We start from the raw sequence: 144,179 nt of genomic DNA, 5'->3' as shown, positions 1-144,179 counted from the left end.
TATCATATTCTTCGGACGACTTGTTATTTTAACAATATGGAAAAGAGAATTCGAAGAGTCTTGTCTATTTGTAAACTTTGTCAAAAGGCTAAAACATCGACTACCTCACAATGTGCTTCTTTGTTTCCTATCATTCCTTCTAAATTAAAAGAATTTGCTGCTGTTGATCTCGTGGGACCCCTTGTCAGAACATCGAATGGATTTTCGTATGGTCTCGTCGCTGTTGAACTTACTTCAAAATTCGTTTCTTTCACACCGTTGCGTAAAGCCACTGCACGGTCTGTATCCAATGCATTTGTTAAAAATTTCTTACGTGAAGTTGGACACGTTAGTAAAGTCATTTCAGATAACGGACCGCAATTCAGATCTGCTGTTTGGTCACGCATGCTTCGGAATCATAAAATCAAACCTGTTTTTATTTCATTGTACTCACCACATTGTAACCCGTCTGAACGGATTATGAAAGAAATCAATAAGCTTTGCAGATTTATTGTCACAGAAAGCATCAGCATTGCGACAGATTTCACTTATTTCAAAAAGTGCTGAATGAAATGCCTCATGACTCCACTGCTTTACCACCTGTTCTTGTACTGAAGAATGAAGAACCACCAAACAGAATCAGAGAGCTTGTACCTTTTCCGAATACACGTAAACTTCGACACAAAGACATAATTGATTTGGCTATTAAAAATATAAATTCTGCAGCAGACAATAGGAGAAAACTACACTGTAAATCAAATGCAAAGAAATTATATACTGGTCAGAAGGTTCTCATTAAAGCCCATTCATTGTCACATAAGAAGAAACACTTGAGTCACAAATTCTTTCTGATTTACAATGGACATTACAGAATCTGACGTATACCACATGATGATTGTGTTGAAGTTGAAACTCTTAGTACTAGGAAGAGTAAAGGATTGCACCACATTTCACATGTAAAACCGTTTATTGAGAGATAATCCGTTTCTTAACTTAGTCTTTGCCATAAAATCTTTCACTTCACATTACTAGTACGCTTTATCACACTTAGAAACTGTTAATATGCAACTATGTTTTAAAGTTAACTTTCCAGTCAAGAACCTAGGGAACTTATTTAGACAGTAATTACAAATGCATTGTTATAGTGAACAGACGACACAGTGTTCTTGTGTGTGTACATTCTTTGTTGTTAGTTGCATGATTACGTAACGACTATAAGGCTTACATACTTAGAACATATATCGGCACTGCTAATGAGATTTTAATGCAACATTTTGGTTTACTTGAAAATACATTATGGATTTAAAGTGCTTTCTGAGAGATACCAGATGACACAATGGTTAGTTTATTTGACAGCTACACGATTATATCAAGACGCTACTAATGTGTGACACAATTTATATTATTGCTTTTGCGGTGTATCTGTTTTATATCTGCACAGTTTTTCTGAATTATTCTGGAAAGTAAAACATGTTTTAGTATTAACTTTTGTGGTATAGCTACAATGAGACAGCCTTTTCTGTAGCACAACAATAGGTTACAGTATAGTACTTTCTTGATCACAGTACTGTACATAATAACTACGATATCTATACCCATAGCATTTCACTTTGTTTATTACAAGGTAAGTACATTGACTTCCACAGAACTTTGCTTACAGATGACAGTATTTGAGTGATTAATTTTGTCCTTAAAACATTTATTGTTAAATATTTTTGAATTACAAAGATACAAAGGTTTTCCATGATACATTTCATTCCATTGCTGTAATCTGTAACACCTGAGGGTATAATTACATTAATCCTCAGGGGGGTACACGCTTACTTTGTGTACCATGTGTGAGGCAAGCACAAGGAGCCCTAGCTAAAATGGTATTTGCTTATATAACTTTACACATCGATACCATATTTCGGTAACACAGAATTTGACTGAGAGAGACAAACATTGTTTTTACTACATCAGTGACACATGTTTACGCAATTACACAGTTGGATAACTTCACACTTATGAAATTGTATTTTGTCTGTACTTTGTGAACTCTTCATATTTTTTCAGAACCATTGTGATACTATGAGAGCTTTGAATGATGTATTTGGTACGGGATCATGATTTTTAAAGTACATTTGAGGTACATGACACTATTGAAATGAGCAGAGAATTTTCTTAGGTTTTGAAATTATTGCAGAAAGCTACGACGTTTTTGAGATTTGGCTGAGGTTTTATGATGTTGTTATTATGATGAAGATGTGTATTATGCTGTTGAGGTATGTTTATGATCAATAAACTGATGCTACCGTACATGAGGACTGTGATTACATGTTTATATGTATATGAATAACGAATAGAAGTTAGGGACTCTGGTTTGTGAAAAAGGATGTTGGAACCCAAGAATTGTACTTAAAGAGTTATGACTTGTGTGTCCATGCATGAATGTATCACAACACTGCTATTCATTAGATTTCGTTTCTACGCATTTCTACTGTAATTTTTCGATCTGTGAATTTTTTTTTATATGAGACTGTCACTGTAGCGGAAACTGCTGTCATAAATTTTAGGGTAAGAAAGCTAAGTGACCTTGATGTAATACATTGTGGGCACCCAGCTGCATCAGTTACCTGGAGAAAAAGTCATTAGGTAAAAAAAGAAAAAAAAAGAGACCATTAACCTTGCTATTGACATTCCTTTGTAGAAAACATCGCAAATATGACACACTATTACTTGGAAACATATGATTATACTGTGGAGCTTATAATTTGTGCTACTTACTAAAATGCTTATGAATTGATGGGAAATATTCTTACAACTGCACACCTGATTATGACAAGTGTCTTTCTACGAGAGTTGAGAGAATTTCTACTGACTTATGAAATGCCACATGGCTATTGAATGATGTTTTTGTGACTTTGCTTTGTAAATAGTTGCTTATTTCATTTGATATATGGTTTCCAGCTGTGTTGCAGTATTGGTTTTATAAAATAAAATTAAATCCATTTGCTAATGTGAACACTTTCTGTCAACAGATCTATTAAACAATAATTTTATGGTCCACATTCTTCGAAAAAGGAGCACTCGGAAAGGAAAGAACAATAAGAAGGGACTAACAACAGTAACTGCATAGATAATTTTTTTTCAAGTACTTCGTAATTGTTTTGTAGAATAAGTTGTTGTGGTGCACCACTTTAATGCCATAGACGTTAAGATGTGAATAGACATTTCCCTTATCTGCTTTGTTGTCTTTAGTGTACTATTTTTTCTGCTTGTGGGTTTGCCATGTTTAGATATAAGTTATTGCATTTGCTGCTGCTGTTTGCCAGGCATAGTGCTACTGGATTTCACTTTGTATTACTCTGTTAAGGCAGTTTTACAACTGATTAATTTTTCTTGTTTGCTGCACATTGCTTTATATTACTTGTAATATTGCATTTGCTTTGCAAATTTAGATATACTGCTGCTTGCTTTGCCAATTTGCATTTTTTTGGTCATAGCTTTTTGTTTTAATTTTTTTTTGCTAATGCATTGCGTCATCCCTTAGTATATATATATCTGAGCTCAGTACATTTAAGTTAGCTTATGATGGGGTAAGCTATATAAGAGAATGAGTTGTGATGAATTGGAAAGAATTAATTGAGAAATTATATGAAAAAGATATGGGCCAAAATCAGTATTGTACAATGAGAAATAACTATTTTGAAAGAGGATGTGAACAAAACAGTAGGCTTTAGGGACAACAGGTTTGGATAGTTTTTTTTTCTTTTTTTTGTGGGAATTGATGTTGAAATTAGAGGAAAGATGTATGGAATGAAGATTTGGGTTGGACTGAAGCACCAAATGTTACACTGAAAAAGAACCCTGTCCTTTCCTTTTGTGTTATTTGGCTATGTGTTTGTGTACCCTTGTGCATTTGTGTTTTTCCTGTCTTTATGTGTTTAGCTAATAAGATTTATGTTGTAGAATTTCTCTAATACTAAGGTGCCTTCACTATGATGTGGAATACTGTTATCCTCAAATATAATTTGCATTAATAATTTGTTATTTGCTTTGTAAAGATGTTTAGACGTTATTTTCGGAAGATATTCTGATCTTTCATGTATTTACTTATTTCATAATTCCTGTAACACTGATGTATATGTTTATTTCTATTCTTTGTAAAGCCTGTATTGCTACAAATGTTATCTGTATTATTATGTTTTTAATGATGTTTTCTGTGCCTTTGTAATTGTATTCTCATGTTATAAAATTGAAATTGACACCAGTTAATCAAATTAACTAACTTGTAAGCATTCATTTCAGTGCAAACATTTCTATTGGTCATAGTATATGCACAATCTACATCTACATCCATACTCCTCAAGCCACCTGAGGGTGTGTGGCGGAGGGCACCTAGTGAGAAGTTGGGACTGTTAGTGCTTGCACGTGTGTTGATAATTCAACAAAGGACTGGTCAACAGCCATGCTGGTTCTAAGGACATTTCAATTTTTTTTGTTAGTGCACAAGTGGTGGTTCATGGACTTGCTATATTATCCACAAGACTCTTCGATAGTAAGTGTGCACTGGCACAGTTGCAACAGATGGCTGCTTGCAATCTCTACAAGCACTACAATGGGTCTGCACCTTTGATGGCCCATCAATACCATTATCTCTACAAGGACTGCAGTAGGTCCGCACCTTTGATGGCCCACCAATACCATAATCTCTACCAGGACTACAGTGGGTCTACTCTGTGATGTCCTACGTACCAATATTCTTCAAAACTTCGAATGACTCTGTTGTGGGTTTGCTCTATTGTGGCCCTGTCTGCATGTCAAGAGTTAGCACTGTCTTCCCGTGGGAAGGACAATACTACTTCTTCAAGACTGCATGGAAATCAACTTCTCCCACATTCATTTTCTTTTACTGCTCAGACTTTGAGAAAAACACTGCAATTTTACTGTGATGAACAATCAGGACTGTCTTTATGGTCTGTGAGAAAATCTTTGCTTTTGACCAACAGTATAACAATAAGTATGTGCATTTGGTTTCTTTTGTAAAATTTTTTATGGGGAGCAGGGGGGCTATGTAAGTAGGCTGTTTAGGTTTTTATGTTGGTAACGCCACGTAGCGCTCTATATGAAAATCACTGATTATGCTGTGTGAAGTCTGTGGCTGGTTTGCTTTGTTGGAATATTTGCTATTGTAGTGTTGGGCAACTGGATGTGAACAGCACGTAGCATTGCGCAGTTGCAGGTGAGCCGCCAGCATTGGATAGCTGTGGGGAGAGAGATGGCAGAATTTTGAGAGCAGATGATCTGGACGTGTGTCCATCGGAAAGAGTAAATTTGTAATACTGGATATCATGAACTGATATATTTATATGATGACTTTGGAATATTATTAAGGTAAATACATTGTTTGTTCTCTATCAAAATCTTTCATTTGCTAACTATGCCTATCAGTAGTTTGTGCCTTCAGTAGCTGGAATCTTTTATTTAGCTGGCAGTATTGGCGCTCGCTGTATTGCAGTAATTCGAGTAACGAAGATTTTTGCGAGGTATGTGATTCATGAAAGGCATAGGTTACTGTTAGTTAGGGCCATTCTTCTGTAGGGATTATTGAAAGTCAGATTGCGTTGCGCTAAAAATATTGTGTATCAGTTTAGTGATGATCAGAATAAGTAAAGAGCGAAATGTCTGAGTACATTCATTTTTGCCCAACTGTTTGAAAATAAAATAACGTAAGGTTCGAGTCATGCTTCGGCCATGGATGTGTGTACTGTCGTTGGGTTAGGTTAGTTTAAGTAGTTCTAAGTTCTATGGGACTGATGACCTCCTACGTTAAGTCCCATAGTGCTCATAGACATTTGAACCATTTTTTGAACCTAGCGTTACAAGGTTTCCCCAGAAACCATACATTCATCACCGAAGCACAATTTTTGGTGTTCTCTACATTCTATGTTAATTTGAACGGATATTTCGGAAAACTATTTATGCATGCATATTTTTTAAATCGTTTGACAATGCTCCGTTCTCACAAGTTTATTTGATAATAAAACAAAATAAACTGAGCAGTGCTTCATTTAAAATTCTATGCTGTAATCATTTCAATTGCAAATGCCGTGTCATTTATCAGTTCTTCAGCTGGAAACAGATGTCAAAGGAAGCCTATGATAAGGCTAAAGTGTCCAGTCGGGGTTATGGGAGTAGAAGATAAAACACAATGAGTTCTTTTTGCGGAATCTGCAACTCATCGTACAGAGAAGAATATCGTCGCTGTAGCGCTGCTCCCAGATCTCAAAACAGACTCTTACCGAGTTATCTTAGGATATTGATAAGAGTGTCTCTGTCTAAAGCATGAAAAGCTGATTTTACTATTCCTGTGTCCTTATTCGGACCACAAAGACGCTTGCGATACCATTACGTAAGAAGAACCCACCGTTATTTCAGCAGTTGGGGCCTGAACTAAATTGGTGAGTTTTCAGTGGCTCAGCAGCTCTGTCAAATGAAACCATATGGTTCGAGAGACACTTTCAGGTCTCAGTTGTCTATGATGTATATACGCCGGATGCTGCGACGAATCGAAATTTATGCCAAGGCGGAGCTTCGATTCCAGGCCTTCTGATTAACGCGCAGGTGTGCTAATCATTTCCCCACTAGTGCACGACGTCTTATCACAACTGCAAGGACTACACTAGTACGCCTCCCTCCTCGATTCAAACTCCCATTCGAGCCTCAACTAACTTTGTGCTCCCCCTAAACCATGTCTTTTACCCTTCGCCACTGCGTTCTTGTAGACATCGGCTTTATATTCGATCTTCCTACATCTACATCTAAGCAAATACTCTGCAAGCCACTGTACAGTGCCTGGCTGATGGGACATCTTCGAAATATTATCGATTTCGCGTCCACTCCATTCTTACGCACTCAGGTACTCAGATGGGTATGAGTAGAAGAATTGAAAACTTCGTCGCTATTAGTACCGCCTAAATCCTATGCATCACAAATCCTCCTACCACGGCTCATGTTCCATTCAGTTGTCGGAAAGACCTAAATAGACCAAGGAAACGTAAGACGGGACGCAACAGGACCTTCACGTGGCCAGCAGTGTAGTACACTTATTGATGTAGTAACAATAAGTAGACATCCTGGATGAAATACGTTGAACTGACTGTTCTCCAACCGAGTTGATGTTCAGGAAGACAGAGCAGAATGAGGGGGTACAACTGCGCCCTCAGATTTCTATTAATATAGGTTCCCGGGAAGAAAACGTCCGACAAGCATTAACTTTTGAGAGAAGACGTGCGACTCCTTCGTCAAACAAAGCCAGTCAGAGGAAAAACCGCTTTGAAATGTTAGCACGATAATAAACATTCGCTGTTTTCATTAAGACTTGATTAGGAGTCTTCATTAACCATCTATATTATGAAAGAAGACTCGAAAGGATCAATTGTTATGTACATATCCATTTGTGAGCCCCAGGAAGGGCCAGGTCACAAATGCAAATGATAACCCACTTCTTGTTCTTGGGTCCAACAGAAGACTGTAGAGTAATACTCTTAGTACAGTAGTGAGCATTTCTGAACAAGACGATTAGCATGTAACCGAGCTTTTTAATGTTTTCGTGGTAGGGAAAGTATTTCTTTTCACTACGAAAGTAGCAAAAATTAATTAACACATTAATTGTGTTCGGTTTAATAGATATTTGATATGGTCCAGAATACCACATTTAGTTAGTGGGAAGCCAATGTCTCGATGATTACGACGCTACTTAAAAGGAGCCCACAGTATCGTCGTTTCAGACGATAGCATGGCACGTGACCCTGCTGCTGCTTCGCCTAGTCCAAAAAACTTGCCTAACACGACACTGGATGTCTCCCAAGAAAAATGATGCCTTTTGAAAGTCAGTTCAATATCGGTATTTAATCTGCACTTTAAAACTGTTACTATTCTGTTGACACTAAAACTATCTAATTAACTTGCCGGCCAAGTGTAATCTTACAGAATAGATTTTTAACTTTTAGGCACCTAATTTTGCAAATCATGATGAGAATAACACGGCTCGATTTGCAATAAATTCGGCATAAAACAAGGAACACTTCACTAAAAGACCAGTTCTGTGAGTACATTGTACTTTTATCCTCATCACAGTAGCGAACGGATCGCAGACTGGTGTAAACTTAATGCACGATGGTCCCTCTGTAAAATGTACGAATTCCACCAAAACTTTCTGCGCAGTTTAACTTTAACATTTCAGAAGCAATTTTACCGTTACTCATACGCAGTTTTTTCGTTATAATTATTCTGAATCTTCGACTTGGAATGATGATGGATGCAAGCTGTGAGATTATGACGTAGCTCAATAGCGATCTTTGAAACCAGCGGTTAAAAATTAATGAAAATTAAATGACAGGAAAACTGGTGAAATTAATCTCAAGATCAATATCGTGAACTAATTTAGAATCGAGACAAATAAGTTTTTAGCTGTTTTTCAAGAAAAATTAATGTTAATTGAATTTATGACAATCTTCCGTTGTTGTGATTCGTGAATATTTACACATCTCTTGACCGTTTCTTTTTGCACATAATTATATAAAATAGTGATATGTTAATAAGGCATTGTTTATAATTTTAGGATAATCCACATAAGAAACAAATTTAAATAACATGATATAATGCACAATCGCCTGAGAAGTTTGAAATCTAATATTCAATATTACAGTATTACTATACCCACTTAGATTTAATAGATGGTGAATCACCTAAAATTTTCACCGCAAATATTGTGTAAATGGAAAGCGCTGTTGATGTGCGGTTTTCACAGAATGCGTTGGTAGTCGGAGGCTCGTTTTGTTAGCCAATTAACAGATTGTAATAGTACTTAGAAGGTCTATTTTTTGTTTGTGAATAGGAGTAGCAGGCCAGTCTCATTTACTCTACAAAGTGCCGTGCCATTAAATTAAATATGTAGTTTGGAAACCGGTAATTTTTTAAAAATAGACTGATATAAAAAGTTCATTTTCTGCAGTTGTTCATGGTTGTTAATGAGAGTGAAATAGTACTCTCCAAAAATGTCTATAAAAACTTCAACAACATATGCTGCAATGAGTGTGTCCTGTCATAACACTGGCATCCGAGTCGGGGGGTGCTGTGAGCAGTGCCAGGAGTGAGCGGCTTGATAGTTGTGAGCAGTGTTAGACCAGACTAGCCTTGCGGCAACTCTAAATGGCGATAACTGGCGGTGCGCAGAGTACGACAAATCCTGACTGCAGGTCAGCTAGCCTGACGCTCTGAACTCCCAGTGGAGTGATCACGACCGAGTCAACAAACTGCAGAGGGTAGCTGCTACGACGGTACTGGGCATTAAGCACAGTAGATTGTATAGGTAGCTCCAACCCCCACGTTCTACGGCATGAAAACATATTTATTTGTTACACTCAACACTCAGCTTAATTGAGCGGTCCAGAGATGTGGCTGGTCTCAATGTTTGGCTACGTTTTTTGTCATAGGGTGCCATCTCACACCTATTGTAAACTGAAAATATCAAAAACAATGCAGGAAGGTATTGCAGTGTAATTTAAAAAATTGAATCACTCACGTTGATTTATAATTTGAACAAGTAGTTTATTTTTATTTTTCCACGAATAGTCTTCAATATATTGACTAAACACATAAAACGCTGTCTGAGGGTGGCTTTTACATGAGGACGGACGTCAATAACTGATGCTACAACACTTCACTATAAAATTCACATTTCGCGATCACGGCACTCGACAATCTCTTCACTGTTCACAAAATACTCTGTTGTCTACTGTCCTAAAGCACTATCTTGCGCTCAACTCGATCGTTTCCGAACGTCGCTACATACATACCTGTACCTGATAGTCGCTACAAACTCAATCCAACGCCCAGATGGGCGGTACGTCCGGCTCTTAGCGTCGCTCAAACTCAAGTGTCCTCAAAGATTGATTGAGATTGAATTATTCAAGCATTTACGTAAGGTAAAGAATGAAGAGATAAAGAAAGCTCTCATTGAGGTGGATCGAAAGTTTGTGGCTAGCTGTGATGAAAAAAAAAACCTTTGCTCCCGTGTGGATTGGTAGACACAGCTAGAAATCTGGGAAGACAGATGGAAAACGTTTAGCTGTAAATAAAGATGAGATTAGAAAAGTAAACAATAGAATAAGTAACTTATAATTATGCTTCAGGAAATAATTTTAGCTCGTGTTCACGCTGCATAAACTTTTGATCTGGACTTGTAAGTATTTAGCGAGTGTTTATAGCAAAAAGTTTGAAACATACTTCAGCATGTGGACTCTGAATAATTTTGAGTTAGGGGACAGTCTAAACATCTGTGAACAGTTCTGCAGGTAACGTTGATGGCGATCTACAGTTAAAAATATCGGTAGTCCACGATAACAAAACCTTCGACTTAGAAATGTACTGAAGCACTTTGAATAATTTTCGTGAATTTTCTAAAGGTTAAGCAAACACGTAACGCTTGTCGACTTCCTTATGTTCTAGCACTGGCAGACATTAGTCTAATGATAAACTGTTGTGAACAGATTGAAAAGATACTTTCGTTTCAGTTTTCTGCAATAAATTCAGTCTGTAGAGAATATCAAAACAAATACATTTAGTTGTGCTACATGTGGTCCCTATCGGCACCTTCTGACAAAAGGGATGATTTACGCAGAAGATACTTTAGCAAGCTAATTACAACAGTGGCATTCACAGAAACTGCTCGAATAAACGACTATTAGCCGGTATGCACACAGCTTATCTTAGGACAATTGAATATTGTGTTCGTACGAAGATTCCTGGCATATCCACAATGGCAACAACAGCGCCTTCAATTTCAGCGACGCGGGTTTGATCTGTTTCACAACGGTCTGATACACCAGTTGCTTCGTATGTTCCTAGAGGAAGGAACACGTGAGACCAGGTGACCCGGTTGGCGAGGTCACTGGGCCAGCGCGGCCGATTCATCCATTCCTGCACGTCCCTCTAAGATGATTCCTAAGAGCAACACTGGAATGGGCTGCAGCCCTATTGTGCTAGAAGTGTATCCTTTGATAAACATTCAGAAATACATCCTCCACCAGTTATGGAAACACGTGTTCTACGAAGATGCGATATCTCTGTCCGATCAGTTGGAATGGAAGAATGATACTACACCGAATCGCTACTGATGAGTAAGAGGTAGAGAACCTCGTGGATTCGCATGTGACAGAACATGCGTACTGTGGATATTGATACAGCCTTCACGAGTAAACGAAGCCTCGTCGGTGTGCAGGGCCTCTGCCGGAAAAATGGGGTGCAGGGTAGTCTGTCGTTAAAATTATTGTGGGAATTGCACACCCTGGTGAAAATCTTCTTGTCTTAGTGCTGCCACACGTTGAAGACGGAAAGTATGAAGCTGCTGGTTATGTAACACATTTCACACAAGTCTAAGAATGATGTGTGCAATACGTCGTTTACTTGTAGAGGGAGTGTCTTCGACATGTCGCAGAACCTGGTCTTTTATTTCGGAAGTTCACGCTGTCCGATTCCGACCTTCATCATGCATATTTGCACGGAAAGTACCTGTTTCACGGAGCAGGTGATGGAGACGTCCGAACGTTTGGTGTTGCGGAACCCGTCGGTTGGGAAAGCACTGTCGATACCTTCTCACTGGATCTCGTCCACTTCTATTTACAGATCCATATACCAGATGCATCTCAGCCATGGCGACTGAACCGGAGTGTTCGCCAGTAAGTCACCTTTCGGTGAAGCCTGCGAGTGAGACGGTGTATTTCCAAGTAGGCCTCAGAGCCAACCATCCGTACAGAACAGCGACGCCAACACAACAGCTTACGTCAGCGCCACTAATAAAATGTTCTGTAACATTACAACTTGACTTCAGAGAGCTTATTTACCAACGTATACATTTGGATGTTCTCTACCTCCTATATTAATGTGAACGGATGGTTTCGGAACACCCTTTACACACTGATATTTTTATGGTTCCTTTGGGAATTGCACCACTCCGACAAATTTATTTGATAGGAAAACAAAAATAATTGATCAGCGTTTCATTTAAGATTATTTTACCTGGATTTAGTTCGTATCATTTGTCCGTTCTTCAGCTGGAAATGGATGACAAAGCAAGTGTGTCATAAGATTAAAATGTCCAGTCATGCATATGCAATTTGCAAGAGAAAACATATTGAATTCCATTTGCGGAATCTGCAACTCATCGCACAGAGAGGAATATCGTGGCTGCAGCGCTGTTCCAATATGTCAAAACGGCCTCCTACCGAGTTATCTTCGGATATTGATAAGAGAGTCGCTGTCTAAAGCATGAGAAGCTGGTTTCACTATTTCTATTTCCTCATTCAGACCGCAAAGACTCTCGCGGTATCATGCTGTAAGTATTTCTATTTCCTCATTCAGACCGCAAAGACTCTCGCGGTATCATGCTGTAAGAAGAATCTACCGTTTATTTCGGCAGCGTAGGCCTGAAGTAAATTGGTATGTTCTCAGCGGCTCGGGTTGCGTTGTCAAATGAAATCTTATGGTTCCAGAGACCTTTTCAAGTCTGTGATGTGTATATACCGACTGAAGTGACGAGTGAAAATCTGTAACAAGGGGATTCGAACACACGTCTCCCGCTTAGTTAGCAGATGTGCTAACCACTGCCGCGCGGGATAAGCCGAGCAGTCTAGAGCGCTGCAGTCATGGACTGTGCGGCTGGTCCCGGCGGAGGTTCGAGTCCTCCCTCGGGCATGGATGTGTGTGTTGGTCCTTAGGATAATTTAGGTCAACAAGTGTGTAAGCTTAGGGTTTGATGACCTTAGCAGTTAAGTCCCATAAGATTTCACACACATTTGAACATTATTTTGCTACCCACTACGTCGTCCAAGCACTACGTGTTTGCACAACTGCAAGGATTACTCTATGATGCCTACCTCGTCGATTCAAACTCCCATTGATGTTTCAGCCCAATTGCCGTTCCCCCTACACCATTTCTTCCAGCACTGTGCTATCCTTCTTATAGACAACGGCTTCATATGCGATCTTCCTACAGCTACTGAAACACGTTATACCTCCTCGATTCAAACTCCCATTGATGTTTCAGCCCAATTGCCGTTCCCCCTACACCATGTCTTCCAGCACTGTGCTATCCTTCTTATAGACAACGGCTTCATATGCGATCTTCCTACAGCTACTGAAACACGTTATACCTCCTCGATTCAAACTCCCATTGATGTTTCAGCCCAATTGCCGTTCCCCCTACACCATGTCTTCCAGCACTGTGCTATCCTTCTTATAGACAACGGCTTCATATGCGATCTTCCTACAGCTACTGAAACACGTTATACCTCCTCCATTCAAACTCCCATTGATGTTTCAGCCCAATTGCCGTTCCCCCTACACCATGTCTTCCAGCACTGTGCTATCCTTCTTATAGACAACGGCTTCATATGCGATCTTCCTACAGCTACTGAAACACGTTATGTTCTGTAGCAGCGATGGCGAGCCATGACAATCTCTGACCAGAGAGTAGTAGCGCGTGCGAGATGATTCAGTTGCGAGAGAGCAGTTGCATGTAGGGAGTCGGCAGTTGCTGTTGTACGTAGCAGTCTGTCGGCAGTAGTAGTCTAGTACTGTTGCGGGTAGAGTCGCGAGTGGGACGCAGGCCGCAGGCGTCGACAACTGTAACCTCCACACCGAAAATTTTGTATGACTAACAAAGGTAATAAAAATGGAGCCACGAAGCAATATCGTCCCCACAGAAATATTTAATTTAAAATAATAAATGGGAGCCAAGTGTATCCTCCCAGCAATTTAATCTACTGACAATGACAATTAAATGTAAAAATCGCAATCTGACCCAAGTGTAAGCTCCCCACAAAATAATGAAAGACAAATTAATGACAATTAAATCTCAATGACAATGAAAAACGCAAATAGACCGAAATGTCGATCTTTTGGCACTGTGCAAAAATTTAGAATTGATTTCTTACCTCACTATAACTGCATCTGCTCTTATTTTTCGCCATAGCTTGGAGGAAATGCATCGCAAATATTTTTTTTGGATTTAATTGAAACTTTTGTCAAGGGAAATATTTTTTTTAATTAAATGTCTCTTTTGTTAAAATACTTTCAAAACAAAATTATTATTGGGGCACGTCTTGAAAATTAATTACAATAAATATACATTACATTATCTGATGTGCGCAATGCAGCTTCGTTACCTTATTTAACAATATACCTCATTTAGCATCTTGACCAGAGACGTCGACGCCCGCGGACTGCGTCCCACTCGCGACTCTACCCGCAACAGTACTAGACTACTACTGCCGACAGACTGCTACGTACAACAGCAACTGCCGACTCCCTACATGCAACTGCTCTCTCGCAACTGAATCATCTCGCACGCGCTACTACTCTCTGGTCAGAGATTGTCATGGCTCGCCATCGCTGCTACAGAACATACGTGTTTCAACCTGCATAGGAATAATTAAATCCACACCAACAAATTTACCCCTGCTGGAAGTGCAAGAGATGACCCTCCATATAAGCAGAAACGTTACATAGTAGAGAAATTATCCTGTTCACAGAATCCAATACATCAGATTTTATGACTGTACCGTCCTTCTCCAGGAAATTGAGCCAGAAAGCTTTTTGATTTCATTCAGGCATATAATGATCTGGCAGATGAGTGCAAAGGTATTGCCGCAAGTACACGGTGGTCTGTTTACCAATATGACTATTTTATAATTAGGGACTGTATCTCAATCCAAACAATAGATGGAAAGTCTGACTTCTTGGAGACAAAGACAGTGCTGTGAAGACAAATGGGGGAAACAAGACAATGGATAATCCACATATACACAGATGGATCAAAGGCAGCAGGAAAGTACAACACAGATGTGCTATTTTTAGTCCACAACTGCAAATGGACCAAAAATATAAATTAACAGCAACTACTTATACCTGTGTGGCCGAAACATTGAAAGTGTTAAAGGCGATACACATCATACGTGAGAATTACAGATCCAATGTAATATTATCAGATTGAAAAAGTGTACTTCAAGCAATATGGAATACAAAAATCTCAATAACTACCAATGAGTACCTAGTCCAGGTTCGATATTGGTATATTGAACGTCTCAGAAAGCAGAAACAAGTTAGTCAAAATATCCACGGGTGTGCTGCCGGTCTATAGTGTCCAACGGGCACAATATTTCGGCGATCATACATGTCGCCATCATCAGGTGAACTGACGGACTGAGCTCCTGTGAACGTGCCGGCACGGAGATCCGTACGCTATGGCTGCTGTGAGGGAACTGGGTTCGGTCGCGGCGGCGGCCGATTTAAATACCCTCCGCCCGCGGCGCGCTCCCTCCGCCGTCCGCGCCCCGCGCCACGGTCGCGCGGTGGAACAGATTGCGACGGCGTCTGAGATGACGTCGGAGTGATGGCTCTGTCCGCCGTGGTCGTCACAACTATACGTTTGCCTTTACGTGGGTGAAAGCCCATTCTGGAATCCCAGGCAATGAAAAATCAGATCAGTTGGAAAGTTGGGCTACAAACAACGGGGCATCTCTAGATATAAAGCATCCCTATAAGGAATATGGGCAACTTATTCAGAAGAGGGCATTGCAGTCCTGGCAGGAAGAATGAACGCAGAGCTTACGATATAAAGGAGACAACTATGCGCAAATACAACCACAAATTCCGAAACGAGCCTAGTTTGAGTATGTTTTTGGATCCCGACAGAATAAGGCTTAATCATGGGACCTTTCCAGAGTATTTATACCAACTACATGTAAACCAAACATCAGCCTGTGATTGTGATGATACTACACAGTAGACACGAATTGTATATTATGAGATTTGCCCAGAAAGTAGTGCACCACATTTTTTTCTTCAACAATTCTTTATTGAGCATAATGAGAGTTACACACACACACGAAAGAATGGAGTTTTACCCACACACCCTGTTTTTCCATGTAATCTCATCCCGTTCTAAGGCCTTCCTCTAGCGCGAAACATGGGCATATATGCCCTGTCGGTACCAATCCTTGTGGTGACAGAGCCAGTGCTTCACTGTGTGAATCACCTCTTCATCGTCCTAAAAATGTCTTCTATGAGTGGCATTCTTTAATGGCTTAAACAAGTGGAAGTCCGAGGGAGCTAGGTCAGGTGTGACAGCCGTTGATGGTCTCCCCGACCGCTGCAAATCATGGAGCTTCATTGAACCATCTTGTGATGACCTCGCCCTCCGTGCCCACCGACTAACTGTACTTCCGTCTACAGCAGATGCTCCATAGACATTGTACAAGCTTTTGCGAATATTCTGCACAGTTTCTTTCTCTGCAGTGACGAATTCAATGATGCCACGTTGCTTGTAATGTACATCACCTGCTGACGCCATTTTGAAACTGTCCCGTACCTACGCTATCTGTTGGAAGTGACGGAAACTTGGAGCGCTCACTCAGGAGACTTCAAATAATACGTAGGCTTTGAGACGTTTCGCATTCGTAGCGTTGTTTTCAACTGAGAAAAAAAAATGTGGTGCATTACTTTCTGCACAACCCTTGTATTTCAATGCAGAAAGTGTAGTGAGGTGAGGAACATTTTTGTAGCACTTGTTATCAAAAATAAAATCCGACAACCAATGTTACTCAAGTCCTTGCTATCTGAACCCAACATTAAAACCTACAAGAAGATAATGGAGAGATAAAGATATAAAATTTAATAGCAAACTATAAGGAAAAGGAAAGACCAAGCAACACTAAAAGAAGCAGGTACTGAGTGAACAAAGGTATTATTATTACGTAGGAATGGCTGAATGACATACAACCGAAGTCAAAAAACAAATCAACAAACAAACGTTTTTAAGCAATCTCTTGTCTGAAGCGCTAGACAGAACTCTCTTATGATAGCATAACAAGAGACATTATATGTTGTGTAAAAGTGTCTGTAAATAAGATAATCTGTTAACAATAACTCCAGCTACCAATTTAAGTAGAATTGGTAAATAACTGTTTTGTGTGGTCTAAGGTTCGAGAACTGTACGGGAGTACGACAGTCTAAAATATTAGACTGTGGGAGTACTGCACGATCGTCAAGGTCACAGTTTAACACGGTATCACTAACACAAATTCGTGTGGCACCCCAACAAGACGGTTTAAAAAAGTGATACAGATAGTAAACGTAGCACGCAAAATTCGTTCACATGTGAACAGAATGCGCGGAAACGGTGCAAAGGGAATAAATAAAATAAGGGTTCTTACGATAAAATTGAAAATTCAATTAAAAAATTTAGCTTCATTCAGATTTCACGTCCAGAAAAGACACGTTTATTGTGAGTTTTTTAAAGCACTCCACTGATATGTTTCCAACTTGTGCGAATCCGTTCAAATATTGTAAGAAGGTAAACAAATAGGCTACATGTGGTATTAATGACCTTCCTGTTGTGTTGTGAAAGCTTTATTCGTTGCGACAATGTAGCAGTGTAAAGTTGCACACAAAATGCATGTAAAATCCGGTATTAGACGAGTTGCACATGCCAAGACAGCTTATAGTGATGCAGATGATAATAAAAAAAATATTCTCTCGATAACTAGAAGGAAGTTTGCAAAAATCATTCACGATCCGAGTTTTATATACGAAAAATTACGCGTTCGGATATTAAGCCGTGTTTGCACAATTGTGTTACTTCTTAAGCACTTTGTTAGGATAGAATTAAATATCGTTTCATTGTTTGTACCTTAAAGAAATAATTCACGACTCGCTTGAAATCCTCGATAAATCTAACGTGCAGAACATTGCATGTACCAAACCAGAATTATGCCCAGCCCTTTACGAAATGATACAGGCCTACTATTTGATCGAGCATTTAGGCATAAAGCTTTGTCGACTTGCTTGCAGAAACTTAAACTAGCCCCAAAATTGTTATAAGAATTATTTTCAGGAAAAGGTTATCTTATTTTCAGCCACTGGAAAATGATACAGTGCATGTTTCATTACATAGCCACGTTTTTTCTTATGTTATGTCAATGAAACATTTCATTTACATCATTCGGGAAATTTTCAAGCATTTTGAAAGACTACTTTCGCGTAGCTGGTAGATAAGCTAGGTTTAACCACAGATCGTTAGGGTTCCCAGTAAGTTATGCATATTTTGGTCCATCAGTTAACTGGTTAAATCCTCAGTTAACTAGTTAAATCCTCTGTTTATATGGGCTAAAGGTGGCAATGGTAATTGTAAAATAAAGATCACTGGTGACTGTATGTTCTGTTATAGATAATAAATTTCCTTATCTCCTTTCCTAATCACCTGTGAAATTAAAAAAAAAAAAAATTGATCCTCTTATGTACGCTGTGTGCGCTCTGTCGCATGTGAGGTACAGTCTGACCTTGAACAGGACTTAGCTGCTGGCGTCTTCTGTGTGAGTGACCTTGAGCAGGACTTAGTCTCTGGAGCGCTGAGCTGTCTGGTCAACAGAACTGTCAATTAGTCATATTAGTTAAACTGTTAGTTTGTTCTCTTTGTGTATTACGATATTGGTCTTTGCTGGTCGTCAAATGATTGGATGTTCAAGACCTAGTGTACCCTAACACATTGTGGCCCACACTTATTGATTCCTTATAAAGATACTACAGTATCACATCTTATAACGGCTGACTGTAGCTTCGTGTGTCCATTATTTCATACTATTCCATTGTGTGGTTAGTTACATTATTCTACTAGGGTTGTTTTGCAACTACATTTACAATAATGTACAGTATCACACTGCTGTTCAATTACGCGAAAGCCTATGGTTGTTCCGGCGCCATTTGATGAGTAACCTTTCCTTAACAGCAGTTTGTGGGCACAGAGAGATTCACACAATTTAATGTTCTGAAGTTGCTACTTCATGAACCATGTGACTATGCTATTTTTTGTTCGACCATACTACATTTTTGTTTGCATCACAAGTATAGCTGTGTAACATGATTATCTTGGAAGTTTATCTATGTAATATGAACTATTTATATACGTTATTGTCAGGAACTTCACACAGTATTGCTGTTATTTTGTGCACTATATTAAGCATTTATGGTTATTTTTCATATGTTTGCATATACAGTTTCTTGCATATGTGAATAAATATATGTAACTATAAACAAAAAATTAAATAAAACAATTAAAAAGAAAAAGTGTAAAACAAAATAAACAAATGATAAAAAATGAAGAAATAAAATAAACGACTTCCTGTGGGCAGGTGCCCTAGATGTGGTGCTGACACTTGTGTGCTTGGGAAGACACAGGGAGCTGTACCTGACAGGTTCGGCCCTACCAGGCACGTAACCATAGAGGAGCCAGACTAAAGATTGCCCAAATCAAGCAACATGGTTCGAAAGACAATAAAAAAACCTGTACCAGATTAGTCATCTCCTGAGTCAACAGAAATCTACATTGGTTGAAAAGTTGTGGCAGTCTAATGTCAAAATTATGGTAGGACAAAAGTTGGAAACCAGAATGAAAAATGCTCCTATCATAACACAAAAAAGGGCGAATGTGTTCTGGCCAGAGTTAGGTACTTAACAGAAGGGTACTAGCTTTTCGACTTATTTGGCATCTTCGAAGACATTTAAATCAGAACATCTTGATGTATTCATACATATTAACGAGTTCACCGTACTTCACCGATGCAGTGAACTCTCTTAGCTGAAAGATGTTGGTACACCTGCATCTTGCAACATATAGGCTAAATTCTCTGATCCTGCGCCCAAAATCCAGGACATTCGCCAGCTGTAGTAAACAATATACAATACTGTATGGCTGATGAGCACATATTTAATAGATAAAACAAATTTCTGGAGGGGGGTATAAAATTCCTGGCGGTGAATGTGTTCCTGGGGGAGAAACTAAAACAGTGTTTTGATTTCTGGGTGTGGGGTGGGGGATTAATTGTCTCCTCACTGGGTCCATTAGTCAACCAAACCCACCCCCTGTCCATGCATGATTAGGTGTGCAATAACAAATAGACACAAATTTATGTGCATCTGGAGAGTGAGATGCATCTATGATAAGAAGTATCTGACAGTGGGGGTGTAGCAAAGTGGGGATGCATGTGTCCTAAACTACAGTCTAACAACAATCGCTACACTCACTACTGTAAGAATTGTTACCATTTGATAGCTGGAGCGACACTAGCGCTCCAAGCAGCGAGAATGGAGAACTTCAGATGCGTTGTAAGCATTATGTTTATTTTCCACCCTTTTCCTACGTGATTCACGAAATATTTGAATTAATTTTTTTTCCTCCAAGGGTTTGTGTAACGTCAGAAGACAGATGTTTCAAAAAATGATTCTAAAATAAGTGCAAGTATGGATAAAACTCATGAATCCAATGGCAAGCTCCAGTACATTCATGAGGAAACACTTGTGACATTGGATAGAACTACAGCTTACCACGTTATCAGCGGAATATGAACACACAAGTTCACACATAAGAAGGACAGACATGTACCTCTACATGCAAAAGGGATCGACGCCCCATTTGTCATTCCACAGGCCTACCATGTTTTTATCATTGTCGCCTGTTGCCACAAGTACGACCTTCATCTCTATATTACTCTGAGTGGGACAAGCAACTACCAAATAGTGGGAGAAATATACTCTGAGAGTAAACCTCAAGTCCTCAAAGCCAGTAACACTGTCAGAAGTGCTGTCATATGTTAAATTTGCCGTTAGAGACTTTTCATCCAATGACTAATGCAATAGTTTATCAGTATTGGAGAAATGCTGTACCTTCTGCTTTAAAAAGTGGAACATATTATCACTTATCCCGCATTTTATTTGTATGTGTTCCACATATGGTACCTCTATAATATACACACTGAAGGAAATATAAAACATTCTGGCAAAACCAGTATGCCTGAGTGCTGTAATATGATAAATTTACAGCAAACAAATTAGTTTTGTCTTTCCATCTTGCAGATGGCATGCTAATTTGGTTTAACAACAAGCCGGACACCTTTTCTTTTTTTTAAAAAAATATTGGGATCCTATAGTCTTCAAAATTTGTTTGTCTTTCTTCACTTGATCCTTCTGATACAATTTCTGTTGCTGACAGTACATAAAATGAAAGGCACTTTCCTTGTCCCATAACAGTTTAGCATGAAGTTCACCGATCTGCACATTCTGATACTCCACACGCTTTTTCTAAACACAAATAACTGCATTTAATTTTACCACTTCATCGTCAAAGCAGGTCTGTGTTGACAATTCAGATGAATCTGGAGAGTTGAACTGGCTGCTTTTGTGCCATAGGAGTGCTTTACAGCTTTATAAGGATTGTTGAACCTTTGTGGCAATCTCCTCTTCATCGTAAGTTGATGTGGCGTATTTGGAATGTCAAACAATGTGATTAACTGCAGTCCACACGAGTTTATTATTGTCTGCATTCATGAACTGGTTTTGTTCGACGGGTAGTGGACAGAACTTAACATTATTGTAAAGGTAAACATAGTCTTTTTTCATCAGATCCTCTCGTTTGCTATTTTCTACTCCTAAAATGAAACATCAATCATCAATGTACATGTAATTTGCAAGCGAATCACGACAATGCAGTTTGGTAACATGATGGTATAGGCTATACCTCTCAGGGTCCCTAGGAAACCTAAAAAAAGACAGATGTGGTATCTTCTTGTTGTTGTTGCTGCAATTTATAGCGCTACGCCTCATTCCCATTTGTAAAAAGCATTGTACAAACCAAAATAAACAACTACTATTCGCGTTCATTTTCACGATCGTGCCGAACTCAACAGTTTATCTTACCGGCCAGTTGGGGCGCTGTTTGCGCAGTAGGCAACAAAATCGAGGCGAAGTGTCACGACTGTTATGTTACGCTGTGTCCTAAACTTTAATAACACGTGGTGTCTTATTGCACAACATAATTGCCATGAAGGATGACATGATGATATCATGTATTATGTTACTTTACTTGACATAACACATCATATTACATGACATGGGTATTAATACATATGACATGACATGGGTACTAACACCAACTAATTATGAAGTCTGGTCTATGTGCCAAAACTAAAAATTTTCGTTTTATGGTCAACATATGGGCTATGTGCCTAACCTTCGTCAGTAAAAATCAGGATATTTAGTAATCAGTGTGGAAGTGGTTTAAAACACTGCCACCAGAATGCGCCAGGTGTTAAGTGCCACCTGTTCTGAAACAAAGTCTGGGCTATGTGCTGTTGCTGTTGCTTTTAGTAACAGGTTTGATTGTCAACAAAATCGAGGCGAAGTGTCGCGACTGTTACGTTGCAGTGATTAGTCCTGTCTGTTGTGTTTACTATTGTGGTTTATGTGATGGATGAAACAAGAAAACGACGAAAAAGGGGTGAAGGTAGTGTTTCCCAAATAAATAAGAAGATAGAGCTGAGGGAAAACCATATGAAAACAATAAGAAAATTACTGTACCTCAAAAACAACCTTCACCTGATGAGGTAAGTGAATATGATAACTTTAATGCCTTAGGACTAAGGCGTCTTTGAAGAACTTCTCTTGATTATGATTTTTCTGAGGCGTTTTAAGCTAACCTATGCTTAGATTATACAGACCACGCTAGGTTATGTTTGACTTGGTTCCTGGTCCAGTGTACATAGATTTACAACAGGTTTTCTCTTTGCCAACATTGTCACACAGCCAAATGTATTATTCGTGTCAACTTTCTTGTTACAATTTGGTATTGCATATGGCAGTTATGTTTCTTTGGCATGATGGTATGAGTGGCAGGGGACGCTACGAAATAGCGAGCTGTGTGTTAAGGAGGATTAAAAGTAAAATTACCCAGAAAAAAGTTAATAGTATGGTCTGACAACAGCTGCAGCCAAAACAAAAATCAAATGGTATTTGACTTGGTATATGGTCTGTATTGATTTCTTTGACGAAGTTCACCACAAGCATGTCGTCTCTGGACACTCATACTTAACCTGTGACCGAGACTTTGCTCTAACTGAAAAAAGAAAAAGAGTAGAAAAATGTGAAGTTCCTTTGGATCTTGTGAGAGTTTTGTGTAATACCAGTAGCAAAACTCCTTTTCTAACAGCTATGATGAACAACAATGATTTTTATGTGTTCTCAGAAGTAGCTAAAGAACGCCTCATCACAAAAAGTTAGAAATTTCCAAGGCCATTTGGCTCAAAGTTTCCAAAACTAATCCAGAAAAAGTATTTACAAAAAAAAATTAAAAAAAAATCAATGAAGTTGAAATGTGGATGCAAACGAATGTATTCAAAAAAGGTATGAAGATGGAAACTATAAAAGTCTTAGATCCAACCCAGCTTGAACTAACAGCCAGATTGAAAACTGAGAACAAGGAGGACTTAAAAAGGATGATACCTTATCTCAAACAAGAAATTAAACTGTTTGACCAAAATCTGACCGAATAAACACAGCAGATGTTTATAGACTTTAACATTGTAATATTTTGTTTATAAAATAGTGGTAAATTAAAACAAATTGTAGCTTTTTAAAATTTGTAAAAGACATTTATTTTGAAATAAAACTTGTGAAAACACAGTAATGTGCTTCATTTTGTCTTTGTTCTTTAACTAGTTTGTCTGCTAACACAGCACTTATGTAGGCCTAATAATAACAACAACAATAATAATAATAATAATAATAATAATAATAATAATAGAGTTATTATAGGAAAACTGTAAACAGTAGTACAGTAGTGTCAACATTTTTATAATAGTAAAATTATTATTATTATTATTCCTACACCCCTTTATTTACAGATATAAGTGCTAGACTTAGCCCAGCTTTTATGTTAGAGAGGTTGGCACGTAGCCCTGTTCTTGTTTTGTTCCACCAACAATTTTTTTGGTTGTTGTTAAATTTTTTACAGTAGCTTTACTTTAAAAAATGTTTGTAGATTAACTGTCTTCATTCGTTTAGGCTATAAAAAATAAGGATATAAAAAAGGAATGCTTTCTTTAAGTTTTTTGTGACTTCCTCAAAATAGCAGTTGTGGCACTTGCCATGGATTTTATGATTAGTCGACAAATATGTCAAGATGTTTTTATTTAAATGCCTCTGAAGCTGCCAAATAAGTTGAAAAACTAGTTCCCTTTTTTTTACATCCCTATCTCTGCCCAGGACATATTCACCTTTTTCATCCTATGATGGAGCATTTTGCATTGTGGTGACTGTATAGTCAATTGACCTATGGTGAAGGGCCACTTGTAATATGATCATCATCCATCTCACAAGCACATATCTCCTGAATGATGGATTCCTATAACAGATAAAAAAATTTGTATGGTAGTTATGTGAGTGTAGTTCTAAGGTAGACATTCATATAATCTTTCCTCAAATTCTTTAAGTATGGCAAAATATTTTAAATACAAAGCTATTTGCATATCGCTTGAATTCATCCAAAATTGTGGATTTAACTGCAAAGACAGCTTCTCAGCTGGCTACATCTCTTGTTTAATCTTAAGTCATTTTGATAATACAGGGTAAAAAATTAAGTTAATGATTCAAACTAAGCTAGGTTAAACTCCCGTAAAAGTAGCTTGCAGGAATCCAACTTTAGGATACATAAAATCAAATACAATACACAATTTGTATGTACTAACCTACACCAATTAATATTGCTACCACCTAGTAAAAACCTTCACTTGTGTTTGTCTTTTGATAGATAAAAAATATACAAAATTCAAAACGAAAAATACTAACCTATGTGCCATAACCTTCATTTTAGATGTTTTCTTGGATAGATACAATAATTCACTTAGGTAATAATATCAACTTGCTAGGGGATTAACGTCATCATATTATAACAAGCCTGTCACAGTGGATGACTTAGAGGATGTCGCTTTCCCTCAAGCATTTTAATTACTATTGGCATTACCATTTGTATTTGACACTTCTATTTGAGCACATTCCAACCAGAAACCATTTATTCTTTGTAACAGAAAGCAAAATGTTTCTCTGCACAAGATAAAATTGGTACAAGGGCCACAATATTTACCTTTAAGTACGTTACTCCCTGGACAGAGGACAAGGGGTATTAATGATGCGATTCCTCATGAATCTTCAGATTAGTTGGTCCATTATAATACACTCTAATGAGTGCGGCCCCCTACCCTGGGTTAAAAGGTCCCTAGACCAGCTGCAGTAACACAACTGTGCATATCCTTTCATATACAGGGAAGTCAGAAACAGTCTGAAAAGCTTGTAAATGTGTTGCAGGGGAGGTTGCGCTGAGAAATAACTCTTAAGAAAAAAATTCGATTCGTTTCACCATATCAAAGTTATTAAGCATTGAAGTTAGCCAGTCAGGTTACTGTGCACACAAATTCAAACACCTGTATGTACCAAAATGCAGTACTGAACACACTTCTGTGGGTCCATGAGTTACCTCTTGTTAAAATGTTCATTAACAGTTGAAATGTGCCTTTCTCAGATGTGATACATTTAAGTTAGGTCAGAAAAAACTATGTTCATGTGGTTTGAGGAAGTCAAACAAAGAACACATTTGGCGACATTGCCTCTGACTGACTTCTTGAATATATCTGTGTGATGACCTGAGTGGCTAACTTCAATGCTAAATAGCTCAGAAATGGTACAATGTATCAAATTTTTTCTTAATACTTGGTTTTCAGGTCAACCTCCCTTGCAAAACCCCTACAAGCGTTTCAGAATGTTTCTGACCACAGTGTGTACATAACAGTACTTCCACATAACTTGCTACTGTACTAGTTACTCATATGATTCTCACCATGAAAATACAGCCACTTCCCAACTTCTAGCAACGCTTTGAACCTAATGAGACAAGTGTGCTGCTACCTATAAAACTTCCAAAAGAAATACACTCTTAAAATGTTGCAGAGCCAAATGCTCATCCCCAAGCGCCCAAGCATAGCCTGAAGATCCTGTAGACACCTCAGTAGCCTAAATATTGAAATTTCACATTTTCACTTGCATGATTGTTCATAGTAGTTGTCTCATTCTATCTGTATTGTCAATAATTCTGTGTTAAGTGCAGAAACATGTGTTGTCAGTGTTGTCATATCATGTTCTGTAATAACTGTAGTTCCTATAAACTACATAAAGATACGCTAATGGGAGTGCCTTCCACTCTCTATTCTCATGAGGTAGTGGAAAAATGTGATTCACAGCCACAAAATTACTAAGTGCTTCTGGTATTAACAAATATATTATGTGCACGTGTAGTTAATGCATTCACTTTCTGGTGTACCATTATACTAAACGTTCTCACTGCCTTCTTTACTGTACTAAATTTAAAATTCCGGTAATAATGTTTTCTGATTTGAACCATTCACTTATTGTGTCAAAAATATAAGTTATTCGACTGTTTTCTTCAAACAATGGAAAATCCACATTGGAAATCAACAAGTATGAAAGGGATGGATTGCTATGGACCTTAAAAATGACACATTGAGTTGCAAACAGGCACAAAGAAAAGACTGCTACACACTAAGCTTCCAGCCAAAGCCGTCTACAGATAAAAAAAGAGAAATGCACACACATTCACATTAACAGGCATGCCTCATTCACACCATGCACACGTGACTGCTATCTCTGGCCGCATTGTGGCTAAAGTGGCCAAAGATAGTGATCATGTGTGTGTGTGTGTGTGTGTGTGTGTGTGTGTGTGTGTGTGTGTGTGTTTTCTTTTCTGAAGAAAGCGTTGACTGAAAGTTTAGCATGTAACAGTCTTTTCATTGGCCTTGTCTGCAACTGAACATGTCAATCTAAAATGTTTGCTTGCTTCTCATAGAACATAACTGAATATGAAGTAAATACAGGTGTCCACATATTGTTTAGTGAAATTCTTATTTCTATCTTTAATAAAATAGTACAATGATATTGGTTAACTTAGGCATAAGTAACCCAGCTGCAGACACAGTAGGGTGCAGCAGTGTTCTAGCAAAGAGACTCAGTGTAGGTTACTAACAAAAGAGAGTAGGAAGGAAAGAGACTTGCTGCTAGGCAGTAGCCATGGGAGGGGTGTATGCCAGATGGTACGAGACAAATTGGAATCAGGTCACGAGTATCGTGAAGCCAAGTACTAGCCTAAAGCAGGTGACAGAAGACACAGGGAATTTGTGCAAAGATTTTGGCCAAGAGGATCAGGTTATTGTTTTAGATGCAGCGCACTAAGGACAGTAATTATAGCATTAGGAACGATTTGGATGAAACAGGGATAGCAACTACATGCACAAATCTGGGTTTTATGGAGATCTTGCAGCGCCATGACCAGCCCTGGGTTAATACTGCTGTAAGCTGTGTGAACACTGATTTGTATAAGATGCTGCTGACTGAAATGAAATCTCACATGAGTGCTGTGCCTTAGGTACAATTGGGAGACAGTGATATACTAGACATGGCCTACACCTGAATAGGAGAGGGAAAGATAGGTTGGCTGAGCTTCTTGCAGGTAATATATGGGGGGAGGAGTGGGGAGGAGGGAGTACCATCACACGAAGCAAAATCCCTATGGTTGCTGGTGTCACAGTAGCACCTTTTTTTTAGCTTAGAATCAGGATTTAGGAACCTTGGTTTGAAAGAAGTCAAAATAACACAAGAGCCCCACAAAATGCCTAAGGGTAAAGGGTACTTATAAATCGTGGAAAAATTTAAATTTTTTTATGACTATTAAATTCTATAGTCTTTCCTGATTACATTGATATATACATTATAGGGTTTCAAATGAAAAATGACCTGTAATACCAAATTTTAAAGTTACAGTTATGTATGCCGCCATGTTCCCTTTATTTTTGTTACAGAAACCAGTATTATTTCAAAAGAACTGCGAACTTTCTGTCTCCAGCGATTATACGTTTGATACATTGTATATGTTGGTAACAGTGCAGGTTTCTAGTGTCTGTAAATTATTATCTTTGCTAGTATTTACTTTTGTTTCTCTGTAGCAGTTTGTTCACGTGATAGTGAATGTTTGTTGCAAAAGTGCTACATATATTTGTGGAAGTACATATCCTTTAGTGTACAATAAATACGAACTATGCCACGCATCAAGAAATTCAATAAAGGGAAATTCCGTGGTAACCAGTTCACAAACAAAGCAAGCTGCACTGTTGAAAGTAACCTATGTGTTAGTTCTTCAGACAAGAAACTCCTACATGGCACGCCTCCTGGTGAATCAAATTTTTGTGTTAACAATGGTGCTGTTTGTAGTGGATTTTTTGCAGTGGGTATCATATCTACTTTGATAATGGAAGTGGCGAAATGTAAACAATGTGATGGTGTAGGTTGTCTGGAAATAACTGAGCAACAAAGTAGCAGGACGGGCCCGGCGTCAAAATTAGTTTTTCTCTGTAGATCCTGCATTAAATCTACCTCGATAATTACTTCGAACATTGTGCATAATTCATATGATGTGAATTTGAATGTATGCAATGCGTGCAACAGGAAAAGGAAAAAAGGCTGCTCAAATATTTTGTGGTTTGATGGGCTTTTCTCCTCTTGGTAGGTTCAGCAAGTACATAAAAACACTTTTAGGTGCCTTGACGGTTGCGTCTAAAGCACCTATGAAACGTGCAGTAGAAGAAACTGTAAATATTAGTGGGACCAGGGACGTTGCTGTTGCACTTGATGGGACATGGCAACGTCGAGGACATCGTTCCTTGAATGGTGTTGTAGGTGCTGCTTCCATGGAGAATGGAAAAGTTGTTGATGTTGAATGCTTATCTAAGTACTGCCACACCTGCCATGCCAACACTGAAGAACATACTGAACATCAGTGTTATAAAAATCATGTTGGTTACAGTGTGATGGAGCTCTAAAAATATTTCAGAGGTCGCTGCCCAGTTATAACGTCAGTTACTGCACATAAAGAAAATTACGATGTACAAACAAGAGAATTCAGCGACTTCAGGAAGTTCACGAAGGAATGAACAGATGCAGCCAGTGAACCTTCAAGAACAGATACATGAACAACTTGAAGCACTGAAGTTAGCATTGGAGACGCCTGTTACTCCAACGTCAAACACGCGTGCGGCCGTACAAACCAACAGCCCGACGGAAAACAGGCGGCATGTAAAAATTCGAATACCGCAGTTCCTGCCGGACAAACTGCAGCTATGGTTTCCAATGACTGAGCTCACGTATGCCCAAAGTAAGATCCATGATGAGCAGACGAAGTTTGCGATAACGGTGAATGCGCTGGATGCTAGAGCAGCAACCGCAGCAGAAGATGTAATACTCCGACCTCCAGCAGAACGGCCGTACGTGGCGCTGAAAAATGCTTTACTCACCAGAATGCGTAAACCGCCAATTCAAAGCATACGGCACGTGCTTAAAGAAGAAGCTATAGGTGACAGGACACTGTAGGAATTTTGGAAGCATTTGCATGGTATCGTCAACGCAGAAGAATTGTCAGATGCGACGCTCAAACACATCTAGCTAGATCAATTATCAAGCACGGTAAAAGCCGCACTAGTAACTGGTCAACAAGATAACATGCAGAACCTCTTAGAGATAGGAGACAAAGTCAATGCGACCATAGGCAGTCCACAGATGCACGACAATCTTGAAAGGCGATTTCCCACGGGGCGTGACACGCTAGCGTGAGACATGCTGTCGTGGAGCACTACCCGTGTGAACGAAAAGACGTGAGTTTGACTGTGACGTCACGGGCAGGCGTGAGGGCTCACGCTTCATATCAAACGTGTTTGATTTTCAGTCGTGAGTTTGCCTCGTCTGTGGCTGTGTCAGAGTACAACATCTAGTGCTACGAACAACAAGATGGCAACTAGTGCCATTAAAGGTCGTGTGATCAAGTTGCAAGACAGTGAAACTTTAGAATTTCTGGAACTTTACGCCACTGAGCAGGTCTTGTATGATATAAGCATAGAAGAATACAGAGACCGAGATGCAAGAATGGCTGCTGCCAAAAGAATTAGTGATACGCTCCAAATTCCAGGATTCGGATCGAAAGAAGTAATTGCGAAATTTAAAAACTCGAGGAGTTTGTATTGTCAGGAACTGAAGAAAATAATCGCAAGCGAACGGTCTGGAGCTGGCACTGACGAGGTTTATAAACCAAAAATCTTCTGGTTTGACAATATGAATTCTTTTATTCCCCCATTCGTTCGGCAACGACCCACACTACTAAATCAAGTTACTTGAAGTTTAACTTATGCTTTTACTGCTTGTCTCATATTAGTATCTAATTTTGAAATCAGAGGTGAAACGCGTTCCAAAAGGTAGTCAAACTGCGCCTGAGACATTCGTAATAAGTTTTTGAAATCTTCAGGGTAGTGGTTTCTTAGTTCCATGTCAACCACGTTATATGCCCTCGATGTTCTTTGAAGCATCCAGTTCCTGACCCACCATCGTATTTTCTACCGTTTTTCTTGAGGTTCCCCCAACCGATTCATTCTCTGTGCCAAAGCAGTAGCAAAAACCGAACTCACCACAGCACAACTCTCGATAAGGAGCTCGTTCATGGCCGGCTTCGCGCGATCAACTGAATCACGCTTTCGTTGACACTCCACCCCGTGTGAACTGTCCACGCCCCACGACTGATGGTTTCACTCCTGTCATGGCACGAAATCAAGCACGAAAGCGTGGCACACATTCGTGCTCACGCTCCGTGGGAACCCAGCTTAGCGGGGAAGAAGCGTCAAAAGTGATAGCAGCAGTAGAGAAGACTCAGCATACGGACGTAAACAAAGTAATGCAAGAAATAAGACGACAGAGGAAATTATTGCAGCAACAGGCCTCACAATTGTTACAGAATGAAAACAGCAAGGTCAACGGCGAATTTCAACAAGGACGGGTATGTTGGTACCATCAACGCTTTGCGGATAGAGCACCAAGGTTTTCGCAGCCATGTGCGTACCCAAACGTGAGCGGCGGCCAGCAGTAGGGCAGCAGGCCACGGTAGCACAGAAAAGCACATGGAACAACGAGGTGAGATCGACGAAAAATACGGGCGGGAGAGTAGCGTCAATAATTTTCTTACCACCTCCAAACGGCTTTATGTCAGAGATGTCAAGTCGAACCGTTGCTACCTAATAGACTCGGGATCCGATGTGAGTGTGCTCCCATTTACTGAGTATCAAGGAAAGGATGGCACTCCAATGATGCAATTAACCACAGCAAATAAGTCGCCCATTGTTGCCCATGACACACGTAAAATGGAAGTCGCTTTAGGTTTCTCACAAAGCTGTCAGTGGACCTTCATTCTGGCAGAGGTGTCGGAGGCAGACTTTCTTTGTGACATGCACATTACCGTAGATCTTGCTAATGCACAGATTAAACGCAATCAAGAGACAGTAGATGGGATGATGGAACCTGTCCGCCTCCGTAGCGTAGCGGTAGCGTTCCCGCCCATCACACAGGGGACCGGGGTTCGATTCCCGGCAGGGGACTGGGTATCATGAGTCCTTCATCATTATTTTCACCGACTCGAAAGTCGCCGAAGTGGCGTCAACTAAAAAGGACTTGCAATACGGCAGCCGAACAATACGATCATTTCATCACGGAACGTGGTACTTAGCGCGCTGGTAAGCATAACTGTGACGAGGTGTCACAAGCCGCAAATGATAACACGGTTGCAGAAAAGTCCGCAGTAACTCACAAAACTGTACACCGCATTCCCCCGCCCGGTCAGCCAATACGTCAATGACCACCCAGGTTAGCACCCGATCAGTTTGTGGCAGCAAATGCAGAATTCGAGGCATTACTGGCACCAAGCGTCATACGTAAATCAGACAGCCCGTGGGCGTCACCCATACATTTGGTAAAGAAAAAAGATGGGTAGTGGAGACGATGTTGCGATTACAGGAAGTTAAACGCAAGTACTATACCAGATCGTTACCCAGTGCCTAGTATTCGTGATTTCACAAATCAATTAGCTGTGGCAACGATCTTTAGCATTATTGATTGTAAAAAAGCTTATCACCAGATACCGGTCGCAGAAGAAGACATACCGAAAACAGCAGTTACAGCACCTTTCGGTTTATTCGAATATGTCCGAATCCCTTTCGGGTTAAAGAACGCAGCTCAAACATGGCAGCGATTTATTGATGAAGTGTTGCGCGGGTTGAAAAGATGCTTCGCATATCTTGATGACATATTAATCTCATCAACGACGGCAGAAGCACACGAGAAGCAACTGTCCGCAGTGTTCGCCTGCATAAACCAGTACGGAGTAATAGTCAACAAGGCAACATGCGAGCTGCGAAAACGGCGAGTGACGTTTCTAGGATATGAAGTTTCGGCGCAGGGCATACGCCCGCGAGAGGACAAGGTAGCAGTAATCGACAACATGAGCCACCCCGAGACTTACCATAAACTCAGAAAGTTTTTAGGGGCGGTAAATTTCTGTAGACAGCATTTGCCGCGAGCTGCACTACTACAAGCGCCTTTGACAGACGCCCTCGCAGGTAAAAATGCAAATGGCAAACGATTGTTGCAATTGAACGTGGGCATTTCAACACATAAAGGCCGACTTACGAAAAGCAGTACTCATTACTCATCCGGTACCAAAAGCACCTATGTCAATAGTAGTCGATGTCAGCCAAGATGCGTTGGGAGCCGCACTGCACCAGAAAGTAAACGACTTTGGGTATTTTCTCACGAAAACTTACAGACCCGCAAAGGAAATGGAGCGCATACGACAGAGAACTATTAGCGATATATGAAGCTATCCAGTACTTTCACCCTATGTAGAGGCAAGAGCATTTACTGTATGTATGTGAAATGAAGTCCCATGCTTCTTTTACAGAGCGTAGGGGAACGATGCGGCAGACCCGCACCGCCTTACTAGGCAAGGTCCTAATGGAGGTGGTTTGCCGTTGCCTCCGACCGTAATGGGGATGAATGATGATGACGAAGACGACACCACAACACCCAGTCATCTCGAGGCAGGAAAAATCCCTGACCCCACCGGGAATCGAACCCGGGACCCCGTGCTCGGGAAGCGAGAACGCTACCGCGAGACAACGAGGGGCGGACAATTTACTGTATACACCGACCATAAACCAATAACCTTTGCATTCAGTAAGTCGCAGGATAACTGTTCTCCACGTCAATTTCGCCACTTAGAATACATCAGTCAATTTACTACAGATATCAAGCATACCAAGGGAGTCGAAAACATAATCGCCGATTTCCTGCCGCGGGTCCCGGTTATTTCACAAACCACAGACTACGACAAATTAACCGCAGCACAAGCTAATGACGCACAATTCCAACAGTACTTACAGGATAACAACAGGACTTCAGTTACAATTAATCCAGCCGGCGGGCGCGAATGTGAAGATATGGTGCGACATAGCTACGAACAAACCCTGGCCTTTCATCCCAAGGCAACTACCGAAAGACGTTTCCGACAGCTTACACGGACTCAGCCATCCAGGTAGCAGAGAAACTATCAAGCTACTCACGGAACGTTTTGTCTGGCCGAGTATAAGGAACGATTGCCGCAGTTGGGTAACAACATGCATGCTGTGCCAAAGGAACAATATTGGACGGTATGTACATAAATCAGCTGGAGATTTTCCCTTGGTACCAAAGAAGTTCTCCCACGTTCATTTGGACATTGTGGGCCCTCTACCACCGACGGAAGGCTACAAGTATTTGTTGACATCAGTCGACCGGTGTACAAGGTGGGCAGAAGTTTCTCCACTATCGGACATTTCACCAGAGACGGTAGCTCGAGTATTTTTGGCTTCTTGGATCTCCCGGTTTGGATGTCCACTATACGTGATAACCGATCAAGGACGACAATTTGAATCCACTTTGTTCCAACAATCAGCCAAGCTCTGTGGATTCCGCCATCACCACACCACCGCTTATCACTCAGCAAGCAATGGCATGGTTGAGCGGTGGCACAGGACATTAAATACAGCATTGATGTGGCATAAGGACAGCCTGACTTCAGCGTTGCCATTGGTGCTGCTAGGTCTCCGAACTGCCTGCAAATCAGATCTAGGTGCATCCATGGCTGAAAGGCTTACAGAGAGAACCTCAGGCTGCCGACAGAGATTTTCGTTGAACCGACGGAAGCGACAGTGGGCGACATGCCTTACGTCTTACAACAAGTCCGCAACCACATGGCACAGCTACAACAGTCACCTGGTTCTCGACATGTCACCAACACGCCATTCGTTCGTAAGCAGCTTAGCGATTGCCCATTTATGTGGCTGAGGACAGACGCTGTATGAACACCTCTTCAGCCGCCATATACAGGGCCTAATAAAGTAATCGCGCGAGATGAACATACGCTGCAGATAAATCATGACGGGAAGCGTCAAACAGTTTTCATTGAGAGAGTTAAGCCGGCGCACATGTGGCCACCAGCTGGCGAAGAAAATCAAGACACCAGTGGAGAACCGCCGCCTACACAAAGTGGCGAAAAGGTGTTGCCATTATAAAATACAAGTATCCTTATGTGCCCAGAGCTCCGCTCTGCAAAGGGGGGTGGGGGCTATGTAGGAACCGCCTGGTGACACAACGAAATTGCACAGTGGACTTTGGCATTTATTCTGTGAAGACTGTTATTTATTCTTTGTTTCTGTGTTTATTCTTTGGTTTTGTTCTAGCGCCACCACTTTTTATGTATCTGGGCTTTGTTATTTTTCTGTGTTCAACGACATGCAAAAATAAAGTTCTATTCTTGAACGCATTTCTCTCTCTCGAAAATAATTATTAATTATCCTCAGTGGCTTTAAGTTCAATGTTTATGGTGATACCTTGGTAACAAAACTGGAGTGTTGTGGACATGTGAAAAAGAAAATGGCTCTGAGCACTATGGGACTCAACTGCTGAGGTCATTAGTCCCCTAGAACTTAGAACTAGTTAAATCTAACTAACCTAAGGACATCACAAACATCCATGGCCGAGGCAGGATTCGAACCTGCGACCATAGCGGTCTTGCGCTTCCAGACTGCAGCGCCTTTAACCGCACGGCCACTTCAGCCAGCCATGTGCAAAAGAGGATGGGTGTTAGAATGAGGAAGCTATGAAGAGAAATGAAAGGAAAGTTGCTATATGATGAAACATCTCTGTCTCGCCGAGGCAGATTGACAGGAACTGAAATGGACCTTCTTCAGAGTTATTATGGATTGGCCATTAGACCAACTGCACCTCTGAATGATGTTACAGCAATGAGAAAGCTGTATGGGACACCTGCTTTCATAAGTTGTCCACAGAATGTTTTTGTAGGACTAAATACATTAAAAGTTGATGCACTAGATGCAGTGATATGTTTCAGTGATGGAGTGATAGGAAGGTTGGAAGTTCTGAAAAATTTAGTCACAAAATGTGGCTCTAATATGGAAATCAATTGGTTGCGTTTGAGAGACAAAGGGTGCATGAAGCTGAAAGATTCCCTCTTCGAGTTACCAAAGAAGCAAGAAGTGCTAAAAGAAATGCCAAGAGGAATCTTGAAGATAAAGAAATGCTGCAGGATGAAGACTAGGCTTCAGGATTGTTCTGAGGCACAGTTTAATTGGACTCATATCTTCATTCGCAAGTTGTATTTTTCTGAATTCAGGTACAAATGTTTCCTAAAGTTTATAAAACATTGCTATAATTTTTTTCTGTAACTTGCCATTTTCCGTACTTATGTAGTAGACCTAAGCTTCATTGCAGAAGCAACTAAATTATAGAAAAAAATAACATTTTTATCAGAAAAAAATTATAAAAATTAAAATGTAAGATGTGATATTTTTTATCCTTGTAATATACATAATATATGGAATTAAATAGGCTTAGTACCTCATCCATCATGTCATGCACATCTGGTAAAAATTTGGTCTCCTTCAAACGTTTAACATTGGATTAAATAGTACCCCAATTTGCAGAAACATTTTGGAAAATAATTGCATCAATTTCTATGTAATTTTTTAATAACCCTAAGCACATTCAAAAATATTCAAAATACTTCTAATCTGTTTAGAAAGTCTGCTGCATTACCTGATATCAACAAAGAATCTGTAAAACATATACATTATAAACAGTGCCCGAAAGAAATAGTTGTTGATTTTTACATAATATTGAGTCAGAAAAGTACCCTGTATCCTTAAGGATGCACAGGAAAGAAAGGTTAGATTAGCTCATCAAAATATTAGAGGATTGAGTAATAAGGCAGATGAACTTCTTGTCTGTTTGGTAAAATTAGAGAGTTTTGAAAAGACAGACACTCCATGCCTTTCTGAGCACCAAATAACTGCAGGACTCAATAAGTTAGATATAGAAGTTCTCGTTCTAGCAGCTAACACATGCAGAACTAATGTGGATAAAGGTGGAGTTGTTACATATATTAATACAACACAAGTTCCAAAATAGCGAGACAACTAAATATTATAGCAATCAGTACGCAGAAGTGTGAGCTTGTGAATTAATACTCAAAAATTGTTTAGTTTTAGTTGTCACTGTATACACTGCTGGCCATTAAAATTGCTACACCACGAAGATGACGTGCTACAGTCGCGAAATTTAACCGACAGGAAGAAGCTGCTGTGATATGCAAATGATTAGCTTTTCAGAGCATTCACACAAGGTTGGCGCCAGTGGCGACACCTACAACGTGCTGACATAAGGAAAGTTTCCAACCGATTTCTCACACACAAACAGCAGTTGACCGGCGTTTACTGGTGAAACGTTGTTGTGATGTCTCGTGTAAGGAGGGGAAATGCGTACCATCACGTTCACGACTTTATAAAGGTCGGATTGTAGCCTATCGCGATTGCAGTTTATCGTATCGCGACATTGCTGCTAGCGTTCGTCGAGATCCAATGACTGTTAGCAGATTTGGAATCGGTGGGTTCAAGAGGGTAATACGGAACGCCGTGCTGGATCCCAAAGGCCTCGTATCACTAGCTGTCGAGATGACAGGCATCTTATCCGCATGGCTGTAACGGATCGCGCAGCCACGTCTCGATCCCTAAGTCAACAGATGGGGACGTTTCCAAGACAACAACCATCTGCACGAACAGTTCGGCGAGGTTTGCGGCAGTATGGGCTATCAGCTCGGAGACCATAGCTGCGGTTACCCTAGACGCTGCATCACAGACAGGAGCACCTGCGATGGTGTACTCAACGACGAATCTGTGTGCACGAATGGCAAAACGTCATTTTCTCGGATGAATCCAGGTTGTGTTTACAGCATCATGATGGTCGCATCCGTGTTTGGCGACATAGCGGTGAACGCACATTGGAAGCGTGTATTCATCATCGCCATACTGGTGAATCACCCGGCGTGATGGTATGGGGTGCCATTGGTTATACGTCTCGGTCACCTCTTGTTCGCATTGACGGCACTTTGAGCAGTGGACGTCACATTTCAGATGTGTTACGACCCGTGGCTCTACCCTTCATTCGATTCCTTTCGAAATCCTACATTTCAGAAGGATAATGCACGACCGTATGTTGCAGGTCCTGTACAGGCCTTTCTGGATACAGAAAATTTCGACTGCTGCCCTGGCCAGCATATTCTCCAGATCTCTCACCAACTGAAATCGTCTGCTCAATGGTGGCCAAGCAACTGGATCATTACAATACGCCAGTCACTACTCTTGATGAACTGTGGTATTGTGTTGAAGCTGCATGGGCAGCTGTACCTGTTCACGCCATCCAAGCTTTGTTTGACTCAATGCCCAGGCGTATCGAGGCCGTTATTAAGGCGAGAGATGGTTGTTCTGGGTACTGATTTCTCAGGATCTATGCACCCAAATTGTGTGAAAATGTAATCAGATATCAGTTCTAGTATAATATATTTGTCCAATGAATACCCATTTAGCATCTGCATTTCTTCTTGATGTATACATTTTAATGGCCAATAGTGTATATTGGGCTGGTGCATAAGTTCGTAGCGTTTTTCCGTGACGTTAATAAATGCAACAAATACACATAACAGAGACTTTAGTCATCAATAATATTTTCTCCTTCACTATTTACAACTGTCTCACAATTCTGAGGTAACTTTTGATTCTATGACTGTAGAAATCACATGGTTTTGAGGTGAAGAACTCAATGAACCATGTTCAGAGCACATTTTCATCCAGAAAGGTAGTTTCTTAAAGGTTTAGTGATAGCGTGTGGAAAAAGTAAAAATCTGAGGGCACAAGGTCAGCTGAATAAGGTCGGTGTGGAAAGAATGCGGGCAGCTTTTACATGGCATAGCATTACTTTACACTGTCTTCCTGGTCATTGGCTGTGCATTGTATCTGCAAGACATCTCAGTTGTTGACAATAAATGTCAGCAATGATGGTTACACCTTAGGGAGGCAATCTGTAGTACACCACAGTGTCACTGTTCCACCAGATGGATACCTTTATCTTTTACCAGAGGGCGCAGGTCTTTATATGTGGAGTTGCTGCTTTGTTTAGGTCCAACCACAGCTTTCTCGTCCTTATGTTAGCATAAAGCATAAAAACACCATTTCATGTTACCAATAATGATACATGATAGGAATGGTTGGTGTTGTTCACATGTCATTTGAGGATAAGCAAGCACAGATGTACATATGACCACCAGCTAAATTTTGTGATTGTGGCTTAGAGCGTGTGGTAACCATAAACCTAATTTTAGAACTTTCCCCACTGTATGTAAATGTCACATGATGATGGAATGATCACAGTTCTTAACACTTGCCAGCTCTCGAGTATACCGATATGGATCATTGTTGATTAATACGTTTTAATGACCTTCACCAAACCTCAAAGATCTTCCTGAATGTGGTAAGTCACTTCCTGTCATACTTCGTCAAATGTCACCATCCCCACACTTACCTCAAATGTGTCTGGCTGCCTCAGCTGCTGTCAAACAGAAGAATATGTCGAAAATATTCCTATTTCTTCACTTGGCAATCCATTTTATAGCCTCCTCAGCTCTACTCACTAGCTCCAAATGACTAAATGAGAATATCTAAAGTCAGATAGTAACAGTGAACTACAAATAGCAACTGGAATACGAATGTACAAAACAAAAACACTACGATCTGGTGAACCAACATATTAGATCACCACTGGGAAAACTTGAAATGTTTATGAGGAATCTGGATTCTTTTTGTGATGTGACTTCAGTGTAGATTCTCTAACGGATTCTGATATTTGGATCCTACACTTTGATCTCAATAATCAACTTTTTAATGCAAATGGATCAAGACATTAGGATCCAATAGATAAGGTTTTTCTTGTTGAAGCTCAAAGCAACAAACTAACTGTTGACCCAGCAAGAAATGCTCTCTCTGATAGTAATGCACAGTTAGTTACGATAAATAGGCCTACCATAGTGTGTTGCAGTATGAATACTCTTCAGTGAAAATCATTTACAATAATTAATGTCTCTAGGACATGTGTTTTTAACAATAGTTTACAAGAGTGACCTGAGATGAAATTTATACTAAACCAAATGCTAACATGAAATTTAATTTATTCCATGATAAATTCGTATCATTATTTGAAATAGCTTTCCACATAAGCTTATCAGAAAGGAGATTAATCTGCCAAGTAAAAAACCACAGATCACTAAAGCAATTAAAGTATCTTGTAAAAGGAAAAGGAAAATGTGTCTGTAGGCAATATCAAATAGAGATCTTGGAGTAGTTGTACACTATGAAGAGCAATCAGAATTAAAAAGAAAGATTATTAAAAACTTAAGGAACTTACACATAATGGCAGAAATCAGTAATTCTGATAACAGACGTAAGGCTATATGAAATGTAGTGAAATAAAAGAGAGGACAACCAGCCACAGGACAGGATAACAGCAATACTGAACTGAATGGAAGGGTTTTAAATAAATAATCACAAGTAGCAAATATATTTAATAATCGTTTCTTATATAAAGTAGAAACTGTAGGGACAAACAGTTCCAGAGAAAAATCACAGCATGTGTTGAAAAATAGCTCTCATAAAGTTCAGTCACATGAATGTATTACCAATTTCTCCTTCTGAAATTAAGAAAATTGTACATTCTCTCAAAAATAAAAGCCCATCTAGCTTTGATGGTGTTTCCAATAGAGAACTGCCCTTTTGCCCCTGTATAATAAGCCCAGTCATATCTGAAATGTGTAATGTGTCACTAACTCAAGGTATTTTTCCAGAGAGACTGAAATAAGCTGTTGTTAAACTCCTCTTTAAGAAAGATGATAAGAGATATGTCAATAACTACAGACCTGTTTCACTGCTGACATTCTTTTCCAAAATCTCTGAAAAGGTGATGTATTCTAGAACAGTATCTCACCTTAGCAACAATAATATCCTCAGCAAACCACAGTTTGGGTTTCAGAAAAATTGTTCTACTGAGAATGCCATTTACATGTTCACTCAACAAATTTCATATGCATTAAATAATAAAACAGCAGCAGTTGGTAATGTCTGCAACATATCCAAGGCATTGGAGTGTGTGGATCACAGTATTCTCCTAGATAAATTGAAGTTTTGTGGGATCAATGGTATAGCCAGCCAATGGATAATATCATATGTAACCATATGTAGCTAACAGAATGCAGTATGTTGTGCTTAGTAATTCAATGATGTAATTACGACTAAGGAGAAATCACGTGTCGATTTCCAAAAGGCTCAGTCTTAGGTCCATTATTGTTTGTCATATAAATGATCTTCTGTCAAATATAAAACTAGCAGAAATTGTCTTTCATGCAGGTAGCATTAATATTGTAATTAGTCAAAACATACCTACAGGAACAGAAGGAATGTTAAACAGTGTTCTTAAAAGTGTCATTGGCTGGTTTTCTGCGAATGATCTCATGGTGTTTTATTTTTTTTAAAGGAAGAAAGAAACACCCGCAACATACTCAATTTTGTGTGTCTGGGAGTACTACACCAATGATAAGTGTAACATTTAGTGAGTAAACAATAAATATGGTGGAAACTGAAACTTCTTTGTTGTCTATATTGATGAGAATTTACACTGTAAAAACCACATTTCGAAACTCCTAAAAGAAGTTAGATTAGCCACATTCACACTTATCATTGCTGCAATCTTAGGGAGTGCCAAATCAGTAAACTGACACATTTTGCATATTTTTATTCAATAATGTCATTTAGAATAATATTCTGTGGTAACTCATCTTTAAGAAAGAAAATCATCAGTGTTCAGAAACATGATGTAAGACATCAGATTAAGGAGTTGGGCATTCTGACTGCTGCTTCACAGTATATTCATTCTCTCATTAAGTTTGTTGTAAATGCACTACACTTCAAAAGGAATGACACCAGCAGGAAAAATGATATTCATTACTTCATATTAAGATTATCTTGAGCACAGAAAGAGACACACAGTGCAGCTACAAAAATTTTTGCTCACTTACCTAGTCACATAACGTATCTGACAGACAGCAAAGTAGCAAAGTAAGATTTGAAAGCAAACTTAAAAAGTTTTTCGTTGACCAATCTTTCCATTCTGTAGAAGAATTTCTGTTACTGCAGTGTGTAAAAGGTGGTGGGTAGGAATTACTAACTCACATTATAAATGTTCAGCATGTAGACATATTTGCAAATTAATTTGCAACATGAATGTAAAATGACTCATTCCATATGAAAATGATCCATGGGACATGAAAGTAACTTAACTAACTAATAGAAGCAGGTAATAATTTTTCACCAGTAGTCTCATAGCAATAGAAAGTGCATTACTGTTTGCATTTGTTATGTAGACAGTAAATTATCAGTAAACACAGTCCAAGAAAAATTGTAAGTAGTGCTTGGTGATATTATACTTCTACTAGAATCTAAGCCTGATAAAATATTGGGAGATCGTAAAGTCTCAGTAATAGCAGTAGATGGTGGTAGCTAGTATTAGCTGATGATGATGAAACCTCAATAGGGACTAGACCTGCTATTGCCTCAGTAATAACAGAAGGTATTTAGACTTTAGTAGTAATCTATGACAGTAAATTATCTAATGGAACAGATTTTAGCCATTTTTAATCACTGAAATCATTTTGAAATGTTACAAAACATTTACTGTAGCCCCTTTTTTAGAACTGGATTTAGCACTGCTGTACAGTTTTCTTGGATGTCTTCAACTGCATGATAATGGTGTCCTTTTAGGAGTAACCAGAAGTCAGCTGGTGCCAAATCCAGTGAATATGGCAGATAATCCAGGACTGTTAGTAGTAATTAATGATTGTAACATATTGGCATTGATGGATGGAATTGGATTATTATCTGAAAATTGTTATTATAATCAGTTCAAGTGTAATACAAGATACCTTTATAGACTGTAGATCTAGCAACTGTGGTTGCCTGTCATTTGTAATCACTGTAATAGTTTTTGCTTTCTTAACTGTAATATATTCTAAAGTATTTTCTGTATCTATTATTTGTTCTTCAATTGTTGGAACTTTCTGTACTGAAACAATAGTATCAGAATGTTCAACAATTTAGTCAGTTTTTCTTCCATTAAACCTAAATAATCACCAAACATTCGTACCCTGTTTTTGCTAATACACAGTCTGTCAAAACTGTGCTAGGGCTGGATATGAAAAATGAAAATCATGGATTATGTTCACAAAACCACTGTATTGATTAAGAATAGTCTCCCCTGAATCAATACACAACTGAAATCATTTTAAAAGTGTTGTGAAACATTTACTGTAGCCTCTTTCTTAGAACTGCATTTAGCACTGGAGTGCAATTTTCATGGATGTTTTCAACTGCATGATAATGGTGTCCATCGAGGAGAAACTAGAAGTCAGCTGGTGCCAAATCCAGTGAATATGGCAGATGGTCCAGGTCTGTGATGCATTTGCTGGTCACACACTCGCGCATAATCTGTGATTTGTGGACTGGGGAATTGTCAAGGAAAGTGAAAAGGTAACTGCATCATGGTACTCGTGTCAAATTTGACAAATTCTCGGCCACAAACATGAAACTTGATGTTGCCTCAGTGCTCCACTGCTATTTTTCCGATTGGTGTCACACATACCAGGATAACTGCTGCTGTGATGCTAGTGCTTTGATATTTTACATGGGTGTTGCTGAAATTTCGAAGATCATAATGCTGCAAATTGCGACAAGGTAGCATAGCAGTTTGGAATTTCACACAGGCAGTCCTAAAGGAACTGGGACACACTGTGTATATATTGCCTTATCAAGTCTATTCATCCTTTCATTCAATTAAGGACTTATTTCAACTAGCATTTTGTTCGTTTTTGAAAATCTGTTAGCTAATTTAATAAATTTGTCATCTATTTGAGAAACCTCTGGTTTATGGCTGTTGACTGCTTGTGAAAGTGCCTATGTTGAATTTGTTGATTGCTGTGAAGGTGCCTGCGTTAAGGGGAGTTAGTACAGAAATCTTTTTTCACATTTTCAGATTTTTATCTTATTAAAAAATCTGCAATTTTCCGAATGAAATGATATATATATCACTTATAAACTCACATTGGAAGTATTTTATTTTATTATTTTAAGCATAATCTACACTGGTTGAAAATGCTAAAAGTTTTACGTGTATTACTTCAAAATCTAATAAAATCGGTAACTTTTTATATCGAAGGCTGTGGATTGCTGTGTTATAATGGTTAAATTACGTGTTTATATTGGTAGGACTGTCAAAAACAGTATCATATCGTTTCATAGTATAACCGTGCGTTGTATGTCGAAGTGCTAACGCTTTTCTGAGGAAAAGTAACGAATAGATTGGTAAATCTCTCAAAAAGTAAAGTATGACTCCAAAACGAAGTTGTTTTAAGAAACGTGCGTGTCATGGTAATAGATTTTGAATAACAACATATGGCGTGTGAAGCTACAGACAATGGAATACAGGCAAACTCGCCAGTATGTAGAGAGACACCTATTAGTCCTTTGAAGATTAAAATAAAACGTTGTGATGCACTGTTTTCTCAAAACGAGATTGATGTAAATGGTAGATTTACACATCCTAACGAGGATGTTAGGTGAATGTGTGTGTTGTAAAATATGTGGAGGGCCAGTTAGTTTACATGAAGACAGTGAGGTATCAAATTGACTGGCCAGGAAACTTATAATTAATTGTGCCAGCAGTAAATATACTCTTCCATTTTGGAATTCTGATAGGTGTAAATAATTATTTTTAAGTAAATGTTAGGTGGTTTTATGGACTGAGAGCTACTGGCAAGGGACACACTGCAGCAGAAACCATGTGTGCCATGATGAATATACAATGCCCACCTTGTAAAATCGACAAGTATGCAGGATATATTAGGGCTGCTCTCGAATCTGTTGCATGTGAGTCAATGGACGGTGCTGCAAACGAGGCTGTTGAAATAAATAATGGTATGACTGACATCCTAGAAGGTTTTGATGGTACTTGGCAGAAGTGCAGCTACAGTTCTAAGAATTCTTTTGCTACGGTGACCATTGTGGATACTGGAAAGGTAACAGATTTCCAGATCTTAACCAACCATTGTTATAAGCGTAAATCAGGGAATGAAGAAGGGCATATCTGTGTCAGAAATTATGAAGGAATAAGTGGTGGTATGGAGGCCTCTGTAGCTATTAAAATTTTTTGTCGATCTGTGAACGAAAGGGGAGTGTGTTGAACCAAGTTGTTGGGTCATGGAGACTCAAAAGCATATAATAGCATAGTAGCCACTCATCCTTATGGTGATCATGTCCAGAAGAGGATGGGCACCAGGTTGAGGAGGTTGAAACAAAGTTTGAGAGACAAGTAAGTTTCTGATGGTAGAACCATAAGACGCAGGATGACAGACAAAATGATTGATGAACTACAGCAGTATTATGGGATGGCCATTAGAAATAATACTGAGGATTTATTGAAAGCGAAGTGGGCAGTATGGGTTACCTTCTTCCACAGACTGTCAACTGTTGAAAAACCAGTACACCAGCTTTGCCCTCGTGGGCCTGATTCATGGTGCAATTACCGCAATGCTCAATACTCAAACAGTTCATGCAGGCATAAGCACTCCATCCCAGCAGCAGTCATAGATATCATGAAACCTATTTACAGAGGCCTGACAAATCCTGAATTACTGAAGGAATGTGTACATGGTCACACTCAAAATCCCAATGAGCCATTCAATAATCTTATATAGACCCACTGACCAAAAAATGTTTTTGTTGGAATGAAGACACTAAAGTGGAAGGGGGGGCAGTGATGCTGTTATTGTTTTTAATGATAGCAGCATTGGTAGGGTGAAAGTGCTACACTGTATGGGAATTAATTCTGGAGCAAACAGCCTCAGAGAACTTGAATGGATGGACAAGATTTGCATTAATAAAGCAGAGTGTACAGCGCAGTTGTCCACTAAGGAGTCCAGAAAGAAGAAAACAAGAAACAACTTGGAAAAAGATCAAGAGGATGATATACAGTATAGTGCAGGGTGCTTCTAAGTGACTAAAAATAAAATATTAAGCATATATCAAGTGAGCTACAGTCTTTTGGAACTTTAGAAGCCGTTCCTGGCAAATTTATAGTTTCGATTGCATTTTTCCCTAAATCTCAGAAAGCACTTCGAGTAGAGTATTCAAATTTTCAGGAAGTACTAACATACATATCCTGAGTCTACTGAACTAAAAGGACAACATAATGTTATATATAATTAAAATCATTTAGGATGTTGTTGTTGTTGTGGTCTTCAATCATGAGACTGGTTTGATGCAGCTCTCCTTGCTACTCTATCCTGTGCAAGCTTCTTCATCTCCCATTACTTACTGCAACCTACATCCTTCTGAATCTGCGTAGTGTATTCATCTCTTGGTCTCCCTCTACGATTTTTACCCTCCACACTGCCCTCCAAGGCTAAATTTGTGATCCCTTTATGCATCAGAATATGTCCTACCAACTGGTCCCTTCTTCTTGTCAAGTTGTGCCACAAACTCCTCTTCTCCCCAATTCTATTCAATACCTCCTCATTAGTTATGTGATCTACCCATCTAATCTTCAGCATTCTTCTGCAGCACCACATTTCGGAAGCTCCTATTCTCTTCTTGTCCAAACTATTTATTGTCCATGTTTCACTTCCATACAAGACTACACTCCACACAAATACTTTCAGAAACGACTCTCTGACACTTAAATCTATACCCAATGTTAACAAATTTATTTCTTCAGAAACGCTTTCCTTGCCATTGCCAGTCTACATTTGATATCTTCTGCACTTCGACCATCATCATTTGTTTTGCTCCCCAAATAGGAAAACTCCCTTACTACTTTAAGTGTCTCATTTCCTAATCTAATTCCCTCAGATAACATACAAAAAAGTACACAAAATTTTAACTGTGTAATTAAAAAATTGTATTTCCGAAAGCATTGGCTGAAATTGTAGTTCAGTAGACTCAGAACATACAGTTTAATGTCCTGTAAAAGCTACATGTCAGTGGCTACAGTGGTTCCTGAAATACAGGGAAGCCTGGTCACTAAACTTGACATTGTTGGGATAGGGCGCTCCAACTCCCCTTAAATCTGTCGATTGCTGTGCAGTCGTTTGCATTAGTCAGATCGAATTTTCACTCTGCAGCAGAGTCTGCAATGATGTGAAACTTCCTGGCAGATTAAAATTGTGTGCTGGATCAGGGCTTAAACCCAGGACATCTGTCTTTCATAGACAATTGCTCCACACACAGAGCTACCCAAACACAACTCTTGACTTGTCCTCACAGCCTTTCTTCCACCAGTACCTCATTTTCTACCTTCCAACACTTGCCTACAAATGGCAAAGGCCTTGGTTTGTGTCCCAATCTGACACACCGTTTTATTCTGGCAGGAAGTTTCAAACTTGCATTATTGTTTCTAAAGTCGTAGTTTACTCTATGAGAGCTGTTGCCAATCTTCTAACAACTGGTAAAGTAAAAGTCACAAAGAATTTTATTGTAAAGTAAGTAATAGAAATTATTTATTTTCCTCTCTCTTTTATCTTTCAATAGAGAATTAAATTTGGTCAACTAGTTTTATTTTTAAATTGAATTTGATTTTGTAATTAAATATTCTCCTAGATACTTCACTTGAGGACCTGATAAACTCAGTTCTAATTATCTGATCACTTCACAATATTAAATACATAAAATACAAAACTCAGCAGATTTTAACATAGGGCTGTAAACAGACAGAAATTGAATGAATTGCATTTGGCTGTCAAGAGAGCAAACGTGAAGTGACTACTGTAGCAGGATATTGTTGACTGATCTGTTACAGATCCAAAAGAATTTCTGGTTGTATGTAAAGGCTGTTAGTGGCACCAAAGTTAGTGTCCAGTCACTAGTGAATGAGACAGGAACTGAAGTTGGGGGCAGAAAAGCAAAATCTGAAACGCATAACTCCATTTTGAAATGTTTCTTTACAAGGGAAAACCCAGGAGAATTCTCCCAATTTCATCGCTGTACCACTGAAAAGATGAGTGAAATAAGTATTAGCGTCAGTGGTGTCGAGAAGCAGCTGAAATAATTAAAATTGAACAATGCTTTAAGGCCTGATCGAATCCCATCCGATTCCATACTGAATTTGTGGCTGAGTTATCCCCTCTTTTAACTATGATCTATTGTAGATCACTCGAACAGGAAACCATGCCCAGTTCTTCGAAAAAAGAACAGGTCACACCCATCACACAAAGGGTAGTAGAAGTGACCCAAAAACTACCATTCAATATATTTGACAACAATTTGTTATAGAATCTCAGAATTATTCTGAGCCTAAACATAATGAGGTATCGAAAATAGAATGACATCCTCAATGCCAATCAACACGAATTCCAAAAACTTTGATCATGTGTAACCAAACTTGCACTTTTGTCACATGACATTTGGAAAGCTTTGAATCAAGCAAGTCAGGTAGATGCAGTATTTCTTGATTTCTGAAAAGCATTTCGACACAATGTCAGTGGTGCATTGACCATTATTGTCAAAAGTATGATCGTATGGGGTAAAAAGTGAAATTTGTGACTGGATTTTGGACTTTTTGGTGGGGGGACACAGTATGTAATCTTGGATGGAGAGTCATCATCAGATGTAGAATGCCCCAGGTAAGTGTCTTGGGATCCTTGCTGTTCATATTTTATGTTAATGGTCTTGCACCAATATTAATGATAACATCAGGCTTTTTGCAGATGAAGTAGTTATCTACAATGAAGTAATATCTGAAAGGAAATGTATATTTAGTCAGATCTCGATAACATTTCAAAGTGGTGTAAAGACTAGCAAACTGCTTTCAATGTTCAGAAGCATAAAATTGTTCACTTTACAAAATGAAAAAACACATGGTATCCTATGACTATAATATCAATGAGTCACTGTTGGAGTCAGCCAACTCATACAAATACCTGGGCGTAACACTTTGTGGGGATATGAAATGGAATCATCACATAGGTTCAGTTGTGGGTAAGTTAGGCGATAGATGTCGGTCTATTGATAGAAAATTGAGGAAGTGGAATCAGTCTGCAAAGGAGATTGCTTACAAATCACTCCTGTGACTGATTCTAGAATATTGCTCAAGTATATGGGACTAACAGGGGATATTTAACATATACAGAGAAGGGCAACACAAATGCTCACATGTTTGTTTAATCTACGAGAGAGTGTCACAGAGGTAAGAAACTGAACTGGAAGACTCTTAAAGATAGACATAAACTATCCCGAGAAAGTCTGTTAGCAAAATTTCACGAATTGGCTCTACATGATAACTCTAGAAATATACTACGATATCCTATGTATCACTCATGTAGGGATCATGAGGATAAGATTAGATTAATTATGCATGCACAAATGCATCCAGACAATTACTCTTCTGGCACTCCATATGTGAATGGAACAGGGAGAAACCCTAATAACTGGTAGAATGGGTCCTATCCTATTCCATGCAACTCACAGTGGTTTGCAGAGTACAGATGTAGATGTAGACCCCGCTGGGGGTCTGTTGTGAAGTGCAAATTGTGTCTGCTGGTGACCACTGATGTCTCTGACCATCATCAAATCTCCTCTGCTCAGAGCACCAACAGCTGATAGCTGCTGATATCTCTGCACACCGTCTGTTTTGCCAACTCATCTCTGGATGCCATTGCTGGTTGCTGAGTGCTTGATGTGTAGATGCTTTGTTGACTGCCAACAGCACCAGCTCATGGTGCTGTGTTACACCAAAGTACTTTGTTATGGACAGCAGGCTGCCAAGTGCTGTTAAATTCGATAGATTGTGGCTGCTGTGTACATTTCTGTTACTTCACAGAATTATTTTTAATTATATTTTATTTTGAAATTCATGCAAACCTTTTTTATTGCTTTTGACATGAAATGTATTATTAAAATTTCCTTGGTAATGATATATCATTGTGTTATTAGAGTTTAAATCTTCTTTGTAGTCATTATACTTTGATAGAAGTCATTTGTTAACACCTAATTGCGAAATGTTCTGCTTTTTTGTTTCTATGATAACAGCTTTTTGATTTGTGTTGTCAAGCAAAATCACCATTTATTTCTTCTTTGCAGGTAATAGGACGTATTTAAAATTTGTTTTCAGTCCAGTTTATCAGATTTGGATAAATATTTGATGTAATGAGTACACTTTTACATCACTTAGCAAAGTTGTTGCTTTTCTGTTGGGTAAATAGCTACACACATAAATCACATGATGTAATCAATTTTTTTCTCTACTAATGTCAATCCAACTCTTGGATCATTGCAGTTAAGGCATAAAGCCCACTATCTGGTAGTATTTTCCACTGAAGTTGTTACAAAGTCTTTAGCTGTTGTTACTGTGTACAGTGGCCTATCGTTGAACACTGTACTAAGGCACTCAGACCAGGTCCACACATTCGGGCCAATCTTGGAACCAACATCGGCCCAAATGTCGGTACAAATCCTTTGATTGTTGTTAGTTTGACCAAACATCAAAGAGTATTGGGACTAATACCTATATTTAGACCACACATTGGCATCACTTTTGTTTGTCTTGGTAAACATTTTGAAATCTGAGATTTTTTATCACATGTATTTCCAGGTTGGACATTTGAAAACATAGCGGCTCAGGAAGAGTTGAGTAACATGCAAGTTCCTGAGTTTTTGGAACTTTACAAGCAAGTAATACATTTCTGGGTTCCTACTGGGAGGAACCATAAAAATTGTAGTATCGCTGTAGATATATAGCAGTCAAAGAGTTACACAACTGCTGAGTCTCTTTTTGTAATTGTACCTGCTCAGGGTAAAAATTTTATACATTGTGCCATTTCCGAGTTATTTAGAATTGAATTTAGCCAACCAGATTGTTGCACATGCAAATTCAAGCAGCCTGCCAGAGGCAGTGTCATCAGACATGTTCCTCATTTATTTTCACCAAACCAAACAAATGTAGCTTTTGCTCTCCTAGCTTAAATATATCACTTCTGAAAAAAAGAAACCTTTTAACTGGTAGTGAGCATTTCAGGAAGTGCTAGCTAATGGACCTAAAGATGTCTGTGCATAACAGCATTTTATTGCTTGTAAATGCTTGAATTTCCAAGTATGGAGACCTTCAGCGCTAAATAATTCCGAAATGGCGCAACATTAAGCGCTAACATTGTGAAAATTTTGTGTTAACGAAGAATCCTGACAAGGGCCTACATTATACTTTAACCCTTTGCAAAATGTCAGCAGGTAAGTTTTCGTGGTCACTGAAAACTTAGTTGCTGGATTGAAGGTATGAATTAAGTCATTTTCTATGAGTATTGTAAAGTAAGCAATTCGGTTTTTGAAAAGCTGCAGTAACTGTTTTTGTTGGTTTCTGGTAAACTAAACAAAGTACATCTTCACATTAGGAAATATGGATTACAAACAGAGAGGCTTGTGTCCTCCTACGAGCAGATAGCTATTTGTTAGATATTGTAACTTCAAATTGTAATAGGAATCACACCACTAGCTCATGGGCGTCGCACTGAAAAACATTGTGGAAACTGTACCATATTTCAACGAGACAGCTACTCATCATCTTCAGATGTTTACTGCCATGTTGCTGCAGAATTCGTATTTCCCCTACCTAAAAGACATTCCATTCCAAAGATATCTGTTCCAGTTCAGTCAGCCAATGAGGTGTAGATAAAATGGAAATGAGCATATGACATTGTTCGCTGGGTGGTCGCAACTAGGGAAGTTCAGCTGCCAGTGCAAGTTTTATTTCAGTCGATGCCACATTGGGGAACTTGTGTGCCAGTAATGAGGATGAAATGGTGAGGACAACACAACACCCAGTCCAGGAGCGGAGAAAATCTCCAACTCAGCCGAGAATAGAACCTAGGCCCACTTCCATGGGAGGCAAACACGTTACCACCCAGCTAAGCAGGCGGACATTGTGTATATTACTTTGGTTCACATGGTTTCAATGTGGATGAAATGTGTAGTGTTCTGGAATGTTTGTGGGAAAATTTATTCCACAGTCATAACTTATGGAAACATATGTGCGTTTGCCACGGCGACAGCAAAACACAGAAAAAACGTCAGATTTGTGGTGGGTCTCAAAACACATGGAAACTCACAGGCATACCAAAGGGAGAGTAAGGAAAGTATTCAATGTAATATAGTGTACTGTAATGTTGTAAGTGTATCTACAACAGTAATGTATTAGTTTCTTTAAGAATATACTTACCAGGCATTCTATTTCTTTGTTAATAATGTGTCAGTTGCTCTGCTGCATGGAAATGCTTCCCACATATCCTATTTGTTTTTGAAAGTGTCGTGCAGAGAGTGTGAAGTTTGTATTTGTTCGAAATGGTGAGAATTAAGGTCCCATTTGGAAAATTTACATGGAAAAGAAATGGTGATGAAACTAGAGTTTGTCTATGGCAGGTAAGGAAACTTATTTACATTATTTTTTGTTGTATTTGTAACGGTTTGTACCTTTGTGGCAGGAAACTTAGGTGTCGGGCTGTCCAATAAATTAGTCTTTTGCTTGAATCATATTCACAAACTTGTAAACAGATTGCCACATATTAACCTAACTTAGATCATTTTGATAACTGTCACCTCAGCCAGTATTCCATGGGATGGTGGTGGGTACTATCAAACTCTATCCATAGTTTACAGAATAAAAGAAAGACAAGAACAGTATTTGTAAATACCAGTAATTAACTGCTTGTACCTTACATGTAGCTTATCTCATTGTTTACAGTCTTTGGTGCTGTTAATTTTTCCCCCATTTGTGAATCAGTGTGATATTGACAGCACACTCCTCCTCCCCTCCTCCACAAAGAAAAAAGATAGTTGTCAGGTTGAAGAATCAAACTTATGTTCTCATTATACCCAGATATGAGATGTAATTACATTGATTTTAGTTCAGGATTAAATGTGTTTTCCTAAGAAAGGCAATTTTGTAAAATTTTTAAGTGATCATTAATTTCTCATAATTGTTGATTATATATATAGAGTTGCAAGCAGAAGTTTGGACATTACAAAAGGCAGGACACATCTCTTGTGATCACTGTGGATGGCAATGCATGCTCTGTGATGTCCTCCCATGTTGGTGACAAGTTTGGTATGTAGTTTTGTGGTAGGGCTTTCAATTGACCAGCACAACTGGTTGTTGGTGCATGTGAATGTGCTGCAGTATGTCTCCCCAGAACACCCATCTCTGCTAGATGGGAATTAAGGCAGGGAAATGGGCAGGCCAGCTCATTTGCCAAATTTCATCTCATTTCGAGATCTCTTGCACCTGTGCTGTTTGATACAGCCATGCATTGTCATCCACAAAACTGAAGTGAAGGCTGAATGCACTCCCTAAAACACAAACATCTGGAAGGAGTAGAGTGTCACAATGATGTTGCAACATTATGGCTCTCTACGCCATAATAAAAAGGCCACAAAAAGATGGATATTCGACATTGTCCCTGGGTGCATTGCGTGTGACCTCAAGGTGGGAGGATATAATGCACCGCAACAACATTGCCTAACATGATAGTTTTGGTGGTCTAGTTGTTATGATGGAGGGAGGCACAATGTTGCAAGAGCATACTGCCTCCAAATATTTTAACACAGTACACTCATCAGTCAAAATCATTGTAACACAGTGCTCCTTTCTGATGTTCAGTTTTTCAGGAGCACATTTGGCCTTGACCTCATTTTTATGACAATGCGAGACCACATCAAACAGTGCAGGTGGAGTTATTGGAACTTGAGGATATTCAGCAAATGGACTCGGCTGCCCATTCCCTTGACTTAAATCTCATTGAGCATATTGGAGAGTGAGGGATGCATCATGCATTGCAGCTTGCCCATGTGCACCAACGACCATCCAGCTGTTATCAAATACGCCGGTGAAGGAATGGGATACTCTACCACAAGAACTCCTTACCAACCTTGTGACAAGCATGGTATCATGTTACAGAGCATGCTTTACCATCCTTAGTGATCACACACCCTGCCTTTTGTAATGTCCAGGGGACCATCATAAATGATAGTGACTTCACAGTTATTGTTATCTTTGACTTAAGCATCATTTCTGTTTATGTCACAGTATATTTCTTTCCATTACCTTCTGTACTACAGTCAAGTAGTCATTTCCATATATAGTTTCATCAAACTGTGTTGCTTGGTAGTGATACATCAAGTGGCAGTTATTTTTGTCCTTATATTTTTTAAGCCAGTGTAGTATGAATATATAGGTCTGTGAATGTTCTGGGACCCTGTTCTTGTTTGCTGTGGCATGAAATTAATATGTGTTGTACACTGTGTTGCTTGTATAACAAGATCACCATCACAAGATCCTGAAGAGTATGTCTATACTGTCAGTGACTTGTTGCTCTTACTGACCTATTGCTTTTATCAACTTGCTGTAATTGTCAACATGTCATAGTTATCAACCTGAGGATGTCTTCTAGATGTTGTCGTAAATTAGGTGCAAGAGAGATGGTAGATGTTGTCGTGTTGTAAGTTTTTTAAAGGTGACATTTTTCCAACAATCTGTTGTTGAATGACAGGCAGAGCAGTGTAAAGGTTTGTCCCTTTCACTCCAACAGAAGCCAACTCAAAAGAAATTACTGACATTTGTAAGTAGGCTGTTTAGGTTTTTTTATTGGTAACGCCACGTAGCGCTCTGTATGAAAATCACTGGCTGTGCTGTGTGCAGTCTGTGGCTAGTTTGCATTGTTGTCTGCCATTGTAGTGTTGGGCAGCTGGATGTTAACAGCACGTAGCACTGCGCAGTTGGAGGTGAGCCGCCAGCAGTGGTGGATGTGAGGAGAGAAATGGCGGAGTTTTGAAATTTGTAAGACTGGATATCATGAACTGCTATACATATTATGACTTTTGATGACTATTAAGGTAAATACATTGTTTGTTCACTATCAAAATCTTTCATTTGCTAACTATGCCAATCAGTAGTTAGTGCCTTCCGTAGTTTGAATCTTTTATTTAGCTGGCAGTAGTGGCGCTCGCTGTATTGCAGTAGTTCGAGTAACGAAGATTTTTGTGAGGTAAGTGATTTGTGAAAGGTATAGGTTAATGTTTGTCAGGGCCATTCTTTTGTAGGGATTATTGAAAGTCAGATTGCGTTGCGCTAAAAAATATTGTGTGTCAGTTTAAGCACAGTCATGTATAATTTTTCTAAGGGGACGTTTCATATGTCGACCCTTAGCCGAGGATAGCTCACTGGAATCTTCTGATTTTTCTTGTAGTTTGTGTAATTAGTGTAGCTTTTGTTCATTTCTAGTGCGTAATTATAGAGAGAATATCCTTTGTAGTTGTAGTTTTTCAGTGTCGTACACAGTTGTGGCATGCATGTAGATTTGCACCAAGTATTTCGCAGCTGCGCTTGCAGTTAACTAGATATTATTTACAATGCTATGTTAATGTGTTTTGTTATTTTGCTCTTCAAATTGTGCTTTTCTGTGTTGTCGTGTGAAATATTGTGACAATAATGGCGTGGGAAAAACGTAATGTTAGGCTTCAAAGTAAACTGAGAAATGACAGTGAAGACGAAAGCAGTGTGTTAGCGCCGCAGAGTAATGAATTAACTAATGTTCAAAGTAGTAATTTGGTAATTGTGCATAGGGAAATGGAGCAGGCTGCAAATAATGGTGTAGGCAGTGAAACAATTAGTGAACAAGGAAGCATTATCGATCGGTCGGTCGGCAACAGCTCGCCTCAGGAATACGAAATGACAGAACACAATATTGCAAATGCTGTAGACTCAGGTTTTGGGTCCTCACCGTTTTCTCAAATGAGTCAAGACACATTTTCTGCTTGTCAAAACGTGAATGTTGCCGGTGAAAATGCACTGCCAAAAAGCATAGAGAAACACATTCCAGCCACTAATACATTATTATTGCAATTAATGCAACAAATGGAACAAAATCAGAGACAAACACACCGAAAGCTTCAAAAGTTAGACACAATAGAACAAAATCAGAGCAAACACAGCAACAGCTAGACACAATGGAACAAAATCAGAGACAAACACAGCAAAAGCTTCAAAAGTTAGACACCATGGAACAAAATCAGAGACAAACACAGCAACAGTTAGACACAATGGAACAAAATCAGAGACAAACACAGCAAAAGCTTCAAAAATTAGACATCACACTTGAACAAACACGTGAAGATTTAACTACTGAATTACATAACATTGAATCGAAATGTCAAAAAGCCTGTAATGACGTAAAAACACAAATTTATGAGCGTTTTCAACCTATTTTTTTGTGGCATGAAAATGCATTACAGAATCACGAAGCAGCCATAAAAGAACTGCAAATTATTGTTGATGAAAATCATGAGACCTTGCAAGCTAAAATTGACTCAGTTGCATCTACCGATTCGGTTACGCTACTTGCAAAAACTCAGGAAAACTTAAAGGACACAGTAGATACGATTTAAACACAAATGAGCACTCTGAAACTTGGTTCAGAAAAACACACAGAGGAAACAATTTCACTATCGGATAAAGTAGCCGAACTTTCAGATCAGTTCACTAACTTATCTGCAAAGGTAGATGATGATCTGAATGACACAAGACCTGTAGCCATCGCTGACATATAAGAATATGAGCAAATTAAGAAATTCAAACAAAATCAGAATCAAATTAATACGCAATACAAAAGAGAAATCCGGGAAGTACAAGATCAGTTGGCACAAGTAATACAAAAATTACATACTGCAGAGGACACTCGCGCTCCAACACGGGAAGAGGCACTTAGAAATACGGAAAAGCCACAAAATAATAACACAGGGCATTTCGGAAATTATGAAAGAAATTGGCAAGGTGCACCGAATTTTGAGATGGAACCGCCGACACGACGTAACAATGACCGATATGCTACTCGCCGACACGATGATTTTGACTATAAGCTGTTCATTACTACACGTAAATTCAAAACATTTAAGAATTCTGGCAATGACATTGATCCACAAGCGTGGCTCCATCAATTCTCTCATTGTTTTCCTCCCAACTGGTCATTAGAGCACAGATTAGAATTTATGTGTGGCTACTTAGAGAATGAACCAGCTGAGAGAATGTGATCACTCATTCACGATTGTCACAGTGAAGGAGAATTTTATCATGCCTTCTTCTCAGCATATTGGTCTCAAGCTACACAAGACTGAGTAAAACATAGCATCATAATGATGAAACATTTCGAACAGTCTGAATTTTCCAGTCTTGTGAAATATTTTGAAGACATGTTGCACAAGAATCAGTATCTTTCAAACCCATACAGCCCCTCAGTACACATCCGCATTTGCTTAATCAAACTACCTGAACATTTACGACATATTATTTTGGCAGGACGTTGCGAAGATGACATTGAAGCTTTTCAGGGACTGTTACAAGAATTGGAAATTGACGCTGACAATCGCGGAACACGAAAACAGGAACACAATTACAGGTCATATCCGTCACAATTCCGTGATGAAAGAAATAATAACTGGACACAACAAGGCTACTCTCACAACACAAATTGTGACCAAAACAGACACCACCCATATGACAACCACTGGCAGAGTAATAGTTACAGAGAAAGATCGCATTTCCGTTGTAATGAATATGACAGAGATAACCATAGAAACAGACAATATGAGAACCAAAATAATTATTATCAAGTCAGACAGAGTAACTTCAGATGCAACGGTCCACCACGAAGCTACGATTCTGGGAGAAATTCTCCACCACGTGACCAACAATCAAGAAACTATGTAAACTACCGACAAAACGACAGACCCGAATTCCATCAGAACTGGCGGGATTCAAACAGAGCAGGGCACTCTCGACAAGGTGAATTTGTAGAAGTTAGGTCTCCTAATTCCAATAACGACGCACGCCAACAAAGAGACAGACAATGACTCGCACCGCAGGCAGCCACAAGCGCCGGCTGGGTCTGGGAAAAATTACATAGACGCTAACCTTGAGAAAAATTTTAGCATTCTTTACCGGTGTACCATATACCACATGATAATTCCACTGAAGCTGAAACCCTGCGTACTGGGAAGAGTAAAGGTTTACACCACATTTCACATGTAAAACCGTTTATTGAAAGATAATCTGCTTTTTAACTTTGTCTTGGCCGTATAACTTTTCACTTTACATTACTAGTATGCTTTGTCAGACTTAGAATCTGTTAAGTTAAATATCCAGTCACGAACCAAGAGAACTTATTTAAACAGAAATTACGAATGCATTGCTATTGTGAACAGACGACACAGTGTTATTGTGTGTGTACATTCTTGCTTGTTAGTTGCACGATTACATAATGACTATAAGGTTCACATACTTAGAACATTTATCAGTACTGCTAATGAGATTTTAATGCAACATTTTGGTTTACATGAAAATACATTCTGGATTGAAAGTACTTTCTGTGAGATACCAGATGACACAGTGGTTAGTTTATGTGACAGCTACAAGATTTTATCACAACACTACTAATGAGTGACAATTTACAATGTTGCTTTTTCAGTGTTTCTGTTTTATATCTGCACAGTTTTTCTGTATTATTCTGGAAAGTAAAACATGTTTTAGTAGTAAATTTTGTGGTATAGCTACAATGAGACAGCCTTTTCCATAGCACAACAATACGTTACATTATAGTACTTTCTTGATCACGGTAAGGTACGTAATAACTACGATATCTATACGCAAAGAATTTCGCTTTCGTTTAAGATGAGGTAAATACATTGATTTCTGCAGAACTTAGCTTTCGGAGGACGATAACTACGACGCTTCCGCAGAGATTATCCTACAACAAGACCCACAGTTTAGCGCTACAGTACACGTATTTGAGTGATTAATTTTGTACTTAAAACATTTATTTTTAAAGATATTTGAAGTACAATGATACAAAGTTTTTCCGTGGTACATTTCATTCCATTGCAATCATCTGTAACACCTGAGGGTATAATTACATTAATTAATAATAATCAGGGGGGTACACGCTTACTTTGTGTACCATGTGTGTGGCAAGCACAAGGAGCCCTAGCTAATATGGTTTTTGCTTATACAACTTTACACATCGGTACCATATTTCTCTAATACATAAATTACATAGCAATCTCATCCTTTAACTGAGAGATAAACATTTTTTTTTACTACGCCAGTGACAGATATTTACGCAATTACACAGTTGGATAACTTCACACTTGTGAAATTGTGTTTCGTCTGTAGTTTGAGAACTGTTCATATTTTTTCGGAACCGTTGTGATACTATGAGAGCTCTGAATGATGTATTTGGTATGGGATCATGATTTTAAAGCACGTTTGCGGTAGATAACACTATTGAAATGAGCAGAGAATTTTTTTTTAGGTTTTAAAATTAATGGAGGAGGCTACGACGATTTTGATATTTGGCTGAGGTTTTATGATGTTATGATGATGATGTGTATTACGCTGTTGTGGTATGTTTATGATCAATAAGCTGATGCTACCGTATATGAGAAATTTGATTATGCTACGTATTTATTATGATGAAATATTGAAGAAGTGTCGACGAACATGTATATGAATAATGAGTAGTGGTTAGGGACTCTGATTTGTGGAAAAGGATGTTGCAAACCAAGAATCGTACTTTAAGAATTATGAAATGTGTGTACATGCGTGAATGTATTACAATGCTGTCGAGAATTTTTTGGACACTGTTATATTTATAGGATTTTATTCTCTACACATTTGTAATGCAAATTCTCAACCTGTGAAGAAATTTTTATATAGGACTATCACTGTACCGGAAACTGCGGTCGTAAATATTTCGTTAAGAAAGGTAAGTGATCTTGACGTAATGCGTTTTGGGCGTCCAGCCGAGAGATAGTCGTCTGACAAAAGAAAGCCATTAGGTGGAGAAAAAAAGAGGCCATTATCCTCGCTATTGACATTCCTTTGTAGAAAGCATCGCAAATATGACACGCTCAAACTTGAAAACATATGATAACACTGTGGAGCTCTTAATTTATGATATTCACTGAAATGTCTAATGAAATGACGAGAAATATTTTATGTCTATACACCTGATTATGAGTACTGTCTTTCTAGTTGAGATATTTTTTTACTACTTATGTAATGCCATATGGCTAATGAATGATGTTTCATGCCTTCCTTTGTACATATTTGCTCATTTTCTTTAATATCTAGTTTCTAGCTGCACTGCAGCATTGTTTATTAAAAAATTTAATAGATGTACTAATATCACTATTTTCTGTTTACAGACCCAGTAAAGAATACGTTTTTCATATACTTTCTTAGAAAAGCACAAACAGACATTTCCCTTCACAGGAATTGCATAAATAATTTTTTTAATGACTTTGTAACTTTCTTGCAGAGTAAGTTTTGTGATGCATCACTCTAGTGTTAAGATGTGACATAGGTATTAGACATGGCCATTTTTAGTGTAATATTTTTTCCGCTTGAGCTATGTCATGTTTAGATATAAGTTATTGCATTTGCTGCTGCTGTTTGCCAGGCATAGTGCTACTAAATTTCACTTTGTATTACTCTGTTAAGCTAGTTTTACTACTGGTTTACTTTTCTTGTTGCTGCACATTGGCTCATATTAGTTGTAATGTTGCATTGCTTGGTAATTTAGATTTACTGTAGCTTGCTTTGGCAATTTCCATTTTTTTATTGCTGTTTGTATTAATTGTTTTGTGCTGCTGCATTGCCTTGTCCCTTAGTTTAGCATCTGAGCTCAGTAGATTTAAGTTAGCTTAAGAGAGGTAGATAATGTAAGAGAATGAGTTGCGATGAATAGGAAGAAATGCATTGAGAAGTTTTACGAAAAAAGTACAGAAAGCAGGTATAGATAGCACTTTTTGAAATAATGAAGAACGAAGGGAGATCTCCAAGAAGTAAAGAAAGTTTTGTTTACAAGATACTGCAGTAAAACAAACCCTGTCCTTTCCCTTTCTGTTATTCCGCTATGTGTTTGTGTACTCTTGTATATTTGTGTTCTTCCTGTCGTCATGTGTTTAGCTAATACGATTTATGTTGTAGAATTTTTCTAGTACTAAGGTACATTCACTATGATGAGGAATACTGTTATCCTCAAATATAATTTGCATTAATAATATGTTATTCACTTTGTAAAGATGTTTAGACATTATTAATCCTGTTCTGTTTCTATGCTCAAGTGTGAAATTAATGTTTTGAAAAGTATTCTCATTATTTTATATATTTACTTATGCCATAATTCCTGTAACACTGATGTACATGTTTACTTCTATTCTTTTGTAAAGCCTATTTTACTACAAATGTTATCTGTATTGTTATGTTCTTTAATGATGCATTTTGTACCTTTGTTATTGTATTCTTATGTTATAAAATTGTAATTGACACCAGTTCACCAAATTAAGTAACTTGTAAGTTGCATTTCACTGCACACGTTTCTGTTGGTCATAGTATATGGACAATATGTGGGAAGCAGGGACTGATAGTGTTTGCACGTGTGTTAATAATTCAGCAAGGGACTGGATAACAGCATTGCAGTTCTAAGGACATTTCAAAAAAAAATTTTGTGAGTGCACAAGTGGTGGTTCATGGACTTGCTATATTGTCCACAGGACTCTTCTATGGTGATTGTGCACCTGCACAGTCGCAACGGATGGCTGCTAGCCATCTCTACAAGGACTGAAGTGGGTCTGCACCTTTGATGACCCACCAATACCATTATTTCCACAAGGACTGCACTGGGACTGCACTGGGTTTCTAACAAGGCTACAGTGGTCTGCTCTGTGATGAGCTACCTACCAATATTTTTGAAAGCTTCGACTGACTCTACTGTGGGTTTGCTCTGTTGTGGCCCATTACCTGTTTGCAAGTCAAGAGTCAGCAATGTCTTTCTGATGGAAGGACAACACTACTTCTTCAAGACTGCATGGAAATCCACTACTTCCATGTGCATTATCTTTTACTAATGAGACTTTGTGAAAAAAAAACACTGCAATTTTACTGTGTTGAATGATCAGGACTGTCTTTATGGACAGTGAGAAAATTTTAGCTTTTGACCAACTTTGTATCAATAAGTGTGTGCATTTGATATCTTTGTTATTGTAATTATGAAAAAATTTATCAAATCATTATTGGCCACTGCCCAAAACAATTTGTAAAATTTTTTGTGGGGACCATGGGAGCTATGTAAGTAGGCTGTTTAGGTTTTTTTATTGGTAACGCCACGTAGCGCTCTGTATGAAAATCACTGGCCGTACTGTGTGCAGTCTGTGGCTGGTTTGCATTGTTGTCTGCCATTGTAGTGTTAGGCAGCTGGATGTTAACAGCGCGTAGCATTGCGCAGTTGGAGGTTAGCCGCCAGCAGTGGTGGATGTGAGGAGAGAAATGGCGGAGTTTTGAAATTTGTAAGACTGGATGTCATGAACTGCTATACATATTATGACTTTTGATGACTATTAAGGTAAATACATTGTTTGTTCTCTATCAAAATCTTTCATTTGCTAACTATGCCTATCAGTAGTTAGTGCCTTCAGTAGTTTGAATCTTTTATTTAGCTGGCAGTAGTGGCGCTCGCTGTATTGCAGTAGTTCGAGTAACGAAGATTTTTGTGAGGTAAGTGATTTGTGAAAGGTATAGGTTAATGTTAGTCAGGGCCATTATTTTGTAGGGATTATTGAAAGTCAGATTGCGTTGCGCTAAAAAATATTGTGTGTCAGTTTAAGCACAGTCATATATAATTTTTCTAAGGGGACGTTTCACATTCTCCAAGAAAAACAGGTTGTATCAAAATTTGTGTTAATTCAAAGTATGCAGTACATCTATTGTGTATTGTCTAACCCTATGCTGAGATGCTATTTGATTCACAGTTAACGAAGCCACTCCACCATGACCGAGCGAAGTGGCGCAGTGGTTAGACACTGGACTCGCATTCGGGAGGACGACGGTTTAATCCCGCGTCCGGCCATCCTGATTTAGGTTTTCCATGATTTCCCTAAATCGCTCCAGGCAAATGCCGAGATGGTTCCTTTCGAAGGGCACGGCCGACTTCCTTCCCCGTCCTTCCCTAATCGGATGAGACCGATGACCTCGCTGTCTGGTCTCCTTCCTCAAACCAACCAACCAACCACTCCACCATGAACACTTAATTAATGCTATGAAATATTAATTTTGGTTCTTTTTTTTTAAAAAAAGAACATGAGACTCTTTTATGTTAGAATTGCTCCCTGCTTCAAGGTATTGGTGATTAAGCATCTTAGAAACATCATTAATGCTGAAACAATCATATTTCATGTGACAATAACGCAGCTGGTAGAAGCAAGGCAGCATCTCATGTAGAAATAAAGTAATAATTGTATTTATGAACAATTAAAATGAAAAAAAGTTGATACTTTTGGGCAGAATCTACGTTTCATCAGTCTTCTTGTTAAAATTACCGATTGTAATGCGATTGTTGTATGTAAAATTATTGGTACAATAATCAAACACATGCACACAAACACAACTCACACACACACACACACACACACGACTGCAGTCGCTGGCAACTGAAACTCCACTCTGAGCAGCAGCACCAATGCATGATGGGAGTGGCTATTGAGTGGGGTTAAGGAGGAGTCTAGGATGGGGAGGGGGAGGGACAGTGAAGTGCTGCTGGGGAGTGCATAGGGTCGAGGTAGAGGGGGAGGGGTTAGTGGAAAAGGAGGGAAGCAAAAAGACTGGGTGTGGGGGCAGAATGAGTTCTTTAGTGCTGGAATGGGAACAGGGAAGGGACTGGATGGGTGCAGACAATGACTAACGAAGGTTGAGGCCAGGAGGGTTATGAGAATGTAGGATATTTTGGAGGGAAAGCTCCCACCTGCACAATTCAGAAAAGCTGGTGTTGCAGAAAGGATCCATACGACACAGGCTGTGAAGCAGTCATTCAAATGAAGGATGTTGTGTTGGGCAGTGTGCTCAGCAACAGGGTGGTCCACTTATTTCTTGGCCACAGTTTGTCAGTGGCCATCCATGCAGACAGGCAGCTTGTTGGTTGTCATGCCCACATAGAATGCAGCACAGTAGTTGCAGCTTAGCTTGTAGATCACATGACTAGATTCAGATACCCCTGTCTTTGCTACGATACGTGATGTTTCTGACCAGACTGGAGTAGGTGGTGGTGGAAGGATGTGGGACAAGTCTTGCATCTAGGTCTATTAGAGGGATATGAGCCATGAGGTAAGGGGTTGGGACCAGGGGTTGTGCAGGGAGGGACCAGTGTATTGTGTAGGTTCGGTGGATGGTGGACTACCACTGTGGGAAGGGTGGGAAAGATAGTGGGCAGGATATTTCTCATTTCAGAGCACAACGAGAGGTAATCAAAACCTTGGCAGAGAATGTAATTCAGTTGCTCCAGTCCTGGGTGGTTCTGAGTTATGAGGGGAATGCTCCTCTGTGGCCAGAGTGGGGGTGGGGGGTGGGCGGTGGGGGCTTTGAGAGGTGGTGGGAGACTGGAAAGATAAGGCACGGGAGAATTCTTTTTGTACAAGTTTGAGAGGATAATTATGGTCTGTGAAGGTTTCGCTGAGATCCTTGGTATATTTCGATGGGGACCACTCATCACTGCAGATGCGATGACCACAGTTGGCTAGGCTGTATGGAAAGGACTTCTTGGTATGGTAGGGGTGGCAGCTGTTGAGGTATGCTGGTGGTTAGTAGGTCTGACATGGATGGAGATACTGATGTAGCCATCTTCGAGGTGGAGGTCAGCTCCTAGGAAAGCGGCTTGTTGGGTTGAGTAGGACTAGGTGAAGCAAATGGTGAAGAAGCTATTGAGATTCTGGAGGAATGTGGATAGGGTGTCCTCACTCTCGACCCAAATGGCAAAAATGTCATCAGCGAATGTGAACCAGGTGAAGTTTAGGAAGGCCTAGATGGCCCATGAATAGGTTGGCACAGGATGGTTCCATGCAGGTGCCCGTAGCTGTACCCAATATTTGTTTGTAGGAAAAGCCTTCAAAGAAGAAGTAATTGTGCGTGAGGATTATAGTTGGTCATGGCGACTAGGAAGGAGGTTGTCAGTTTGGAATCCGTCAGGGGGAGGGAAAGACAGTGTTCAATGGAACATTAGGGATGTTAGTGTAAAGGGAGGTTGCCACAATGGCGTATCCTGGCTAGTTGGGTTTATTGACCTAAGGAAACATATAGAAGTTTGGGGATGGTAGGGGTGAGCAGAGGGATGGACTCAGGGGAGAGCTTGTGGGATGGGGATAAGGATTTGAGGACTGACTGGAGATCCTGCTGGATTTCTGGAATGCAGTCATTTGGCAAGGGGAGGGAAAGTGGCAGAGGGGGAATAGTGAGGGTGGTGACATCAACAATGCGACATTGCCACATCTATACTCGACCCTGCGGGAGGGGGAGGGGACCACACAAGAAGAGCTGCCATCTTGAATAAATTTGGCAACAATGCAGACTGGCATCAGATGAACTTCGTTCGTCTACTAATATCGATCGGATTTAAAAATTTTGAATGGTCGTAATCTACTCAATAATAGACATAAGCTTATGTTGAAGCCTTAACACAGTAAGACTAGTATTGAAGTTAGAAACTGTGTATGTGTCCTGAGGCAGCGTCACTCACGCCTTTCAGTTCATCCAGTATTTGAGACTCGGAATGCTTAGCGACTTGCGACAAACTTCGAACATAATTTCAAAACTTTTCTAAACTTTTCTTCGCGTACATGCTTAGTGTCAAATATTTAACACATTAATTCATTTGTTAAGTAATCGGAAGTTGGGAGCTGTTTTATGAAAGTGGCCATCAAATGAAGATGTGAAAGTAAGTAAAGCGTTTATTATTTCAAGGGTAATTGTCATAATTGTTAATACACGTATCCCAGTGTGAGACAAGAGAGTCATTGCTTTCATGAAAAAATATTTGCGGTTTCCTGCGAAACCGTGATTGTGCCTAGGCATGCATCTCTTTATCTGCAGCAAATCGAAGGCTACAAATGTCTTTCTTTGGTGCTCCAAAAATATGGAAATCACGTGAGAAAAGACCGAGACTGTTCAGAGGATGCATATGGCTTCCCAGCGAAACTTCTGCAGTGTACTTTAAACAGCCTTGGCAGTATGTGGCGATTACTTTTGGAATAATAAACCATTTGCTTTATTTTTTCCATCTGCCTCGTTTTCTTTTGGCTACCCTTTATACATGGGAGTTCGATATGTTAAAGGACTGTGGGTTACTGATAGGCACTAAAACACAATCCTTGTGTGTTATATAGAAAGGGGCCATTGCACTCATTGAAAGAAAACCGTTTGTCATTGGACAGTTGTTCAACCCATTCCAGTCTACTGTCATATGAGAATTTCTCTCTCATTAATTGAATCGAAATGAGGGGTATGTCTGACTCAATGAGGACGTCATTCTGGCGCATCCACTTGCAGCTCATTACACCGGCTTGCAGCCGCAGCAGCTTGGCGGAACTCTACCGATCCTCCAGAGGATGCACTGTGGCCGCACCAAGAAAACGTCCAGCTGTGCAGCTATCTTGTATGGCGAGGAGATGTTGTGTACTATTGTTCTCAGGCCAAAGACCTGCTGCTGATCCTGTGGGAACCAGGCGTCGCCTGTAGCTACTTAGGTGTATTCAACATCAGGTGTCCACCTTGATAGCTGAGTGGTCAGCGGAATGGAATGTTGTGTAAAGGGGCCCGGGTTCGATCCCCGTGGGGTCGGAGTTTTTATCCGCTCATGGACTGGGTGTTGTGTTGCCTTCGTCATCCGCTCATCCTCATCGACGCTCAAGTCGCCGAAGTGGCGTCAACTAAAAGAACTTGCACCAGGCGACCGATCTACCGGACTATGTGGTATGTTGCTATGTTCGTCATTTGTTGCACTGAGGGGGAAAAAAGCTATGTGATGTCCTTTCACTTGAGAGAGAAACGCATTCAGGATGGTCTACGTCATGGAAACGTATATGAGTAAAATAAGGAGGTGTATTTTGTCAAAGGCTTGGAAGGCTATTTCTTGAAAGGGTAAACAAGGCTTGAATTGAACAGGTACCTAAGAATAGATAGACTTCAGGATGCTTGTCAAAAGTGGAAACAATAATTGATGACAGATTGGTGAGAAAATGGGAAAATTATAAAGCCCATAGAAAAATCCCATTTGATTAATGTCAGAAGAGGCTTTTAGTGTGGCTATTGAAGTGAACATGAAAGTATTTCTATTGAGCAGCATAACCAGGCAGTCATAACCACCCAGACAGTGTATTAATGCCCAGGTTTTTAACATGCACTGAGACTTGTTTACACGGAGGATTCCAATGAAAAGGTTTCTCGGTACACCTTAGCTCCCAGTAAGCCTTTACTTTCATTTCTGGCGCTCTGAAGATTATGAATGCATGGTACAAGGGACCCCTATCTCCTTCATTTATAATCTTTCTGTCTAGTCACGAGCCTTCTAGAATGAGAAGAATATTATTCATGGATTCGGCAAGTAGATTTCAAATTTCTGTTTACTGTGTCAATCCTACAAAGTGTGTATTATTCCTGTCTGAATTATTTCACAACGCACAGGTGGTACAGTGTTTAACTTCGTTTGAGCTGATTATGACATATGTCTGTGCTTGTTATGATTTATTAAATGGGTATGCGATCCTCAGCATGAACATTCTTTATGCTTGAGAATGATTCTTAATTGAATCAAAACAGACTGCTATAGCAAGACTTGTGGAGTTTAATTTCAGGAAACATTCCAACTAATAGCTATGGAAAAACGCCTGTGCTTCGACGAGTGACGACCGACCAGTCTTCTTGGTGCATTCCGTCAAATATGTCTGTAATTTTCAGGTATCGTTTGCACACAGTGAATAATCGAAAGTGATTCTTTGAGTGATTGAAAACATGCTCTTTCCATCTGTGATTAGTTTGAAATCACTTATGGAAAACAGATTTTCTAAACGCAAATTAGATGCGATTAATTTTTTGTAATTTTTACGAAAATTAAGCTGGAATTGATTTTGTAGAAATTTCGAAAGCAGCACGTGAATGATATTTCATACTGGAAACCTTATGTTACTAAGTTGCTATGTCCAAAGTTTCATGAATATGGCTAGTATAATTTTTCTCGTTATTTTTTCATTATTATTCTTAAGAGAACACTTACAGTTGCACAAATTTGTCAATTTCCATTTCTTTCAGTAAAATATTGCCAAGATATAACGGCTCAAAATCGCCAGAAATTTACGCTCGCTCTGCGCAAAGTCGCACATGGAATCAAACAAGTGACTGTATCTCGGTCAGTACTGCTTCGACAAACGTTAAGCTATACCAACGTTGATATAAAATTTCATCGAACTCCGTGATCTCCAGGCAGAAAAATGTACCGAAATCAGGCTATTTACTCGTAAAATGGAATGACCCATTTAGGAATGTTTTGGTGCAATGGAACACATCACACCTTTTAATGGAATGTGCGTAGCAGTATTTAATTGTTTAGACGTTAACAGACTCACATGAGGTCACCTAGTCTCTTTATCTTAACATTTAGGAACGTTCGTTATTACAGTGTTTTATGCAGTCATACAATACTGTAACAATTGTGCGTCTATTGTCTGGAGATACTTGACGTGACTGCGGTGGCTTTGGAGGAGCAGGAGCAGTGTCTTAGATTGTCGAGCACAGATGGGTAATAGGAGCAGCATACGCCCCTCACACCTAGCGGTTCCGCCAGCTCTGAACTCACGCCCCAGGCATCTGCTGTGATCGTCTACTAAACTTCCAGTAGGGACGTCATTTAAACCCCCATGTGCAAGGCAACTGGAAGCATGTGCACATACATCTTGCCCCTCCACTCCATCCTCAGTGGCAACACCTAAGACATGGCTAAACAAGCAGGACCACCACAGTATTAATCTGAATATTTACCACGAAACTTTCGTGCAGTGATACTAGCTCTGAAGAGGGGGACAAAGGTCACACATGTCCTCATCTCGAATCTGACATTTCAAATAATTAATGAAGAACCTTTCATCTTTGTTTTTCTGTGTGTGGTTGTGTATAGATATGATCTAATAAATTTTTTCATGTTACAGAAGACAATTATAGCACACACCATAGCCTCCCTACACCATAACATCCCCACTCATGGATGGTAGAGGGTCCAGACGGGGAGGGGGGTTGGGGACAGAGGAATTCATGCCACTATGCAGTGACGATTGTGCTCATAAGTACCATTCCAAGTATATGTGTTGAAACAATAATTCACACTTGCATAGGATGATTATCCTAATGCCTGTTTCTTTTTGTTTCCCAGGACATTTGAATGATGTCTGGTGGGTGCCACTGCTACTACAAGCTCCCAGAAGTGGGATTCAATTCCAAACGAAAACACTACACCCTTCCCAGTGCTGCTGAATGGTGTGATGAGCTCACAAAGCCAACAGGCTACAGATGATGATCCTGTGTTGATTGGCGTGTGTTTTCATATGTTTACACTTGATGTCGATATTGAAACAATCTTCTCTAGTGTCACAAGGCTGGCAATACGTAACAGGACAGCACATGAGGGCTAGCCATGTCTCTGTTGCTGTTGCTGTTGATACCTGCAGTATCAAAAACTCTGAGCACTATGGGACTTAACATCTGAGGTCATCAGTCCCCTAGAACTTAGAACTACTTAAACGTAACTAACCTAAGAACATCACACACATCCATGCCCGTGGCAGGATTCGAACCTGTGACCGTAGCAGTCGCGCGGTTCCGAACTGAAGACCTGCAGTATCGATTCCAGTGTAAACCATGAGTTTCTGGACGCCAACTTTGGTGACAATGACAGCTACGTTTTAGTAGTGACGCTTAAGTCATGTGAGGGATGTCTGGACTTGTAGCAGGACAGGCCATGCTGCTGCAGTTGTTGGTCGCCCTGGTGCTGGCGTGTGCCACCTTGCTCCTGTACGCCTACTTCTCCTACACTTATTGGACTCGACGCGGCATCCCGCAGCTTCCGAATGCACGGTTCCCCTTGGGCCACGTGTGGCGGGCCATAACGTTCCAGCGTTCCTTCGGCCAGGTCTGCTGCGACCTCTATTCGGGAGTGCCAACTACGAAGCCTCTAGCCGGCGCCTACTTCTTCACGAAACCCCCCGCCGTCGTGAGGGATCCGGATCTTATCAAGAAAATGCTCGTCAAGGACTTCCAGCACTTCCACGACCGTGGCCTCTATATCAACGAGGACGTCGACCCGCTGACTGGCCACCTGTTCCTGCTGCCGGGGGAGCGCTGGCGTCTGCTCAGGAACAAACTCTCCCCTACGTTCACCTCAGGAAGCATGAAGATGATGTTTCCGGTAAGGCACTAACACATACTAGTGAACAGACATATCCTCAAAGTTTTCTGACTGATGATGATGATGATGATGTTTGGTTTGTGAGGCGCTTAACTGCGCGGACCAAAGTCCCAATATTTTAGACAGTCCAATTTTTACACAGTACAATCTAACCACTGTCACGAATGATGATGATGACGATGATGATGAAATGACGAGGATAACATAAATATACAGTAACCGAGCAGAGAAAATCCTCATCACAGCTGGGAATCGAATCAGGGACCCCGTGATCCAGAGTCAGCAACGCTAACCACTAGACAACCAGCTGCGGACTTTTCTGACTGGTGACTGCCTGCTAGATATATTGCATATCGTATGTATTGTTTACAGGGTAATGGCTCATCCACGTGGATTGATTTGAAGTGTTGTGTACATAATGCTATAATTCTATTTAATAAAATGGCTCTGAGCACTATGTAACTTAACATCTGAGGTCATCAGTCCCCTAGAACTTAGAACTACTTAAACCTAACAAACCTAAGGACATCACTCACATCCTTGCCCGAAGCAGGATTCGAACCTGCGACCGTAGCGGTCGCGCGGCTCCAGACTGTAGGGCATAGAACCGCTCGGCCACTCCGACCGGCTCTATTTAATATGATCACATTTATAACGCTGACAAAATTACTTATGTGTCGCTGCAAACTAAAATCGGTTGTAAGTGAGCGGACCACAAAAGAAAATAAATAAGCATCTGGTCAGGAACCAAGCGACAGTGGTGAGATGGATACCAATTGAGACTAATTTTGACTTCTTGGAAGAAGAACTTTATCTGTAGTTGAACCTGGCATTGGTGAGAACATCTCTGAGAAATGGTTATTGAAATGTCTGCAGAAAAAAGATCGGTTGATTGTGATCTTGATCAACTTCCTGACTCACCATTCCAGCAGTACTGTTGGATGTCTGTTCAGGTTTGATTAGGAGTCAAAAGAACAGAAAGTCATCTGCTGACAGTAGCGACTGTTTTATTTTTTTTGTTCAGTTTGGTAAAATGTTAACATTTATCCCTTGAAGGTCTTCTAGGCATATAGTCTACAGAGTATTTTTCTGCAAGTGGTATGTGCCATAGTGAGTAACTCAGCAGGTTACTTGGGATGCTGTTGCAGCAGTCTGTTCTAGAATATTCGTTCCGCTCTCGAACATCACTGAAGAGACATTTTTGATGCTCCTTTTTTCCGAGCAACAGATCGCTCACCCAATACAGGGCTCTAGCTGCTTGAATCAGTTCAGGAGCAGATAGCTCATCTCTATTCCGGTGCCGTGGGAGTCGTACTCGGACCCTGTGATTGACCAAGATTATTCCCTTCACTGGTTTGAATATTAGAAAGGAAAAAAAAATGAGCAATGCACAACACAAAGCAAAGCAAAGAGAAGTACACAAATATTTCGGTGACGGCTACAGCGTCGTTGTCGATGTCGTGAATGAGGTAGTTCTTGCCCGGTGACTGCGGTATGTTACACAAGCATAGTTAAATACCCCTCCATAGCCTCCACTTTGTGGAATGCAACACTGTAGCGGGAAATGTACAGAGGCTGGACGAAAATATTGTAACACCGCGAGACACGCGTGCTTGAACATAAACGCAGATGCTAGCTCAAATGGCTCCGAGCACTATGTGACTTAACATCTGAGGTCATCAGTCCCCGAGAACTTAGAACTACTTAAACCTAACTAACCTAAGGACATCACACACATCCATGCCCGAGGCAGGATTCGAACCTGCGACCGTAGCGGTCGCGCGGTTCCAGACTGAAGCGCCTAGAACCGCCGGCCAACACGAACGGCCAAAGATTTATGTAACCACATTGGCTGATCATTTCTATCCCTTGATACAGTATTTGTTTATTTGTTGTGAGCTCGATGATTATTTGTCGCACCTGCGCTTTGATTAGCCCACAATATAATTGAGACATTGTGGTGTTCTTTGGAGGGAAGGGTTCGTGATCGCTGTCCACCTCCTTTGTCGTCATCTGAAGTTTTCACTGATTTGCACGATGAATGGTATAAGATCTATTATATCCATTTTGGTTAGAGAATAACACAGCGGTTTTCGTAGATTGCACTGAAAGAAACAACAGTGTAAAACTTTGAAAATCATACAGCATCTGTGTTTATTCATTCCGAGACGAATGGAAGCTGTTTTGCTTGCCAACGGTTTTCCCGCATCTTATTGGACATGGAAATACACTGAAGAGCCAAAGAAACTGGTGCCGGCCGCGGTGGCCGAGCGGTTCTAGCCCCTTTAGTCCGGAACCGCGCGACTGCTACAGTCGCAGGTTCGAATCCTGCCTCGGGCATGGATATGTGTGATGTCCTTAGGTTAGTTAGGTTTAAGTAGTTCTAAGTTATAGGGGACTGATGACCTCAGATGTTAAGTCCCGTAGTGCTCAGAGCCATTTGAACCAAAGAAACTGGTACACCTGCCTTATAACGTGTAGTGCTCCCGCGTGCAAGCAGAAGTGCCGCAACAAGACTTGGCATGGACTTGACTAATGTCTGAAGTAGTGCTGGAGGGAATTGACTCCATGAATCCTGCAGGGCTGTCCCTAAATCCGTAAGAGTACGAGGGGGTGGAGATCTCTTCTCAACATCACGTTGCAAGGCATCCCAGATACGCGCAATAATGTTCATGTCAGGGGAGTTTGATGACCAGCGGAAGCGTTTAAACTCAGAACAGTGTTCCTAGAGCCACTCTGTAGCATTTCTGGACGTGTGGAGTGTCGTATTGTCCTGCTGGAATTGCACAAGTCCGTCGGAATGCACAATGGACATGAATGAATGCAGGTGATCAGACAGGGTGCTTACGTACGTGTCACCTGTCAGAGTCGTATCTAGATGTATCAGGGGTCCGATATCACTCCAATTGCAGACATACCACACCATTACAGAGCCTCCACCAGTTTGAATAAAGCGCTGCTGACATGCAGGATCCATCAATTCATGAGGTTATCTCCATACCTGTACCGGTCTATCTGCTCGATACAATTTGGAACGAGACTCGTCCGTCCAGGCAACATGTTTTCAATCATCAACAGTCCAGTTTCGGTGTTGACTGGCTCAGGCGGAGCGTAAAGCTTTGTGTAGTGCAGTCATCAAGGGTACACGAGTGGGCCTTCGACTTCGAAAGCCCATATCGATGATGTTTCGTTGAATGGTTCACACGCTGACACATTCTGATGGTCCAGTATTGAAATCTGCAGCAATCTGCGGAAGGGTTGCACTTCTGTCACATTGAACGATTCTCTTCAGTTGTCGTTGGTCCCGTTCTTGCAGAATCTTTTTCCTACCGCAGCGATGTCGGAGATTTCACGTTTTACCGGTTTTCTGATATTCACGGCTACACTCGTGAAATGGTCGTACGGGAAAATCCCCACTTGATCGCTACCTCAGACATGTTATGTCGCATCTCTGGTTCGCCGACTATAACACCACGTTCAAGCTCACTTAAATCTTGATAACCCGCCATTGTAGCAGTAGTAACTTATCTAACAATTGCTCCATTTTTTTTTCTTTATTAGTAATTTCACACTGATACAAATAGGCCAGCAGCGACTTACTACGCCGCTCTTCGGCCACAGATGAAACTAATGATACAAAGAAGACAATCGCAGAACAGACATGATGGATATACGAACGGAGACATACAAAATTGAAACACACGGAACCGTTCACGGGCGCAGAGTCCAAAATAATAAAAATGTGCAGACACGTGGACACACACAGAGACGACAGATGACACACGCGAACGGTGGAGCACAAACGATTAAACACTGGAACACCTGAGCACGAACACGGCGGAACACACAAACACTAGGCGATGATCTCCGGCGCGCGAAAGTTCACCGTACGTGTACGAGTCCGGGGACCTGACAAAAGGGGAATAAAGGAGGGGGAGGAGGGACAGGAGAGTGTGTAGATGCCAGTGGCAGAGAAAATGGGAGGGGGAGGAAAGAAGGTAGGGGGGATAGGGGAAGCCCGGGGGAGGAGGGAGGGAGGAAGGGAGGAGGGAGAGAAGGGAGAGAGGGTGCCCCCGGGAAAAAAACACAGGTTGCAGTAGAGGCGGTAGAGGAGGATCAAAGTTGGTAGAAGGAGTATATGGAGGGGATGAGGGCATCATCAGGGAGGGGGAGTTGGTGGGGTCCGCCTTGGGCGAGGGTATGGAGAGTGGAGAGATGGAATGCAGGTGGGATGTAAGAATGCAGGCGCGGCAGAGGACGGGGGTGGGAGAGGATGGGAGAGACAAGTGAGTGAGGGGGATCAAGTTTGCGGGAGGTGTAGAGGATCCGAATCCGTTTGAGGAAGAGGAGGAGGTGAAGGAATGGAATAAGGTCATATAGAATCCGAATGGGGGGGCGGGGGGAGACGGATGCGATAGGCGAGGCGGAGCACATGACGTTCTAGGACTTGAAGGGATTTGTAAAAAAAGGGGGGGTGGATTCAGGTGGGATGAGCGTAGCAGAGGATAGGGCGGATATGGGATTCATAGGTGTGGAGGATGGTGGAGGGGTCCAGATCCCATGTGCGGCCAGAAGGAAGCTTTGAGGTGGGAGCGTGCCTTGGCTTGGATTGTCCGGAGATGGGGGGGTCCAGGAGAGGCGACGGTCAAGGGTGACAACTGCGCCAGACACTTGTTGTCTTATATAGGCGTTGCCGACCGCAGCACCGTATTCTGCCTATTTACATACACTCCTGGAAATGGAAAAAAGAACACATTGACACCGGTGTGTCAGACCCACCATACTTGCTCCGGACACTGCGAGAGGGCTGTACAAGCAATGATCACACGCACGGCACAGCGGACACACCAGGAACCGCGGTGTTGGCCGTCGAATGGCGCTAGCTGCGCAGCATTTGTGCACCGCCGCCGTCAGTGTCAGCCAGTTTGCCGTGGCATACGGAGCTCCATCGCAGTCTTTAACACTGGTAGCATGCCGCGACAGTGTGGACGTGAACCGTGTGTGCAGTTGACGGACTTTGAGCGAGGGCGTATAGTGGGCATGCGGGAGGCCGGGTGGACGTACCGCCGAATTGCTCAACACGTGGGGCGTGAGGTCTCCACAGTACATCGACGTTGTCGCCAGTGGTCGGCGGAAGGTGCACGTGCCCGTCGACCTGGGACCGGACCGCAGCGACGCACGGATGCACGCCAAGACCGTAGGATCCTACGCAGTGCCGTAGGGGACCGCACCGCCACTTCCCAGCAAATTAGGGACACTGTTGCTCCTGGGGTATCGGCGAGGACCATTCGCAACCGTCTCCATGAAGCTGGGCTACGGTCCCGCACACCGTTAGGCCGTCTTCCGCTCACGCCCCAACATCGTGCAGCCCGCCTCCAGTGGTGTCGCGACAGGCGTGAATGGAGGGACGAATGGAGACGTGTCGTCTTCAGCGATGAGAGTCGCTTCTGCCTTGGTGCCAATGATGGTCGTATGCGTGTTTGGCGCCGTGCAGGTGAGCGCCACAATCAGGACTGCATACGACCGAGGCACACAGGGCCAACACCCAGCATCATGGTGTGGGGAGCGATCTCCTACACTGGCCGTACACCACTGGTGATCGTCGAGGGGACACTGAATAGTGCACGGTACATCCAAACCGTCATCGAACCCATCGTTCTACCATTCCTAGACCGGCAAGGGAACTTGCTGTTCCAACAGGACAATGCACGTCCGCATGTATCCCGTGCCACCCAACGTGGTCTAGAAGGTGTAAGTCAATTACCCTGGCCAGCAAGATCTCCGGATCTGTCCCCCATTGAGCATGTTTGGGACTGGATGAAGCGTCGTCTCACGTGGTCTGCACGTCCAGCACGAACGCTGGTCCAACTGAGGCGCCAGGTGGAAATGGCATGGCAAGCCGTTCCACAGGACTACATCCAGCATCTCTACGATCGTCTCCATGGGAGAATAGCAGCCTGCATTGCTGCGAAAGGTGGATATACACTGTACTAGTGCCGACATTGTGCATGCTCTGTTGCCTGTGTCTATGTGCCTGTGGTTCTGTCAGTGTGATCATGTGATGTATCTGACACCAGGAATGTGTCAATAAAGTTTCCCCTTCCTGTGACAATGAATTCACGGTGTTCTTATTTCAATTTCCAGGAGTGTATATCTGTACTTGAATACGCGTGCCTATACCAGTTTCTTTGGAGCTTCAATGTATGTTTTGTTTTTGGTGTTTCAAAAATGGTTCAAATGGCTCTGAGCACTATGGGACTTAACATCTGTGGCCATCAGTCCCCTAGAACTTAGAACTACTTAAACCTAACTAACCTAAGGACATCACACACATACATGCCCGAGGCAGGATTCGAACCTGCGACCGTAGCAGTCGCGCTGTTCCGGACTGAGCGCCTAGAACCGCTAGACCACCGCGGCCGGTCTTTGGTGTTTTCATATTTTTGTCCCCCACTGCAGGGAACATTATTATTCTACTGTGTTGTGGTGCTGCAAGGCGTTTTTTTTTTTTTTTTTAAGCGCGAGAGAGGAGACTTTTGCAGTTGGCGCCTGTGCATGCGCAGACTATGGAGAAATGCGGCCGTGAGTTGTTGGAAGTGCTGGGCAGCGCCGGGGAGGTGGAGTTCCGCGACGTGCTGGCTCGCTACTCCACCGACGTCATCGCCAGCTGCGCCTTCGGAGTGGAGGCGCACTGCCTGCAGCACCCCGACGGCGAGTTCCGCTACTGGGGGAAGCGCCTGCTCAACCCCACCACCGGCGAAATGCTCACCAAAACGTTTTGCGACATGTTCCCTGCCATCGCCAACATCTTTCGGGTAAGTGACCGACGTCATCTACATTTCTACCCCGTAGGCTGCATTACAGTGCTTCGCGGAGTCACCCTCCGAGCCGCCTCCTCAAAAATGTTCAAATGTGTGTGAAACCTTATGGGACTTAACTGCTAAGGTCATCAGTCCCTAAGCTTACACACTAGTTAACCTGAATTATCCTAAGGACAAACACATACACACCCATGCCCGAGGGAGGACTAGAACCTCCGCCGGGACCAGCCGCACAGTCCATGACTGCTGCGCCCCAGACCGCTCGCCTAATCCCGTGCGGCGAGCCGCTTCCTCCCTTTTCCTGTTTCAGTGTCTGAAGTTCCATGCGGCTTTTCGCGGATGATGCTGTAGTATACAGAGAAGTTGCAGCATTAGAAAATTGCAGCGAAATGCAGGAAGATCTGCAGCGGATAGGCACTTGGTGCAGGGAGTGGCAACTGACCCTTAACATAGACAAATTTAATGTATTGCGAATACATAGAAAGAAGGATCCTTTATTGTATGATTATATGATAGCGGAACAAACACTGGTAGCAGTTACTTCTGTAAAATATCAGGGCGTATGCGTGCGGAACGATTTGAAGGGGAATGATCATATAAAATTAATTGTTGGTAAGGTGGGTGCCAGGTAGAGATTCATTGGGAGAGTGTGGTGTCACCGCCGGACACCACACTTGCTAGGTGGTAGCCTTTAAATCGGCCGCGGGCCGTTAGTATACGTCGGACCCGCGTGTCGCCACTATCAGTGATTGCAGACCGAACGCCGCCACACGGCAGGTCTAGAGAGACTTGCTAGTACTCGCCCCAGTCGTACAACTGACTTTGCTAGCGATGGTTAACTGACAAAATACGCTCTCATTTGCCGAGACGATAGTTTAGCATAGCCTTCAGCTACGTCATTTGCTACGACCTAGCAAGGCGCCATTATCAGTTACTATTGATATTGCGAATTATGTACCATCCAGACCGACGTTCTCCATTAATGGATTAAAGTTAAGTATTACACCAGCTACGTCCGTTTTTCTAAATTCTAATTTCCTTGTCCTGTTCCAGACCTCACGCCAGCCTGCGTGAGCTAAAACGCGTGCCTTTCGGCCTCCTCTAGTAACACGGTGTTGGCTCTCCCGCCAACCAAAACAAAGAGTCCTTAGAAAATGTAGTCCATCAACAAAGGAGGTGGCTTACAAAACACTCGTTCGATCTATACTTGAGTATTGCTCATCAGTGTGGGATCCGTACCAGATCGGGTTGAAGGAGGGTTATTTGGTAACCGTGATATCGTTACTGAGATGTTTAGCAAACTCTAGTGGCAGATTCTGCAAGAGAGGCGCTCTGCATCGCGGTGTAGCTTGCTGTCCAGGTTTCGAGAGGGTGCGTTTGTGGATGAGGTATCGAATATATTACTTCCCCCTACTTACACCTCCCGGGGAGATCACGAATGTAAAATTAGAGAGATTCGAGCGCGCACGGAGGCTTTCCGGCAGTCGTTCTTCCCGCGAACCATACGCGACTGGAACAGGAAAGGGAGGTAATGACAGTGGCACGTAAAGTGCCCTCCGCCACACACCGTTGGGTGGCTTGCGGAGTATAAATGTAGATGTAGATGTAGATACTGCGCTTGAAGAACGATTTCTGGCAATTCCTCATGTCAGTCTCACTCTCTGTAGCTTTACCTTCATACGTTTTAACGAATATACAGCGTGAACATTAATAAACCCGATAAACTGCAGGTACTGGGTCCTGACTGGAAATGGAGGAAGAAAAGTCCTATGAACATGTGTCCGGAAGTGCATCGTTGCCACGGCAGATGGCACTGACGAATGACAGATCCTCTGACCCCGTTCCGTGTGTTCCTTCTGTGTTGCAGGCCGTGTGATTGACGTAGCGTACTGTAAGCAGCAGAATGCTCCGGTGTTCATGCCAGGAACAAGCCGAGATGGTGTTTGTGTGAGGCCTAGCAGATGGAAACGGTCGAGACGCAGCATGGCTATACCAAAACAAGTACCCTCACAGACACCAACCACGTCACACAACGTTTCAAGTCGCTTTTGGACATTTGTGTGATCATGCGTTCTTTTAGACAGACGAACGTGCAGGGAGGCGGCGAACTGAAAGTACACCGGATTTGAAGACCGGGTCCTGCAGGATATTGAGACGAACCCTAGAACAAGCTCCAGGAAAGTGTCCCGACAACGTGGTGTAAGCCAAAGTATGGTTCAAATGGCTCTGAGCACTATGGGACTTAACAGCTGTGGTCATCAGTCCACTAGAACTTAGAACTACTTAAACCAAACTAACCTAAGGACATCACACACATCCATGCCCGAGGCAGGATTCGAACCTGTGACCGTAGCGGTCGCGCGGTTCCAGACTGTAGCGCCTAGAACCGCTCAGCCACTCCGGCCGGCTAAGTCAAAGTATGATTATGTGTATCCTGCATGGCAGCCGCTACTATCCCTATTACCTTCAATCCTATGGTGGCGGTTTTATTAATGCTGATCCTGTATACAGGTAGTTTCAGATAAGGTGTTTACTTCTGTAGCTTAGAAAATAGGAAGTGAAAGCAATATTTATTTAGACAGGTAATCTTAATACACAGTACTCTTTCTGCGGAGTTATGTACATGGTTAATTCCTCAGCTGTATGTGCTGATCTTGCATTAGCTGTGTTTGCAGATAAAATTACTGGATGTAAGGTCCGCCTGCTATACAAAACACTGTTTTTCTATGTAGACCCAGACATGTTTCAGCGTCCTTGTGCCGTCGTCTGTGGGTTTTCTTTATTCCAGCCTGTGAAACGTGAACATGTTTCAAATGATAATTAATCTGCGAAAATTAGGTCTAAATATGTTTTGTTTGTTGTTGTCATTACCTCAGTTTTACATTACGGGGCTATGAAGGCCTGTACATTATGGAAAACTGGTAGCTTATCGTCTGCAACTCAATTATGTTGATGTAAATTTGTCCCATTCACAAGAAAGGAAACAGAATGGAATATGGTAATTACAAAGGAATCAGTTTGCTGAACATAACATACAAAATCTTGTCAATGACCATTCTGGAGAAACTTAAACCTTACGCAGGAAACATCATTCAAGAGTCCGCAGCTCGTGGTCGTGCGGTAGCGTTCTCGCTTCCCGCGCTCGGGTTCCCGGGTTCGATTCCCGGCGGTGTCAGGGATTTTCTCAGCCACGTGATGACTGGGTGTTGCCGTATGTCCTTAGGTTACTTAGGTTTAAGTAGTTCTAAGTTCTAGGGGACTGGTGACCATAGCTGTTAAGTCCTATTAGTGCTCAGAGCCATTTGAACCAGCCATTATTCAAGATTACCAGGCTGGATTTTGAACAAACCGTTCCACGACTGATAATTTGTTTATTATACGACAAATCTTTGAGAAATACTGGGAATGTAACAAAAACAGCCACTGTCTCTTCATTGACTTCCAGCGAGCCTACGACAGCATTCACAGAAGTAGCCTCTACAAAACATTACGAGAATTTAGTATACCCAGTAAAATCATTAGGATGGTACAACTGTGCATGGATGGTTCCCAGGCAGCAGTGAAGTTCAGAGGATCCATATCCCCCACCTTTCCAATTAAAACAGGCTTACGACAGGGAGGCACTCTTTCATGTGTCCTTGCATTAGAGAAAGTGGTTCGGGAGAGTAATTCACATCTATACAATGGTCTCCGATTCGAACACAGTGAAGTAAAACTCCTGGTTTATGCAGATGATATTGTGTTGCTGAGTGAAACTGAAGAAGAACTGAAAGACATGTACAGATCTCTCAGGCACAGCGCCAGCAAAATCCGGCTTTTGATTAACCAAGCGAAAACTGAATATATGGAAATAGGTCGAGTCATAAACCCAAATCCTTACTTTGAAATTGGCCAACATTATAAATTCAGAAAAGTTCTTCAGTTTAAATACCTTGCATCACGTTTCAACAGTAAAAATATCATAACAATGCATATAAATGAAAGAATAGCCTCAGGGTCAAGATGTCTGTACTCACTAAGGAACCCACTCAAAAGTAAAGCTTTGTCAGTCACCACAAAGATGAAGATATACAACACTATTATCTGCCCCATAATACTATACAGCTCAGATAGCTGGACGCTTACAAAGAATGAAAAAGAAAAACTGAATGTCTTCGAGAGAAAAGTAATGAGAAAAATCTGGAGACCTGTGTTGATGAATGGTGCATGGAGAATTCGAAAGAACAAAGAAATTTATCAGTTAATGAAGCAACCCACTATCATCCAGAAATTAAAAAGTAGGAGACTGCAATGGGCTGGACATGTGGGCAGAATGGGAAACAACAGGATCACCAAGAAAGCATTTGAAGGAACTCTCCAGGCTACAAGACCATTCAAATGGTTCAAATGGCTCTGAGCACTATGGGACTCAACTGCTGAGGTCATTAGTCCCCTAGAACTTAGAACTAGTTAAACCTAACTAACCTAAGGACATCACAAACATCCATGCCCGAGGCAGGATTCGAACCTGCGACCGTAGCGGTCTTGCGGTTCCAGACTGCAGCGCCTTTAACCGCACGGCCACTTCGGCCAGCTTACAAGACCATTGGGCCGACCTCGTACAAGGTGGAAAAATGACATAGCGAAGGATATCGCAGCATTAGGAATTTCTGAAGGGAGGAGAGAGGCAGCGAGAGATAGAAGGCGGTGGAAGCAGATCGTTGATGCAGCGCGTGGTCTACATTGCCTGCGATCGCAGAAAAGATAGATAGATGTAAATTCGGTTGGTAAGTTATCACAGCTATTTATATCTACATGTAATTTTGTTGCACGAAGATATTTCGCTACCATATTTGCCATTACTTACATTTAACTAAACTCCGTCCGAACAGTCCACGAAGACCCAAAGGCAGCGACCGGCTGCTGTGTCACTCTCTGTCTTAAGCCGTCGGCACACGGACCGTGCATCCGAATGTTGAGCGTTGTACGTGCCGAGTTTCTGATGTCATAGCGTGGAATAGTACGTTCGGGAGTCTTTCCGAGCGTGCAGAGCAATATCTAGCACGTCGGATATTCTGAGCGTGCGTCTGAGCGTTGACCAATGAGATGGCACAACCTACGTCACATGCACGCCATCTCCCTTCAGCAAAAAGTTGTGAGGCGCCATATTGGCATTCATTTCAAGCCCTCACGTATATATGCCGTTTCTGAGCACCAGCAAATCGAGAATCACTGGAAAACCCGTTGTTAACTGTGTGATCCGTTGCAATAAAATAATGAGAAACATCATATTCATGGGAAAAGAATTATTGTAACTTGCGTATTACGAGAGTATGCTATTTGAAGGCAGCAATGCACTGAAGATGCACCCAAAACGCATTGTTCTTGGTACAATTTGTTGTAATTAAATTTCAGTTAGTAACATAATTACGATTAAGGCGTTCAGCAAGTGCTGAGATTGGTAGGATAGGAATAGCAGAGAAGTACAAAATGTTTGTTTAGCGTGGTGAGTAGCGTAAGTCGGCTCAGCCGTGGCAGCGTGCGGACGGCCCCGCGCGCCGGCCAGTGCTCCGCTACAGGCGTTATTTACTTCCGCGTCGTAGCTTTAAGGCTTGTGTCCGTCCACCGTGAACAACATGTCGAGCGCTTACCGCCGTGCGACCCTTAAAGTTTCCTTCCCAGCTGAACATGCGCGACCTCGTGCACATGAAGTTGAAACGTTCATACGTGAAGAAGTTCGCTTAGATCCTAACCACGTTATCGGAATTCATTTTTCGATCACGAGTAGTGTCGTTTATATTAAAATGACAAACACCGAGGTGTGTGAAGATGTTATTCGCCGCCATGCCAATGGACTTAATTTCAAATACTCTGATGGTCACGTCGGAGCTGTAACACTTGAACTCGCAGAGTACGGTCAACGGACGATTAGGGTGTTTGAACTACCTTTTGAAGTGCGAAGTTGTCTCTGCGTTAAAACCATACGGTAACGTCATCGGTTACGTAGAGGAAAAATGGCAAACCTTCACGACCTACCACGTCCTTAATGGTGTGCGTCAGGTCAAAATTGAACTGAAAAAACATATACCATTACACCTGACAATTGCGGGGTGCGAGCCATTGTCATGTACGACGGCCAACCCCGAACATGTGCCGTTTGTGGACAAGAAGGCCACGTCAGATCACTCAGATCCCTGTCACATGTGCCAAGGTTACAAAGGCAGGTAGCACCTACCCACAGGGTCTTCCTGCTTCGTTGACGTCGTCTGATCAGGTAGATGCAATCGCTACTGAGAATCCTTCTGAGGTGCCACAGACGCCAGATCCTGACCTGCCGAATCTTCGCAGTAATGTGACTGAAACTGCTACTGAGATGAACGTTGATCCGGGAGTGGTACCTACTCCTGCTTTTCTTCAGACTGGTCCGGAGTCAGACGAAAGCCAAACGCAATCAGACTCTGAACGACATGTTCGAAAACAAGGGTCGACACGAAAGAGAAAGAAACGTAGCCGTACACCCCCTGATGAATCCATTTTACGGATGGATACCAGGGAGCAGACCCGAAGATGGACGGCTAACCGCTCTTTGATGACCAAAAGTCTGAAGCGAACGACCCGCTACAGGCGACCACTGGCAACGACCACCCCTCCTTACTGGCGCCGTCGCCCCCACAGGTCGACGTTGAAGAGAGCCTATCCGATGAGACGAAAACTACATCTCCTCTCCACGTGGATGATGTGCACAGCCGATGCCCTACCGCAGTATCAGTCTCCTGGGCAGACGACGTGGAGATCGAAGGGACTGGGGTGGACGGTGCTGATGATGGGGCGCCCCCATCGGTTGCGACCGCGCCCGCAAACTCTCCACAATAGCAGCCTCTTCAGAGGACCAGCAAGATCGACGACCTCTCGCTCCTGAAGAAGAAGCCCCACCTGTGCCTGTGGGACTCCAACACCAGCATTATCGTGTCACAACGATTAACCTCGCGACCATTCGTGCGCCCCAGAAACTAGCGCTGCTCCGCGATATGATTGATGATGCGGAAATAGATATTGCGCTTTTTCAGGAAGTGCATGTCGCCGGTTTTTCACCACCACATGGCTTCACGGCGCATCTTTCTCCCGCTTCGGACACCGGTAGTGGTGTTGCCCTCATCTTACGCGAAGGTCTTCCTGCCGAAGATGTCCTATACCTCCCCAACGGCAAAGGTATGGCCCTTACTCTCTTATGCCTTCTTCGCGAATGAAGTTACACCCCTTTTTATGGGACCACACGATGACTGGGTCATGGGTGGAGACTTCAACTGCACCCAGCGACCTCAGGATATATTGCCGCGTCACTCACCTTGCGCAGCTCTGGAAACAGTCGTCACGCGGCTACAATTTGTTGACACGTGGAGACATGTTCACGGTGATCTTTTGGGCTTTACGTACTACACTGCGCACTCCTCTAGCCGACTGGATCGCATCTACATCTCGCGATCCCTAATTAAACACACTCGACAGGCTGAAATCTGGCCTGTTGCTTTCTCAGATCATTAGGCTTACTTCTGTGATGTTGTTCTCACAAGACAGGCAGTATGGCATGGACGTGGTTTATGGAAACTGAACACGGCACTTCTTAATTCACCTGACTGTCGACTTCTAATAGAAGACACTTGGATCACATGTAATAGGCGCCGACCCACGTATCCGTTTACCATATCCTGGTGGATCCAGTGTGCAAAACCTGCTCTTCTAAAAACTTTAATCCGGTATGACAAAGATGTTGTCGCCTGGAGGAAGAGCACTGTGGACTTTTACTTCAGGATCCTACGAGAATGCTCCACGATGCCAGCCTCCCCTGAGCGCCATACAAGGATGAACCATGCTAAGGCCCAAATCTCCAATCTCATGCGATGGCATTTGGAAGGAGCGATAGTACGATCTCGTACTGCTGATCGCATGCCTCATGAACATCCGTCGATGTACCATATCATCCAAGAACGCCAAAATCGACGCCGAAAATTGATTCACGTCCTAACAGATCAAGAAGGGCGTCGCTACGTAACCCAATCTGCAATAGGGAATGTGCTTCACGCCCACTACCAGCAGCTCTACGCCGCAATTCCACATTCCGCAGAGTTGATCGAGGAAGTATCACAGCTCACCTTCGGTGGTATCCCAGGAGATGCGGCGATTGATTTGATGTCAGAGGTGACTGATGAGGAAGTCCGCGATGCGATCCGGGAAGGAACCATCAATCGCTCCCCAGGACCCGACGGTCTTCCCCTCGAATTTTATCGCACCTTCCGTGATTTGTTAGAGTCCACCTTCATCTCCATCTGCCGGGAACTGATGTCTCCTGAAGTACCTGTGCCGGACGCTATCGTGGAAAGAATTATTATTCCTGTACATAAACCGCATGGTGGCAACAATATCAGTGATTATCGGCCCCTCACCCTCCTTAACAGTGATATGAAAATCATCACTCGCCTTTTGGCGGCACGAATTAAAAACGTTGCCCGATATGTTGTGTCGCCAGACCAAGCATCTTTGGGAGGGGATAATAATATCCGCACGGCCTTGTGCCGCTACAGGGATATGATCGCCGTTACCCAGGCACAATGCCTCTCTGGGGCACTTGCGTCTTTGGACTTTACTCAAGCTTTTGATAGGGTTGACCATTCGTTCCTTAAGGCCGTTCTCCACCATATGGGTTTCCCAGTCGCCGTTATCACGGTAGTCATGCGCCTTCTGCAGGGTGCCTCGTCCAGGATTATGTACAATGGCAGACTCACTCCACCGATAAAAATAGGTCGATCCGTACGTCAAGGTTGCCCTCTATCAGCAATTTTGTAGCATTTTCCTTGGAATCCTTGCTATGTGGACTAAGACAACGTTTGGTAGGGTTGTCCATAGATCGCTACCGATTCTGTTGCACTGCCTATGCTGCCGATGTAGTCATCTGTTTACGTAGTGCCGACGAGGTTCGAGCTGTTTTGACGTGGATAGCGACTTATGGTGAGGCGTCGGGTAGCTCTTTAAACGTACGTAAGTTACAAGTTATGTTCGTTGGCACGGGACTTCCCGTGGAGTGCGTTGCACCTGTCACCACCGTTGATACCATTCGCTGTTTGGGAATAGATTTTTCATCTGATCTCCGGCGTTCAGCCACCATCAACTGCCGACGCCTCCTTTTAATGATCAGAGCAGGTCTTATGGACCATCGCCTTCGATCCCTAGATATTCTCCAACGAGCTCGATATGTCAATATATATATCGCATCCCGAGTTCCCCATGTAGCACAAGTTCTACCTTTCCCGCTTATTGTGGCACGTCGCATGTTGGCAGCGATTGCATCTTTCGTCAGCTCTGGGCTGTTGTTCAAAGTTAACTATGCAACCCTAACTCTTCCCCGTGAACGAGGTGGGATAGGTCTGTTTCACGTGCTGGGTAGAGCTCGCGTCCTATTTGTCAGCTCCCAGATGACGGTATGGACACGTTGCCCAACGAGTCCCGCCGGCTGCGGTGGTCTAGCGGTTCTAGGCGCTCAGTCCGGAACCGCGCGACTGCTACGGTCGCAGGTTCGAACCCTGCCTCGAGCATGGATGTGTGTGATGTCCTTAAGTTAGTTAGGTTTAAGTAGTTCTAAGTTCTAGGGGACTGGTGACCACAGATGTTAAGTCCCATAGTGCTCAGAGCCATTTGAACCATTTGAACCCAACGAGCCTCACTGGTCTCCTCCTGTCGGCATATTCGCCGGTCTTACTGTCAGCCCCAGTGATGATCTCGGATGTTCCGGCCCAGTTCCATTATATACGGTACTTCTTTCTTGAACTCAGTTATCTACGCCTCTCCTTACCAAGACAGCTTTTACTCAAGACAAAGGCAGTATACAATGTCCTCCAATTAGATCGTCCACCTAACCCGATTGAACAAAAGTTCCCCCAGGTTGACTGGCGTCATGTATGGCGCGCGGTGTTCGCCTGATACCTTGACACAAATGTTCAATCTGTCTGGTACCTAACTGTCAATGGTAAGCAAATCAACCAATTTCGCCTTCATCGTATCCACCTCGACCAATCACCTCTATGTTCCACGTGTGGAGTGCCAGACATTGATGAACATCGGTTTGTTTGCGGACCGGCGGCGAAGGTTTGGCACTTGGTTCGACATATTGTGGCTTTCCCAACGCGGGACATTCCGGATCGGATTACTCCCCTTTCATTATTATTTCCGGAACGTGACTATTTTCCTCGGACAAAGACCAATGCTGTGAATTGGATTCGCGGACATGCCATTCACTACCAATTTGGACAAACTGTAGACTCTGTACTCGATTTTTGGACATACCTCAATGACCGTCATTATGTGCTTGTCCGTCACCCAAAGTACAGACAGTTTTTCTCGAACTTCCTTGGGAGTGCTTTCCACGAGCCGCCTCGCAGCTGGAATGTGTTAAGCCAAGAGAGAAGAAGGTTTCCTGTTTGAACCAATGAACATTTCTGAACAATTCAACGGAACACATCAATTTAGAGAAGACGTGACTCAACATATTACCAGCGGGGCGCAGAAGGCCTCTGATCAAATACACAACAAAACTACACAAAACAAAATAAAAAAATAAAAATAAAATTCAAAAGAAAGGAAGATTTTGTTGTTTGTAAGGATAGCCCTAAACTTGATTTCCCATATTTCCTCTTGTATATAGGCAGCTCTCTGGAGTAGGTTTAGCCAGGAGCCAACGCCTGAAGTGGACCAGATTTTTTTGTTATAGGATGAAAAGTGGCGGTGGTACTTAGGTTTTTTCTTCCTTTTTTTCTTTTTTTAGTTCCATTTTATTAAGAGGCTTTCGAAAATAAGTAAAAAAGAAAAAAAATAGAAATAAAAAAGAAAAAATACAAGAAAACTAAGAAAAAAGCGTCACTAACCAGGGAAGTTTTTATGTTTGGGCGGTGGTTCGCGAATCGCCAGTACGTATTTTTTTTTCTAACATTTGCGTTTTTATTAGGTTCTGTTACTTTATTATTAGTTTAATATAAGTATATACTGTAATTTTTGATGATATGTAAATATAAGTTCACCTTTCTTTGGGTGTTCGATTGGCTTGATCTACAGGACACCTTGCGTTATTTGTGGAAAGCTATTTTGCTACTTTTTTTTTACGCTTCGTAATTCACGTGTTGTAAAGATTCTGCTACTGGGTAGGAACAGTGATCAAGTAAGACTGACCTTAGAGTTTTACTGAAATGTGGGAATGATGAAATAATGTTTATCTTATGTGAAGAAGTATTGCAAATTTGTATCGCACTGTTTGTAATGGAACTTTTATAAGCCTGTGTCCCTAGTGATTGGACATGGTACTTTCCTTTTCGTGGACAATGGAGGAAATGAGCGTTTTAATAGAGCTAACGTGGGAATTTCACGCGCGCCCGTTTAGTAAACAGTGTGATTTACGAACTAGAAACTTCCCGCAACTGCCGCCGGAGTGCGTTGCGATCGCGTGTACAACGTTGGGGCCCACGTATCGTATGCACAAGTCGCATCGTTTCTGAGCGTTCAGCAGCACGTTGAACTTAGAACTTAGCACGCTGAACGTTGACGTTCGACAGCACGGTCCGTGTGCCGGCGGCTTTAGCCCGTCACCGGATGCGGCTGTGGAGGGTCATGTGGTCAGCACACCTCTTCCCCCCCGCCCCCCCCCCCCCCCCCCCCGTATGTCAGTTTACGAGACCGGAGCCGCTACTTCTCAATCAAGTACTCCTCAGTTTGCCACGGGCTGAGTGCAAGCCGCTTGCCAACAGCGCTCGACAGACCAAGTGCTAGCCCAGCCCGACAGCGCCCAACTTCGGTGATCTAACGGGAACAGATGTTACCACTGCGGCAAGGCCGTTGACAATCCTTGCATTTACCTTTCGTAAACACCTTGCATTAGCATTCATATGAGTTCGTGGGTGCTTCTCAACAACTCATGGGAATTCAGATATTTTGTCAGGTTCAGTATGAGGAAAACCTACCTGAATATGGAACAAGTCACTCTATACACAGTTAACAGAATACTTATAAAAGATACGGAAACAAGAGACTTGCGATAACTCAAACGCTTAAGTAACATACGTCGAAAGGCTCTAAACTACGACAGGGAAGTCCTGTAAAAAAAGGAAAACAAGTCTTACACAGCATTTATCTACCCAGTTAACCGGTTTTTGGTTTACAAGGCCGACGTGAGACAATATTATCGTGCTCAAAGGCGATAGCGTGCGTGTGAACTACTCTGCAAACCTTTTTAGCTTTCTAAAATTGTGCGTCAGAGTGCATTCGCACAGTCCCCCAGAGTATACTCGCTTTGAACGGCGATAATTTTGTCTTAGGACGTGAGCATTAGACGGAAACCGGTTGATAGTAAGAGTATCGCATAAACTTCAATGCTTACATTTTCTAGTCCTAATTAAGAAACTGTTCTACGTAATAGCTATTAAAAAACCTGTTCACGTAACACTCTTGACGCGTAGATCTGCTTTCTGAGCGTAAAGCCGTTGGCACACGGACCCCGCTTTCTAAAGTCAACGTTGAGCGTGGCTAGCTCAGCATGCTACTGAACGCTCAGAAACGATGCGACTTTTGCATACGGTACGTGTACCTCCAAGTGGTATACGCGGTTGCAACGTGCTCCAGCTGGCACGCAAATCATTCTGTTTACGAAATTCCTACATTTGCGTAAAATTCCTACATTTCTCGAAAACGCACATTTCCTTCCTTGTTCATATGCTAGTCATGGTTTCTTTTTTCTTTTTTTCTTTTCTTTAAAAAAAAGCTTCTATGGGACCAAACTGGTAAGGCCATCGGTCTTTAGACAACACAAACACCCAGTCTCTGGGCAGAGAAAATTCCCAACCCGGCCGGGAATCGAACCCGAGACAAATTTACAATAGTTATCCACATAACATAAGAATTACTTCATCGCCCCCACTTTTTAGTAAAATTCTAACACCATTCTTACTTGATCACTGTTATTATTAATAGCAGAATCTTTACAAGTGAAATACAAAACTTAAAATACGAATGTGCGAAATGTCTTACTACATTTGGTGCAAGCTGTCTTGTAGATTAAGCTACTGGAACAAACACACTCCTGAGAAACATCGGATGTTATAGAATATACTTTCATGAAACTGATATGAAAGTATCAGCACCTTTTCGAAAACGCGAAGGTTAACAACAAAATGTTGGTATTCAGTGCAAAGTAAAAACACATTGCGTGACACCTTATAATTCTACACCTCTACTTATCACGCATTGATGTGCGACCATACTCCGCATCATACCAAGCTTTAATCGTAGATATGTTATTAACTGACATTTAATTATTACAAATTGTACCAAGAAAAACGCGTTTTTTAAGGATACTCGATGTGTTGTGGCCTTAAAAAGACAAAGTTTCATAAGACGGAACTAACACTAATTTTGTAACTGTCAATACGATGTCTCCCGTCATTTTATTAAAACAGTCTTGCAATTATCGACGGATGCTTAGAAACGGCATGAACACGTATGGGCTTCAACTGCAAGCTAATATCACGTCTCGCGGCTCGGCACTGGAGAGAGATGGCATGTCAGTGACGTAGGTGGCGTTCTTCGATCTCTTTGGTCGACGTTCAAATACACGTCCAGAATATATGACGTGCTGGATGTTGCTCTGCACGTTCGGAACGACTCTCTAATGTGTGCTTTCCACGCTATGACGTCAGAAACTCGGCACGCTCAACGTTCGAATGCACGGTTCGTGTGCCGACGGCATAAAGACGTATCTTAGTTAGCCTCTGTTCGCAACAGTCAACATGGGAGTTGCCTGAAAATACGATTAGAAACAGTATTACTCCAGATTACAAACAGTTTGCTAGAAATTTGGACTCTTCGACGAAGAACGTGATTAGTTAAATATATAGGCGTTTATTATTTTCCTTAAATATCTATGTATATTAAAATAACATAATATTAGAACAATATCTCTTACTTCAGTACGTTTAATACATTACTGTAAGAATAGATATCTGTCTTTGTGCGCTCTACACATAAACATTTTACAACTGCTGCTGAAATAGGAAGATTATCAGTCCTCGCGGGGAGAATCGAGTTCCAACATTGTTACCACTTGACAAAACGGCTTACCACTGTCCATCAGGCCTCCAAGGGAAATGAATGCCACTGGGTCTTGGCTAGAAATGGGTTTTGCCATGTCTCAACGAGAAGTGAGTACTTGTCAGCCTCGACGAGAAATGATAACAGCTAGCAGGAAGCACGTCCAGCTACGTAAGCGCCATCCAGTGACAGGACGGTAAATCCGCACGTTGCTTATTTCTGATAAGACCTTATTTAATTCCTTTTTTATTATCAGTTCGTCTTGTCTCCCTCTAAAGGTTCTATTTGTCTCTTGTAACCTCTACTTCATCGTATAAAATACTAGTCACCACATTAAAAGAGGAATCACATTGCTTTCGAGAGCCTTATATGATGCAGAACTGGTATAAAGCAGTCATGTGACCCTCCACTGATGAAGCAGCGAACGCTGATGAAATCGATGTTGTGCGCCCCACAAACCAACCAACCGAAGCAGTGAAGTAGTGTGCATTCGCCGGTCTGTGGTATGGAATGAGTGCACTAAGATGGGTCGATGTGAATGCGGGACAGAAATGCAGGAAGACGCTATCCTGTTGGAACGTGCCCCTGACCTCATCGTGAATGAAGCTGCCATATTTGATGGCCTATAAACGCGGACTGGCCATCGAGTCTACTGCACACCAGTTTTAGGCATATACTATGACGTAAGAACAGTGGTGGTAGAGATATCCTAACCGCCACGCCTGGTCTATTATAATCGGTTTCAAATGGGCCAGAAGTTTCTGCTTTCAGTGGATGTAGGTTCATCTCAACCAGTTTCCGAACGAACGTTGCGAAGGCAATTGCCCGAAGTGGACAGCTGGAGCTGGGTGCCTCGCAAATGGCCATTGCTCACAGTACGAGCCCACACCGGACCGAACAGCACAGAAACAGGTCAGTAGCTGATTATATGCGTGTAGTGTGATATGGCTGTTTCTGTTCTGCCTCTTTTTAACTGAGGCAAGTCGTTGAGTGCACCGACATCCGAATGTGGCTTTTAACCTGCATGTCATTCTCAATGGAGAGAAGTCTTCCGAAGTAAGAGTGATTTCAGGTGTGCCGCAGGGGAGTGTCGCAGGACCGTTGCTATTCACAATATACAAAAATAACCTTGCGGATAACATCGGAAGTTCACTGAGGCTTTTTGCGGATGATGCTGTGGTATATCGAGAGGTTGTAACAATGGAAAATTGTACGGAAATGCAGGAGGATCTGCAACGAATTGACGCATGGTGCAGGGAATGGCAAATTGAATCTCAATGTAGACAAGTGTAATGTGCTGGGAATACATAGAAAGAAAGATGCTTTATCATTTAGCTACAATGTAGCAGGTCAGCAACTGGAAGCAGTTAATTCCATAAATTATCTGGGAGTACGCATTAGGAGTGATTTAAAATGGAATGATCATATAAAGTTGATCGTCGGTAAAGCAGATGCCAGACTGAGATTCATTGGAAGAATCCTAAGGAAATGCAATCCGAAAATAAAGGAAGTAGGTTACAGTACACTTTTTCGCCCACTGCTTGAATATTGCTTACCAGTGTGGGATCCGTACCAGATACGATTGATAGAAGAGATAGAGGAGATCCAACGGAGAGCGGTGCGCTTCGTTACAGGATCATTTAGTAATCGCAAAAGCGTTACAGAGATGATAGATAAACTCCAGTGGAAGACTGTGGAGGAGAGACGCTCAGTAGCTCGGTACGGGCTTTTATTGAAGTTTCGAGAACATACCTTCACCGACAAGTCAAGCAGTATATTGCTCCCTCCTATGTATATCTCGCGAAGAGACCATGAGGATAAAATCAGGGAGATTAGAGTCCACACAGAGGCATACTGACAGTCTTTCTTTCCACGAACAATAGGAGACTGGAACAGAAGGGAGAAGCGGTGGAGGTGCTCAAGGTACCCTCCGCCACACACCGTCAGGTGGCTTGCGGAGTATGGATGTAGATGTAGATGTGTGGATAATGTAGTTCAGGCCAGAGAATATATTGTGCTGTTTTAGGGGTGTTCTTGGTACCATGACTTTAGCACATTTAGTCAGAAACATGAACCAGGATGTATGTTTCAACATGACCGGTGACCCAGTAAGGCCGCTTCTTCTCCATCTCCGTCATGGGTGTGGTGTGGACAGTAGAGTGCTACAACGCTCTTTGAAACAAAATACATTCTGATTCTGCGTATCAACAATCCGACAGGTCATTGGTAGGTATATTATGGAGGTAGGTGGCGTTAGATGTCTACGCAGAGGCCATGAAATTCACGTAAATAAAGGGCCGCTGATTTGCTTGCACGTGGTGGCGCCCGATAGCGACCAACATGGATTCTATGGGATTTACATCAGACGAATTTGGTCGCCGAGTCATCAGTGTGAGTTCACTATAATTCTCCTTGAGTCACTATAGACAGTCCTGTCTCCGAGACACAGAAAATTATTCTGCTGAAAGATGACATTGCCGTCGCGGAAGACATCATGCAGAAGGGATGAAGATTGTTCGCAGCTGTCAGCGTGTCTTCGATTATTACCACAGGTCCCATCCAAACGCAAGAGAACGTCTCCCATAGCAAAATACTGCTCCCACCAGCCTGTGTCGGCCTCGCACTGCACGTTTCGAACCGCCGTTCACCTCGATGACGGCGTTTGTGGAGACGACCATCGACCTAATGTAGCAAAAATATGATTCATCCGAAGAGCCGACACGTTTTCGTTGATCGACGGTCAAATCCCGGTGGTCCCGTGTCTACTGCAATCGTAATTGGCAATGTCGTTGGGTAGATATGTGAACACTTAGAGGTGGTCTGCTGCGAAGCTCCATGTTCAACAATGAACGATGAACAGTGTGCTCCGAAACACTTACGCATGTTTCAGCATTGTGCTCTTTCGGCAGAGATGCCACATATGACCATCTATTCTACTTTAAAGAGCAGACAAGCCTTCGAATCCCACGTTCTGCGAAAAGTCTTGGACATCCAACCATTTAGCTCCTAATGGTAGTTTCATCGTTCTTCTACCTCCTTCCGTAGATGCCCACGACAGTAGCACGTGATATTCGACCAGCTTCGTCGTTTTATAGATGCTCGTTCACAGGCTCTGCGTAATAATAACTTGCCTTTTGCCAAAGTCGCTTATCTCAATGAATTTTCCCATTTGCAGCTCATATCTTAGATAGGGTGATCCCCCGTCCGTGTCTGATACGCTTACGTGGTTTTCTTACCGCGTCACGTGCCCGCAGTAACAACCAGGCGCCACCCAGTGTCGCCGTGGGCAGTGATCGTATTGTTGTTTTGGCTGATCAATGTGTTTACGAACGGTTACAGCTCGCCTGCTGAAGGGAGACCGAGCCGCTCGTGTCCGGCCCACAAGACTCGGCTGTCACCTCCTCGCACCATGTTTGATGTCCGAACTCAAGATATGTGAATAACTGAGTACGAATGGTCTTCGCTGACACGGTGCCTCGCCTCGGCGCACTGCACGAACACAACTGCTCTCTTTCTCCCTGCCTCCCTACCTCTCCCTCTGTCGCTCTTCATTCTTTCTTTTTTCTTTTCTTTCTTCGTTTCTTTCTTTGTCTCTCTTTTCTGGTGCAAAAGTAGTGTTTCCAAGAATGCTTACGTGACACAGTTAATTTCATACAGTTCGTGGAAAATAATTTGATATTCAGCACTAGCACAGAAAAGACTCATTCCAAAGAGAAAATGTATTCTGCTTGTCAGTAACAGGAAACTATATACACTTTAAATAAACATTATCCCTGATGCCAAGGAGACAACTATTTTTATTAAGAAAGCACACGAAGAACATTATAGATTCACAGCTGTGACTTTTCACACTTTTCACTTCAAGAAAGTTTATAGTTACTGTTGATGAGCAGTAGATTAGTGACGCAGTGGTTGCGCCGATTCAATAACATGCCAGCTTTTCTAAAATCTATAGATCTGTTCACTAGATGCACTTGCTGCAGGGATACAATACACTACTGGCCATTAAAATTGCTACTCCAAGAAGAAATGCAGATGATAAACGGGTATTCATTGGACAAATATATTATACTAGAACTGACAGTGATTACATTTTCATGCAGTCTGGGTGCCTAGATCCTGAGAAATCAGTACCCAGAACAACCACCTCTGGCCGTAATAACGGCCTTGATACGCCTGGGCATTGAGTCAAACAGAGCTTGGATGGCGTGTACAGGTACAGCTGCCCATGCAGCTTCAACACGATACCACAGTTCATCAAGAATGATGACTGGCGTATTGTGACGAGCCAGTTGCTCAGCTACCATTGAGCAGACGTTTTCAGTTGGTGAGAGATCTGGAGAATGTGCTGACCAGGGCAGCAGTCGAACATTTTCTGTATCCAGAAAGGCCTGTACAGTACCTGCAACATGCGGTCGTGCATTATCCTGCTGAAATGTACGGTTTCGCAGGGTTCCAATGAAGGGTAGAGCCACGGGTCGCAACGCATCTGAAATGTAACGTCCACTGTTCAAAGTGCCGTCAATGTGAACAAGAGGTAACCGAGATGTGTAACCAATGGCACCCCATACCATCATGCGGGATGATACGCCAGTATGGCGATGACAAATACACGCTTCCAATGTGCGTTCACCGCGCTGTCGCCAAATACGGATGCGACCATCATGATGCTGTAAACAGAACCTGGATTCATCTGAAAAATGACGTTTTGCCATTCGTGCACCCAGGTTCGTCGTTGAGTACACCATGGCAGGCGCTCCTGTCTGTGATGCAGCGTCAAGGGTAACCGCAGCCATGGTCTCCGAGCTGATAGTCCATGCTGCTGCAAACGTCGTCGAACTGTTCGTGCAGATGGTTGTTGTCTTGTAAACGTCTCCACCTGTTGACTCAGGGATCGAGACGTGGCTGCACGATCCATTACAGCCATGCAGATAAGATGCCGGTCATCTCAACTGCTAGTGATACGAGGTCGTTGGGATCCAGCACGGCGTTCCGTATTACCCTCCTGAACCCACCGACTCCATATTCTGCTAACAGTCATTGGATCTCCATCAACGCGAGCAGCAATGTCGCGATACGATAAACCGCAGTCGCTATAGGCTACAATCCGACCTTTATCAATGTTGGAAACGTGATGGCACGCATTTCTCCTCCTTACACGAGGCATCACAACAACGTTTCACTAGGCAACGCCGGTCAACTGCTGTTTGTGTATGAGAAATCGGTTGGAAACTTTCCTCATGCCAGCACGTTGTAGGTGTTGCCACAGGCCCCAATCTTGTGTGAATGCTCTGAAAAGCTAATCATTTGTATATCACAGCATCTTCTTCCTGTCGGTTAAATTTCGCATCTGTAGCACGTCATCTTCGTGGTGTAGCAATTTCAATGGACAGTAGTGTAGTATGTCACGTAACTGCACCCATCACTGGTAGATCCCTTCCATGTCCGCAGAATCATTTTAACACGTAATCATAATTTCCAGTGTGCATTAAAATATGGATATCTACTTCATTTGCAGCAGAAATTGTGTTATTTTTCCAATCTTTGAAACGATCTCCCCCTCCCCCCATTTTCTCTCACTGTCCCTGTCTCTCTCTCTCTCTCTCTCTCCCCCCCCCCTCTCTCTCTCTCTCTCTCTCTCTCCCTTTCTCCCCCCCCCCCTCTCTCTCTCTCTCTCCCTCTCTCTCTCTCTGTGTATGTGTGTGTGTGTGTGTGTGTGTGTGTGTGTGTGTGTGTGTACGTGCGGCGATGACACTGTCCTTGAAGGTTCTATGTTAAGGAACAACCAAGAGAGAAGTGACAGAACTGTATGAAGGTGTACCCGAAAAAAAATGTGTTTTGCTTCGATAAAATAATACACTAACAATAATACTTTCGTTTGGCTATAAGACACTGTGCCCTAATTATAAGTAAATGATAACATTAATGACTGCATATAGTACCTGCAAAAGTAGCGCACTTTTATCGCACACTGCTAAGAATTTCCTGCTTCACATTTATGTCAAGCATATTGACATCACGGAAAGACGGCAAAAAGGAACATAGCAGTTTTATGTTTGGAAGTAATTACAAATGTCTCAGGCGTAAAAGTCTGGCTTCGGTTTTAAATCTCTTGTGATTCCTGTTAAAAAATTCAAGTGCCTGAACACATCAGTTAGGTTAGTTAATTACAAATCCATCCTTGCCTAGTATCTTACTGTAACAAAACCAGTAACTGCGGTAATTTAAATCTCTTCAGAATCCTTTTCATTGACGCACCAAACCAAAGAAGTATTAACGATTGTTACGTTCTTTTCCACCTTCTTATTTACCTGTGGCTTCTATAAATGGTTCCAGGAAACCCGCAGTTCTTCCTGGAAGTTCATTATTATGTCCCTGTAATCTGTGAGCGGAATTCTTTTCCGTCACTAAAGCAACAGCTTCGTTGTACTGAGTGTGTAGCGATTCAAGCACTGTGTACAAGCTATTCCAATGTGTGCTGACCTGTTTTTTCAAAGAAGATCTCAAAGATAAGAGAGATCACTTTTCTTCATGTGCTGTAGAATGAATTTGGGAGTATTTATTGTTGCGGCGATGTTCGGCATTATTTAACAACAATCTACCTTCATTGAAAGTGTGTCTATCCTCTGTGTTGATACAATGTGCAGCACAAATAAGCTTTCGCTGTTTTTCAAAGCTTTTATTATATTGGCACAATATTATGCAACGTGGTGAACAGAATCTTCCAGTCAATCATATTCACTTGTGTTTCATTTTTAATATTTGCCTCGATCTTTTTGACGTCCAGGAATTTAGTTGTAAACAAAACATTATTCACTAGAGACCAATCTGTGTTTATGTAATAAGCTGTAAGCGTCAAATACTGCATTTGATTATGTGAATCAGTCCATATGTCATCTCTTACTGCTATGTTTTATACTAACTGCCGTAATAACGGAAGGAGTTACTCTGATTAAAATTGCACAATCTGTTCTTGAGATGTCTGGTTATAGCAGAGGGATGCAGCATGACGTAACTCAAAATTTATTTCCGTGGTTTCCAATTTGTTAAATTGAAAGAAATGTGATGCAGAAAAACTAGAAACCAGTATTCCTTCATTTATTAATCCATTTTTCGCGTTTCGACGTTACCCATCATCAAAATATGTATATATAAATGGATACACATGTATTACAAATGTATGGAGGCACTAAAGACTAGCATATAGCAAACAGAATGTGCTTCAAGACACATGTAGCAAAATGTATCTATACAACACATGAAGACTAGAAACATACATAACTTACACAAGAATACGAACCGTGTTTCAGATAAAAACCAGAGGAGTACATTGTTACATGACTGACTTGCAACGCACATGAACAGACTGACAGAATGCTGATTGTGAGTACAGGGAGGTACAGTTGGAGGTACAGTTGCATGGTCACTATGTGGTGCCACAATACATTCATGCTGACAACCGGCCGCGCCCGAGAACAACACGAGTAACACATTTAACTATTTATAACTACAAGGGTAGGAACTTTAATAGTGGCAACTATTTATTTACAGCTCGTACAAAATAGATACGTGTTTCAAAGTTTTACTGACCTTCAAAGTAGTCACTAGCATTGTGTATAACCCGTTGACAGCTATGTGGAAGTCGTAGGATACTCTTAGCAGTGCCAGTTGTGTTGACAGTTCGAGCGGCGCGGTCTATTGCCCGACGAATTAGTATCAGTTCTGAAGTGAATGCCATGAAGTGTTTTCTTCAGTTTAGAAATCGAGCTGAACTCACGAGGGCTTAAGTCAGGGGAGTGCAGTAGGTGGTATAGCACTCAGCAGCCCCATCAGTCAAGCAAATCAGTAACAGTTTGCACTATACGTGCTTGAGCATTGTCTTGCAAAATGATGATCAGGTCCACTTCTGTCTCTAAGCTCATCTCAGGTTGCGTTCCGTACTCGCAATCATCATTCTGTCACTCTGTTCATGTCCGTTGCAAGTCAGTCATGTAATTATGTACTCCTGAGGCTTTTATCTGAGTCAGAGTTGGTATTATTTTGTAAAATTATGGGTATTTGCCGCGCGGGATTAGCCGAGCGGTCTCAAGCGCTGCAGTCATGGACTATGCGGCTAGTCCCGGAGGAGGTTCGAGTCCTCCCTCGGGCATGGGTGTGTGTGTGTGTTTGTCCTTAGGATAATTTACGTTAAGTAGTGTGTAAGCTTAGGGACTGATGACCTTAGCAGTTAAGTCCCATAAGATTTCACACACATTTGAACATTTTTATGGGTATTTGCAGTCTTCATGTGTTGTGTGGATACACTTTGCTACATGTGCCTTATCTGTAATTAATTGACGCACATCCTGTTTGCTATATGCCAGTCTTAAGTTTTTCCATACATTGTATTAAACACGTGTCCGTTTTTTATATACAGATTCTTATGATGGATAACGCCGAAACGCAAAATAAATGGGTTAATAAGTGAGGAAATACTGGTTACTAGGCCGGTCGAGGTGGCCGAGCGGTTCTAGGCGCTACAGTCTAGAACCGCGCGACCGCTACAGTCGCCGGTACGAATCCTGCCTCGGGCAAGGATGTGTGTGATGTCCTTAGGTTAGTTAGGTTTAAGTAGTTCTAAGTTCTAGGGGTCTGATGACCTTAGCAGTTAAGTCCCATAGTGGTCAGAGCCATTTTGAGGTGATAATACTGTATCACTAACCCTCATGTCTACGAGAGCAAAGAATCTGTGATGTTATTTACACACTCCAAAGAGAGGCTCTAAGCTACTGCGAAAATTTCCTGATCGGAATAAAGAGAAAATGTAAGAAGAAAACTTAAACGTTTGACTTGAAAATTTGATGTTTATCATTCAACTTTTTTAGTTCTGCTGAAAGCCTAATGAAGTCGAAATCTCCAGAAAGTGCGTACCATTCTGGATAATGGTGAAGGAAGAATTTTTTAAGTTCAACTCCTTCTCACTGCTTGACTGAAGCCATATTATACAGAGTGTTTATCTAGACCACCCTAAATAACTGTTTTTCCAGATGCAAATCAGAATATTTTTCACGCAATTGTTCTTTAGCTGTCAGGGGGATATCAGTCAACTTGATTGCCTTTGTTGTAGCATTACTTTTTTACAAAGATATGAACAGCAGTATGACTTTTTTAAATGGCACCCTGTATTTTTTATTCTTTACTTCATTTCCTCTCCTAAAGACCTCTTCAAAAATGTATTTCACTGAAACACAACGTTATTCATTACATGACACAATATTGACGTTGACGCTCCCAGCGGTTAGTGCAGGTTCTGGGGTAATGGAACACATCGACGTGCTGACGTTGACAGAGGAAAAATGTAAACATAAATAGAATGCACACCCGTCATTCCGTCAACCATCGTCAGTTGAAGAGTTGTGTGAGTATAATGAACGCCAACGAAGAGAAGGTAGAAATGCTACTCATCTATGGGGAATGTAAGTTAGCAGAACAGTAATTGCAATACTGTTTTCTTATGTACGGGTACATTTAGTACAGTAGTTTAGTCCTTTTAAATACTGTTGTGTAGAGTAGGCATACAGTAAAGGCTGTCCTTCGTACAAAGTGCATCGACGTAACGTTTCTTTTATTGTTGTTGTTGAAGGTAGGCAGCTGAACTGTACCGAGCGATATGCTGACAAGAAACCACTTTCCCGACGGATGTTTTCTCGTCTTGTTGCGATGCTTCAGGAAACGGGAAGTTTCAACCCACGACAACGCAATCGTCGTAGCACTCGCACAGACAAAGCTGCCAAAGTTACTCTTCTCGCTGCCGTTGCTATGAGTCCACATGTGAGCACACGACAGCTTGAACACGAGATTGACGCTCCTTAAACCAGTGAACATCGTATTCTTACGCGTCACCGGTTCCATACTTACCATGTACACCTGCCTCAAGAATTGCATTAGAATGAATTCCAGAATCGTGTACAGTTCTGTCAGTGGGCACAGCAGCAAATCCTCGCCAACCCGAACTACTCCTCCAATGTTCTAAATACCGATGAATGTTCCTTCTCAAACAAAGGACAGGTAAATACAAGGAACGTGCGTTATTGGTCCAGCGACAACCCGCGAAGGCTTTTAAAGGTGGAACATCAGCGTCAATTGAGAGTTAACGTTTGGTGTGGGATGCTTGGCACTACTATTACTGGCCCCTATTCCATCAATGGTAGTCTACACGGCACAGCATATGCCAACTTCCTCACACTAATTCTTCCTCCTCTTCTGGATGAAGTGCCGCTAAGATCCAGAATGCTTATGTGGTATCAACACGATTGATGTCCAACGCATAATGCCTTGCGTGCACGTCGTGTTCTGAAAAGAGGGTATCCTGCCAGATGTATTGGTCGAGGAGGAACAGTTACTTGGCCTGCTAGGTCTCCTGATTTAAATCCTCTGGACTTTTTTCTTTGAGGATGCACTAAAGACGTTGTCTATCGCGATATTCCAACAACTTCAGAGGACATGTAGGAGCGTATCGTGATTGCTTGTAATTATCTTCAGCAGGCAACACTGGAATAGTAATTCTTTCATTCAGCGAGTGCACCAGTGTATCGGTGTCCAGGGTCACCACTTTGAGCACCTTTGAATGTTCTACTGCCGGGCAATGGTACAGGAGAGTAAAAGTCAATTTTGTGTTATGTTTTTACTTGGTTTTCATTTGTTTTCTGACAACTCCAGCAAGTGGACGAGTTTGTGATCGCGGGCTCAAAGACAATGTTGTGTTAAGTAATTAATAACGTTGTGTTTCAGTGAATATGGATGTCTGAAGCGCCCGATCAGTGTTCAGGAAGTTATTCCACTTACACTGTCTCACATTTAAGTTTAAAAAAAAAAAAAGATACAAAACGTCTCTCCTGGATAATTACTTATTCTTTTTGTGCAGCCCCTTTGTATGGAGAGAAATATGAAATATGAGAACAATTATTCCTTGCTTCAGTTGCTAATTAGTACAGGGTGGCTATAATTAAACTTTCGCTTCTTGAGCCAGTCTAGAAGGAAAACTATTTACTCACCTTTTTAGGAATAATATTCAGACGTGCGCTACAGGATTTGCGTTGTTAATTATGTTTGTGACATAAGTTGCCATTAAGCGCTGTTATTGGTACGGCGACATAGGGTCGAAACACAAGCATCAGCTTGAATTATAGTTGCAAACAGTCAACATTGTCTGGATAAGGTGAGCGATTCTTTCGTAGTGAAGTTGTTTTATCAAAACTTCAGTAATAGTGCTGCTCCTCTTTGAGAGTGTCGACGCATTTGGGGAATACAGAGAAGTCCTCTTTCCGCAAGGGGGTTGAAGAACATGATTCGGAAGTCCGAATTAACTATCACTTTGGGTGTTGTTCCTGGGAGATGCCGATGGCCAATTGCGCCACCAACTGTTAAAGTTACTGTTGCCATAGCTGACAATGCTGTATCTAACATGCGATCTTCAAGCAGTGCACGAGCTGTGTCATCACAGCTGAACGTTCCACTGTCCACCATTCGAAAATGCTCTAAAAATTGTGAAACTGAATCTCTAGTTCAGTTCCAAGCTGTCGTGAAAGCAAATGGTCATTGCATTGGGCAAACATAGTGCGCAATTAAGAAATGTTATCATCTCAAGTGGGAATTGAAATGTGTTTCTTTCAAATGGTTTATTCGTTGTTTCTCTTCCGCATATCCCTACAAATTTTTCCACAAAGTTCCATTGATCAGCTATCACTCGTTTGTCATGGGGACCCTCTCAAGTAGATTAATCTGACACATAAAACTCTCGGTTGAAAATTTGACCCAGAGAAATAATTAAGGAAGAATTTCGTTTACCTGGTTCTTTATTTTGAGCACCTAAGTTATCGGAATTATAGCGTATGGAAATTGAAATTTGTGGTAAGGTCTTATGGGACCAAACTTCTGTGGTCATCGGTCCCTAAGCTTACACACTTCTTAATCTAACATAAACTAACTTACGCTAAGGACGACACATACACCCATGCCCGAGGGAGGACTCGAACCTCCAACGGGGGTGAGGCCGAATTTTAGCCTATACCAGATATTGTTCAATCTGTATATTGAGGAAGTAGTAAAGGAAACAAAAGAAAAATTCGGAGTAGGAATTAAAATCCATGGAGAAGAAATAAAAACTTTGAGATTCGCCGATGACATTAAAATTCGGTCAGAGACAGCAAAGTACTTGGAAGAGCAGATGAACGGAATGGACAGAGTCTTGAAAGGAGGGTATAAGATGAACATCAACAAAAGCAAAACGAGGATAATGGAATGTAGTCGAATTAAGTCGGGTGATGCTGAGGGAGTTAGATTAGGAAATGAGACACTTACAGTAGTAGATGACTTTTGTTATTTGGGGAGCAACATAACTGATGAGGGTCGAAGAAAAAGAGACGATATAAAATGTAGACTGGCAATGACAAGGAAAGCGTTTCTGAAGAAGAGAAATTTGTTAACATCGAGTATAGATTTAAGTGTCAGGAAGTCGCTTCTGAAAATATTTGTACCGACTGCAACATGGCGTGTATGGAGTGTAACATGGACGATAAATAGTTTGGACAAAAAGAGAATTGAAGCTTTAGAAATGTGGTGCTATAGAAGAATGCTGAAGACTAGATGGGTAGATCACATAACTAACGAGGAGGTACTGAATAGAACTGGGGAGAAGAGAAATTTGTGGCACAACTTGGCTAGAAGAAGGGATCGGTTGGTAGGGCATATTCTGAGGCATCAAGGGATCACCAATTTAGTACTGGAGGGCACCATGGAGGGTAGAAATGGTAGAGGGTGACCAAGAGATGAATACACTAAGCAGATTCAGGAGGATGTAGGTTGCAGTAAGTACAGAGAGGTGAAGAAGCTTGTACAGGATAGAGTAGTATGGAGAGCTGCATCAAACCAGTCTCTGGACTGAAGATCACAACAACAACAAGAAGTTGTCGGAGTCCCAGACGTGCATTTGTATGCAATACTTCGGAATCCTTTTTCGCAGTATTATGCAGGTACTGAATTCAATTTTTTCCATGCAGATACCTACGACGCTTATAATTAATGAATACCCAGCTGCTAATGGAGTATATGATCATGCTGCACAATTAATGGAAATAAAGAATATGGCACTTTACACCCCTGAGGTAGTTTCATACAAACAAGCGAGGCTTGTTAATGAGAGCAGGACACAGTTTTTTGAGAGTAAGTTAAAAGTGGTGGTGTGGGATGTAGCACATACCGAAAGAGACGCTAATGTTAAACACGATTTATTCCACAGTATATTTGTTTCAGCATGTGAAAGCTGCTTTTCCTACAAAGTTAGTGGAAAAAACAGGTAAGCTGTTGATAGCTAATGAAACTCTCGTGTAAGAGGAAGAGGCAAATATATACATGGTTTTCGGAAATTCCCGTTACAAACTTCCAGGACTTGTAAAGGGCAGTGAGTAAATAATATTTTGAACAGAAAGTCACGTTCAGAAACATACCGTTCCCGTTCTAAGACGGTTTCAATTCAGATGTTTAGCTGATTCAATTTTGCTTGAGGGACTGAATTAGCTGCGACGCAGTACATTTATTACGTAATAGATCGAAATGAAACACAACGAAACATACATTCAGCATTTAAGCGCATTTGTTTGTATTAACAGTGAAACATTATGAATTTACGTTATTCCAAAACAAAAAAGAACCCAGCATACAGTGTGTACAGAATAGTACTAAAGCAACGAGGCAGACGTTAAGTGACATCAGACGACCGTCTGACGTAGCACACGTCATGCTGCCTGTTGCATACCAGGGCTAGCAACACTGAGACTTTACTCTTTTTCAAATAATTGAAAAGCCACGATCGCTTCAATCTTTTATTAGATGACCGGTTTCAGCATTCTGAAGGTGCCATCATCAGATCCATGAAGGTATAAGACAACACATTTGAGGGAGGGCTTACATGAGTTAACTATATACATTACAATTATTACAGAACCACATACCTGAAACGTGGATTAACGTTTATAAAACCATATGGACATCATGGCATATGAGGCAGACCATCTGATAAAGTCATTGTCACAACCAATAAAAATAATAAAAAACTGCTCTCATGGTCGTTCTTTCCATAAAATATAAAACTGAAGTCACCAGATAAAACTACCACTGCTCGCCGAACACCGGTCGGCATCATCACTGTCAGACTATTTTGTCAGACAGCGGCCCTTGATATGTCACAGTAAAGTTATGTTTTAGTAGTAATGAGTGGTTATTCCGTGGGACTGTGTGCGCTGCTTGGACAGCGCTATCTGGTGGCCGGTTGTGAACCGCTAGAATCACAGCAGGTAAGCCTGCGCGGAATACGGCAGTGTTGATGCCGACCGGTGTCAGGCGAGCAGTGGCAGTTTTATCTGGTGACTTCAGTTTTATATTTTATGGAAAGAACGACCATGAGAGCAGTTTTTTTATTATTTTTATTGGTTGTGACAATGACTTTATCAGATGTTCTGCCTCATATGCCATGATGTCCATATGATTTTATAAATGTTAATCCACGTTTCAGGTATGTGGTTCTGTAATAATTGTAATGTATATAGTTAACTCATGTAAGCCCTCCCTCAATGTGTTGTCTTATACCTTCATAGATCTGATGACGGCACCTTCAGAGCGCTGAAACCGGTCATCTAACAAACGATTGAAGCGATCGTGGCGTTTCAATTATTTTAAAAACAGAGTGATCGCCCCACGACACGCTGTGTGTTCACTGCAAAACCTTACTTTTTCCCTCACCAGACGTGGACGCGATATGCATCGGAATTGAAACAGCCGTAGAACGAAAACGGTTCGTTTCCGGACATGGGTTCTTAATCAAAATATTATGTGCTCACTCCCCTCTACAAGTCCTAGAAGTTTATAAGGGGAATTTCCGAACACTCTATATAATGGCCAAAATTAGTCAAGATCTGACATTACTTGTATACTACAAAAAATACTGTATAATTTTTTAAGGAAAATCATTAAAATATCAAGAATTATATATGTCCTGTCAGGAATTAATATTAACACTATACAGGATTCCGTCAAACAGGAGACAGAGCAGCCAGTCAATGTACAAAACACTGTAACAATTAAACTAAACGACTTTGTTGTGACTGATAATTCACACGCTGCGAGTGCTTGTAAAAATTGCTTTCTAAATGTAACAACAAGAATAGGGTTAAATGGTGTTGAGGACGCCAGAGAATATATGAAAAATGTCATTCCACACAACTCTAAGCAGCTAGAGGTAGCATGAACGACCTTCACTGAAGTTAATAGAATTATGAAAATTCTAAAAAGAAACAGAAGCTTATGTGTTGTTGATCGAATTTTAAATAGGATTCTGAAAAGTTGTTCCAACTTCATGAGTAAGGTCCTTCAACTTAATAAGTAAGTTCCTTAGCCCTGGTATAGGGAATTTTTCTGGATGGGTTGAAATATGCAATCCAGATGTGTAACTCATCCACACCATAAGATATGTGAGAAAAAAGACTTCAACGATTACTGTCCAGTTTTCTTATTGAAACATTTTTCCAAAATATTCGAAAAAGTAAAATACTCAACGGCAGTGTAACATTTAATAGAAACGATTTACTTAACGTATCACCGTTCGGACTCTGTAAGAGTTGCTTGATTGATAACGCTGTTTGTACATTCACCCACCAAATATTACAATCCTTAAATAATTAAATATCTCCATTTGGTAATTTTATGACTTTTTCCAAGGCGTTTCGTTGTGGAGATCATGTTACACTATTATAAAAACTTAAGTTTTTGAAATTTATGATTTAACAGCTAACTGGTTTAAATCATGCTTAACAAACAGACTGCAAATAGTTGTGCCGAATAATTCAGACGGTTTAGGAGGATGGAAAATTTTACTGGTTAGGTAGAAACTACGAAGGGAGTCCCACATAGTTCAATTTTGGATCCACTCCTATTCCTTATACCTATGAATGACATTCCATTTAATATTCAAAAAACAGAATTGGTATTTTTTGCAGACTACACTAGTGTTATAATAATTCTCATTAGAGAGAAAGAAACAGAAGATATTGTCAGTGAATTTTTTTCAAAAAATTATTGAAGATTTTCTGAAAATAGACTCTCCCTAAGTTTTGAGGAACCACACTATATTGAATTCTGCACAACAGATAGAATCGTATGAATAACTGATGTACGACATCAACAGGAGTGAGTAAATAGGGTAGAATGCTCAAAATTTTTGGGCGTACATATTGAGGAAAACTTGAACTGGAAGAAACATATGACTAAGCTTCTCAAAGAATTAAGTTCAGCTACTCTTGCCTTTCGTATAATTGCTAATCTCGAAAACAGACGAATTAACCTTCTGACTTGTTTCTCATATTTCCACTCAATAGTGTCTTATAGAATAATTTTCTGTGGTAATTAGTTACTTAGAAAAAAAGTACTGACTGCACAAAAGCGAACAGTAAGAATTATATATGGGGTCCATCCATGGACATCACCGTAGGTACCTCTTCAAGGAGCTAGGTACTTTAACTGCACCATGACAATACATATATTCTCTAATGAAATTCATCATAAATAAACCATCACAATTTAAGAACTGTCAGGTCCACACCAAACATCAGCACTTCAGACCTCTACCGTTGCTGCATGAAAAACAAAGGCACAGGCGGTGGCAATGCAAGTAAAATAGCTGCAGGAAACATGAGTAGCTTAAAGGTGCAGTTTATATTGCAAACGTGAATATAAGTCTGTGGGATGGATACGTTTTGACAAGGCGTGTCTAGTTTATTAATAAATTTATTGGTATAATACTTCTTAAACATTAATGTTATATGGAAGTGTGACTGCCGCGAGGAACACATACAGTTGAAAAGTCTTCCATTTCACTTCCTTTGACATCATTGTGACGTGTGTTAACCGCTTGCCCCTCGCAGTTATTTTCCGCTAATTTAAACAGCTTCTGGGTAAACACAGTGCGACCAATGCGCAAACAGGAAAGACACCCAACCCTGGCTGACGCTTTATGAGGTTTCCCACAGCCATAAGACAAATGTCAGGGTTGTGCATATTCCCCAAAGCCAACCTACTAATAATAGTTAAAAAATAGATTACAACACAGAGAATAAGATTAAACCCACCCAATCTACCAAATAAAGAGTGCCACAACAGCATAATATAAGAATAAGCTAAGGGTCCAAAGTGGCATTAAGCCCTCCATGAGCCGCCCCACCCTTCCGGTGGAGGAATGAAAATTAAACAAAAAAAAAAGAAAACCAGCATTCAGCCCTCTTAGTCACATTGTTGGAGTTTAACAACCTGTGGGGCACGGTCGAAGCGAGTGTTTAAGTTACATGACAAGTGGTTCAAAACGTTGCCATTAAGAGCGTTTGCTAGTTCACGGGCAAGTGTTTTCCCAGAAAGTCTTCAATACACGAACTTCGCATGACGATCCAAGTCGTCCAAATAAGGTAAGCTTCATTCGCTTTAAACTGGCAGTACAATTAACAGATGCACGCCCGCGTGACTCGAGACGGAACGAATACTTGTAAAGTAAAGTCACGGTCCGCGGCATAACGTTTGTCGATAAAAACGTCCCGCTCTTAGCGCAAGCATAACGAGTTACGCATTTACCTAACTAAACCTGGACACAGCATCCCAGATTAACCTGAAATGATGAATCATACAAAACTAAACTATAACTTATAGGGTACCTCTTGGCACACGGAGCATTTTTTGTGGATAGGAGTACCCACTACGCCGACTATTTTGTAACAAGTTTGCATGTTGGATCTGGAAAATCATGGCTATCTTAGCGGTAACGCTATGGCTCCTTCACAGCCAAACACTGCAGTGAATTAACTCTCAAAAAAATTCGAAGAAGAAATACAGAGCACAATCACATCCCATCGGGACAAACAGACCACAAATGCAGCTGATTAGCATTGCATGCACGTAACAAATCTAAGTAATGGAAGTACTTTACCCCCCTACATCCTAATTCTACAGCACAGATTACCCATGAAGTGCATATTATATCTAAATAACGAGTGTGATTCCTAACTAGACGCATGAAACACTCTTGATCTAACATGATTGTCACTTCCTAACACGCACGTAAATAGTAAAGCTGTGCTAAATAATGAGCCACATAAGTTTGTAAGAAAACTATGAAAGATGAGACTCGCGTCCTGCTTGTCTGTTCATTTGTAGATCGACTTGCATACTTGATGGGTCAATAATTCTACAGTGTAACATCTGATTTATCTCTCTTGAGACGGCAGGTCGTCATCCCTAGATGATGGAGTAGGACGACTGATGAAAAGTTTCATGAGGCATGACATTAAGCTTACACCTGTAACAGTTGATTATTGCAGGCTTTTCCTCAAAACTATCATTGTATTCAGTCATAACACGTTGCAGATTGGCCCGTTGATGGTCAACAATGTGACACAGTTCAGTGGCGGTCATTGCGTCTCTGCAACTGCAAGGGTTTAAGGTGGTACAATGTGGGCCCAGATTTGGTTCGGACGGTCTGCGCGTGTACCTGCAGACAGAACCGGCCACGGCCTACGGCTGAACCTAGCAAATTTATGTTTTGTAAAACGATGTTTCGGGCAGAGAAGTGGATTCTTCACAAGGAAATCGACGCCAAGGATGCAATCATTCATAAGACCGTCGACAATAAGGAAGGAATGAAACACTACCTGTTCCTCCACTTTCACTTCAAGGTGAGCACGGACTGAAAAGCATTATTATGCGTACCTTCGGCACCGAGGACTCTCCACGCATTAACGGGCAACGTTGGCACCTCCTTGCACTCAGAAATTTGTCTGGACAGGGCGGTTGATATTAGTGTCAGGTCCGGAATCAATAGCGGTCTCAGTATCATTTCCCCAAATTGTAAGCTGATAGTTGATCGCTTTTATATGTGTTTCACCCGAAAAGAAGTTTCATGGCTCACATGTCAATGCCATCATTGTAGCGCAACACGCGGACGTCAAAATCTGCTCCCCTCGCATCCCTCTCGATGAGGCCATTGAGTCTAACCTGTGTATTCATAGTTAGTGTTCCTGCGGTTTGCAATCAGAGCGTTAGTTCAACATTTGGCTCTGATAGCAGTTCCTGTTATTATTATGCAGTCTTAGTGCGTTGGCCGATTAAACGCCCCTCGATTTTGTGTTCTTATGAGGTACGTCTTAAGAATGGTACATTAGTCGAATTGTCATCGTAGGTGAATTCATTGCCCGAATCAACATGTACCTTACGAGTGTAACAAGCATGCATTTCTTGACGGTGGTGGATGACCGTTGCTGCGATAGTATTAAGTTTATCATGAGGTTCAGGGTAGACTATATAACTATTGTAAATTTTTTGCAATACACCTTTCAGAAAATGTTGACTAATGTTCAGGAAAAAAACACATTGAACGACTAGAGATAAGACGTTCATGTTCACAGGACATGTACATTAGTATAATCTGCAGAAATTATTGATATTTGAACAATGCCAGCCCGTTGGTTCAGGATCAACATCGATGTCGCGGCGCAACACCACCTACAAGTAAAATGTGCCTGCAGCTCTCGTTGTCGCTATAAACCGAAGGTAATGGATCAGTGTGACTTGAGCAGACGTGCAGGACGCCGCGTAGACGTATGCGCGAACTGTACCATCAAATCAATGAGTTTGAAAGAGGGCCATTATTGGCATGAGAGAATGTGATGCATCCATCCGGGAAACTGTTGCTCCCGTGGGACGTAGTGTTCTGGCAGTGCAACGGGTGCGTGCAGAATGGTTCAAGGAAGGCCGTAGAACACGTCGAGATGGGTCAGGTCGCACCACCCAGACCACCCCTGGAGAAGATCGACACCTCATCCGAATAGCATTGCAGGACAGATCTGCGTCCTCCTCGTCTCTGGCTCAACAGTGGAGCAGTGTAACACATAGTACACTATCAGAGACGACAGTCCGTTGCCATTTATTACGGCATGGTTTACGTGCGTCGTCCACTTTTCCACCTACCTTTGACGAATGAGCAGAAACATGCTAGACGACAGTTGTGTATGGAACGACGTCACTGGGGACAAGAATGGCATCAGATAGTGTTTTCAAACGAATCTAGGTGCTGTTTGTTTGAAAATGGTAGCTGCATCATGGTTCACCAAGGAGAGGGTTAGCGACATCACAGTGACTGCATTTGCACAAGACATACAGCGCCAGCTCAAGTCATTTTGATGCGGGGTGCTACTGGGTACAACCAAAAATCACAGCTAGTGCATGTGTAGGGTATTGTGACCAATGTGACCTACGTGAATAACATCTTGTGACCCACAGCCATACCCTCAAGGAAAATGCCACTTAAAAACAACATAAATTGTTCTCCTCCAAGTCTATCGGTCACATACTGAGTTACCTTATAGATAGGATAGCAAAAGGCAAATGGGTTTGACGTTTCAGGTTTAAAAAATAATGCTGTCTAGCTCGTGACGAAAATTGGACGCAATCATAGCAAAGAGAAAATTGTCAATCTAACGAACATACTGAGAAAGTGACGAAGGGACGAAGGACATGGAAACGAAGCCATAGTTGGCAAGGCAGTCTGTACATTGAGCAAGCAGTAAAGGAAACGAAGGCGAAATTTGGAAAAAAAATAAAGTTCAGGGAGCAGGAATAGAAACTTGAGGTTTGCCGACGACGTTCTAATTTTATCAGAGACAGCAAAGAACTTTGAAGACAAGTTGAACGGAATGGATAGCGTCTTGATAAGAAGTTATAAGAAGAGCATCAGCGACAGTAAAACACGGGAATTGGAATATAGTCGAATTAAATCAGGCGATGCTGAGGGAAATAGATGAGGAAATAACATTAAAGTAGAAGTCGAGTTTTGCTATTTGGGCAGCAAGATAACTGATTGTGGTCGAAGTGGAGAGGATAGAAAACGCAGACTGTCTATACAAGAAAGGATTTCTGAAAAAGAGGAAATTTTTTATGTTACGGATAGAAAACACATGAAGTCAAGATCACCCATATATTCTTTATTTGGATTGGTTACTAGTTACGACTAACAATCTAACCATATTCAGATCTAAGATGTAAAACAGATTTTCTATTACGTTAGCAACGTTTAACAACTTACAGAACAGCATGTAATATTGTCGCAGGTTTCTAGATATAAACACGAAATAATTACAGAATACGTACCATGAACCAGTCTTGATTATTGTTGGTGCCTTTACGGCTTCACACATCGTTATAACTTTCTTTTAAAATGACAACATCCAGACATGACATAATTAAAAATAGCTTTTCATCGTTTGTGGCCACTGTAATTGTACGATGGTCATAAAATTAAAAATGTACATTAATATAAAGAGGAGGTAGTGAAAATAGAACAATATTTGCATGAGGATCTATCCATTAAAATTACTAAATGTAAAAGACATCGACTTATGAAAGGTGTTATGCCGTTACAACTTCGTACCCGTCACAGTCAGTATTTACATCATTTCGTAACAGAGATAATCACATATATGTTGCTGTAACGTGGTACATGTGAATACTATGGCATTTGACGATCATTAAGAAACCCAACATTAGGCATATACATAGTATACAGATGTGTGCTCAGTACTGTGGCGAAATGAGGACTGACAGCCACTAGGTTTTGACACGTTGCTTGAGGTGAAGATCGACAGGCGGTGTAAGCAGCTGGCTATACAACTTACATAAAATCTACATGTTTTAATAATAATTTAAGGTACAGGACGTAAATTTAATTAAAATCGAGGAGCTGACAGCAATACAGCTCGTCTTATAGTAAAACCAACAGGACTTCGATAATAACTGGCATGATAGGAATCTGCTGACGTAATAAAAACCAAGCGATGCCTTTTTATGCAGCACTTTATCGGGTTAATACGTTTACGGGTTGCCGGCCTTAGCCATTGTCTCAAAATATTTTTATTTTTAGTACGTGTCTGCACTACGAACGAAATTGTAAGGAACATCACCAACTCGCAACTCTATGGGCCACAATTGAGGTCGAACTAATGATAATAAGTTTTTTTCATCATTGTGGATATAACAACAGGTCATACAGTTAGTAGGCTGATATAAAATTGTGCAATGGACACAATGAAAGAACGGCATTTTTTAAAACATATTACAATGTATATCTTGATGACAGATCATGATTTAAGGAGCTTCACTCATATGTAGCAATACGAATCATTACGGAGGACGAAACAACGCCGGGCAGTTTTTACGTCGAAGCGACGGTACTAGGTAAGAACAACGGATATCATTTATTAAAATGAAAAAGGACAAACGTATGTCTATGTAGGCAATATATAAATAATAAGATATTATAAAAGAAAAATAATAAAGACTGTATTTAGCTTTGTGGCTAGATGCTCACCAAGATCATATGTAGTAAGTGCAATACTTAGGTTCCTGGAATTTATCGTAGTCTTACACATTCGATGTCCCATTGCTCGATATCCACAGACAGAAATATTTATATTTGTATCTAAATTTGAGCCATACTCTGTCACCTCATTGGCATTTCTAATCTTAGAAAACTCTTACTTAATCGGGCTTTATAAAATTTCTTGAATGCATCGGTGAGATTTAGCCGTAGTAGTCGTCCACATGTAGGCGGTAGCGTTGCCTGAAATATTAAGTCCAAATCGGTGGTTCAAGAATGTGTATGGGAAATACGTCTAAAAGGAGGGCAGGTAGAGAGCAAGGAGTTAGGTTTCACAAGAGCGTCCAAATCAGCGCTTGTTCAGTATTACTACACCTAAACGAACTACCTTGAGCAATCACATATAAACGAAAGGAAAACGCATTTCATATTCATTAATAATCTATTAAAGCGACAAAATAGTTTCAATTTTTGTGCAGATCCTATGGGACTCGTCTGTTTTGCCTGTGATGATACTGTGTAAGTTAAAGCCATAGTTCCGGCGGTGCTGCAACAGTCCTGCAGGAACCATGGATTCTTTGTTTAATAAATACATGGTTGCTACGGAACGCAGAATAGAGAAGTTGATTTATTGTGACAGTCATTACGGGCTAAATATCCTCTGCGTTGTTACTACTTCTTTTTAAGCTTGTACGTACAGGTTTGCAAGAAGTTAAGAAGTCCTGTTATGTGAAGTACTGAGCTGAAAGTGCAGAAAATTACAGCATTTAAGCTGCATCGATGAATAAGAAGCTAATGATAACGAATTAATAACGCTAACAGTCTTTAATATTCAATGCTAAGTGGTTTGTGCTTTCGTCTAAGATAGTTTCACTCTATCATATCCTCTGCAGATGAAAAGAAGAGTATCATTTCTCATGTTATGCCACTTTATCTGTTCGTATTTGCAGAGGACGTGAAACTGGGCCTGGGACAGCTTGCAGCGCAATGCGTCGTATTTTTCGTGGCGGGCTTTGAGACACCGGCAACAACCATGGGAATTGCGCTGCACGAACTGGCCTGGAACCAGGATATCCAGAGGAAACTGCAGCAGGAGGTGTACGACACACTGAAGGAGTCTGGCGGACAGCTGACGTACGACGGCGTCATGAGCATGACGTATCTTGACAAAGTTATTTCAGGTGAGACGAAAAGTTCCCAAACAGCCCACTTTCTGCCTTTCGAGATTCCACTTACATGTGAGATGACTGTTTCCAATTATGTACGGAGCCTTGCCAATGAATAATGTAAGTGACCATGCGAAATTTTACCTTTGTGTTAGGTAAATCAAATTTGAAATTGGTTTTCCTGCCCAGATTGTGCTGTAGTGTATTACGAAGAAGCCATAAGGTATCTACAAACTAACATCCAAGCTACCTGAGCCCAGTTTTTCCACAGGTTCGAAAGTACAGTCGTGCTCAAAAGTATCCGAACGACCTGAATTACATTTTGCCTGATTCGCATGCAACTCCCATAACGCAGCTGTCTAGCAGGTCCTCTAATCGCTCCTTGGTACAGTCGTTTGCCTATTGAAAATGGTTCCAACAAGTCATCACTAGAAAACACTGCTCTGTATCGCAATAACTCAAGATGTAAAGTAATATCACGATACTACAAATATCAGGAAACACCTTATCACAGGTAAGACTGCCCTTAAGGCTTGTAATCTCACATTTGTTACAATAAATGACATACCTGAAATGTTACCACTCTCATTATTACGTGAGATTGGCAATGCACGTAGTAAGTTCGTCGTATTCATGATTTCCTCTTCAAAGTAACATACCGTACTTATTATTTAACACAAAATGACATAAAAAATTTAACTTATTCACGAGCAGCTAGTTGAGAATATGTATGAACTTCAAATGACGCGACGAACCGTCTTGTTCTGCATATGGATTCAAACCCATGTCATGAAGACAAACCAAAGATTTCGTGACTGACTATTCATACAGAGAGTGATATTCCTCGATTTTAGACACTATCAGTTAGCATATATCAACTTTAAATTACACAACGTAAAAAAGCAAAATTCATGCCACGAATTTTATTTTATTTGTTCATCGTTTTTTCGCCGTATTTAAGTATTTAATTTTTTCTCCTGTAAGGCTGATTTATAACTTCACTAACCAATCTTTGGGTTGTGAAGTTCTGCAATTACTACCACTGAACGAAAAGTACTAGAAGTGGTTCAAGCTATAGTTTACTTAATCACTCTCCGTGTAGCTAAGTGCTAGCTCAGGGTTAGTTTACGTAGCCTGCAGTTATCGTAGGAGTCCTCTCGGTCCGCTTGAACTGTGGCCAGAATACACACGTTCTAGGGGTCATGTGTGTTTGGAGAGCTATCGACGAAACTACCTATCGTTTCACTATCTTACTGGGGCCTAAAAGTTCGTCGAAACGTGATCATTGCTAAATCTGAGTTGAGCTATATTCAGAGTAGTCTCAGTGATCAAAAATATCAGAGCTCAGGATCAAATTTTTCAGCTCGCAGGCCGATCACTTGACAGGAGGGAACTCATATCAATACAGTCAATTAACAGTCAGGCAGTTTTTGTGTTATCTGCATTAACTATAGTATAGAGGATAACACTAAATTCTCTGCAGGAAGTATTTATGAACACCCCACCCATACTGTGACCCCCTAATGTGACACATCAACATTGTGTGCATAAACAATGAAATGAAATGTGTGTGAAATCATATGGGACTTTACTGCTTAGGTCATCAGTCCCTAAACTTACACACTACTTAACCTAAATTATCCTAAGCACAAACACACACACCCATGCCCGGGGGAGGACTGGAACCTCCGCCGGGACCAGCCGCACAGTCCATGACTCCAGCGCCTTAAACCGCTCAGCTAATTCAGCGCAGCGTGCATAAACAACTGGATAAGACATCGATTTCAACTGATTTGCAAAAGTGAATAAATGAAACATGATTTTGCGACTGGCTGCTGCATATTTGGTTATTTTATGGTTTACGGTTTCTGCACGACTTGGGAACCACATGGAATCCACCATTCACATCTACACTATACTCCGCAAGCCACCTAATTGTGTGTGGCGGAGGGTACTTTCGGCACCATTATCTGATCCCTCCAATCCTGTTCCACTCGCGAATAGTGCGTGGGGATGATTGTCGGTAAGGCACTGTATTCGCTCTAATTTCACAAATTTTCTCCTCGTGGTCAATAGGCGAGATGTATGTGGGGGTAGTAATATGTTGTCTGACTCCTCCTGAAAAGTACTGTCCCGAAATTTCAATAGTAAATCTCTTCATGATGCACAACGCCTCTCTTGTAACATCTGCCAGTAGAGTTTGTTTAGCATCTCCGTAACGCTCTCTCGCCAGCTAAACGATCCCGTGACGAAACGCGCCGCTCTTCCTTGGATCTTCCCTATCTCCTCTATCAGTCCTACATGACAGGGATCCCAGATAGATGAACAATACTCAAGAATCTGGCGAACAAGCGCCTTATAAGCCACTTCTTTCTACATTTCCTTAAGATTCTTTCGATGAATCTGAGTCTCGTGTCTGCTTTTCCCATTGTGTGTTTTATGTGGTCATTCCGCTTAAGGTCGCTTTGGATAGTTAAGCCTACACTTTTTACGGCAGACGCTGTCTCCAGCTGTTTGTCATCAACAGTGTAGTTGTAAAGTAGAGGATTTCTTTTCCTATGTCTGCGCAATATGTTACATTTATTTACGTTCAGTGTCAACTGCCAGAGCTTGCACCATTCATCAATTCTCTGCAGGTCGTTCTGCAAATTCTTACTATCTTCTGGCGTTACTACTTTCACATAAACAACTGCATCATTTGCGAACGGCCTTAAAGAGCATCCGATGCTTTCTACTAGAGCATTTATATATATTGTAAACAGCAACGGTTCTATCACACTTCCCTGTGGTACTCCGGATATTACCTATACATCTGTCAATTTAGTTCCGTTAAGAGCGACGTGTTGAGTTCTGTCTGCAAGAAAGTCTTGAATCCAATCGCAGGTCTGCTCCGATACTCCGTAAGCTTGTATTTTTTTTCATTAAACGGCAATGCGGGATGGTGTCAAATGCCTCACTGAAATCAAGGAAAATGGCATAAATCTGAGTGCTGTTGTCCCCTGCGCTGTGGACCTCATGGAGGTACAGAGCAAGCTGAATTTCTCAGGGCCCTGCTTGCGGAATCCACGTTGATTCTTGTAGAGGAGATGTTCATTTTTCAAGAACGTCATAATTCTTGATGTTCCATAAGTCTACAACAGACTGACGTCAACAATGTAGGTCTATAATTTCTTAAAAACGGGAATGACCTGCACTTTTTTCCAGTCGTTAGGTACCTTTCCTTCCTCAAGCCATCCACGATACACTACTGATAGAAGGGGAGCAAGGTCTTTCGCATAATTTTTATAGAATGTTATAGGTTGGTCCTGAAGCCTTTCCACTACTAAGCGATTGTAGCAGCTTTTCAATTCCGCTATCGGTTATCTCAGTATCTGCCATTTCGACGTTCACACGATGAGTCAAAGGAGGGACAGTGCTACGATCTTCCGCGGTGAAATAAGTTCGGAAGACCGAATTCAGTATTTCGGCCTTCTCTCTGTTATCTTCCGTTTCGGTGCCATTGTGGTCGCTGAGAGAATGAATAGATGATTGTGGCCAACTTACTGATTTTACATACGCCCAAAATCTCTTATTGTTTTTACTCAGGTCCGTTGACAACGTTTTACTTTCAAGATCATTGAACGCTTCTCTCATTGCTGTCCTTAATTTCATTTTCGCTTCGTTCAGCTTTTGTTTGTCAGCTAGGTTTTTACTTCTCTTGAATCTGAGATGAAGTGCTCCTTGTTTACGTAACGCTTTTGTAACACAGCTATTAAACCCTGGTGGATCTTTCCAATCCCTTAAAACCTTACTCGGAACATACTTGTTTAGGAAATATTGAACGATGTCATTGAATTTTTTCCATTTGTTCTCCATATCTTCGTCGTCATCACCGAATATTTTATGGTGAGTGCTGAGATATTCTGAAATTTGTAACCTGCCACCCTTTCTGAGCAAATATATCTTTCTAATTTTCTTAACATTCCTTGGTGAACCTGTCGTCATAGATGCTGTCACAACCTTATGATCACTGGTACCTTCCTGTACGTAAACTGATTCGATAAGTTCAGGTCTGTTTGTTGCCTGGAGGTCTAAGACGTTACCATCACGACTTGGTTCTCTAACTATCTGCTCAAGATAATTTTCGGACAAGACATCCGGAACAATGCCACGCGATTACCGTCTCTGGTACTAGTTTTGATTCCATGACGTTCCCAATCTATACCTGTCAAGTTGAGTTCAACCCCTATTGCAACGGCCAAATCAGGAAAATTACTAATGATATTCTGCAGGTTCTGTCTGAAGCGCTCTACAGCTACAGATCCTGACCCAGGTGGTCTATAAAAGCATCCGATCATCAATTTTGACCGTTCTTTGATACTCAATTTCACCAAGATTAAGTCACATTCGGAATCAGTGATAACCTCGCTGGGTTTTATCGAATTTTTCACTGCCATAAACACGCCGCCACCATTTGCGACTAACCTATCCTTACGATAAACATTTCAATCTGAACTTAGGATTTCGTTGTCATTGACGTCTGACTTCATCCAGCTTTCTGTTACCAATACTACCTGTGCATTATAACCTTCAGTAAGCGACACTAATTCAGGGACCTTTCCTTGGATGCTCCTACAGTTTACCAAAATCTTATTAGTCTTTTCTATCTCTAATTTGTGAGGATCAAGATTCTCTGTGGTCGCTGTGGCTGATTTAACAGGCAATTCATCTTTGTTGCCAAGGGAGGGGCCCTCTAACCTAAAAAGGCCTCATGTGCAAGTCCCACGTACTCCGCTACTCTAGTAGTCGCTTCCTGCGTTTAGTGCACGCCTGACCTATTAAAGGGGAACGCTACAATTCTGCACCCGATAGCCGAGGTCGAGAAATTCGCAACTGATACCGTCGCAGAGCCGTCTGAGCCTCTAGTTTAGACCTTCCACTCTGCTCCAAACCACAGGACCACGATCAATCCTGGGCACGATGCTACAAATAGACAGCTTAGCCTGCACCCCGCGTGCGGTGCTAGTTGCCTTCACCAAACCAGCCAGCCGCCGAAAGGAGCCGAGGATGGCCTCAGAACCCAAGCGGCAGGCGCCATTCGTGCCGACATGTGCCACTACATGCAGCCTGTTGCACCCAGTGCGCTCGATAGCCTTCTCCATATCACGAATGAGACCTCACGGCAAACATAGCGATTGCACACTGGAAATCTTTCCCGCCTTGCCTGCTATCTCCCTGAGGGGCTCCATCACCCGCCTAACATTGGAGCTCCCAATCACTAGCATATCCACCCTCTGTACTTGTCCGGACTGGGCAGGAAAATCGACCGCTGGCACAACAGGAGAGGCATCCCGTGCTGGCTCAGAGTTATCATCAACACTGGGTTGCACCTCGTACCTGTTGCTAAGACAAGGGGGCCAGCCGCACGGCCTGCTCCCTCTTTCGCCTTCCGCCCAGTGACACGCGAACCCACCACTGTCTGCCACCCTCTCTGGAGTGAGGACGGACCTGTCAGATGTTGGGTATGGGAAGCCGCAGTGAAGTTCCGGTCACCAGGGGACTCCAGTGGCACCAAACGAGTCGCAGATCTCGTCACTGGCACCCAGACGTCACCGCAACTTCGAGCATTAGCTAGAAGCTTGTCGACGGCAGTCAACGCAGCTTCCAGTTGTTTATGGACAGCAGCCAACCCTCCTTGTGTCCGCTCACAACAAGCTGTGTATAAAATAGATATAAGGTTTGAAATGGCGCTACTGAGTTTGAAAATATACCAAAAGAGAATAAAGTAACACCAAAAGTTGGTGTGCAGATTTCTCATTGTACTCTGAGACCGCAAGCAAATTAAACAGAAACAAATTTCTGTACAGGGAAAATTTCCACTAGAAAGGCGCCATACACAAAGATATCCACAAGAGTTATGTAACAACGTTTTCTTCTTTTCTCTGTATAAAATTGCGTCCCAGATAGCAGAGATTCGTCAGTTCACCTTAACAATAGTTCTTAATTTTAAGGTTTGGGTGACTGTTATTTTAAATCCTCTTACTATTTGCACTGAAAGACCTGAGTCGAAACAAGGCCCCCGGAGTAGACAACATTCCATTAGAACTACTGACAGCCTTGGGAGAGCCAGTCCTGACAAAACTCTGTTGAGCAAGATGTATGAGACAGGCGAAATACCCTCAGACATAAAGAAGAAAGCAGGTGTTGACAGATGTGAAAATTACCGAATTATCAATTTAATAAGTCACAGCTACAAAATACTTACGCGAATTATTTACAGACGAATGGGAAAACTGATAGAACCCGACCTCAGGGAAGATCAGTTTGGATTCCGTAGAAATGTTGGAACACGTGAGGCAATACTGACTCTACGACTTATCTTAGAACAAAGATTAAGGAAAGGCAAAGCTACGTTTCTAGCATTTGTAAACGTAGAGAAAGCTTTTGACAATGTTGATTGGAATACTCCCTTTCAAATTCTGAAGGTGGCAGGGGTAAAATACAGGGAGCGAAAGGCTGTTTATAACTTGTACAGAAAGAAGATGGCACTTATAAGAGTAGAGGGGTATGAAAGGGAGGCAGTGGTTTGGAAGGGAGTGAGACAGGGTTGTATCCTATCCCCGATGTTATTCAGTCTGTATATTGAGCAAGCAATAAAGGAAACAAAAGTTCGGAGTAGGTATTAAAATCCATGGAGAAGAAATAAAGACTTTGAGGTTCGCCGATGACATTGTAATTCTATCAGAGACAGCAAAGGACTTGGAAGAGCAGTTGAACGGAATGGACAGAGTCTTGAAAGGAGGGTATAAGATGAACATCAACAAAAGCAAAACGAGGATAATGGAATGTAATCGAATTAAGTCGGGTGATGCTGAGGGAATTAGATTAGGAAATGAGACGCTTAAAGTAGTAAAGGAGTTTTGCTATTTGGGGAGCAAAATAACTGATGATGGTCGAAGTAGAGAGGATGTAAAATGTGGAATGGCAAATGCAAGGAAAGTGTTTCTGAAGAAGAAAAATTTGTTAACATCGAGTATAGATTTAAATGTCAGCAAGTCGTTTCTGAAAGTATTTGTATGGAGTGTAGCCATATATGGAAGTGAAAGGTGGACGAGGAGGTACTGAATAGAATTGGGGAGAAGAGGAGCTTGTGGCACAACTTGACTAGAAGAAGGGATCGGTTGGTCGGACATGTTCTGAGACATCGAGGGATCACCAATTAAGTATTGGAGGGCAGCGTGGAGGGCAAAAATCGTAGAGGGAGACCAAGAGATGAATACACTAAGCAGATTCAGAAGGATGTAGGCTGTAGTAGGTACTGGGAGATGAAGAAGCTTGCACAGGATAAGGTAGCATGGAGAGCTGCATCAAACGAGTCTCAGGACTGAAGACCACAACAACAACAACAACAAAAACAACTATTTGCACGGCGGTGTTTAGTGAATGTAATCGGAATGAATGTCGGGAGATTAGCCTATGCTCGAAGAGAATTGTGATATCCAAACCAATTATAAAAATATTCCACATCTCCTCCTAAATCACTGGACGGATTGCAGTCCAACTTGCTACACATATCCCTTACGGTCAGCTATAATTTTGTATTGGTAAGAACCACATGCCTGTCATAGTTCAGGAGATATGGTGTCATAAACAATGAGATACGTAAAAAATGCCGTATCATGCATGAAGTTTTAATACATTTAGTCTTTACTACTAAAGACACTCCTAGAGTCGAGTAAACTTAAGGGAATACCTGACACCTGGCTGCGTTTTAACAGCTTCCAGCTGCGAAGCACAAACGGCTGCAGGCGAAAACAATAGTCGTCTCTACAGCTATGAAGAGCCGTCACCGTAGAGACGTCTACAAAACCGCTTTGTAGACACGCGAAACAGCTGCGTCTAGTGTACATAGACTGTCCAGGACACTGTACTCATACATCTGTATACTATGCACATTCATTTGTACGACTGTGTCATAATTTCAAAGATCTTTTCGCGAATAAATGGAAACGAAAAATTTTTTGCTATTACAACACAAACACAGTTCATTTTTTGTTTTCTTATCTAACAGAAAATTGGTGAAATGAATATCTGGAAAATACCGTGTTCGTCTGCTAGTATGAAAAATAAAAATAACGTAGTAATAGTTTATAACTGATTATATTAAGGTGCCAAAGGAACTGATTAAATAATAAAAATGGTAGCATCACTACACAGGCCAGAATCTAGGAAAGCGTTCGGAGTAACTGATCAGATTTGAAGGATTTAGCAGAAAACTGAAATTCATTATGAACTGAGGAAAGACTATCTATCACCTTCACGAAATTGATTATTCAAATGTAGTAGCAGCAAGCAGAACCGAGTCAACGGTCTGAGAGCGAACGGTCTTCGTTAAACGAAAGTTACAAAAACAATCACTGTCATTAGGGACTACTCGAAGACACAGGTTTCTCTTCGTAATCGTAGTAATTGAAATACAGTCCTCGCGCAAAACTGCCTCATGCCAGAGCAACTTGAGAAAGAAGGTTGCCACTATACGTCACCAGTAACCATTTATCACGAATAAAAAATTTTGACAAAAGATAGGTCAAATCAATTACCTAAAAGTAAGAAATAAAATAGATTAGAAAAACATTTGATGCACCTTTGAACGATGTTCGAAATCTTGTGTCGAAAGTGAGACTGCATGGTTTACATAATCCACCAGACAAATATCTTCTAGTTCTCTTTAAAATTATATGATTGTAAATTAAACATACAGTTTTAAATTCTCAATGTCCACTTCATTTGCTGTGCATGATTTCGAGCCTCATTTAAAGCCACGTCTTACTTTTGTACAAAGCATTACACTAAACATCTGGCAGACTTTTTCATATTTTTTTTTGAAAGTTTGGTTATAGACAGCTAAATATCACATCAAAATAACTTTTTATGCACAAAATAGTTAAGTCTTGAAAAGATGAACTTTTTGACACTTCATTTACACAGCAGCTTTTTATGAAATATTTCAGTTTTCTCTCAATTAAGGTTTCATTAATCGCTCTGATTACTTGCAAGATTTTATTTTCTTGTTTGTTTGTTTGTGTGTGTGTGTGTGTGTGTGTGTGTAAGCGAAGCCCGGCCGGTGTGGCCGTGTGGTTCTAGGCGCTACAGTCTGGAACCGCGTGACCGCTACGGTCGCAGGTTCGAATCCTTCCTCGGGCATGGATGTGTGTGATGTCCTGAGGTTAGTTAGGTATAAGTAGTTCTAAGTTCTAGGGGACTGATGACCACAGATGACAAGTCCCATAGTGCTCAGAGCCATTTGAACTTTTTTTTTTTTTTTGTAAGCGAAACTAGTCTCACGCTGGTCAGCCTAATACTCCATTTGTCCACATTCCACTCTTCATTCGGCTATGAGAGCTCGGAAAAAATTTTTCCCGTACATCGGTAATACGTTTAATTATCTTGGTTACTTTCAACCATTTAAAACTTTTTTTGCGAAACTAAACCCCACTTTGGTGACTTTCGTAGTTCATTTGTCCATTTTTCAGACTTTCGGCAAAAATCCATTGTGTAATTTGCAGGGGGAGGGGGGGGGGGGGGGCGAAGGCTCGTTTTCCCTCCGCCGAAACAGTTAGTTGACCAGAAATATTGTGACTAGTTAATAAGGAAACGGCTGAGCATAATGAAGCGTAAAATTATAAGGTAAACAGTAATAAGTAACCACTTACAAATCGCTTACAATTATGGAATAACAACTTGTAATGAGAAAAACTATAATGTGAACGCTTATCTGAATTGTGCTCCATAAACATTCACTGGGATTATAGGACGTAATCTTAAAGCTGACGTGAGTAAGAGACGGGCCACCAGCTCTGTATGATAAAATAAGTCGTTCTTTGCCTACGTATACGAACAATGCGAAGTCAAACATAAATCGCTTGGCACTGAAACTAGCTTTTCTTGGATAAGAATCCTGCGTTCGAACTCTTACACCTTTCTTTTTCGAGAATGTTGAAGCTGCGATGGATATGCGAACTGTGTGTCACTGTACTGATTATGATCACGAAACTGTGACAATAAATTGGTGCAGGTGGGCAAATATGCTCAAGTCCGTTAGAAAACATAGCGGGGAACATTATGCAGTAAACGATACAAGCAAACGAAGAAGTGTGTGTCTGTCAACCAATGTTACAAGTGTACATTTTTGCTATTAAAGATATGCTTATCTGTTGCTGACTTGTACAACTTGCGCAAAAACTTTCATACTGTTAATGTGAGTCTATGGATCGTGTAATTCAGATAACAGTGGTGGAAGAATTCATCTACAAGAATATGAATTATTACTTAAGTTTTACGGGTGACCTTCCAGAAGTTTATGGTCGACAGTCTCGTAACTTCGCGTTACTCCGTCTAGCTATTTTACTCATTATCTTGAGCAATTAACCAGTCTTCTTTTTTCAAGTTACAGCCGTCCTTGACTTCCTCGTAGCAAAACTGTATTTTCTTGAGTGGCAGTAAAAACATACTCCATTCACTATGTAAGAACAACTAAATTAGTGCTTTTGCTTGAACAATAATTACTCATCACATTTATAGCTACTTTTTCTGTGACATTATAGCTATTTGTTTCTTCGATGCTTGAAACATCCATAAAATATATTACTGCACCCAGAAATGGCTGTATACCATGTTACTAAGTCAAATAATTTCAATGGATCGTCCTTTAAATTGAACCTTGACTGCCTTTAGCTCATACTACGAATTATACGTTTCGGACCATCAGGTATGAATATTTGCATGTAGTCTACCGTTTGCGAAGGTAAGAGCTAAGAATTTTCTTAAGTGATTATCAAAACAATAAAGCAACGTATAATTGCTTCGCCAACGTTTTAATGAGATGCTAAGGCGCATTCTGGAATTCCTCTTGCTCGATGACAACAGCGCAATAAACACAGCAAGCAATACATTTTTTATGGTATTTTATTGCTCCAAGATGAGTTTTGCGAGGATTTCACAACTCGATAAGATTTGTTCCCTTTCATCATAAGTCTCACGCGCGTTTGTATGTATGTGCATGCAGATTCTCGTTTTGCGTTGTTTACACTATGACTGCTATTGAGCAAGTCACTGAACATCGCAGATAAATATTTACTATATAGACAGGGTAAACTCATGAGACAGCTGATGAGTTTACAAAGACTGTAGAAACTATCCATAATCGTAAGGAAAATACAATAACTGGTGACCTAAATCCTCGTATAGGTTCCAAAACAAACGATTTCATTGGACGAATCCTTGAACACGTAATTACTGACAATGGGGTTATGTTAATTGGGTTGTGCCAGAGACACAGATTCAGAATAGGAAACGGATGATTTAAACATAAAAACATCCTTAAAGATACATAGCCCCCACCAATATGTGGATTAAAATCAGTAATTGATAATATTATCATAAAACAAAATACTTGACAAAAAGTAAGTGATGTAAGAGTTAAGACAGGTGCAGAATGCGGATCGGATCACTATCTACTTATCTCAAAGATTATTCTCCCCTTTAGGAAAGTGCGGCATTAAAAAGCAGAGCAAAATAGTAGTTAAGTCAAACACGATATACTTTGGACAGCCTACGATATGATGTATCAGGTTCCTTTATGAAATCAGACTCGCAAGTAAGTTGTGCAAAAAACAGGACGACTCTGCATGTAGTACGTATGGGAAAGTAAAGAAGCAATTCACTAGGCCGCTAAGGAGGCCTTAGGAGAAAAACAGTAACAATGTACGAGACAAAGTTGAAGCCTGGTGGGACGATACTATCCAGTAAATCGTGGGGGAAATAAGGCAAGCATATCGAAATGCCTGAGCACGAAATTGGATGAGGCTCTTAGAACATGTACTGTGCAGGGATAATATACAATTGTTGTTATGTTACTAACGTGTTCTGAAATCAGAGACAGTCGCTACATGTTCTTCGGGCAAAGTTATCAAAATCACCTTGCTTATGAAGCGAGTACGTAGTTGCTGATGGTGTGCTCTGTAGATACGACACGATATTATGCCTTTCCAGTACAATTTTCTAATCAAATAACATGCTAACAATCATAACGCGCCAACGCACCTGACCATCGAAAGATTCTTAGATAACTTTAAAAGATTCTCAGATAACGTATTAAGTTGTCACTATGTAGGGAGCGATAAAATGTAAGCAATGTTTGGCGTTAGGTTGACTTATCTCTAACAGACTAATGTTTTATTAAACGTACCAAACCATTCAGCGAAGAAAATCAGAAAATAACACATTAATCTATCTCTTTCTGTCTCTATACTATAAGGTGTAGACTTCAGCTTTCCACGTAACACAGATCAATTCAAACTGGTTACATCATCAAAATCCTTATACACCACTAACTCATCTTTCTTAGACTGTTAAATCATACGTTTGTTTTACTAACACATTCCGAAGCCACAAGAGACTGTACACGTCAATGATTAGGCGAAATAATTCTGCTAATAGCTGGAAATTCTCTGTCCTTGGATTTCTGTTCCCAAAACGCTCACAAGCCGCTAATCAGTAAATAACAACCTATCGCTTATGTATTTATTTTTACTTACGATGCACGTAAGGTAAAGGTTCTCCCGTTCCTCGGTGATCGACGGCGTCACTACTCAGAGATATATTTTGCTGTGATATGCCCATAGACTCTGACTTTATTTCTGTATTTGTTTGTTATTAATTTACGTAAATTCCTATTCACATTCCTTTATAAAGCAGAAGTGTTATAAAGATTACTATTATCAGTCACTTTACCTATAATAATAATACCATAACTTCCTTTTATTAATGGTAGATGTAAAATAATACAATAATTCGTGATAATTGACATTCCTCAAACAAAGAATATACATGATATTTTTCGCAAAAAATGTAACATTCGATAACTACTAGTGTATTTAATAAAATATTATTTCCTTATGTTTTATTATTTTACAATTTCTGCTATTCTCTTTATTTCTTTTTCTTTCAAATTTTAAGCTATTTCTTTTCTTCTCTTGGGTGCTTCAGTTAACGTTATGGGGAAGTTACATTGGTTCCAATCAAAGTGCGTGGTCTCCAAATTTATTTTTGATCATCTAGGCTTTATTGAGTTCTCTATTTCAGCAGCACAACGACGATTCGTGTGAACGAGAGCCAGCAAAAGTAAACTCCCTATGAAACGATAGTAATAAAAAAAGGAGTACAAAAAGCCTATGTGCCACCGACATTTTGGGCCTTATGTTATATAAGGAAAACGAAATTTAGCCTCTTTAGTTGTTGGCTCTGTGTGGGCTCACTATTATGTCCTATTTTAATTGCAACTCGTCATTTAAAGTTAGCGGTATTAGTAGCGTTGTCACGTGTTTACTCCAATGGTGCCAGTTTGGTATGGCTTTCGGATTACTGAGAAAGTCACAACGATTAACGGGCAGCTTCCGCTGTAATAACACCATTCTAGAATTCACTATAAAAATATTAGTGTCTGTAAATTAATTCAGTGAGTTTGAGCCCTCTGCTCAGTGAGAATTCAATAGTCTGTCTGTTCATAATTACGGCAATAGCACTGTTACCTCTTTGTATGCCAATACATCCGACAAAATCGCAATCACTCACCTTCGGAGTGTGCTGATCACCGAATTACATATATATATCCGCATGTCAGGAAAACCCAAATTGTTTGGAGTTCACAAACAGGCTCTAGTTAACGTGCAGAGAACCAGCCAGTAGGACGACTAATTGTAGAGCAACTTAAACACCAGTTATCAATGTCTGGTCTAGATAGAGCATTTACTGCACATCGTAGTAAACTGTCAATCATTTCCTACAACCCGTTAAACTTACATTCACGTACACAGACTTTCCGTTGATCTTGACTTAATAACAACGATCAGAATTCAGTGCACCGTAGAACAACCACTGATAGAGTATTAACCTTCGACATACTAAAATCCTCGAAACACAACTGTAAACTCACTCAAAAGCTATTCTTATGAATCGAGTACTTAAACTGTGACTATCGATACGACAGCTCACCCGGTAGTCCTTCAGCCGTAACGCCACCTTGTATAAGCTCTTATATTCAACCGAACCGCTCAAGATCCAGTGCCCCACTGGCCATAGCCCCATCTTAAAACCAACTGGGAATCATTCAGCAAACAAACGTACAGCGCTACCATTATTTTCAACAATCAGTTCATTAAATTCTACAGCCGTCGGCTCTTGCTTTTGTGGCCATCACCTGTTAGATGTAATCTTTGCCACAGACTGGTACTGCTGGCGACGAGCTGAATCGCACCGTCTTTGGTCGCTCGCCTGCTGGTACTGGCGGTAAATCTCACGGCACCCAGGCTAAAACATTTTTAAAAAACAAGCACATGTAAGAAAACCTTAAACTAACATGTATATCAGTTCTCCAACGTATCTCTATGAACTGACCAAGATGCTAATACAACAAGATAAGCCGAATTAATTTTCTGGATGACAGTTAAAACTTTTCTGTACTTTTTGACCTGTCATAAACGTATCAGAAAAAGAAAAACAGCGTCCATCAAAAAGTAAACAAAATAAACCTGGGTATTGGCAAAAATTAAGTGACGAAGTAGAAAATTATGAACGCAGTACATGAACCAAAAACGCCTGGAAAATACTCAGCGATGAGAACGCAAAAAAGAGATCGGGCTGGTACCAGCACAATATGTGTGGATCGTTAGGTGCTGTTTTATCAGGGACTGTTGTAAGATTTTATTATGAAAGCTGTAGGATACTCGAGCAGGAAAGTGAGTGATCCAAGAGATGCCAGCAATAAGTCGTTATGAAGCAGCAATGCAGTCAAACTTCAGACTGGTAAATCCCTGGGACCAGGCAGTGCAAATACTACCTGGTAAGCTTATAAAAGTTGCATCCACAGTTTTTTGTTAGATTATGGCAAGCGTCTTTGATAAATGTTTAAAAGGCGATCACATTAGTCATGAATTTAAAAAAAAAACTTAGTTTACTTCAAGTATATGAAAAAATGATCGAAGAGAATCTAATAATTAAACGTATTAGTGTGGTGCCTTTAGTAAGCACACTGTATGGCAGATACCTAAAGAAACAGATAAAGGGACAAGTAGTAGAAACAAAAGAGCAAACTGGGGTTTCGATCTGAACTCTCCTGCACTGATGGAATACTTCCTTTACCAAATTTAATTGAGAGTAGATTGGCTGGAAATCAGAAAATCCACTTGATATTAGTGGATCTACACCAGGCATACAACATGATCCAGCTAAGTAACTTGTGGGAGAGAATGTTAATGATATCTGTAAGACTAATGTATTAGTTGTGAAAGAGTTTTATACAGGACGCATCAGTTGTGTAAAGATGGATAAACAGGTATCCGCTGTATTTACAATCACAAAAGGACTCCAACAAGAATGTGCTTTAGCCCCTATTCTGTTCAAAATCCGTATGGAACAACCATTACAAGTATGGAAACGTAAGTACTTCGATATGAGAATTTCAGGTGGAACAGAAACATTGTGTACATTACTTTCTGCGGATGACCTGGTGGTTATTGCAACAGATGTTGAAGATTCGGAACATATGTTCCGAAAAGTCAAAACTGAATATCTTGCAGTAGTAGAGTATGAGACAGAGAATTTGGAAAGTGATTTAAAGATAAAAGAAAGTAAAGTTTTTCAATACCTTAGGGTTTCATTGTCTGTTAATGGAAAACAACCAGAAAAAATTTAAAAAAATGAAGTTGGAGAAGGCAAAAAGACAATACCACAGCTAAATTCTGCCTTATAGAGAAAAGTAACAATTAAAACCAAAAAAGTAATATATTATACAATTGGGGCAAATACTGCGACGTATGAATGAAAGGGATAAGCAGAGGGTTCTTGCAATAGAAATGGACTACTGGAGGAGGAGTAGCGGAGTATCAAGATTCGATTACGTAACAAAAGTAGAAAAGTGAAGAAAAACGGAAGTTGATAAGACTATTATAGACACAATTGGAACAAAAAGGCAACTTTGGTATGCGCGTCTAGAAAAGACGGATGGCAGAAGATAGCCGAAACGAATGTGGCAGTGGATAATTCTGGTAGAGGAAAGGGTAGTAATGCAGCAAGAACATGGAAACACTTTGTAGATGAAGCAATGCAAGATAAAATCTGCAATATGGAGACTGGATGAACAAGAAACAATGAAAAACGGGAAGCGAGAAACGGCGACAACTGAAAGGTTTAGGGAAGGGAACGTCTGGAAAAGAGGTGACGTTGTTCTCGCAACAACCTGTAGGGTACGTTTAGAGAACCGGAAAGACAGAGAATCGGTAATATTGGTAGAAATTACCCTGCACCACTCACTGAAAAGTGGCTTACGGAGTATCCAGAGAGATTTAGCTAAATGGGAACAAACTATACGAAAAGACCCCTGATTTGCATAATATGCAAAGGAGGTGATATGGCCATATGGCGGGAAATGCGTTCCACTGGAGGTATACACACTTGAAGATGAAAGATTTTTGACAGTTTACGTTTCTGTGATTGAAATCAAGCTTAACAACACACCTTCAAATGGGCATGTTCTGTCTGCACCAATGTTTTAGCTCGACGCTCAAGAGGGCAGTGAACTGGAGCACCATCATTATTAGTCGACAATTTGGCAAGGTGTCGAACATCATTCGGGAATTAACTGACTGAAAGATACCGTTTATGAATTGCCCAAGCTGTTTTTCATATTTTCCCTGACTTCGTGTTGCGTATCACATGCACATTGTTGGTGCTTACTTGTACATAAGACGGAATGCCAATAGTATGATCTGCAGTGCACATGTCAGCTGACTTTGTATGACTGGTAGGAGGGGGGCAGGAGGTGGTGCGGGGTATTGGTAGAGGTGATACGGAAAAACAGAATGGCGTAGAGAGGCTATTATGAGGGGCGTTCCATTAATAATGCAACGCATTTTTTCTGAAATCAGATTGGTTTTGTTCAGAATTCCGATACACCATATTATTCCCTATTCTTATGGCTACAAAACCGTATTTCTCAACACAATCCCCGTTCATTTTGACAGACTTATGCCACCTCAAAAGTAGGGCATACGGGCATGTATGCCCGATTGGCACCACTTTGCTGGTTGACGTCGGAGCGAACGTCTTGAAGGATCAATAATCTCCTCATTATCCACGTACTGCTTTCCGCGGAGTGCTTTTTTTCATAGGGCCAGACAGATGGAAGTCGGAAGGTGCGAGATCCGGGCAAAATGGTGGATGAGGAAGAGTAGTCCAATGAACTTTTGTGACCTCCTCTCGGGCGCACAGACTTGTGTACGTCGTTCAAAAAATGGCGCTGAGCACTATGTGACTCAACTTCTGAGGTCATTAGTCCCCTAGAACTTAGAACTAGTTAAACCTAACTAACCTAAGGACATCACAAACATCCATGCCCGAGGCAGGATTCGAACCTGCGACCGTAGCATTCGCTCGGTTCCGGACTGTGCGCCTAGAGCCGCTAGACCACCGCGGCCGGCCATTAATGAATTTACTTATGTACAACATTTAATAGGTAATGAGTTTTAATAAGATAGAGATAAATATGTTGTGACATAGCAAATCACCTTGTTGCATCACGCATGATATGTTTTCTCTTTGTAAGAACAAAAACTTCCGTGTTGCTCGAGAGCGCGATCAAGTAGTCGTCGAGTGCGGATCTGCTGTAACTTTCATGAATGGGCATAGAATTGTCAATTTACAACCCGGAGTTGATTTAAAAATTATTCTAGGAAACCACGGCCCGACTTTGGTGCAAACAAATCGCGCGGGAAATCTCAAATATCGGTGCGGAGTTTAATATACGCGGCTGGATATCGGGCGTTATCGTCGCGTGTGTGATTCAGAAGCATTAACCGCAATTTACAGACATTAACTTGACAATAACTATCAAAGACTTATGTGAGTGCCATAATAATCGTCTTAATGCTTAAAGCAAGCGAGAAGCGATTTACTGTCGGGAAACGATAAATATTAATCATTGCATAGTCACCTGGTTGATACGTTGCGTAGCAACTCATAAACGGACAGTGATGGAAGTACTGAAACGATCTTTTAAGTATCAGTGACCACCACATACACATCAGAAACTAATTACTCTAACTGTGAGTGACTTCTGGATTGGATGAGTTTTTTTTTTTTATTATTTCAGATAATTGGTATTAATAAACTTCGATCTTGGTCGAAACTTCATCAGTGGTGTCCCGCTCATTCGGTTTAGTAGAACGATAGATAGTGCTAGATACGCTACTATTTATATATAGTTGTAAAATATAAGGGGGCACATACCTTTTCTTCTTTTGAGAAATGGTCGTACTTCAGTCATCAGTCTTCTCAAACCAGAGGCACGAGTGACGCTCCCTCACAGCACTACGATATAGTGAACTAACACACACGTGCCTTCTTCTCACTATATTTCTGTATTGAAAACACTGAGATACAGCCGCGGTACAAAGAAGGAAGAAAGAAGGGGAAAGATCAGCGAAAGAAACGGAGCAAAGTGAGAAGGGGAGGTCACAAAACCTTTGAGTACCCAAACTAGTAGACGAGCGTGTCGACACTATCAACGGAGTAGTCAAGTTGAGCGGCGAGGTGTTTGGTTGTGACCCGTCGAGTACCTCGAATGAGAGTATCCACGCGTTCCAGCAGGGCAGGAGTCACAACAATGTCCGGTCGGTAGTCATGCAGGAGATCGGACAGATTTGCGCGATGTTGCTGCGATGATGACAGATGCCTCGCCCGACGACTCACCGTGCATTTGTTCGCTGCTAGGTCTCCGTAGACAACCTGCAAGCGCCTACGAATATCTGCGATATTATGGTTTTCCTCCAAAAGAAATTCAATGATAGCTCTCTATTTGCAAAGTACTTTCATTCCAAGTGCTACGTATAGCACCGCCAACTATCGGAACTTGATGAAACTATGCGGGCTCTAACCGGAATATTCCACGATGTCCTAGAAATTCCGCATTGTTTTAACCGAAACTGGGCGAGAAAAACATGTGTCGGATTACTTAGTGAACACTCCTCGCACAATGTAGTACTAAAACATCAAATTCTAGCTACGTTGCTGGGTAATCTGAGGCAATCGCTGTGGTTTTCAGAGACGCTGCGGAAGTATCCTCCGGTGCCGCTGCTGAACCGCGAGGTGACGCAGCCGTACAGCGTGCCGGGCACCGACTGGACGCTGGAGAAGGGCGTCGCCGTCTTCTTCCCTGTGATGGCGATGCAGTACGACCCGCAGTACTTCCCGCACCCGGAACGCTTCGATCCAGAGCGCTTCTCGGAAGAAGAGAAGAGCAAAAGGCCCAGCTGCGTGTATCTGCCGTTTGGCGATGGACCACGAGCTTGTATCGGTAAGTTCCTAATCTTAGCGAAATATACTCTTTTTCACTCATTTTTTCAACCGAACGTCTACTGTCTGTAAAATAAATACACCGGGAAAGTTAGTCACTATTAGAACACGCCATCTGCCCTTGACAATGGCATCAATTCGGCGAGAGAGAAAGTCCACGAGTTTCTATAGATCTTCTGTTTTCAGCATAAGTCACTCACGCCTGGTGATTAAACCCGGTAGATCTAATGTCTCTTTCTGCTATAAGTTATATGAGGATTCTATTAAGTTCGTGAAGTTAACTTTCGTAAAGCTATCTTTCATAAAACCTCGTAAGAAACAATTACAAATAAGCGATGTTATATTTGCAGGTTGCTAAATTAAACTTTAAATTCTGATTGAAAACGAGCGGCAGGCTCCCTACAGATAATATCAAATGCGTTAGCGTAATAAAATTTATGCAAAGAGGCACCTGGCCTATAGTAAATTGTATCCATGAAAATAGTCACTTAATGATAAAATAAATCTTGTGATTTGATGCTAATTAATTTTGATAGTATTTTTAAATAAATTCTTCTGCTCCGGCTGCGTCGCATTCCCTGTGGAAATAAAAAAGTTTGAATGCGCCGCGTAATGGCGGCCAACTTTCTCAGTCAAAGATGATCCTAGCTAGCTCCGCAGCAGCTGCAAAAAATGCTACACAAACTCTTGCGTTATAACAAATGTGGCGTGGGTTCCTTAAATGATTACTCTGCACTCCAGATTAGTTTATTATATTCTCGTAACTCTTTTACACATCAATTATGTTCTAGTAATTAAACTAGAGGAAGAGGAAAGTTATCGCAATACAATCGTACCTTCTGCACTCAAACAATAGCTAAGAAACAAGAAAACATCAGAAGACGACTAAGTTCATTGTCTTCCAGTCCTTTTATAATATAACAAAGATTATAGTGTTCAGTTCTTTAGTTCACACATATGATGTTATATCACGGAGAATAATGTCTTTCTTCTATTATAAGACTCGATAAATTGTCTTTAAAGTTAATTTCGTCACTTTGTCCGTATCACAATTAGGCATTAAAGTTCACACAACATTACGCATGTATAGTTCTTTTGTCGTTATTTATATTGTTCATGTTAAATATATGAAAAGGGACAGTATATAGAGTGTAGGGAAGGCTATTACCGCTGAAAGAACCGGTTTTCGGTTATACAGTTTTTTCCCCGCCTGTTTAACCTGACTGTTAAAACCGCTCAAAATAATCGGTTTCTCAAATAAATGTTTTCGGTTTTTTATAATTTATTTTTTGCAAAAAAAAAATGTGGAAATCAAACAGAGATTGAAAAATTTTGACTCTCTGTTTCAAGATACATAGAATCAAAATATTAAATTTAATAGGAGAATAAAAGATAACTTAATCCGTCCACCGTTTGCTGCTTTTCTCCAAAAGTGGTAAGCGGCTGAATACTATTAAAAAATCACCAGTATTCTCCTATTGACTGTAATATTTCGAAACTCTGCTCCAAAATCATGTTTTAATCAGGTGTCATACCTCCATTTGCCCATTAAGAATAGTCGGTCCCAAAAGGTTAAAATTAGATTGAAGAATTCTTTATTTTGTGTTAATTTGCCCGTTTTGAAGAGCTACAAGCTGATAAGGGTATATTGTGTAGACACAAGCAGCAGATGACCTACTTTCCCTTTTTATTGTGTGCTATGAATGAACTGCTGTTAAGTTTTTAATTTACTACTATCACCATTGTTTCCTTCATCTTGTATTATTTCATAGAAATGACAGACTCTTACAAGGAAGTGAAGCGTTGTACTTCATCGCCACGCCACTTCGTAAAAATATTTCCAGGCTAGTGTTGGTGGTATTCTACAAAACAACGGAGAGCTCTTGACGACAGCAAGAAATCACTGCACGTACACGCATGCCTTAAGCCAGGACACGCGGCAATAGCGACTTTACTGTCTCAGCATTGCTGTACCAATTCTCATGCCCTGTGCTTGTTGCTCGTTTCTGTCGGCATTGTCATTAAAGTAGCACTGATTGCTTTTCCTATTTTCTATAATAATGGAACGTTTCAAACCAATGGAAATTTTACAAATACAAGTTACTCGTTTTAAAAACAAAAAAATTAGCAACGCTGCTATAGCTAATTGATGTTTCGGGTTTTCCACTGTTACTAGCAAAAAAAAAAAAAAAAAAAAAAAATTTTATAACCGAGACGAAGCAAATACCGAAAATACCAGTTATTCAGAACTGAAATACCGGTATCGGTTTGAACCGACCGGCTTTTCCCACCACCAGTAGAGTTATCAAACTACGACTGTTACGTCTTATCCGCTGTTTCAGACCGTCCTAGATATTCGCTATGGGACGAAAACTGGGTGATTTAGCGAATCACTCGAGGTGCCGTAGGATGCTTGAGTGTCTTACAAACCATGAACACATGCGTGCAGCTCTGTGAACTGGGCTATTGTCGTCTTGGAAGGCGAGTGTGTCCTTAGAACATTATGTATGAAAACGTAGAGAAAAGGTAACATTTGTTCACTGAGAGTGTTGAAAGACGCACCCTGGTTCATGTTCGCTGTAACGTGAACGAGTCATGGTACGAAAAACATTTTCCAAATGTCACGAAACCACCTCAGACCTGAACTGCACCACACACGCACCGCGGGTTGAAACGTCTCACTGGGCCTTCGCTGCGTTCGATGCCTTGCGTCATTTCAAAACAGACAAAATAGTGAACCCTCGACCCTCACTACACGCCTTCAGTCATCTACAGAACTGTTTGCCCACTGAAGACGTGCAGCTTTATTTGGCGCTATGAGCAATGGGCTTTAGTCAGTTACCCGTCTCCAAATGTTCACTGCATGCCGTTCCCTCCGCAGTGATTGCTCGGAAACTGGTTGGGAGAGGGCTGCATTCACTGAAAGGAGCAGTTTCTAACGAGTTTGAAATCGATTGTCATCGGAAGAGCATGACACACGTTTTCCTGTCGGTTAGCATATGTTGCCGACCTCTGTTCCTACGCTGAGTTACGTGCTTGCGACTGATACGCTATTCCTTGTATACACGATGGATAGCCCGCGATAATACGCTAAAAACGGCACGGCACGTCCAAACACGATAGCAGTTTTACGAGGTGTGTGAAGTGATGAGACTGATTTTTTATCTTCCAAAGTTTTTATCCCTTTTTTTTCAAACAACAACATCGTCCCCTTCAATAGCTTCGGCAGCTATACACCGGGGGAAACGTTTTTCACAGTCTTGGCAGCAACGCTGAAAGGCTTCAACTGGTAGGGCCTCCATATCGGTCAAGTTCTTTTCAATGTTCTCCAGAGTTCCAAAATATCGTCCTTTTAAGACATCTTTCAATTTTAGGAAAATACGAAAGTCACGAAGACTCAGATCAGGTAAACAGGGGTATGTGGAAGAGCAGCAATGTCTTTTGAGGTCAAAAATTCCGTGACGGAAGTGGCCTTGTGAAATCGGGTGTCGTCATGACACAGTATCTACTTGCCTGCAATGTCTGGTCTCACGCGATTCACTCTTTTCCTGAACCTTTTAAGGACATCTTTGTAATACACTTGATTGACAGTTTATCATTGAGGAACAAATTCTTTATGCACGATACCAGTACTGTGAAAAAAAGGAAATCAGCATTGTTCAGATATTTAATTTGCTTATTTCAGCTTTCTTCGGTCGAGGTGACGTCTCAGTGAGCCACTCCTCATCTTGCCACTTGCCTCAGGATCGTACTCAACAATTCAGGATTCATCACTTGTGAACACGCGCCTGAACTATTCGAGGTCATTGGCAATCCTCTCTAGAATGCACACGTTTCTTCGATTGTCCTTTTGCTCAGTTACTAGGTCTCTCGGCACCATTTTGGCACAAACCTTTCGAATGTGCAAAACGTCGGTCAAAATTTGATGTAAGGTGAAAGTGTTTAAGTTCAAGACGTCACACATCATCCTCATTGTTAAACGTCTGTCCGATCTCGCAAGAGCACGCACACGTTCGATGTTAAGTTGAAGGTCTCCCTGAGCGAAGTTCATCGTCAACGTGTTTTCGGCCTTCCAGAAATGATTTGTGCCAGCGAAAAACTTGTGCTCTTCATAAGGAATGTTCCCCATAGGCCTGTTTCAACTTTTAGAAGGTGACACTCGCGGATTCACCAAGTGTAACACAAAATTTGACGGCCTAACGTTGCTCTAAATTCCGCAGTTTCAGTTTCGTAACACACAACGAAAACACAAGTTCTTTGATGGAGATCTCAAAAATCACGTGATGGCTGTACGGAACTGAAATTCGAACTGTGTATCTGGAAGAGATGAACACAGGTCTACACATGTAGAATAACACAGCATTGCCAGATCGCTCACAGTGTTTCCAGTCTCATTGCTTTTCTCACACGCTTCGTATATTCCGTTATGCAGCGTTTTCACGTCGATGCATCTTCTTACGCTGGTTCCACATAACCGAGTCTCACAATCTCGCTTCCCCCGACAAACACGCATTACATCATTGACACAACTTACGTAAGCGGTATTAGTCGCGCAAATAAAGTTGACACTTGGCGCGCTGGCTGATGGGAGCGACAGTAAACGGGAAATGTCTTTACAGTCGCTCCCATCAGCTACCGCGCCGAATGTCAACTTTGTTTGCGCTTATAATAGAAAGTAGCAGTGGCAGAATAATACCAGTTCTACATCATCTGCAGCGCTCCAAAACAAGTATGCTATTTTAGTGCGGCGAGTAATATTTTATCTGGGGAGCTTATGCACAATTTTAATTTGCCTAACATGAATTAATCTTGCAGTTAAAGTGAGACATGTGACAATATTGCTTTGTATGCGTATGCTCTATAAATGTCGCCTTTCAAGTCCCATGCCTTGTATTTTATCATGTCATAGTTCCTTTAAATGGGCCATTGTCGAGCAATGTCGAGTATAAAGCCCGAGGTCCGTGCTTAGAACCGACTGACGCTAGGATTTTTTCCTAGCAGCTGACTTCGCTTTGGCAATGCGTTTTTTATGTGGCAAACTGAAGTTGTGCGGTGGTTCGGGTATTCCATTCCTTACTGTTGATCACTCCCTAATGGATGAAACCCTAACGGACTGGTTGAGCCGGTTTTCAAGTCTGATGAACATCCAATAAGACTGTGTTTTGTAACGTATTGTCATATTCCAACGAAACTTAGTTCCAGTACAATACCTTAACAATTATATAAGTTCACCTATATTCATTATCGAGAGAACCGCAGTGTAACACAGTCATCTTGTGGGCAACTGAGCGTGACGGCTCAAAGCAGTACCTGGCACTTTCTAGTCAAAGATGTGTCTGAATCTTGTATTTGTTGGAGGGAAAACTCCCAGATTCTCTTATTTGCTTGATAAGCACTACAGAAATCGTCTTATTTTTCAAATAGTTTTATTGCGCAGTATATTGGATAGAATTTATTTAGAAGCAGCATTGATTATTGATACTGCAAAGTCAAAGCTGTGTTCGAGTTTTTATGGACAAAAGGAAGGTAGAGGTTGGAAATCGATGCGGAATAGGGGCTACTTGCCTCGGGCAGTAACAAGGGACCCACTAAGCTTGGCGTCCCGTACGTGGGACGGATCTCCGTCAACAGTGGTACATATTCAACACCCTGTGAGAGGCTGCCCAGGTCGCTGGCGTAGAGTCTGGCCACCAGGAACTCTACGTCACCACCTCTCCTACCATCAATGGCCTAACATTAACGATGAAAAAATCTTTCACTAGCAGCATTTCGATAGTCTACCTCTGAGTCACGCACCAACGCACGTGCGGACATTACCGACCTCCACTGCTAGGGAAACCTGTTAATGACGGACAGGCTAATGCCTGTCATTTCATTCCCTTTTTTATAGTTACTGGAAAGCATATTTTCATTCGTTTTTGGCCGTTACTCTATATCTGCATTTATTTGCTGGAGAGATTTCGTTTTGGAGTAAGTCTACTTTATCGGCACGTCAGTAACAGAGCAATTCAGTTTCTTCAGAAGCTGTAAGTAGGCTGTTTAAGTTTTTATATTGGTAACGCCACGTAAAGAAGAGAATAGAAACTTTTGAAATGTGGTGCTACAGAAGAATGCTGAAGATTAGATGGGTAGATCACATAACTAATGATGAAGTATTGGATAGAATTGGGGAGGAGTACGTAGCACAACTTGACAAAAAGAAGGGACCGGTTAGTAGGACATGTTCTGAGGCACCAAGGGATCGCAAATTTAGCATTGGAGGGCAGCGTGAAGCGGAAAAATCGTAGAGGGAGACCAAGAGATGAATACACTAATCAGATTCAGAAGGATGTGGGTTGCAGTAAGTACTGGGAGATGAAGAAGCTTGCAGAGGGTAGGGTAGCATGGAGAGCTGCATCAAACCAGTCTCAGGACTGAAGACCACAACAACAACAACAACGCCACGTAGCGCTCTGTATGAAAATCACTGGCTGTGCTGTGTGCAGTCTGTGGCTGGTTAGCATTGTTGTTTGCTATTGTAGTGTTGGGCAGCTGGATGTGAACAGCGCGTAGCGCTGCGCAGTTGGAGGTGAGCCGCCAGCAGTGGTGGATGTGGGGAGAGAGATGGCGGAAATCTGAGAGCGGATGATCTGGACGTGTGTCCATCAGAGACAATACATTTGTATGTCATGATCTGCTATATATATTATGACTTTTGAACACTATTAAGGTAAATACATTGTTTGTTCTCTATCAAAATCTTTCATTTGCTAACTATGCCTATCAGTAGTTAGTGCCTTCAGTAGTTAGAATCTTTTATTTACCGGCAGTAGTGGCGCTCGCTGTGTTGCAGTAGTTCGAGTAACGAAGATTTTTGTGAGGTAAGTGATTTGTGAAACGTATAGGTTAATGTTAGTCAGGGCCATTCTTTTGTAGGGATTATTGAAAGTCAGATTGTGTTGCGCTAAAAATATTGTGTGTCAGTATAGTATTGATCAGAATAAGTAAAGAGAGTAATGTCTGAGTATGTTCAGTTTTGCTCAGCTGTTTGAAAAGAAAGCGCTAGGACAAACTGAACGTAAATTTCTTCAGTCTTTTCGGCACATATTATGAAGGAAAAACTATAGATTGAATAGGCAGTTCGTCGTGTCAGACGTTTCTCAAATATCGATAGCATCGGCGTACCTGATGATAGCTCATTTGAATTAGAAATTGGTCAACCATGACGAACCGGCCGTTCATCCGAGAACTTTTCCTTCATGAAACAACCATTTTTAAAGGTATTTGTGGTGTGACTATGACAACGTTTAATTAACAGTTGACATAATGTGTGACTGCGTTCACTGATATATAAACCCAATTAAGCATAATTTCAAACCCCCAATACTAATTCACTAATGCTCAGAATTCCGAGAACCTTCTGTGCAAGGGCGTCACTACGACAGAATAGACAAACTAGTTAAAAAAAGAAATAAAAATGATATTAGTATAAAAAATGTGTTAGTTGAAGTGTGGAGAGTTCAAAGAGCGATGCTGGATCAGACTAATGTCACCATCAGCCAATTTAAGCTGGGATAGTGCTTAATTTCCTAAAGTTTATTGCACGTAGTTTACTCCACATTAAATTGTTAATTATGCCTGAATCAAAATAAAAAAGTTCATGTAAATATGTGTGTGTGTGTGTGTGTGAGAGAGAGAGAGAGAGAGAGAGAACAAGCGTGTTAGGCTGATTCCAGCACACTGGTGTATTTTTAAGTTTTTTAAGTGTATCTCTGTCTTTTACAGGTATGCGTTTCGGCATCATGCAGACAAAAATCGGCCTGGTTAGCCTGCTTAGTCAGCTGAACATCGAGCCTCGAGCCGGCATGGTTAAGGAGCTCACTATGAATCCACGTTCGTTCATCCTGAACCCGGTGTCTGGGATTCAGCTGCGTTACACCGCAAGAGCTAAACAGAATAAATGACAACAGAAGCGTTCTTAGGACCTAATCATCTGAAAAAAACTTCTACTAAAATAAACTATTCGCTGCAGTCTTCTCTTTGCGACAGTATTTGCTTAGACGCAGGTGTCCGTGCAATCACGATTCGGTGCCTCTCCACTTGGTCCTGCCTATATTAACGGCTTGACAGGTACTCTCGCATAACACGACTTCCTGGGCTTTCTGTTACAACTGCAAGCGAAATGATTCTTTGAATGAGTCGGTGGGTAGGAAACATTTCATTTGTTTTTCTTCTTTGTATATGATTGGTCTGTCATGACGTATCATGCTCTTGTCATTTGTGAGTTAATTATGTAATGTGTGTAAATAATTACTTTATTCATTGAATAAACGCTACTGTACAGGAAATTCTCAAGTAGCACTCTCTAAACAGTCATGTGGTCAACGTTACTTGGTGCAGCTAATTGTCTTACGCCGATACTATGGTTGTCGTCAACTACACGAAAAAGTTCCTCCTCCATTTGAGGTGTTCTCGTCCTTTTAGTCCTTCTAGTCCTCCCCCAGTCACGAGTAGTAGGTTTCAACGTTGCATTCTTGCTAAGACGCCGATAACTTGCTTCAGACGTACTGCTATCGTTGCAAAGTCGTTCTGGAAATCTCTCCAGATACCGACGTTGAGCGCCATGGCTATTTCCACCTTCTAATCCGTACAGCAATGGGCATCTGCTAGCTTCGCATTCGTGTACACTTCCATTGCACTGTACCGGAATACACGTCCGTGATGAACAGCAAACAGCTGATTCTTCGTGCTTGCACAGTCCATGATGAACACTGAAGAGTTGATGCTAGTAGAGTATCGATGTTAACTGCATATCAGCACAAGCAACGTCACATGTTAACATTACCTTCGTTCCACTGGCGTAACAAACACTGCTGGTGGACCTAAGAATGACAATTGACTATACATTCCAAATCAACGTAATCAAAAGGGTATTTCGAACATTCCAGCAAAAAGAGTTCGTTTCTGCGTGTTTCCAACGGTTAATGCGAGTAGTAGGAGAAGCAGAAAATGAGCTCCAACATGGAAATAAAGCGCTTCCGGACCGATGCACATTTAACCCTTTTTATTCCACTAGTCGTGAGAACGTTTCCTGAAAGTTTGGCCAGATCTTTCTGCTGCACCCTGTATAAGGGACGTGAAGTGTCAGATCCCGAGAGATGTAAAGGACACTGTGCGGCCGCATATACTTGTGAGACAGCTTTATCAGCACCTGAATGAATTTGGAACGGACCTTACTGTTGGTCTCCATTTGGACAGCTGGTTGTATCGTGCAATATCCAGATATTTGGGGCTTTCGGATGTGAAAGTAGGTCGATGTTGGACTGCACGAGAATGTGAGAGCATCTCTCATCGTGAAGGTTCCAATCGACCACGACTGAGCGCAACAACAGAGGACGCAGTATTGAGCACCAGGTGCACTGCAGCCCCTTCACATCTGCCCCAGCCATCGGATAACAGGTAATGGATCCCGTGCAAACATTCTGTGCCAACTCGCACCATCGGTCGGAGACTTGCAGCAAGCGGACTAGGGAATTACCATCCTGTGCATAGCCTGCCGTTAACACCACAACACGAAGGCTGCATTCAGAGTGGTGGCAATACCTGCAATCATGAATTGATGAACGGCGTCGCATTTTCAGCGATAAACGTAGTCCTGCACTGCCCCCGATGGCCATTGTCGGCGCGTATGTCGACGAGCTGCGAAGAAATCCCATTCTTCGAACTTTTTGGAGAGGCACAGCGATGTTACTATTGCATTACTGTGTGGATAGCCATCGTTTATGACTTTAGGTCACGGCTGGTAGTGAATGGTGGAACTCTGACGGCACAACAGTACGTCACAGATATTTTGCGTCCTCACGTGTTACCTCTCAGGTGATAGTATGGTAGGGTAACTTTTCAATAGGGCAATGCTCGTGCATACATAGCACGTGTTTCTGTCACCTGTCTACCTGATACTGAGGTACTTCCGTGTCCAGCAACATCGCCAAACTGCCCTGATAGAACACGTATGGGACCAACTTATCCGTCAATTGCGTCCATGTCAGTATCCAGGATGTAAGATCCATTTACAGAAGTAGTGGGTCAGGAGGGGATACAACGGTTTTGTGACACCCGTCCCATACGAATCACAGCATGCATCCTAGCCAGAGGCCGCATAACGTCACACTGGAACTTCCAAGTTCTTTGTAAATTTGACTCGATTTTCTAATCATTGAAATAGTTTCACATAATCTCTCAACCTGTGAAGTTTAATTTCGTTTTCTCTTCCCCTGTTGGGTGCTTCATGTGTACGTCAGGCAGTGCACAGTACGGATGGACTCTAGGTGTCTTCGTGACCGAATTTTCGTTTATTTATCTGATTGCACTAAATCCTATACAGGACCCACTGTGGGACAAATACCATACACTGTTCAGGGCACACAAAACTACCTGGGCCGTCGACAGTTGCCAGACCAACATCAGTAAATATGCATGTCTTGACACCCGTGGGTATGGCGAAATCCGCTAATGCTCGTTGATGTATAACTGAAGTATGTGGAAAGGAGAACATCAAGCCCATAACGCGGTTAAATGCACATTCAGTGGTCAGCTTGTAAGACGTGTTTGAACTATTGCGTTAACTTAAAAAAAGTGCTGCTAGGGTAGGAAAG

General features: G+C 41.3%; 1 protein-coding gene across 1 annotated transcript; it reads left to right on the top strand.

Moving 5' to 3' along the window:
• Nucleotides 1-69,157: 69,157 nt before the first annotated feature.
• LOC124616357 (probable cytochrome P450 6a14) lies at nt 69,158-141,488 on the top strand. The gene is made up of 5 exons (XM_047144667.1): nt 69,158-69,631; nt 76,195-76,446; nt 113,946-114,174; nt 133,295-133,546; nt 141,310-141,488. The coding sequence occupies exons 1-5, from the start codon at nt 69,158-69,160 to the stop codon at nt 141,486-141,488; spliced, it is 1,386 nt and encodes a 461-aa protein (XP_047000623.1).
• Nucleotides 141,489-144,179: the final 2,691 nt, after the last annotated feature.

The sequence above is a fragment of the Schistocerca americana genome, chromosome 5 (assembly GCF_021461395.2).
Source record: "Schistocerca americana isolate TAMUIC-IGC-003095 chromosome 5, iqSchAmer2.1, whole genome shotgun sequence".
NCBI lineage: Eukaryota > Metazoa > Arthropoda > Insecta > Orthoptera > Acrididae > Schistocerca > Schistocerca americana.
Note: the sequence above shows the minus strand (reverse complement) of the source record. Positions and strands in the feature narration are given on the sequence as shown.

Coding starts and splice junctions, on each gene's coding strand:
- LOC124616357 (XM_047144667.1), top strand. CDS start 69,158: ATGTCTGGACTTGTAGCAGGACAGGCCATGCTGCTGCAGTTGTTGGTC. Junction 69,632..76,194: donor GCATGAAGATGATGTTTCCG/GTAAGGCACTAA, acceptor GTGCATGCGCAG/ACTATGGAGAAATGCGGCCG. Junction 76,447..113,945: donor CCATCGCCAACATCTTTCGG/GTAAGTGACCGA, acceptor GTATTTGCAGAG/GACGTGAAACTGGGCCTGGG.